At 41.9% G+C, this 113,638-nt stretch overlaps 1 protein-coding gene across 2 annotated transcripts; it reads right to left on the reverse strand.

Annotated features, from left to right (window-relative positions):
* Positions 1–15,934: 15,934 nt before the first annotated feature.
* col5a1 (procollagen, type V, alpha 1) lies at positions 15,935–87,409 on the reverse strand. Of its 2 annotated transcripts, none has more exons than XM_071465325.1 (66): positions 87,011–87,409; positions 70,952–71,119; positions 64,728–64,941; positions 64,117–64,279; positions 52,771–52,902; positions 51,920–52,027; positions 51,331–51,819; positions 50,169–50,654; positions 49,988–50,044; positions 48,423–48,464; positions 47,769–47,831; positions 47,585–47,659; positions 45,490–45,582; positions 45,250–45,306; positions 45,030–45,083; positions 44,690–44,743; positions 44,444–44,497; positions 44,250–44,303; positions 44,060–44,113; positions 43,580–43,624; positions 42,788–42,841; positions 42,408–42,452; positions 41,516–41,569; positions 41,384–41,428; positions 39,858–39,911; positions 38,783–38,827; positions 38,499–38,552; positions 37,603–37,647; positions 37,117–37,170; positions 35,112–35,219; positions 33,888–33,941; positions 33,390–33,443; positions 32,562–32,606; positions 32,315–32,368; positions 32,184–32,228; positions 32,017–32,070; positions 31,850–31,903; positions 31,702–31,755; positions 31,039–31,146; positions 30,826–30,915; positions 30,268–30,321; positions 29,878–29,985; positions 29,671–29,778; positions 28,486–28,539; positions 28,302–28,355; positions 28,103–28,210; positions 27,956–28,009; positions 27,750–27,857; positions 25,277–25,330; positions 24,926–25,033; positions 24,727–24,780; positions 24,580–24,633; positions 24,413–24,466; positions 24,229–24,282; positions 24,008–24,115; positions 23,779–23,832; positions 23,630–23,683; positions 23,265–23,372; positions 22,896–22,949; positions 22,764–22,799; positions 22,621–22,674; positions 22,231–22,498; positions 21,011–21,123; positions 19,202–19,270; positions 16,391–16,624; positions 15,935–16,207 (listed from the first exon to the last, which is right to left on the reverse strand). In XM_071465325.1, exons 1-66 carry the CDS (start codon positions 87,108–87,110, stop codon positions 16,061–16,063), a joined length of 6,057 nt encoding a protein of 2,018 aa, XP_071321426.1. In that variant the 5' UTR covers positions 87,111–87,409; the 3' UTR covers positions 15,935–16,060. The 2 variants fall into 2 exon arrangements, with proteins under 2 accessions (XP_071321426.1, XP_071321425.1); XM_071465324.1 differs by lacking the exon at positions 19,202–19,270 and adding an exon at positions 19,331–19,399.
* Between the last annotated feature and the right edge of the window lie 26,229 nt (positions 87,410–113,638).

Consider the following 113,638-nt stretch of genomic DNA (forward strand, 5'->3'; position numbering starts at 1 on the left):
CTTCCCTCTAAACTCAGAAGACTGATATTCAAATCATCTAGAATGACACCTAAAGAGAAAATTATGTCAAGTAAAGTATGTCACAGGTGTATTTTTCACCATAATACCTGTGAAACTTCCAAACCCATGATTTATTCACCACAATGAAACACCGCTGTTTGTTGCAGGTGTGCCTTACCTGCTGGAAAACAGATCTGCTTCCAAAAATACATTAAACAGCTTGTCACAACATACTGTTTGCTTGATTAATGTAATAAATCATGTTGAGCAGCATGTGTGCTTCTGCTTTTGCCATATTGTTCTTAAGATGAGGAAAAAAAAAAAAAACAAAAACCCACACACACACACACACACACACACACACAGCTGTTTACCATCTTGGTCCATGTTGTTTGACGCTAGATTTGTCTCGTTCTCATTGATTAACATAATATCATGACATCATGACACATCCTGAGTAGCGTGTCCAGACTAACCTGCTATAGGTGGCTCTGGGTTCAAATGAGATGCTAGTGGGCACCTATGCAGTGTGTTAAATATTTTTATGCTGGGGTTAGAATTAGGTATATTAAATTTAGACATACGCAACATGTAAGCACCAAAATGAAATGAACTAGATTTTGACACTGGGGCCGTCTTCAAAAAAAGGGGGGGGGCATCAACGCTCATGATTTTTCTGTATCCTCAGCAGTGATTGTTGGGCTCTGTCACTTACTCTGATTTACATGGACAGAATGTCAAAGTGCAGGGGGGTAGGAGAATGTCTGATATGGGCGTCTGGGGATTATACCTCTGCATTTTGTGGATGATGTGGTCGTTCTGGTTTCAGCAACTTCTGACTTTGAGAATTAGAGCCTTCAAGTCTGAAGGTTGAAGATACTCTGCTGGAAAACTGAACTGCTCCCTCTGGTTGGGGAGTTAGTTGCTGCTTCCATTGAAGAAGTTCAAATATTTCACTTTTTTTTTTCTCTCTCCTACAAGAGACATCAGCAGCAATGTAAGTGTTGTACCAGACTGCTGTGGTGAAGAGGGAGCTTAGTCTGAAGGTGAGACTTATCGGTTGATTTACTTTTCAACCCTCAGCTGTGAGAATGAGCTTTAAATAGTGACATGAAGGATGGGATCACAGATACAAACGGCCAAATAAGTTTCCCCTCAAAGAATGGCTGGGTTCACCCTCAGACGGGTTGAAGAGCTCAGATTCTGGAACTGGAACTATTGCTCCTCGAAATTAGTCAGGAAAAAAGGTGGTTGAGGCACCTGATGGTGATGCCTCCTGGAAGCTCTCATGCAGAGGTCTACACCAGGGGCATCTGGCTTGAACATTTTGGTGTACCCCTGGAGAAGCTAAAGACCATACAGACAAGTGACAAAATTAATGGAAAAACCAACATAAAGTGTCTTAGTAAGGTGTTGGAATAGCTTCAATGCACCGTGGCATTGATTCCCCAAGTCTCTTGAACTCTACGGGATGGTGGACACAATTCTTACGAAAGAATATTCCTTAATTTGGTGTTTTGATGATGGTGAACACGTTGGTCCGAAATCTCCCAATCAACTGGGTTGAGATGAGGTAATTGCAAATTCCCAAAGTATATTATCCACATACTTAAACCAGTGACCCCTTGTGCCTATGGATTGGGTATCGTCAGCCTGGAATAGACCACTCCCATCCAGATAGAACATAGGATAGAAGGTGATCACTCAGAACTTTGTATTGATTTGCAGTGACCCTTCCCTCAAAGCATTTTTATACATGTCAGAGCATGATTGGATGGTAATTGCTTCATTGAACTATGCAGTGCACCATTCATTATGTTTCTCCACTCATTTATTCAGGTCCTTCTCTTAACCTACCCTGTGTATCAACCCATGTAAGCAGTTGAAAATGGATGGATGCATCAACAATTGTACAAGGAGATATTTCTTCACTTTCAACAGCTACAACAGACCAGAATGCAATAGGTGCCTGTGAAAGATACATTTTGAATAAAGGGTATGACAGCAATGATAGACACTCAATGTGCATGTTCCAATTAGTGAGCTTGCTATATTTATATGCTCTTATTCCCCCTTTTGAATGAAAGCTTCTCCTATTCTAGGAATTGTTGAAAGCCTTCCAGGGGAACAGGAAATCACAAAATGAAACAGAAATTGAAGATGGTTGAGGTGAAGTGGATGCACCACAGAAGCGCCGTACAAACACTCATCACAGTGAGTGTCACAGATTGATGGTAAGTAACGGTGTAAGAATACCTGAGGGTGGATTATTCCCTAAAAAGTTAATGCTTCCTGATTCCTGTCTGAGCACCATTAAAGATGTATCACCCAAGTTCATTTGATCCAGCTGGGTTTTGATGATGAAACATCTTTGTTGTACTTCCAATGCTGTGTGCTTGGCATTTCCTAATCCAGCTGTCATTTTAGGTAACGGTTAATGACACCTTGTGCAGACAAAAGTGACGTGAAGTCAGCTCTTAACCGAATTAGTTTTCACTGAATCAAAAGGTGGTGAGAGTCAACAGGTAGAGATTTATTCACCATCTTAGGGATTAGTCTTGTTTCCTGTGTGGTATAAAACATCTTGTGTCTAATAAATTTACTCTTTTGCAGACACTGTAAGACAGGTACTAGGTCAGAGTGAACAGAAAGAGGGAAACCAGGGTAGAAGACAAATTGGTACAGTTTTTTTTCCTGGACATTATTTTGGGGGGAGGGGGGGGCAAAAAACTTAAAATTTTCTTATTTGTAAGGATGTTGCAGTGTGGTTTTGAGTACTGCAAACAAGACATCCAGCAGTTTGGCTCCTGCTGGTACCAGGGGAGTCGAGTGATGACAGTAGTGAGCAGTGTCAACTTAATACCATTAGATGAATTATTCCCCCCATCAGTCAGTCTGTATCTGGACAGCGAAGAGTACAAGTAGTAGTCCAGTCTCACGAATGCTCTCAGTGGCTCACTGGTGTTATTCCAATTCACAGAGCACAAGAACAGACTGCATGTTGTATTTCACTTCAGAATTCTTACTTTTTTTGAGCATAAGAAGCACAGACCTAACTAGTAACATCAGTGATGGCTCTGCTCATTTATGTGACCCAGTAACAGCTGAGTCACCAGTATTTCATTTTGGTGGTGGTCCAAAATGGAGAAATCTGCTGCTTATTAGCTGTGTCGCAACATCTACTTTTATAAAACCTTCTTCTGTAAGTTTATAACCTGCTTCATTGTTATTGGGTGGTGCAGTGGGTAGACGTGGTAGCTGACTTGTTGTAGGGCTAATTGGTACAGCCACAGCAAGGTCAAGGTGACCGGGAGGCAGGGTAAGGATGACGAGTTCATTTTGAGAGATGCACTTTTTAAATCCAAAGACCCTGCATGCCATCTACACTGGAACCATACACCCATTACTGATCTACATCAGGACTGAACTTTAACCTTACAGTTAACAAGCTCACTTAAACTCTTATTTGAATACAATCCCAAGTACAAAATGCTAGGGAGTGAACAGCACATTACAGAAAATAAATAAATAAATCTCAAAAAGCTATTGTGACTGAATAGCACTATGTTCTTAGCTGGTTAGCATTTTAGCAGTGAGTGCAGCAGCTACAGTAATTTACCAACCAGTCCTGTGAATAGTACCTATGGCACCAAACCAACCCTCACCAAATATTTTGCAGAGACATGCACATAAATTTAGCTGTGCTACTTTCTGGTGTGACCACCCTCTGATGGCAGTAAGCTAGGATACACAAAATCAGGGTTCTGGATCAGATAAACCTGAATGCTCTACAGTAATACAGTTACTTAGATTTGTCCTTACCCCGACATGACATGTAAAAATGTCTGCTATACATTTGAAAAATGAAAATTGTCCATGGAAGTTTGTCTTTGCTATACAGTAGAATTAAAAAAAAAAAAAAAAAAAAAAAAAGCCTTTATTTTGTTCTTAGTCTGGGTTTACTTCCATCCACAGGAACACGATATGATACATTCTTTGTGCTTATTATTCCAGTGGTGTAAGCCAATAGATGGATGCTAATTGGCATCTAATACTGAAAATCTATTGTAATTGTGCTTAAAAATATGATTTTTGTTAAATTGTTAAATTCACAATACACAGAACTCAATTTGAATGTTATGGAAATCTAATGCAATCCAATATAACAGCCCTGTTTGCTGTATTACATTTGCAAAACTTATAAAACGATCCATTTTTGCCGAGAGAACTGCCAATTCAACTGAGTTGTTTGTGGCATTACTGTATTGGACTGCATCATATTATAAGAATATCAGGTAAAGAAAAAAAAAAGTCATTCATGAGGTTGCAAGCCATTTGTTTTGTAGCAAAAAACATGCAGAAAAACACTGGTAAAATACTGAGGGCAATATAAGCTTATAATTAAAACCCTCTCTGACTGGTTGGAGAGCAGACTGCAAAAGAGTCTCCTGCAGGCCAAAGATGCTTCACTGGTTTGATTCTCCTTGGCACCACTGTCTCTTCTTGATGTTTAATCAGAGCAAGCTTCTTGACCTGCTGGAAAGGTGTTGATGTTGAAATGACAGTGATGAATTACCTCCATGTGCTGTGACCTCAGGTGGTACATTCACACCTTCATAATTTAAATCTTCCCTCTTTTCTTTTTAACTTATCACTCTGGACAGGATGCAGTGGAGGTGGATGATTCCAGGTGACTAATCAATATGAAATCAAGTCTGGGCAGGTTGGTTCATAGTTCCCCCCCTCCCTTTTTTTTTTTTTTTTTTTTTTTTTTTTTAATAAAGTGAAAGTTACACTTAATTCTCAGGAACAAGAACCAAGAATTGGAGCAAAAATAACACCTTTGGGTGACAAATACAGAAAGAGTCAGACTTCCTCTGCCAAATACACAACCATACACTCATGCATGGACAAACCCTGTATTGCAGAGTCAGGAATACAATTTTTTTAAATGGCCATTTGTGTGATACAGACTGTAACAGCTGCAACATGAAGTGGGACATGAAACCAGATTAGAGGCAAATGGGCACGATATTCATTTATAAAAATACAAGAGGGTAAAATAAGAGAACTAAGGAACAGCTGGGTGTTCTGTTGCATGTGAGCAAAAGAACATAGGCAGAGTAAGAAGGTACTTATGTCAACTCAGCCCACAGATTCACACAGGTGCCCTCAATCAGTCGTCAGTGAACTGCACCTAGAACACAGAGACATAGAACAGACACACAGGAAGCACACTGAATGTGGTCAGTGCCTTGAGCTTCTTTTTGTATTGTGATATATAGAATATAAAAAATAATAATGATATAAATATATAAAGCCATTATTGTAATCAGTGTATGCATGCTGGGCTATTCACGTGCAGGTCTCTCTATGCTAATTCATGCAGAATGTTTTAGTGGCAGAATTTGCATCTGCAAATGACCGAGGCTGGATTCTATTTTGTCATTTCAGGAACGCTTTAACATCAAATAAAAGCACAGGAGAGGGATGTGAGATGGTGCCGTGGATAGCTTTTGCCAGCATCATGAAATATTCAGTTGACTGCACGGACACTGAAATGATTTTATCACCTGATTCATTTGAATCTGTTAGACATATGCTGATGGAGAGCTGAGAGATGTGGTCTCCCACCCGAGAAAATGAGGAAGAACTGATGACTGAATCAAACTGACATATTCTTAATATTATCTTTCCTCACATTGTTGAAAACACCTAATATATGGCATGTGAGAGATGATATTTTGACATTTATCAATGCACGCCATTTCTTAACAGACCTATCACTCACATATAGATCACATCTTGTAATAATGGCTTCTTAGTGAGACACTCACATCTTAGAAACTAATAAAATCTTTCCTTTTAAACCTAGGTTTTAAAAATATAACATACTGCACATTATTCTAGACAATACTAGCACAGGAAATGGAACCATAATGACTCCAAAAAGGTTTGTTGCTACCATGTCTACAACCTTTGGCTGAATCCTTGAGTTACTAATGCAACCACAGAGCTTGGTGCGCACTTGAATGTTAAACAACTGCACAGTGTTGACACTGTCCAGGTCTGCTTTCCACTGCTCCCAGATCCATTAGCAACCACTCGTTTCTTTCCAACGTGCGCTTAACCAACTTATTCATCAGGCAAGATGTACACCATCTGTGAGGAGAGGAGAGGACAGGAGACGGGAGGGGACAGGAGGAGAGAGAGCACAACAGTCCAAGAAATCTTATGAGAAATAGTTTGCAGACAGCTAACACAGACACATAAGAAGCTCCCGATTTAAGCCATATTTTACAACAGAAGCAATGTTTTGTTTTTGTTTTTTGAACGAATGAATGAATGAAGCGCAACATTTAGCAGCAGCAGAGTCCCCGGGAGGAGGCTGGGGTGGATGGCAGGCATACAAAGTGAACGACTGTCAGACAAGAGGCCGTGGTTTGCATCCAGAGTCTTGTCTGAGGTTAGGTTCAGGTTGAATGTTTTCCTGATATTTCCAGCATCAACACATTTGTGATTTATACATAAATTAACAATACATCCTCATTACATTCATAGAAAACATAATCCAGTCCTGCAACATGTTATTAGCTGTTGCAAATAAGCTGTTTAAACATCATTTCTAATTTCAGGGTTGACCTGCTGATGGATGATCACATGAGACGTGTCATTTCCCAGGGAGTCTGAAGGCAGGGTTTTAGTATTGGAAACGATTTTAAGTCAGCTTCAAGATTTAAAATTGTACCAAGAATTGCAGCACACTGCTCCCATAAATGTGCATAAAGCTGCAAAAATATTTGAAAACACAAAGCAATTGCACAGCTGAGAAGTGTGCTTGTTAACTGAATAATTCACCACGTCCTTGTTTGTCTCTCTTGACTGACATCAAGGGAAAAAAAGCTGCGCTCACACTGTGTCTAGGAGTAGTAATTAATGCTCTTAATTCGTGCCCGTCCTTGGCTGCTGTTTGGGTCCTGCACCACACAGGTCTCTTTGACCCTGTCTCTCTACAGGGGACCGCCAAAGCGAGGAGGAGTGCCCTGCAGCTTCAAACCTGAAACGCTGGGATCCTGAAAATAGAACAGAGCTACTGTATGTGAGTGAAGGGGGGGAAAAAAGTGCAGGACCATATGCTCTTCCTTCTGGCCACGAAACAAGATGATCTAATTAAATCAAGTGCTAAGTTCTACATGAGTGGGACAAAGCTTCTCCTGCTGAGAGAAGGTTCAAAGTCATATTGTTAACTGTTCCTTTTGGCGCAGAGCAGATCAATTCTACGAGTTTTTCCTTAAAGCAGTCTCACACTTTCAGTTCTAATCCACCTACACTGACACAAAGTATAGAACATGTTCCATTTATGTTAATCATGCAAAGTTTAATCTTTCAATTTCATACTTTCAACTTTTTATTTATAAAATTCTGGAGACATCTGAGCTTTTTCACCCAGGAATCAAATTTAACAATATCCCAGATGTTTGTATCCCTCATGACAATAGCTGAGAGGAGATGCAAAGGACTGCGGGACTAATTCATTCTCCGCATGCTAATATCTGCTGACACTTATTTGAATATTATTCTAAATATGAACCAAACTCATGTGTTATTTACCTGCATTTCTGCAGGGAAAACATCACCGGCTGTGTGTGGTGCATTTACACATCAAACATCTCCCTCGCTTCCCCGTCACTGCTTTCCTTTTTTTTTGTCTTCCAGTGTTGCTGCAATCCTCTCCCGTCTGCTCTTATCTCTGCTTTTACCCCCCCACCCCTCTAATCCTTTTACACCACATGTCTATTTATGCCTCTTTTCTTAACTTTTACCTCTGTTTGCCAAAAGACAAAAGGACAATCTTGTGATTGTTATCTTATCGTGATCTTAAAATCAAATCACAGCATAAAACTCATTACATTTGCTACACATGCTCCCAGTCTCAAAACTGCATGAATCTGTGCAGGTCACATACTTAAAAATGTCAGAGGTAAAACTTTAATACTTTAAGCAGGTACTAACAAACATCAATAAAATTCTAGAGACTGTGGCATCTTGTTTTAAGCCTCTGCACACCCACACAGGTGTTACCACTTAGCAGGTTAGACCTCTCAGCGCTGCGTGGGCATGTACAGACTGAGCTTGACTGACATCTCTCCCGGCAGTTTTGTTCCACCTTTTGAGATCCTTTTTTTATTTTTTTTTTTTATTTTATTAACATAGAAAATGTAGTTGTTTTTGATTGCTTTAGGATTTATGTCCTGAGAGTACACCAAGCATGGGTTGACCTAATGTTAACCTGAAACGAGGTCTCATCAGGCAGAACAACTGAAAGCACCTGTGTCCATAATAATCAGGGCCTCCTCTACTCTGGCATAGTAGTTGCAGTATCTTTGTGCTGTGTTTGTCTACTACTCAGTTAAACTAGAGTTGTGGTTCTGGCATAACTTAACCTGCTTGCAAGGTGGATGGAGAGTCTTTAAACCATCAAAACTCTGTGGAAAAACCACAAGACTAATTCATTTGCTCTAAAACCACAGGACCAAATGCTTAACTCCAGGCCCAGAGTTGCGATTGACAACAGTGAGGTCATGTCCTTGGCATATTTTGAGCTTTCAGCAAAAGTAGTAAAGCCAGTTAATTTTCTACAATCAAGAAATTCCACTCATTCAGTACTTTTTTTTTAGCCACGCTAGCAGCATGGCTTGATGTCAGCCTGGAATAGGTCAACAAATGTTGGATGGATTGGCATGAAATTTGGTACAGATGTCCATGGTTCCCTCAGAATGAATCCCAGTGACTATGGAGATTCCCCTGACTTGACATACAGTATTACCCACTCAAAGAGGCGAGTGAATAAACGAAGTATAAGAAATATAGATCATGAAAACAGACTTTTATTTTGGTCATTATTATTTAGATTCATAACCTCATTATTTTTACAATCATTGCCGTGGCCCTGCTAAACTCATTCATAGCCACATAGAGGCCTAACCCACTGGGCTTAAATCATATTTTACATGTGACTGTGATCTTTTTTTTTTTATTCCTTGTGAAGTGTTGTCTGACATTTCAGTCTAAACAAAGAGGGTGCTTATAAATTGATGGTTTGCTTAACTGGATGAACTACACAGCAAACTGTCTCTTGTTGGTCTGACGTTGGAGTAGATTTTTGCTGAAATTTACACATTGAGTTTCATCTAATTGATCAGCTAATGAGCTAGGGGCCTGCAGCTGTGAGATGGTGGGTGGAGTCCATCATGAAAATGCAGGCTGCTGCTGAGATGTTACAGCTGACTGAAGATGGCTTGAGGCTGAAATGTTTTTACTATTTTCATTCTGTCTTTGTTAATAAAAAAATGTCAAAAGAATGAGCACACTCTTGGACACACAGGGTGAAGGGCAGGCACATCCAAAGAACTTATACAGATTTGCTGGATCGAAAAAACACACTGGAGGCAGAAGTCAGACACGTCCACACACTGCACTGGTAGTTCCCAGCAAATTTCCTTCGACAGCAATGTTTCAGGCTGAGAGAGATCTTTATCAGACGTTGGCAAATCGATATCACATAAAGGAACAAACATTATACAGACAATAAGTTGACCCCTCAGGTGCTTATGATCTGCATGATGTACTAAAAATCAGAACAGAGCTGGACAACACTCTCTGATACTCTGATATTATATATAAAGTGCCACTTTAAAGAAGAGGAAAATATAAAAACGCATTAAATATGTTCTGATAGCAACACAAATTGTTTTTTTTTTCTTTTATAGGTGTTTTGATGTGATGATTTGTGTGATTCCTGCCTTACATTTGATTTAAATATTTGATATATTAGATTAAATATGTTTTTGAGTCATATATTTTTTTATGTATTTTTATCTTTCCTACAGAGGCATGCTTTGTCCCTTACATGGTCATACCTGACCATGTTGTCAAGCTCTGTTCTGATTGGTCCATTTGCAGAGCAGCTTGACTCTCTCAATCATGCAGATCACAACCACCTGGGTGATGAATGTGTTTGCCTACATCGTGCTTCTTCCTGTGTGTGGTGGCTGTTTGACAGTGCCTGGTGAAGCTCTCAGTTAGACTGAAACATTGCTCTGTTATATTGAATTTGCTGGGAGGTATCAGTGCAGTGCAGCTTTGTCTGACTTTTGTCTTGAGTTCAGATGGTTTTGTGCACCTGACTGGTAGCCGACACGAGGAGACTGTTGAGCTTCTTTTATCCATCATGTGTATTAAATCACAATCTGTTTTGGAGGATGAATCATCATCATCATTCCTAGATCCAAATTAAGCTGGAAGCCAGAGATGATAGCTGCCAACCTTCTACTTTCATTTTTGTTTGGGTCAAGAAATGGAGAATGGATGAAAAGCACAATGTTTATTAAATAACTTCTTTTATTTAATCTTCAGTGAAAAACTGACCATGAGACCCAAACTAGGTTTAATACAACAGCAGTCAAACACAGCATTGATATTTGAGAGATGAGCGGCCAAGTGTAATGCTTGGGTGGCCAGTCTAATCGCATTAGAAAACCAACATCTTGAACTATAGCCACTCCTCACTCTCAAAGTCTATTAGAGCAGAAAAGCCTGTTATTAATATCCCAATATGGCAGCCAGTGTGTTGTGACACTATCTCATTCTCTCGCCACTATCTGATTCGTATGTAAGTAGGTCAGTGGTGGCAGGGCCAGGCTATGAATGGGCTCTGTTAGACGAAGATCCACAGGCTCAAAGCAATTACACATTAGCATGGGGGCTCTGTCCTAAATTTCCCTTTTGACGTCTGGCGCTTGACCCTTCAGCTCTTCCCTATCCAGCCCAGACCACACAGTAACAGCACATTGAATAATTAAACTTCAGTGTGAAGGTGTGAATGGATGTATAACAGTTGTTTTGGGTTTTTTTTATCTTTAAATGTCTTATTGATGAGATCAATCATAACTCTAAAGGAATAATGGAATAAAACCCCACAGCTACACTCATCTTCATTAAACCTGTGCTGCTCACATGCTGTAAATTAGTTTCTAAATTTACATTCACAGTGAAGAAGGCAAGTTTGCTGCCATAACAATGACACCCGCAAAGACATTTGCAGTGCATTTGGAGTCTGACTGGTGTCCTGTACTTGTGTTCTTCTGGGCTGCCTCAGTAATGGCCTGCAGTAATCCCAGACAGTGCCTCCCTTAGTCCCTGAATGAACCACTAACATACAGTATGTCAATAAATCCATGGCACCCAGGGTCCAGGTTCTTCCTCAGTTTTAGCTGCTGCTCTAGTTTGTCCAAGCCACTTGTCATATTGGCCATCCATCATGTCTTTAGGAGTCCCACATGTCTACAAAGTTTATTGCTGATGTTTAGCACCACAGGACTTATGTGCTTAAAATGTCTCAATTTGCTGCCCTGTCTGCATTTTCTAGCTGCTGCTAGTAGCACAGCCAACTTTCCTCAAGCCTACAGGTGGTGAGGATTTGATTTTCTACAGTTGAATAACAATGGTTTGGTCAGTCAGGGGATTTTATACTTGCTTATGGTATCTGGAATATATATATATATATATATATATATATATATATATATATATATATATATATATATTCTAGCCCCCACAGGCAATGGTGGACAGTAGACTAAGTAGTGTACTCAGGAACAAGTTTTAGTTGTACATTACCTGTGTACTTCCATTTGATAAAACCTTATACTTGTATTCTGTTACATCTCACAGGCAAAGTTACTGTTTACTCCATTACATATAGCTCACAGCTATAACTAATAGTTACTGCACAAATTAAGATCTAGTCTGAGCCACTTGTCACATTTTCAGCTGTTTATCATTTTGTTATATTTAAAGGAAAAATGTGACATCGAAAACTTTTTTTTCTTGCCAAGAGTTAGATGAGAAGATTGATACCAAGTCTATACTTGTACATTCAGTATGAATGACAGAGGTAACAAAATCTGCCTGCCAAACATGTACTTTTACTTTTGATACTTGAAGTATATTTTGCTGATAATACTGCTTAATTGTCAGAGGTGTTTTTACAATGTAGCATTGTTTAACCTTTTTTAAATGATCTGATCTGATATAATCAGTCCTCCGGCTGTTCAGGCTCACCTGGCACACTCTGGTGATCGCTCCACTGTCAGATTCCTAGAGTACTGCTCTGCTCCAAGCACATTTGCATCTCCCAAAGCGACCTCTTCATACGCCCTAAACCTCACTACATCCTGACTCTGCTCCTCTAAAATGTTTCACAAGCGTATTACGCTCGGGTGCTGTTGTAGTCTTTTGACACATCACCTGTTGCAATAATTGGAGAGAGCTAAATCCTTACCTGCTGTTTTTTCCCCTCTCCCTCATCCTCCTCAACCTACTTTGATGCCCCACTTATCACCACTGCCATTGTAAGTACTGAGGAATTAGCTTCTCGCTCTAGTTTCTGCTTTACTCACCCAGGATGCTGCCTCAGTAGAATCCATGCATTCTGATCATCCTAAATCCATCCTGTAAACACTGCATTAAATATTGATCACGGTATCATGCACAACAACTTTTTTTTTTCTTTGCTGTGCTAGGCTTAATGCGCACTGTGCAAGGTTTTCTCCTAATGAGACACTTGAAGTGCTGCAAGTCATCTTCACCACCACTGATTTTGATCAAAGCTTTAAAAAAAGATTACAGATTATTGAAGTTAGTGGTGCAGGGGAGGGTTTAAAACCTTTTCTTTATTAAAATGATCACCAAGGAAAGCTTGCATGAAATACATACAGTGAATAATACATATATTTTTCCTGGTTTTATCATAATGTGCTCCAGGTAGTGTAGAAAACTGAGCTTAAAGTGATAGAATTCACACACTAACTGTCCATAAAATGCCTACAGCCAGGCCTTTCTTTATGCAGTCTTTGTTGGAGGCATCAGCAGGGAACAATCCGTGTCAGACCACCAGATGCAGACTGGGAACTTCTTTCTTGTGGTGAATCTGTGGAGCTAGAACATTATTAAAACATACTGCAGTGCAATTAATAGTAGCCTTACCCGTCATGCAGCTTAAGCAGACAGCCAATCATTTATTTAGCATTTAAATAGTCTAAATCCAATTCTCAACACTCTCTCTCTCACACTCACACACACTCACACACACACACACACACACACACACACACACACACACACACACACACACACACAGCCCAGATGTTTGTAAACATTAAAAAACATCTATTTGTTTAAATGGATGTGGCCAAATGCCTCAATTTAAAAGAAGTCAGCTCATATGTAGAGTAACATGAATTAATCACCTTTTGACAGTATCTTTTGTTTTCCTGTGTGCATGTAAAGAGCGGGCCTCTTACACTTACACTATGGTATCATTTAACATTTATTCTTTTATTTTAAATAATACAATAAATATACTACAAACGAACATTGGCTTTGGTAGAGTTACAAGTTCATCATTTTCTCCCCACTTCACAATTGTGTACATGATCTTTTCCTTTTTTTTTAAAATTATTCATCTGTAGCATTGGAAAAAAAAAATGGATGTATCCTGATGAATAAAACGTGGACTGGAGATCATGTCACTCTACAGAATTATAACAAGAGAAAAAAACTTTACAATTTCATGCATACAGATAGGTTTTAATGCTTCAAAAGACATACAAGAGTGGATGGCCACAGTAAACTTGAATTTATTGACATAAAAACCAATATATCTTCTATCCTCTTATCCTTACACAGGTTTGACAAGACTGTGAAAACAAACAAAACAGACAGACAAACAGAAAATCTACAAAATAAAACAAAACAAAACAAAAACAATGGCAGCATTACTGCTGGTTCTGGAAATTTACAAAAAATGTTTGTCCTTTTTTTTTTTTTTTTTTTTTTTTTCTTTTACTGTGAGCAAAGTGTTAAATTTGGGTGAACTGCATCACAATGAAGAATGAAGCCAAAGATCTACAAGCATACTGAGTTACCTTAACAGAAATGGTTCAAGTCACATATTTAAAGATTTTTAAAAAACCAAAAAAACAAAAAAAAAAGGAAATAAAACAAACCTATGTATGAAGGGCTGTAAAAATTCTGTGGTAGATACTAGTGGTCATAAGCATAGAGAGTGCATAGTTTGAACAAAGAGCATAATTACAATAAGGGCAAAAAATAGTAGACCAGCAAGCACCTTCTGACGCTGCATGAGGAAACTCTTTCATCTGGCTAATTTTTGATGACCTGTTTCTACTGTGGTTGAATCCAGAAGAAGCACTTTTCAAGTTGTTTCCCATAAGAGAAAATTCTTTTTAAAAATTTCAAGCCACTTAAAGCTAAATATATGTATATATATATTTGATAACCTTTGGAAGGGTTTAGCTTTTCATACATCGAACAAACCGTTTCCCTTAGGACGCTTTGGCCCAATCACAACTTTGTCAACTCCATCAGTTTGATGTGGCACAGATGATCCAACAGCAAGAGGGAAAAAAAAATCACAGCGTCTTAGAGCAATGATATGCAAAGCCAACAGCACCATCTTAGTTTCCTTTTCGTTTATTCCAACATTTGGTACAAGTGTCAGACACTTTTCCTTTCTGTGCGGTCCGCCGGAAGCAGGAGATAAGATTCGCTGCCATGCTGCACTGAAATGTGAGTGCATATGTGGGGAAACGGCATGCAAATGCCAATGCTGGACAATTTATTAAAAAAACCAAACAAAAAAAAACCAAACAAAAAACAGAAAAAATGGATACAGCAAAGATCCACCTGCGCCACATGTGGTGGTTAAGAGGGTTAAGGGGCTGCTGGTGATGGAATATTATCACCACAAATTTCCTTTCATTCAAACAACACAAACTAGAAAAATACATAGCACCACAGAAGACAGAAAATAGCACCTAGGTTTTGATTTTTGTGTTTTTCATTAAAATGTGATATCATCTCCCATTGCATAGTCAGATAGATGAGTGTTTCAGGAAAAAAAAGAAGCTGTTTATTAAGTTAATGATATTTCCACCAAGGTAGGTGTTCAGTTCAGAGGGCACAAAAGGAGGAATGTATTATTATTATTATTTTGTCTGTTATGCAAATCAACTGTCACATAATATCACAGAGCTTGTTTTCGTCTTTTATTTCCATTCTGTTCTTAAATTACAACAAGATGTGCTCCACAACTGCAACAAGACAGGACTTCCAAATTTAGTTTTTTTTTTTCTTTTTTTTTTTTTTTCGTTTTTCAATTTACAAGTCGAATTTCCTCACTTTCGATATTTCTACAATTTTTCGATGTTATCCCTGCATCCATCATCTACTACCTCACAATTCATAAAGTCACATGCATGTTTTGAAGCCAGAAGCAATAAATCATTACCAGGAGAAAAAATATACAGAATGTACTTACAAACATAAAAATTATTTATATATATTTATATTATATAAGATCCATTCCAAGAGAATGGGGAGACAATTATGCACAAACAAAGCTCCTGTAGTGAATGAGCAAACAAACCAACAAAAGACAAGTGGAAGAAGCCAGGGAGATGAGGGAAAACATGAGATCAGAGCTAAAGAAGAGAAAGGAGCCAAATCAGATGGAGTCCATGGCAAATACTGCGACCGTCTGGAACGGCTGCAGCTCTCAGGGTCGCCTTCGTTGTCTGGGACCAAACTAAAATCAAGTGTGATCACATGGGGCTAGGTGTGTGGGTGTGTGTGTGTGTGTGGGTGTGGGTGTGTGTGTGTGTGTGCTTGTTTGTACGTGTGTGAGTGTGTTGTGTAGGAGGCAGGATCTGACATCCAGTTTCAAAACTTGCATGTGATGGAGAAGGCACACTGAGGTTTCAAGGTTATCTCGTTTTTTCCTCTATTCCTAAAAGAATTTCACTGTATTCTCAACTTGATTTCATTTTACTCATACTTGTTGCTTTATGGAAAAAAAAAGTTGCTTTTTTTTTTTTTTTTTTTTTACAAATACAATTGTCCTATTCTTGTTCAAATGTTGTTTTTTTCTGAGAAAACAAAAATATGCTTTTTTTCTCCATTTGCTCAGTAAACAGTCTTAGCCGATGAAACAGACAGGGCCCACTTCGAATCCAAACTTCTGCGTGGAACCGCCAAAATCGTTGAACATGATGTCCACAAACGGCACCTGCTCCACCTTTGGTGTGTTGATCTCAAGTACTGTCTTTTCATAGCCCTTTTTCAACTGAGAAAAGACACAGCAGGAGGGAGAGTTAGTTAGAAATAGAAGCATTACACTCTTTGCACGGCTCTTATTGACTGAGCCACTACAAAGACAACAGAAACAATTTTCTGACAGTGCTGATCAAAGGCACCCTGCCAACTTTCCACACACACACACACAAACACACGCCTCTCTTTGACTTACTGCACAGCCATCAGCCACGGCGCGGATGTAGGGATTGTTATCGTACGACATCTCCTCATCGTTGGAGCCCAAGAAGCGGATGGCCTTGTCGTAGTTGTCCTGCTCCTGGTCGTGCCAGGCCACCGACTGGTAGCAGTTGTATGTCATGTTCTGTCTGGCTGCCGCACTCAGCAACCGCAGGAAAGTCATCTGGACCACGCCGATGGGGTTGCCCTCCGCATCCACGTAGGACAGCTGCAAAGGGAAAAAAAAAAGAAGAAATGCAGATGGGAGCTGAGCATCACAAACTCAACACCAGGAGACGGGACCAGGGGAAAGGATGAGTAAACCGAGGGGAAGGATATCCTGAAGATACTAAAAAGATTCACTGAACACGCTCGTGTCTATACTGTGCAGTGTTTGTCTCTTGGGAATCATTTTGAATTAATTTGACTAGTAATTTGTTTTCCTGTTTTTACTGCTGAGTTGGGATTTCTAGGACGTGCTTCTTATTCATAATAGTGTCAGAAGGAAGAGGATACCAAATTTATATGAGCTACCACGCTCTGTGGCGGCGCAGACTAAACTAAGAGGTTTATGGCGTATGTGAGATTGATTTTTAGGTAAGACACCACCACATATTGACCTGATCATTCAAGGGTAACATTGGCGTTATTCTAGATTTTTCTTACTGTCCACATATTTCATGAAAAGGCCAAAAGCAGCGCCGCTAGAGTTGATCTCTCATTACTTTCTGACTATTTGTTGCACTCAGTTCCTGATTCATTCACTCCTATTGACGATGCACCATCAATCTTTAAACAAGGTCACAAATACTTCTTTAGTTTTTAAGCTCAGTGGTTTCCTAAAACATCTGGGCTCTGTAGTTTGTAACAAACTTTACTCAAAAACCGCATTTGTTGAGGTCTATTTTCAGTGGTGGATTAATAGAATTGAACATTTCCAACAGTAGAATGGTGCATGTGAGCTTGTTTAAAGTCAACAAAGCCCCATGTTCCTTGTACTGAAGGAACATGTCATGAATCATTGTTGGTTTTTGTCTTTTGATTTCTTTTATTTTGTCAACAATAAAAAATGTTGAATACTACCAGCCTCATGCTTCAGTAACATGTGCAAATATGTGCTAATGCCTCAAGCTAAGCTAACCCTTGAGAACCACAGTCCACATTGCTAAGAAAATGGATCAGGTGGTGACGGGTGCAGAACATTTCCAAGGCCTAATGCCTGTAAGCTGGGCTGATGTGCACGGCTTAATGTGGAAAAATCTGCCTTCAAAGTACAAAATCTAAGCATAACTAAATGCCTAATTTAAATCTTGATTACGTAATTATCTAAAATATAGAGCCAAATGATGGTATCCGATATGTTGCAGTAATGATATGTTAATTGCCAGGTAATTAACCTATAATTAACCTAGAATCTTGCTGTTTGAGCTCATGTTACAGAAAACTGAGCTACATCCCATTAAGCTGATTATGGCGCTTTGTAATCCTGACTGATAAGACACCAGGCCTGGAACCAGTCACAGCTCGGTTTAATGTCCGTACGTGACGACCGGCATACCAACCATCAGGAATCCATTAGATCCACACGGTTGCTTCGTCTTTCAGACAAACGGGACTTACTGAGAGTAGAGCGCATGCAGCGTCCATGCCATGCAGCCAGAGCAGCAAACCGCCTGAGTCTGCGTGTGTTCTTACTCGACTTCTTCCATTCATTCAGACACACACACACACACACACACACACACACGCGCACACACACACACACCTTATCACACATGCATGTACAAAGCCAGAGTACCGACACTCAGACTTGATGATAACAGTGACACCTAATCATCTTCTCCATCTATTTGTGCTACAATTTTAGTGCCACTAATTGCTTTCATTATCTAATTAATCACAAGATATAAACACTTAAGATCTGTTCTGTAGTTCAACGTCTGAGTGTCGTCACTGTGGCTCAGATTTTAAAAACCCGCTCTGAGGTTTTCATCCTCAGAGAGGCTGAGTACCCCCATGCTTTTCCCCCCACTGGTACCCCATTTGCCCTCCCTCCCTGCCCCGCACAGCGTGTGGATCAAGCCTGACATCACCAGAGAAACATTACCTCTTTATCATCACAGCCGCAAGTCAACAGTGACTGAGTACCCAGAAGCCCCTGGGTGGTGACTGTGTGCCTGACCTGTTTGACTCAGAGCTACTCTGCCAGATCTAAGTAGTGATTACAGTTAGACGGTGGGAATGTGAGTGCAGCTGAATGGCTGCAGCAGAGTGGGGATGACACTTGTGTCCCCTACGGAGGAGGATAGATGACCTGCTGAGGCAGGAAGTTGTTGAGATCAACAGCTAAAAAAAAAAAATCCAATGTGTAAGAAAGAAGTGTAAATTGATGTATTCACTTTTCAGTGTTTTGACTCAAGAGCTTCTTGAGTCATGGGGTTGTTGAGGCACACAGTCACTGATGGAAGATGCTCTCTTAATGCAGCAGAGGTGTGGCAGAGTGGGTAAGACAGTCAGGGATTTGTGCAGCACACTTCAGATGACAGGTATGTCGCCTCCGCACAATCAAATCCTGCCTGTATGGTCCACACACACCTCTCTTTCATTTCCTTGTAAGAGCATCACCTGTGTTGCTGGACTGAAGGTGAGTGCAGCTTGTGCTGAATCATGCACAACAATAATAGAACAAGCAAGGTGCCAGTGCAGATACATACTTTGTAGGGCAGAACCAGAACCATGCAGAGCCTCAGGCACACAGAGTCCAGGCCTGAGCCAAGACTCCGGGACCGCAGACAGGGCCACTTACCAGGGAACCTCTCTTGTAGTGACTATACCATGTGCCTGGCGAGTCTTTGGGCCATTTTGCCATTTTGCTCTGTAAAATATAAGAGGCGTTCAGGGAAGGGAAAGGGACTTAGGAAAGTCGGAAGCTTACCAGTTTACCACGTTTGAATTCACTGAACCAGGAGCCGGGATTCTCCTTTACCCAGGATGTGAGCCTAGCCTGGGGGCATGGATCAACAGAGAGGCAGAGCAGGAGGAGGAAAAAACAGCAGTGTGTTAAAGAGAGGACACAGATCTGACAGAAACACATCCCCACTCAGTTTTTTTTTTCTCCCCTTTCTTCTCCTCTTTGTCCTCTGAGGAGTCCTCCAGACCTGAAACAGTATTCAGTGAGATCAACCACACCAGCCGGACCAGGGCAGAAGATTTTTAGTGAGTCGTTATGCCATTTTGTACAGTGCAAACTGTAGCTGGCAGCTAATTGCTGCTGAAAGATTCATGAGTACACAGTGATTAATTAAGAAATGATCGCCTGCGAGGAGCTTCCTATACCACGGCCTCGCTCCTTCCCTGCTGTTCAGTGTTGGTGCTGTGCAGCCGCGGTGCACTAACTTTGTTATGCCATTAAAAGCTGTGAATTGGCCAACAGGGCACAGCTCTAATGATCTCAGGCATGACAATGATAAATTTCCCTATAATTAGAAAGCAGCATTTGATATGGAACTGTCATCAATAGCTTAATGGGTTAATGAATGATGGGCTGGAGATCACTTATCGTCGGAGGTTGGCATACATTAGACCCCTGCTGCTTTGAAGGTGACCTTCAGCTGTTTTCACCAGAGCGGACTGAGCGGAGGAGGAAATACACCCTTGCAGTGACTTTCTCTTTTCCTAGAATCTGTGATAGCAATGTCTGACTTTCTGTGCAGTGCATGGACAGTATCACTATGTGCTCTTATAATAACCGTGCCAATCTGAACACACGTGGGAGTGTTTTGAGTCTCAGTGCAAGGACTGACAGCGCAGGCTTTTCTTTTCACCCACAACCCAAATGAGAGCCGCCCATCAGAAGCACGCTATAAAAAGTCTGTTTCATTATTCTGAGCTTAAACAAACTCCTGCTCCTCTGAGGTTTGGTGAGTGGGATCATTAAAATGGCTGTAGCACTGTGCTATTACACAACCCCTGACTTGTCAAAGGCAGTGTTCCCAGTGTTTCACCACTCCTGCATAATGAACCTAAAATCTTCTCATTGTGCCTGTCACCTGCCAAAGGCTTTCACAGGTGAAGTTCTTAATGGCGTTATCTAAAAATGGCGTGGTGTGTGTGTGTGTGTGTGTGTGTGTGTGTGTGTGTGTGTGTGTGAACTTATCTCTGTGCAGTTAGTAACTGTCAGAACTAAACTGAGATTTTAGCATGTTTGTAAAATAACTCAGGGTCTCATGGGAATTGCAGTCCTTCTCCTGAGTCATCTCTCATCTTTCTTCATAACAACACACCAGGTAATCTCATGCAGGCTGATTATACAGGTACATGAGTAGGTGCAACAGAAAACCTCTTGCAAACTGCACTGTCTTGAGATGTACGGGTTATTTATACAGTTCGCACTCCAGTTAGTCCCAGATGAGAGTGAAAAAAGACAATTATTCACCTGTCTGGAGTATTAAGCTTACACTACTTCACTGTCAATCAAAACACAAACAGCTCAAAATAGTTTTTCTCTAGCACCAGTCTCACACTTTTTCTGCTTAATGTATCACCAGCCCAACTGCCTCGAGTTCGTGTGTGTGTGCGCATGTGTGTGTGCAAGTGCACATGCGGCCAGACTTACGCCTTCAGACTTCTTATCGGGGAAGATGCAGCTCTCTCCTCCTGCTGTGAAGTTGCAGTAAACCTTGAAGGCGTCCCGAGAGCAGCCCTGGTTTGGATCAACCCAGTACTCACCTGAAGAGATGGAGAGAGGGAGAAGGAGGGGGAAATTATAGAGTGGCACATGTGAAGCCAGTGTTGCTCTCCTCCAGGTCAAGGCAGTGTCTGACATTACACAGCCTGCACTCCAGTATCATTCATGTCTCTGTCTACACTATCATTTTATCTTGTGTCGATATTACATTCAGTTAAGTTATACAGGGAAAACGTGACCGAACTCCCTTTAAAAATCACAGTTTAATACTGCCTTGCTTAAGGTAAACATCACAAAGCTTTTGAAACCCAATATACAACACATTCTTAATTGTTGGGGTTTTCTAGTAAATTCAACATACATCCATCTTTGAAAAGTGAGTCCTGCTGCTGAGGTGAACCATTAAATAACTTGGAAATAACTTGGATGAACTAATCCATATGTAAAAAAAAAATAAAAAATAAAAATAAAAACTGCAAGTGTCATGCAGCTGCGACGGATTAGCTGCTGAAATACCCCAAATCCAGCATGAATTACAGGGGGTTCAACTAATTATCATTTTCTTTATAGATAAATCTAATGATTATTTTCTCAATTGTTTGGTCTATAAAAAGTCAGAAAAGCTTATCTAAAGCCAAAGGGGATGTCATCTTTTTTTTTTCTGTCCCACAATTAAAATCTGAATGTATTATCTCATAAGAAAAATTAAAGCAGCAAATCCTTACAAACAACAGGCTGGAACTGTGTAAAAGTTTGACATTTTGGGTTGAAAACTAACTTTTATAATATTGAAACAGTTGCTGATTATTTTTTCTGCCAGTTGCCTGATCTATTAATCGTTAACCGTTGCACCTTTAGTTGATTCTGAAGCCATATTCGTTTATGAGAATTTAAATTTATCAATTCATAAATTTGGGGGTGTATTCTGTTTGCAGTGTATGTGTCACATGGGTGTAGCAATGCTACAAAGCTCAATGTACAATCCAGCAGCACTGTCTTTTCCTCAACATCTCCAGCAAGCCGCTGTGTGAATGTGACCAACACCATCTCAGCGCAGAAATTAAAAACCGTGGCGAGAGAGAGAGAGAGAGAGAGAGAGGATTAGACAATAGGCCTCAAGCCTCATTTAGATGGAGTGTGATACAAACCATCAGGGAAATCAGGGTGGCAGAGCTGCAGGTCCTTGCAGGTACGGGCGGGGTTGTTCTGTGTGCCCAGTGGGTGCTTCATCTGCTCGATCTCCAGTTTCAGGGAGTTGAGCGAGCCAAAGATTTCCTCCATGCCGTCGTCGTAGTCCTTGTAGTTTGCATCCATGGGTGCATCATCCACCATCTGGCTGGCATCGATGTTCCTACGCGTTCTGCCCTTCATGGAGGCCTGGATGGGGAGTGGGTGGATGACATCGCCAGGAGGGCCCTGTTAAGGAGAGATGAAAGGAAGAGACAGAGGTAAGGATGGAGATTATGCAAACATCCATAAAACTGAGAGATAATGACGCACAAAGTGATGCCATTCAAAAGACTAGTGCATTAACTTACAGGAGGGCCAGGAGGTCCAGGTGTACCAGTCTCTCCCTTTGGTCCAGTTGGACCCTGAAGAGGACAAATGAAAGGAATGCTTAGTCTTAAACGTCACAATTTTTATGGGTGTCATGAGAAATGCTTGTCACCAAAACACTTACCGCTGAACCTTTAGCTCCTTTGGGACCAGGGGGACCCTAAAGATGACCAAGAAATCAGTATTAGCTCAGACATTACATCCTGTTGAGTTAGACACATTCTGTAGTGCACTATGTGGATATGATGAGTCTTACAGGTAATCCAGGAGGACCCAGGGGACCAAGAGGACCTGAGGGACCAGCGATACCCTGAAGAAGAAGAGAGTGTGAAATCAAACTGGTGTGTAACAACAGAAGACGCAGTGTTTATCCCTGATGCAACAGCACTGACTAACATGAAGTATATTAACACTGGTGACCACATTTTGCCTTTGCTGAATAAAAAAAAAAAAAAAAGACACAAATATAAAGACTATCAATAACTTTCAGTGGGAAGGCTGTTGGCACAAATGGTACTACTCTTCTGCAATGCTCAGCCTGTTTAGTGTACACAGAATTAAAAATACAACGTGTGGGCGTGTGTAGGACTTTTTCTGTGGCTCAAGTGTGGTTTTCTTTGCTTACATTGTCTCCTTTGGGACCAGATGATCCTGAAGGACCAGGAAGACCTCTATCGCCCTTCTCTCCCTGTTCACCAGGGGGTCCGATGAGACCAATAAGACCTGGATGACCCTAAGCGCAGAGAACAACACACACATATTATCAATATGACAGTCAATAACACACCATCAGAAACATTAGCCCTGTAATATATCTATCTGGCACACCCTCTAATCATTAGGGTAATGATCTGATGGCTGGAGGCAAACAACAGATCCAATCAGTATGTAAGCAAATTACATCCATTAGTCTTTGTTACAGTATTTACTGTAACTTATGCTCCACATCAAAACATTCAGATCAGTCGAGCGGGTGCTGGAGTGGCTCACCTTTTCTCCTTTGACACCTGAGTCTCCTTTCAAACCTGGTAAACCAGGAGGGCCCTATGAGAGGGATAACAGGTGAATATGGCTTCAGATCAGCCTCAGAGATTATATGAAATACCTCAGAGCAAAGGCCAGGAGTCACTTCTACTCACCATAGGTCCGGGAGGTCCATCTGGACCTGGAGGACCGGGTAAACCTTGCTCTCCCTGCACAGAAATACCAATCAAACAGCGTCTTTAGCCTGAGCTCACAAGAAACACTCACATCCCCAATGTTCTGCCTCTTTATAACAAACTGTTCATGCACTTTATCTTTTCATTGAAGCACAACTTCAATATGACTGTGATGAATTGGTGCGAGGGTAAGAAACACTTTACTTACAACTGGGCCAGGGATACCCCTGAGGCCTTCAGAACCAGGCTTGCCAGGTGATCCTTGAGGACCAACAGGGCCTGTCTTTCCTTGGGGACCTTCCAAGCCAGACTCTCCCTTTCACACAGAAACAGGATACACATAAACCATTTGATTCTTCCTCATTTGTTTTGTTTTTTTTTTTTTGTTTTTTTTTACGTTGTTGGAGTAAAGTCTGTTGGATGCGTTACCTTGGCTCCCTTCTCTCCTTGTCTTCCCTCAGGTCCTGCAGCTCCAGGGGGGCCCTATTTTGAAAAAAAAAAAACAGATAACAGAGATTAATATTGTTCAATACAAAGACAGAACATTTTAGCATTTTTGATATTAATAAAATTTTGCAAGTAAAAGGAGGAGAGCACACAGGACAGTACTTACTCTCTTTCCTGGTGGTCCAGATGGACCAGACTCTCCAGTGGGTCCAGGTGAACCCTAGTTCAAAATTTCAGCGGATGAAAATGAAAAGAAAATGAAATCATTTGCAATTTAAGTGAGAATCTTAATTTTACTGTAATAACACCCAGGGTTGTGTCATCAACACTCACAGGCTGACCAGGCTCTCCATCATCTCCCTTGTCACCGGCTGGACCATCTAACCCCTGCATGAGAATTGAACAGAACCTCAGTCTTGCGTCATTACATCAAAAACTAGCAGCAAAGTAGAGAGTTTGCACTTTTAATGCCATACGTACAGCAGGACCAGGCTCGCCAGGGGGGCCAGGGTCACCAGGGAAACCACTTGGACCCTGAAAATCAATAAAAGCTGCATTACTTTCTTTTCTATACATCCATTTTCAGGTCAGTATGATTCTCTGAATGAGGTGAAATAGAGAGAAAGACATTTGTCATATAAAATGTGTTTTCTTAAACTAAAGGTAGAATAGAACTTACAGGACTGCCTTTAGGACCATCATCTCCAGGGGGACCCTTAGGGCCAGGAGGTCCAGCAGCACCAGCTGGACCAGCCTCTCCCTTTTCTCCTCGTTCTCCTCTTGGACCCTGGAATAATACAGTTATGAGAAATTCTCATTCAGAGAAACTGTTTGGAGGAAAAAAAAAGAAAAAAAGTGGAGAATGGAAAATGAAACGGCCTCATTATACATTATGGTCACTGCAGATAAAGGCATCTGTGTTCTAGCTATTGCCCAACAATGGTCCATTTTTCTCCAGTGGTGAAATTATCTTCGGTTCTTTCATTTCTTATCATGTAAAAATGGAGGAAACAGAAAACCGATAACTCACTGGTGGACCAACTTCTCCCTGAAGACCTGGCTCTCCTGTTTCACCAGCATCTCCCTGATAAGAGAGAGGGAGAGAGAGAGAGAGAGAGGGAGAGAGGGAAGAGAAATTAGAGGGTAAGAGAGAGACATACATTATCAGACAGGTGATTTGTTGATCTAACGCGGTTCTAAAAATCCCATCATTTACAGCAGTTCTCACTGTCCCGGTGCCCTTGTCGCCCTAATGGGGATAGAAAGAGATGAGATGAGAGATTTCAATCCATCAAGGGCAGGTGGATTGGGTGGCTGGCGCAAAAGAGGGCGTTGACCTCACTGTTCTCCCTGGACCCTGCTCATATATCTTGTCCTCTTCCTCCTGCCTTACTGGATAGTTGCCATGTTGACTCACCTATACGCTGGACACTATCGTTATTCACTGTCACATGAGCCCTACCGTCCTGCCCTCTCGGGTTCTCTGCAGATGCTCTCTGCCACACCTGTTTCAGGGGAAAATATTAGCTCATGTCATGTCTGGGCGAGAGAGCACCGATCGATAGCGCAGCTCTGCAGAGCCAATAACAAGCGGCGCGGTGATGTGTTGTGATAAGCATATCTCTAGCATGAACAACAGCTCTGTATTGTGAACATCTTTTAAAACAGTGTCTGGCTGTCTTCCATAACGTCTCTTGCTGCTGCTGTCAAGAAATCCACTCTAAGCAGTTGGTGCGCCTGTTTTCAAAAGCATGACTGATCCTCCTGTATTAGGAGCGTACACTGGTCTTGATGCAATGTTGCATCTGAGAAGCCTTGCACAGGCCATGACTGTATCCTTACAACAGCCTGCTCATGTCCACCACAGGGGATGCTGGGAGAATCTGCTGAGAACAGGGAAGCGAGAGTATGAAAGACAGCTGCTCATCACTGTTATATGAGGGATGCGTTTATAAAAAAAAAGCTTGAGCTCAGTTGCTTGCCAGCTCCTTGGGCTGGCTAATAAAATGCCAGATCAGCTGAAGCACGATTAGCCAAAAGAGCTCCATGTTTGTTTGCACGGGAGGAGAAGGACAGGGTATCCTCGGGGAGATTATGAGGGGGCAAAAGGTGATTCTATTGACTGAACCAGATAAAATAAATCACACCATCACTATGGACAGACAATGAGCTGAAAGTGCACAGCACTGCAGTCCAGCAGCTGCAGAAGCTGCCAAAGCAGGTCTTTTCATAATGAAAGAGCAGCAACAAATAAGAGTGGGAGATGATGTTATGAGAGCCGCCTTTAATAATGCATTTATCATCTTAGGATTGCAAGTACGGTGCCGTTGAGTATTTATTCATACTCTCCACTCAGCAACAGTGCTGTTGGGGATGGCAGCCTGTCCGTTAGATTTTCTGTGCATCTGTCACTTTGCAGCAGGAAAAAAAAATGATCATGTCCCATTTAAAAGGGTATCATATAAATAGGCAAGTGAAACATTAATGGCTGCAAAAACCTTGTAAAGGGGGATCATTCACAGTCTTCACCGCAGAGCACTCAAACAAACTGCCAGCACACTGAATCTGCCTCCCCCAAAGTGTTAGAATAACCAGGCAGCTGGATCAAAAATGCATCACATCTGTCTCATAGGCAGGTTACAGTGAATAATGAGACAGGTGCCGCTGCGGTCGGTGATTCGTGACATCACTCGAGGACCTTTTGTTGTGTTGTCTGCCTCTCTAGAAAAGTTGCATGGACTAAAGATTAAAGATTCACATCCAGAGTCTGTACACAATATTCATGTTCCAGAGGTGCCACTTGGAGGAAAAAAAAAAGCTGCAGCAGGATGAATACATTTTCATTTGGATGAATGCTTGAATGCACGCGGTGGAGCAGGCTTCCATAATGGCCACACAAAAGCTCCTCTCATCCATGCTAAAAGCAACAGACAGTTTCAGACCAGACTGGCTTCTATGAGAAAAGACTGTTCTTGTCTGGAAAGTGCAGGGCACCGGAGCACAAATATGATAATACAGCAGTCAAAATAATAGCAGTTGATGTACCTTTTTGAAATAATGTTCCAGGAGTTAATGAAATCACCATTTCTGTGTGTAATTATACGCCCAAATTGTTTTGGTAGACAGCGATATCTATTTTGTTCGAATGCAGACTGTTTTAAATTTTTGCTGTGTCTAAATATCTGTTTACTAAAGCAATTAAAACTGTGCTTTTATTTAATCACCTACAGGACAGATACAATTACTGTCGAATAAAAGGACGCACAAAAACACAACTGGAGGGAGTTTATGTGACTATGTCTGTGTTTACACTTACACCCTCTAAAGAGGTGGCAGGTGTGCACTAAAGAGGTGCAATTTCATGCATAAAAGGACCATCAGAATGCCACTATGCTACATGATGTGCTTACACAAAAACCTCAGCTGCACCAACCTCTGCAAAAAGCGGGCTCATCTGGAGCCGCAAGGGAAAGGATCAAACCAGAAGCAGAACAGAGGTTTACCTTTTCTCCGACGGCGCCGGGGTTTCCGATACCGCCGGGAGGTCCCTGAGGGCCGTCAGCTCCTGGAGGTCCTGAGGGGCCTCTGGGACCAGGGGGGCCAGGTGGACCCTAAGGGGATGATAAGAAATGTAATTTAGAAATACATTTCACCTACATCCTGCATGTCATGTAATGCATTGAGCAATAAATTTTTGTTAAGCTCTCACCATTTGACCAACGTCTCCAGTTTCACCTTTCTCACCAGGTGGTCCAGGCAAGCCCTGAGGAGTGCACAGAGCATTTAATCAGATCGTCTCACTGTTTTTTAATGATAACATTTGAGCACAGTTTGTGTGCTTCATTGTAGTCCGCACCTGCAGCCCCACTGGGCCTGGAGGTCCAGGGAATCCTCTTGATCCTTCATCTCCCTTCTGGCCGAACAGACCCTGCTGACCTCTGGGACCGGGCTCTCCATCTGCACCCTGCACCATGGGACATGTAAAGTGTTCTCAAATACATTATAGATGCAGTTAAAAGAATGATCCAAGCACACGACCTAAGCTGGACACTTACAGCAGGACCAGGCGCTCCAACAGGTCCTTGAGGGCCGGTAGGACCAGGTGGACCCTGCAGAGGAGAAGGAAATGACAGTCAACAGTTTTATCCTTCACTATTAAAAACCTATGTGTTTACTAAACAATTGTTGGAAGGAAAGTCAGGAGGTTTTCTGTGATGCTGTAAATAAACAGCAACTTACATGTTCTCCTTTGTCACCTTTGCTTCCTTTCTGGCCTGGCTCTCCGAGCTCTCCCTGAGGAGTGAAAAGATCACAGCATGAAACAAAGACAGAAAAATCTCTCGCTGCAAAATCCCACATGAGAGAGAGGGGGATAAAATCTGACATTGTATTTTGTTAAATTATTATCAAACGCTCCCCACAACATGAGACGACATGTCGAGGCCCATTAAAAATATGTCAGGATATAAGTGAGTGGAAATTTTAGAGTCTATGTGTATTTTTCAATTACATCAATCCTTTTCTAACAAGTGTCGACAAATTTAGCTCACATATGAAGGGGGCTTATGGTGATGGTTGAGTCACTAGTGCTAGAAGCAGCCAAAACAGAATAGATAATTAGTCCCATCTCAACCTCTTTGCACCAGAATTCCCAGAATGAAAAACCTTGCACTATCATTTCAAAGCCTCCGCATGCTGTGGGTGTTTGCAGAAATAATGCTAATAACTAGCAAAGCCAAAGGCTTTTACTTTTGAGTTTGAGTCAGACAATGCTCTTTGTGAGGCAACATTAGTCTCTTAAATAAAGGCCTTGGAGTTGTCCCCTCCCCAATGGACAGGACTTATAATGAGAAAGTGTCTGAATGTGTGTAAACATTAGCTTGCGAGATCCTTTTTTATCTACATGGCAAATACCCTCTGTATTCATTCTCTGTGTCCGTCTGCACCACAGGGACCATCGTAAGGCCAGTTAAGAACTGAGGCATTCTTCAAAGGATAAGAGATTATCCTCCGAGTATCTCCATGGCTGATCTTCCTGCAAATGTTTTCAGAGGGGATGAGGAGATATTCTTGCTTCTGAATACCAAAGGGTCACTTTCACACATTCTGTCACTGGCACAGAATTCCTCGCTCTTCTCTGTCTGTTTGTATAAAGCGACAACGGCGCAGGTTTGCTGCGATCTGGTAATCGATGCAAACTCCCCTCAGAGCGATGAAGGTCGCAGGGAAACAGACTAGAGGATATCCGGCTTGGATCTCAGCTGTAAAGTTTAGTATCTTTGTCAGGTGTGTGTGTGTGTGTGTGTGTGTGTGTGTGTGTGTGTGTGTGTGTGTGTGTGTGAGTGCTAACACACTGTAAGCTTTCATTTAGCTTTACTGAATTTCTCTTCACCACATGAAAACAAACTATGAAAACTGACTCACCTTGTCTCCATCCTCTCCAGGTGGTCCAGGAGGTCCTCCAGGTCCTGGCAGACCCACAGGTCCCTGAATACCGTCTCTTCCAGCTGGTCCTTGAGGTCCTTTCTCTCCCTATAATGTTGTTTTTTTGTCATAGTACAACACCATGTTGTCAGCCAAGCTGAATTTGCAATGTATATCACAGTAATCTCTCTAATGTGATGTTCTTACCGGTCCACCTTTCTCTCCAGCAGGGCCTGGAGGCCCCTGGGGGCCAGGACGACCAGGAAGACCCGTAGGTCCGGCTGGGCCAGCAGGACCACGTTCACCAGGAGAACCCTACAGTACGGCCATGAAGCAATATTATGAGTTATCAGAATAACTGAGCAAGAATATCACACACATCAAAGTCGGAGTGTCAGGCACATCTACCAAATAGGTCAGACCTCTCTTATGTAAAACTGCATATCATTATGTTGTGTAAGAGCCTGGAACAAATGAGGGTGGGAACTTTACTATGAAGACAATTCCCAGAGATAGAGACATAATATAGAAGGTGAGAGCGAGAGTGAGAGAAGGAGAGTGACAAACTGAGGATGTGATGCAGTCAATTGTACTCACAGCAGGGCCAGGAGGACCGTGAGGACCCTCATTTCCTTTCAGGCCGTGAGCTCCCTGCAGAACAAAATAAAATGATAGCTTCAGAACACAAACACATCTGTTGTGGAACAACACATCCTGTCTTACACTGGACTCCCTGTCTTCAAACGGGCTCAGTGGGAGATGAGAAAACTGCCTATAGTTCTGAAAGTGGAGGCTGAGAGCAGTTATTTACCAAAACTGCTGCAAACATCCGCTGCAGTACAGAGGAACAGGTGTATGGCATCATTTCTGCAATGCTAAAGTTAAATGAAAAGCTGTTTTGCCAACAAATAAGTGTGGATTGCATAACAACCAGGACATGACTTTGTCAAGTGAGGAAAAAAAAAATAAATAAAATAAAAACCCTAGAGCACAGTGTTCATCTACTGAAGCCCACACAGGGATCTGATATCATGTCTGATTCCTGAGGTTCACCACAGCCCTTACAGAGATTTAACAGCCCAGGACTATTATGCAATAACTACACTGTAAAAGATATTAAATTTGTACTGAATCAGAGAAGAAGGCAATACTAACCACAGGGCCAGGAAGACCTCTCTCTCCAGGGAAACCTCTTGGCCCAGGAGGGCCATCCTTTCCTGCTGGGCCAGCAGGGCCGGGGTCACCCTGTAGGTGAGAGCACATAGACATTAATTCTAAATAAAAATGGATGGAAAGCAAATGTTATAAGTGCTATTACAGGTCTGTATTATACTGATAGGGTGCCAAAAACAGAGCTTCAGGAATCACCTTGGCACCTTCTTTGCCTGCAGCTCCAGGTAGACCCTGCTCACCAGGTGGGCCTGGGGGTCCAGGGTGGCCCCGATCTCCCATTGGTCCAGTCTCACCTGTTGGTCCCTAGAATTGGGAAGGGAAAAAAAACCAAAACAAAATAAAAATAAAACCATGGCTACTACAGCATAAAACCCCGTTGCAGAGGAGGTGTGAAGAAGCAGAAGGAGCACTGTGAGCAAAATCAGCAATTTAAATACACAAAAGATGTTACAATTTCTACCAGCGATTATAAAACATGGCGCGGAGAAGCTGAACATTTGCTGTGTGGGAGGTCTACTAGTCATTAAGGCCACATACAGCTCCATTATCATCAATGTTCTCAGCTGGCATTAGCAGAGCGGCTGCGAGGGGAAAGTCTGTTAAACGTTTATGCATAATGGATGAAGAGCCCACTGCTAACATGAAGAATATAAACAACACTTAAGTCATTGTAAGATATGGGTATGAGGGTCGATTTTTTTTTTTCTGTCAGATAAACAAAAGGCTGAGAATGTGTGATGTAGCTTTAACAGTGCACATGTTTGTGGTAGCCGACAGGCTGATTGTTATCTTTTAGTACTTTATGGAGACATCACTGATGATAGTGGAGGAACACGATGGTCAGTGACTGTGACTCACCTGAGGTCCCACCACACCTGGAGGACCAGGAGGGCCGGTCTTGCCTTGGAATCCCTGATTAATACAGAAGAAAAAAACAACAGAATTGTCAACATGTGATTTGCTGGAAGATGGATGAGGAGCTGAGTGATCAGACCAGTTTACTCACAGTCTCTCCTCTCTGTCCAGGATGTCCAGGAAGTCCGTCTTTCCCTGCAGGTCCCTGATAAATACACAATGAGTAGCCATGAATATACAGTACAGTACAAACAGGGCGACCAAAGACATGAAGGCTTTACACAGAGAGCTGTGTGTGGTGGATGAGTTTGGACTTACGGGAGGACCCTTTGGTCCTGGGAAACCTGTTGGTCCCTGAGGGCCTGGCAGACCCTGAAACAAACAACAAATGATTGCTGATCAATGATGAGTTTTCCCTTAAGGAAACTGATGCGTGTTATCAGGCTAAAATAACCTGATGACCTTCAATGTGTGGTAGTACGTACCCTCTCACCGGGAGGTCCTGGTGGGCCGTCATTTCCTGAGTTACCCTGAAGAGACAAAATGAGGAATTGAAAGCTGGACTTAGATAACAACACACGCAGGATAATAACTGGCAGTGGAATATTTTACACACCTTTGGTCCAGCTTTTCCTGTTGGTCCCCTCGGCCCTCTCTCACCTCGAGGCCCCTTAAAAAAAAAGACAACGCGATTAAAATCTTAGAACGGCTCCTAGGAGTTATTTATGACCTGAAAATGTTGAGCTTAATTATTTCTCTCAGCTTGGATCCCCCTCGAGCATGCCCAGGTTGGACCTCCACTTTGGCTCAGGTGCCAAGTTTGCCATCTGTATATAAGCGTGAGTCTGCTGAGTAAGACTAACCGTTGGTCCTCTCTGTCCGCGTGGGCCAGGCTTTCCTGCTGTTCCCTGTGGACACGAGGAACACACACAATGATCAAAGGAGTGGCACTTGCATCATTAAGAGGCTGCGTCCTCTGGAAGGAGGAATCTAATGCCAGCAGACAGTCGCATTTGCAAGCAGATTTCAGCAGAATTGGGCCATTTAGTAGTTCGGATATTATCTTTTATCATTAATTAGAAATTACCTGCTACAAAATTACCATCAGTATTTATCATCACTTACAATACACCTAGCCTGGAAAAGCACAGTTTAATAAACAATAATGCACAATATAATGACTTTGCAGAAATATTGCAATTACAGCAGCTGCATGCATCTTTAATGAGAGAAACAATTATATCTTTAGTGTGGCTTTTAAGTTTCAAATGAGTGCTGTGAAACTATGTTAATGGCACTATTATCCCTTTCTGTCTGGCGGCGCGGTCTCATAAACTTCACAAATGCTTTGTGAAGACGAAAATCTTTGTGTGCCTTGCTCCACTCATGGTGACAAACCATTAGTCTTGCAGGCAAGCTAATGGCCCATCCCTTAAACAAAGAAAATGAAACATTGCTCAACTATCACAAAGTGATAAACAATGCCTTTGGTGGTTGGAAATGAGTTGGGTAGAATAGAATTGTCTTTCTGTTCTTGATAAAAAAAAATTAAAAAAAATCTGTAGATTAGAGCCACGCAACCTCCTGTAGGTTGATGTATCTGGAGCTTGGACGGGAGCCTGTCTGCAGCACCTGTATTGATCCAGTTCTCGTAGGAATGAGGAGATTAATAAGAAGTCTATCTGACATACCCGAGTTCCTTTCTCTCCATTGGCACCAGGGAAACCTTGGAAACCTTGAGATCCCTGTGTACAAGAAAGACAGTAATTAATCATTTGAAAAAGGGAAACCTTAAATATTAAATCCCTTGTTTATTCCCTGACATATCCCCAGCTTAATAAATGCAACAGGACACCGGGTGCACTGTAAATAACAGCAGAGTTTTATTGTTGCCAAAAGGCATATTCAAATCCCCAGCTCTTTGATCAGGGAGCTTCAAGCATGTCCACTTGTCAGACTGTTGCTGTGCCTCAAAGAGGCTATAGGATGAACTATCAAAGGTTCAGCAAAGCTGCCTTCACATGCACGTGTGCACATTTTTCATTTTCTTTCAAATGTACGCAGAAACATTCATGGGTGTAGCGACATGTTGGCCAAATTGGGTCCCTTATTAGATCCCTTTTCAACTTACTTTACACTGAAATCAGGGAACTGATGACAACACTGTTCAGAAATATGTGCACAGTTACCTTTGGGCCTTGTCTTCCTGGGTATCCTGGCAGTCCGGGAACTCCAAGTTTACCCTGCAAATGAGAAAAGCCACATGTGTTTTTAGATTTTTACTCTGGCAAAAGATGATTGCACTTTCAAAAAGTTGGAAATAGATTCATCAGAGGCAGATATCCTGGATTTCTTTTTTTCTTTTTTTTGCAATTGCAAAACTCCAGTGTGTAACACTGATCCACACAACTTCACTGGCTAAGTAGTACTCTGGTGAGTAAACTGAGCTTCATGTGTAAAAAAACCTGGTTTTTCAGGTTGTTGCCCACATTATGTAATTCACTACTGTGTGATACTTTTGATGAATATGTTAAATATATGAGACACTTAGTATTAATGTGACCTTGTGCATGAAATATCTGGTATTTTCATGGAATTTTAGTGATGAAATAATTAAATTATCAGAAGCAATTGAATAAAAAGTTGATCTCATAATGAGACAACTTTATACTGAATTAGTAAGCCTGTGAATGTAAAACATTAGTGGTTGTCTTATTCCAGTGATAAAAACCACATTAAAATATGCACAAGCACCTGCTAAACACAGCAGCATTTATCAGAACCAGCTCAGTGTTTGAACATAGACATGTTGGCTGGTGTGCAGACTCTGATTATGAATTGAAAATGACTCAGCTGTTACCTCATGTGTGATCCAGATACAGAGTCTACATCTATAATGCTGCCATAATGCACAACTCAGATTCAGATCAAGCACTTCACTGGAAGGAGAAACCTTTAAGGACTTGCCAAATCAGATGTGCACAGTCTCCGTGGTACACAATATCTGTACTAGCCAACAACTTTTAACCTTCAGTGAAAGATCATTGGGATGCTGGATTACCTTGAATAAATGTTTTTCAAGTATTGTCAGCAACAGCATTCAGCAACAGTGTTCAATTTCACGATAATAGAATGTTAAGAGCCAAATCCATTTTATGCTCCCAGTTGGTTCAAGAGCAGCAGCAGTGAAAAATCAGTTGCTGTTCAGAGCAGACTGATCGGAGAAACAATTTTTCCTTGTTAAGCCCTGCTGAGCCATCATCCGAGATCAAACATGACTGATGATACAAAATAACAACTTTGTTTTTTTTCTTAGCTTGTTTTATCAGTCGTTGTAAAATTTAGGCAAAGAGTATCTGTGGGATATCAGCATGCCTTAGTTGTCTGAGCCTAATGGGCAAAACGGAGCTTACCTTCTCACCAGATGGGCCAAGAGGACCAGCATCTCCTGGGAGACCTGAGCGACCCTTTGGCCCCTCTGGACCATCCTCTCCTCTGGGTCCTGCTGGTCCCAGCTCACCCTGGAAAACATATGAAGCACAAGCCGTGAATATCACATGCTTTACACTTAAACATAATGCACTTTTATCATAAGGTCTGCAGCATAGACTGTATACAAAAATGGACGTAGACTCTGGATCTGAAAAGTGAGGTGAATGCGGAAGTGCCTTAAACCTGCATTCTATCTAATGACCATCAGAGGGTGACTCCACTGGTTGCAAAAATAAGTCAGATTGTATTGAAGCCTATGGGGAAATGGCCCAACTTCTCACTTAATTAATTACCTCAGTAAATGTTTTCCTAATGAGTTTATGGTCTCAATCACTAGTTTCAAGTCTTCTCCAATGCAACATGATGTTCATTTTTTAAATTATGGTCCGTTTATAGGAAAATAGATGTTAAAGCTATAAATCGACCATTCACAAACCATTGGGTGATGTCAAGGTGGGTTCTCACTTGTTCTGAACACGTACTTGAATATCCTATATCTTTTATCATTATTGATAAAGTTACAGTTAAAAAACCAATTTCATAAAATCTGTTTTGTACTACACTAAAACCTGAATTGTTTTCACTGATGTTGAGCTTTGCGTTAGCATTGTCCCTTTTCCTTGGCTTTTATTGCATTCCTGTGTTTCTCAGCCTGTTACTGCCACCAACTATGAATCAGTGGAATACGCTGGAGCACCACTTTAGAGATTCGCGTAACTGCTTCAAAACTGTTTGTTTTGAAGTTTACATACAGGGGAATTGTCACGTCCTCATTTGACATTAAAATAACAGATTTTTCCGTCTACTCTGTGTAATTCAGGTCAGCCTTTTCAAACTGTTGTGAGTGTAAAGTTAAACAATCAAGGCTATTTTCCCTTGCTGCCTGTCCCTCAAAGCAGTTAGCGATCCCATTATAGCATCTCTCTGTAAGTGTGTTCTCCTTCAAGCAGGACACACACTAAATGATAGAGTACAAACTCGCCCTGACAACCAGTCACTACCGCAGAGACGCAGCGGTGTGTGAAAGGTATCTTGTTAAAGGCTTGTGCAGAGTTGCACAAGCGAGCGAGTGTGCGCGCGCCCACACTCCAGTACACATAAAACAGCATCAAGCAAACTGTACTTGACTCGCACTTGCAAGCTCATCAAAGAGAACACTTTAAATGGAGCGCTCGCGCACACACGCTTTTCATAGGCATGCTTAAAAATGAGTCATTTAGATTCAAGTCCATGCGTGTCTCCTCCAGAGCAATGGGCCTTCTCAAATCTTTGCTTTCATCTGGATCTGCTGCATCTCCAGAGGAAAACAGGCTGGAGCCCCATGTCCCTCTCTCGGGTTTGAAGGGGTTTAAAGTGCCATTGATTTCTCCTTCCTTTCTGCACTTGGCTACACAGAGCCGGGTCAGGGACTGGGGGTTGGATGTTTGAAGTAAGAACTGGTGCAAGTTATGTTTCTCACTGTAAAAAGGTGTTTTTTCCTTTGACTTGACAGTGTAAATCCCTAACGCAGTTTGGAAAAGGAGGCTGTAGCTGGGTAAACTTGTCAAACTTGTGCTTGTCTCCTAAAGTTGCTGATGTTTGGACTGACTGGAGAGCGGCAGAGCGGGTAGAAAAAGGAATTGGAAACTGCTCACGTAAACACATTCGAAAGCGCGCACACTAACAGCTGGCAATTGGAACAACACCTTATGTTTGCTCATTACCCACAATCCCACAGTAGTCACGGAGTCATGGGCCATAAGGGGCTAACGTGACAGACGTGGTTGGTGCTTTGACTTAGTTCGAGTAAAGGTCACCCCCAACAGAACCTAGCCCCAAAAACAATTCAGAAGTTACAGCTGAGTTTAATTCATCTAATGATGCTTCCAGCATTCAAGACATGATTGACACATACGGTTGCGTAAAGTATAAACAAAGAAGCCTTACCCTGTCGCCCTTGATACCCATATCTCCCTTGAAGCCGGGGAAGCCGTCTTCTCCCTAGCAACAGAAAAAAGAGAGGTGAGGATGTAATGAGGGAGAAACAATTGGATAATACAGATTTGTGTTGTACCCATACACAGACACACACTCAAAAACAAGCATGTGTATACACACACACACACACACACACACACACACACACACACACACACACACACACACACACACACACACACAGATATGGAGTCTTGGCAAGATCCCCTGTTGCCATAGAAACTCTTGTGTTTTTTTTTTTCTTCTTCTTCTTTTCTTCAGATGAGTTCACCAGAGTTTTCATTGAGAATATCATGAGACATTTCACGCAAGACCACCACCACTCTCATCATCGTCGCCATTAATGCTCAGTATAATTCATAAAATTAATCCAATTTCTCTGAAGTTCAAAGTGTCTTCTTTTCACACAGCCAGTGTCTGCCTGAGCTCTCTTACCTTTTCACCCTTGTTTCCTTTAAGACCGCGCACACCGTCGGCTCCCTGTGATGCAAGAACAGACAGAAGTTACAGGCCGATAGGGTGCAAAGGTACAAAAGAGCAGAAGGGGGGAGGGCTGAATTTTAGAGGATTAAGTCCCACTGTGGCGGCTGAAGTTTTTCTAAAATAAGTCACAAAAGTTATTTGATGAAACTGATTGTCAGTACTTTTTTTCCCCACTGTATCAAACCAGTGTGCTACAGAGGATGCATTCAAATGTGCTTTATCTGCATTTTAGCAAATGAAATCCTCACAACTTCTCTTCCTGACCAGTCTGATCATCTTCCCACAGACACCTTAGACTCCAGCTTTGTAACTGGGGGTCTGTCAGCTAGAAGTCAAGCCACTGGTGTGATCCCCTCTCTCAGTGGAAGCTTTAATGATTGGATCAGTATCACCTTCTTATTTTATGGGATTTCTTTTAAGCACGTTTTATCAGCTACTAATGATACCAAACAAAAGAAGGATTGTGCGCCTTGAGCTGTTTTCAGCCCCTGTGACTGACCTCAGTACTGTATGGGAGCTAAGTGATGTAAGATCTAAAAAAGTGGACTTTCCAGTCTCAATCTTTGCACCACTATGAGTTTTTCTGTCTTTGTAACAATAGAAGAGGTCATTGAACCAATCAGCACAGTGATGTAATTCAGCAGGAAACGTGGGCTTTTAATTTGGTAATGTTTTACAAACTCATACGTGGTTGGTTGGATAAACCTTGGAAATAATAATACAGCTTTTTTTTCAGAGGAACTTTAATAACATAGTTGGGGAACTATTAGCCTATAACAGCTGTTAATTGCAAAGCACCAAGAGATAATAATACACATGAATTTTTTAAAGGCTGGTGATCAACTCACCTTCACGCCTCGGGGCCCAGGATATCCAATGGGTCCTTGAGGGCCAGCAGGGCCCTGGGGCGAGAAATGTTTGGTAAGAGCTCTTAACACACACACAATTACAGTACACACATGCACCCACAGTTTGAGTGTTACCTAAAGTACATTAATGCAAAAATGTTTTATGCATATTTGTCTGAACTAGGGCAGAGGGAGGAAAAAGAAACTTAAAAAAGCATTAAAAGATTAAGAAAAGAATATTTGCAAGCACCAAAACTGAAATTGAGGAAAGAAATAAAACTCACCATGTGTCCTTTCTCTCCTGAGGGCCCCTCCTTTCCAGGGTGACCCTGTGAATTATTAAGAGAAATATTATTGCATTTCATTTCAGGGTAATTACCACATAAATACCACAATAATCCCAATAACTGAGGGATGAGGTTGTAAAACTACTGGAAGATTTCAAACTGGAAAATTTGAACTCAATGAAAAAGGTTATGATTCTATCTGATTTGGGATTTTTATCTTTAATGCACAGTATTATAGAGGCACTACCAGCTATTACTGGGCTCTAAAAGTCACGACTGCAGTTTTGAGACTACGCAATACACTGTACACATTTTTTGTACATGCAAGTGCGCGCACACACACACACACACACACACGCACACACACGCACACATCCGGTTGAGAAAAAAAAAAAAGATTGGAAGGAAATTGATTGCATTCTCATGAGACAAAGGAGCTCTGCAAGGCCCCTGATGGGTTTTTAGTGACGTGAAAAAGGAAGGAGAAGGAATCAGACACTAGAGAGGACAGAAATGAGGGGCAGGAACGGAGCATCGAGATTGAGAAAGAGAATACTGCAGTTGATGGAGGATGCATCCTCTATAGCTCTCTATCCTGTCTTTCACCAAATGCCTAATTTTTTACACCTTCTCCCAGTTTCTTTTTCTTTCAGTACAGTTATTCATATTTCACAGCCTCCCTGGTCTCTCCCTCTCTCTCTCTCTGTCTCTCAGGTGCCACCTGCGCATCTGACACATCTGCCATTAGCACAGGTGTCTTCTGTGCTGTCTGTGCAGAGATGGGGAAGAGGGTATTTGCATGTATATGCCTTTGTGTGGGCGGGTTGTTCCACTGTTACACAGCTGTGGTAATGTGTCCTATCATACATATGTTTCAGCCAAATAATTATCTCAGTGTGCTTTGAATGTGTTAAGTGCTTTTGAAACATCAAAATTTGATGTGCTGCTTTGAAAACCTTTCTCACAGTTATGACAATTATGAATTGTTTTTAAAAGACAGAGAGGAGGAAAAAAGAGAGAGAGAGGCTGTTTCACTTTCATACATTTCTTGAGATGCGTGGGGTTAACTCACCGGTGGACCATCTGCTCCTGGCATTCCTGGCAAGCCTGGCTTTCCGGTAGGACCCTAGACAGGAGACAAGACACGTGTTTAGGGTAAATAAGACACTACACGGTAAGACAACAGTAAGGCAATCAAAGGTTGTAAGGACCATGAATGTCTGCAAGGACACAGAGTCTGTAAAAACAAGAGTCTACAGCCATGCTAGCAGCTCTGTGAGGCTACACTAAGGCACAGCAGTGCTTGAAGCTAAATGCTAACATGCTCACAGTTACGATGCTAACATGTTGACGTTTAATAGGTATAATGTTTACCATGTACATCAGCTCAGTTTCGTGTGCTAGCATGCTAACATTTGCTAATTAGCAATAAATTCAATTCAATTCAATTAATTAAAATTGTGACCTAATGACAGTGCTAAATCAAAAGTGAAGGGATCACTGGCGTTATTCTGGATTATTGTGTGTAGTTTTGAACTGTCTTGTTGATTTAATATTTGTCATGTGCAACTTTTTGTGTAGCTATGTATGTTGTCTTTACTCTGCGAAGAGTACTGTGTATTATATGTTTTCATTTTCTGGTATGACCTGCCAAGGCACTGCAGATGTAATTATCTTGAAGCTTTATTTATCATTATTTATGTTTAAAGCTACACATTGTCCCTTTTTAAATAAAATATGTAAATTAAAAAAAATCATATATTCAAATTCATGCTGAGGAGGACATGAGTGTGTGTACAAAACTTCATGGCCATCCATCTGATAGTTGTCAAGACATGTAGCAACAAAGTCAGCTGGGTTCATCCAATGGGAACCATGAATATAACCATAACACTAGCGTGGTGAATAAAAAGATGAATCAATATAGCTCCAGAGTGTCAAATTCTAGTTCTCATTACTGTACCTCTTTCTTTTTAATACTTTAGCCCCAGTTTGACTAAAACAAAGCACTGTCAAAGATTTAGTGATGTACTGACTTCAAGATTGTCAAACTTTTTATCTTTTATATTTATCAAATCATCTAGTATGTCTGTGTTTTAATCAGCATGGGCTACTAATTACTTCTTTGAACCAACATTTTCAAATAAAGGATCTTGTATCTCTTCTCTTTCATTCTATTATACTTCATCAAATACCATGGCCTTCTAATATTTCTTTTAGAAACAGGAGACACATAATACCTACATTATTCCTTCTCAAATTCCAGCTGTTCAATAATAAACTGAATATCCGCCACCTCAGATGGCAAATGTGATTTAGCTGAGATTGGATTAAAATGTATCAGGATTAAAATCTGTCTGAACTATCTGGTCCTGTGTTGAGGTTGGGGGCGCGTTTGCATATCAGTGTGATAAAGCATTTGGAACTGAATAAGACAGCAGCTTGGCTTTCAGTTCATGCAAATGACTGAGACAATTTCCTGCTGTTTCATAGATTTGAGGTCTGTGTTTATTAACATTTTATGAAGCGGGCAGTATTTTTATTTTTTCACTGGCATGTTTCACATTAATGTTGTTCAGCGATCATGTGATATCTTACCTTCTCTCCTGGAGGGCCGATGGCTCCTTGGGGCCCTGGAAGTCCCTGTGGAGAGGATATGAAATGCTCAGAACATTTTCTTTGATGGATGAAAAGAAAAATCTAATGTCAGACAACCTCTTTATCACTGACCTGAGCACCTGGGTTGCCTTGCTGTCCAGGGGGTCCTGGCTCTCCTTGAGGTCCCTGGGGAAGAAAACAAAGCTAATTTTAGAAATCTCATTATACATGCAAAGATTGATGACTTTATTTACTTGAGTAAAAAGTCTCATGTGTAGGCAAGAGTGATCTGTTGCACCACGTGGTACATTAAAAGTGAAATGTTGCTGTGAACAGATATAAATTAAAAGCCTCTAACGGTGCATCACTGCATTATTACCTTCTTATACCTAAATAGGCCATAATTTTTGGACAAATAGCACAATATCTTGCTCTGACTCAAGGTAGAAGGCACACACACATACACAGTACACGTTCTCATGTCTACTCTCCTAATGAAAGAAACTGCTGAACCACAAACACCCTCTCAGAAAACTGGCAATCAATTATGTTGCTCCGGTCCAAGAGTCTGGGAAAGCTGTTGTTCTTCCGTCTCTACCTAGTTGGAACGTTCCCAACAGAACAGACAAGCTGCTCCAGCCAGGTATTTTCTCATTAAGGCACAGCGCTACCAGAAATTGACCTGGAATGATACAACTGGCAATGGTGGACTGCTCAAATGGATCTAAATACAGCCGGTCTATTCTTCATTATCGTCTAAGTATCTTCCGATTGTACTGGTGTGTGTGTGTGTGTGTGTGTGTGTGTGTGTGTGTGTGTGTGTGAGAGAGAGAGAGAGGGAGAGAGAGCCCATGAGGGAGTATCATGGGCTGAAGGGTGAAATAAACGGAAAAAGACCAAGTAGTTGCAATTTTAGATTGTGTGATCGACATGTGTGCTGTTCTGTTCATGTGTGTTTTTTTTTTCAATTTTATTGTTTTTAATTTTGCACATTACCAGCTTCATCAACTCTAGCTTCACTTACAATGTTTCCTTTGGGTCCAGGGTGGCCATCCATTCCAGTCACGCCCTACAACAGATGAGATGAGCAAAACGTTCAGCACATACACATCACACGCAGTGTGCGAGGGGAATTCTGGGATCTCTATATCCTGCTATAGCACTTCAAACTAAGCCATTTGATTGATGCACACTATCCATGTTAAATTAAATCTGTTGAAACAATATAACATATGCTGCTCGTTGCGTATGCTGTCTGAGATATATTGAGTTTTGTATTTCCCTGTGGGTGTTGTTTGAAGAGTCTTTTGTTCTTGTTGCCTATGAGATGGTGAAAAATTGATTCTGCTCTGAAAACAGTCAATCTAAGGTATGAGAAGGTGAGAGGAGGGCACAGGGACTCACAGGGGGTCCAGGAGGTCCCTGAGGTCCCTTTGGTCCAAGCAAACCACGTGGCCCCTGAGGAAGAAAGAAGGGAAATTAAACTGAGAGTGATATCACACCTGTGAAAGGATTGATGAATTATTAAACATGTTCAGCTAAATCAAGTTTCAAACTTATACTTCTGGAAGCAACGTGACTTCCTAAATGTCCTTGAGGATATTCTTCAGAGTCACATTTTGCGGGAGAGCTAAAAGCCCTCACTTTTTTTTTTTTTTGCTTTACTACACATTCCCCACAGCTACGCCTATCAAACGATGCTTTGAATTCCTGTGCTTTGCCTCACAGCTACAGTTACCTAACAAGACGTATTGTCCTGGCAGTGTGAATTCAAACCAATGTAGCACACCCTGGTGGACAAAATAAATCATAGCAGGAGATATCAAGGTCTTTCTGATGGTTTCTCCTTCTCTTGCCTTTCCCCTCCCTCCTCCGTGGGGAATATCCTGCCTGAGAGAGTGGGAGGCTATTATAACAAGCTTGATGTGAGCTGCCTGCGATTCTCACCTCCCATGATTCTTTCATATAGATGAGATGCTAGCGAGGCCTGATCAACATGTACTTTCCAGCAATATAATGCAAAAAAAATCTCCATTTATATGAACAGCATCTCCACTCTGCAAATGATATGTTATCATCATACAATATGACTGTTCACTAACACACACCGACATTATGAGAGCAGGCCCTGAGCACTCAGCCCTATCATACAATCTCTGAGTCTAAGACTGGATGATAATACATGTGATCACTCACTGGTTCACCAGGAAGTCCCCTGGGTCCGATCTCTCCATCATCTCCCTGGGAAAGAGAGACAACGGGTCAGAATGTGGAACAGACAGTGAATGATAATGGAGGATAAAGTGAGTGTGTGTGTGTGTGTGTTACAGGGAGCAAGAGATAATGAGAAGGCATAAAGAAAAAGCAGGGGAAGAGGGGATCAGGTTGCATCAGCTGCTGGTAATGAGGATGGGGAGGGAGATTAGAAGGAGATAAAGGTGCACTGAGATCAAAAAAATATTAAGGAGAAAAATGAGTGAGAAAGAGGAGACGAGGAAAGGTAGAAATTCAGATGCAGACAAAAAATGAGTTTGGTCAAAGGAAGAAGTCTGTGTGTCTCTGTCTGTGTGCAGCAGCAATAACAGCCAGGTTATGAGCTACACCACACACATGCATACACTTCTTTTAGTTCAACCATCCCTCTTAGTTTAATACAGCCAAATGGAAATAAATTACCCTCTCTCCATCCTCTCCAGGGGCACCAGGAGGTCCTTGGGGGCCAGGTTCACCCTATAACAACAAACAAACAACAAGTTAGATTTAACAGTGGCACACATCAAAGCAAACACACACACACACACACACACACACACACACACACACACACACAAAACCAGACTTTTTAAAGAACAACAAAACCACTTACTCTGTGTCCTTTTTCTCCAGGAAGTCCAGCCAGACCATCAAACCCTCTGTCTCCCTGAAGAGCGAGGGGAAAAAAAGCAGTTTGAGGACTTCCTGTCCAGGCTCCGAAAAACCACATTTAAACTGGTTTCAAGAAATATTGCGCATTGGAACTGAAGAAAAGTGGTTAAGAAGAGACTAAGGTGGACAAGGTACCTTAGGTCCAGACTGTCCTGGCATGCCCCTAGCACCATCAGCTCCAGAGCGACCCTGTTTAAAAAAAAAAACAAAAAAACAGATTGTAGCCTAAGTAGAATGACTGCAAATATACTATGACAGCTAGAAGACGTCTGGGTTTTTATACAGCACTCAAAAGTATAAATAAAATATTATCTACAGCATGAGTGTCCAAGTATATATTCCATGCTTTGCTGCTGACAACTCTGTTTGTGTCACTCTTACCCTTCTGCCAGGCTTTCCAGCGGGTCCAGGGGATCCCAAAGGTCCACGTGGTCCCTGGAAAAAAAAAAAAACACAGAGGTGTTTCTTTATTTTTCTGCATTTAAATATCTGAAACCATCTTAGAAATATCAAACTAAAACAAAGGGAAGTTGCATATTTCTCTGCTTCTAAGGTTCATAAAAATCATCTTTTAGGACTGATGCAATACTCCAATAGTTTAACAATATATACATTAGTTGAGGTTAACAGGTTCTCAGAAGGGGTTTGCTTAGCTGTAGATGTTTCTGTTTTTCAGAAATAGGTTTAAAAAAAAACAAACAAACTTTTGAATATCTCGTACCTGAGGTCCTGCCTCTCCAGACTCTCCCTTCAGTCCTGGTACACCAGGAGGACCCTGAGTAGAAAAAAAAAGAGGAGATCTGATACAAGATACAAGTTTTCAGCTCAGCTACAAACCTTTTGCATATCCTCTGTACCGTGAACCACAATAAACTCTGATCACATTTTTGAGAAAAAATCTCTATTGATTTTGAGTCTGTGAGGTGATTTGAGATACGCACCAGAGGGCCGGGTCTGCCAGTCAGACCCATTGGACCTGTAGGGCCACGCATAGCCAGCTGAGGACAGGACAGAACCGATCAGTTAAAAAATCGAATACAAACACACACAAACAATTACAGCAAAAATTGAATAAAATATTATAATATCATATATCATTTAACAAGATAAGCAAGTTTGTAGAATAGAGTGGGAAAAAAAATATATGCAGTGTGATGATGTGTTTAGGTGTGAGCTGTTACCCTGGCCTGCTGCATGATTGCTTGCATCTGGGCCTCCTGTGCTGACACAGCAGGTCCCTTCTGTCCAGAGTCACCTCCAGCACTGAATCTGAACTATGGAGGGAATCACAACCACAGTATTACAGCACATTAGTGGCACTGGCAAAACACAAAAATAAAAGCCAGAGAGACATTTGGAATGACTAAAACACTGACGTGTTTTGCAGCAAATTAAATATCTAAGTTTTAATATTCTCATGTATTCCAAACACTATTGTCAGTTTTTCTTTTAATGCAGCGTTCCCATCTCAAACTGTGCAACAGATGTTGAACTAAGCGTCAGTCTCCAGATGCCAAACCAGCACCATCAAAGGCTGCCTCTGCAGGCCGCGAACTTCTAATTCTACTGGCATCTGGTGGTGATTCCCAGTCATTGCACCATAGGTGAATCTCCAGGCTTGTGGGGGGAATCCAGGTTTGTTTAGGCCAGGCAATGCAGGTTACATAGCACACTCTTCAGGAGGTCGACTGCCGGGGGTGGTTTACAGATGCGCAGCAACACACCAGTGAAATACTGTGCAGAATTTCAACATCACTGAAACGTCGATACCAAGAAGCAAAATACAAACAGATGATTCAGAACATCGGGGCTGAGCCAGATCTACTGCAGCTCACCCACCACGAAGCACATTTCTCCACAACACAAACTTTTCACAGCAAATCTTCTCCTGTCTTCATTTCTGCTGAGTTTGATTTGATGGAAGTATTGGCCCATCCCTTAGAAATCAAATATATGCAGCTATTTCTTTTTTCCTGTCTGCCAATCCCTTCGGCCTTTGGGTCTGTCTTTGATTCTGTCTGCCTTCATCTATTTCACGCTTTACGTCATTAATTTTACAGTTTTCATTTCTTTACTGATGTTCCTCAGCATCATCAAACCTTGAACAAAATGTTCTTCCACATCAAATTGCTGAATACAAGGCAAGGAGTCTGAAAAAAAACTCTGAGCTACATTTTTTTTTCTCACAGCACCAACTTAAAATAGAGCAGATAAAGCAAATCAAGAGAAGATGCGTCACTAGTGGGGCGTTTTAAAAAACACAATGTTAAGATCTGCCATTTAACCCTGTCACGCTGACTCCACAATTTCAACACTGTGAGCCAAAAAGTGCTCTGGTGAAACAACAATGCATGTTTCTCATTAGGATTGGAGCTCAAGGGTCGGATTTCAAGTTGTGCTTTCTGCCAGTGGATACACCAGAACGGCTTGAGTTCCTGTCCAGACAGAGCTTGCCACATGGCTCACCCAGACAGCTTTTGTGCACCCCTGAAACCGCAGCTTTACATCTGTACAACTAATCAGTTCCAATAGCAACAGTGTCGCACATCTTCCAAGAACAGGGAAGAGAGAGTAATAAAAAAAAAAAAAGGTAGACAGCATAGGAAGTCGTTAGGAATGCTGCAGTCCAATCACTGTATGCAGCTGAAGTTACAGACAGAACCTTCCTGTCTAAAGCTAGATGACTTCCTGGAAGACAACCTGACACTTTAGCTTAAGAATGCAGACATGTGTGTGGCTTAAGAAAGTCCTGTAATATGCAGATATCGACCACCTATTTAACAACTCAGCCAAAGACAGTGCATCATGACGGACTCAAATCTTTACTAATACACAAATAAGCTACTGGACAATTTGAATTTCCCTAGGATCAAGGTATTTTTTATCTTATCTTTTATCTTATCTTATTTTTTATCTTATCTTATCTTAGTAATGGAGTCTGAGCGCTGCAGTTGACAGAGCAGAGCTGATCTCACTCATTAAACACACCACAAGGGGCTGCTAAAGCCCAAATTTACACAGCAAAATATTCGTAAGCACCATCAAACACACTTTCAAAGGAAACCCCCCTTTATTCCAGTGGACTGTGTAAACCACATGTCAGAGTTATTGATAAAACAGAGGAAGATGCATCACACTTGGCTTTAAACAAGGCTAAACAAGGATCTAAAGTCACATGGAAAATGTTTTAGCGCGTTAAGCGCGGCAAACATAAAAACTGTGTGTTTCCTATTTTGCTGTTTTTAACCCTTTGTTTGACAATTCTAATTTACTTACAGGCAGCATCAGGACAGTGCCAGCGGGTCCTGGCAGGCCATCAGCACCAGGGAGACCAGGACGACCCGGAGGACCCTTTGATGGAAAATGACACACATAAGTACATGCATACAGAAAGAAGGTTTTTTTTTCTGTATTTTCAGAACTCTGAAAAATAGTGTGACATATAAGAATCTATACTCACCCTCTCTCCAGGATCTCCAGGACTGCCTGGTGAGCCAGAAGCACCTGGGGGTCCGGGGAGACCCTATTTTGAGCAAAAGATCTCATTGAACTCCCATACATACATAAGAGAACAGTCATAGTTGCTCCACTAAAAGTTCTCGCCTTTTATCTGGCAAAGTGGGCACACATGGGAGAAAGGAATGCATGAGGCAATATGGGACAGCTTGTTGAGCTGTAAATCCTTTTGTGAGGCGCTCTTTATTTGTCTATAGCTCAGTGCTTGAATGGCTGGCCTCTAAGGGGCTAAATCTGCATGGTGTCAAGAGCAAATGTGTCTGAAAAAAATCTTCCGAGGCTAATAATTAGGTTCTCCTACATCTGGGCAGGTCCATATCTCTTCAGGGGAACTGCTCTGGCCACTCCCTTTGCATTAGAAATCACGCAGACAGAGTTTTTCAGGGCAAAGCATTAAAGTTGAATTTTCCTATCCAAATGACACAGTGTGAAAAGACTTGAGGAACATAAATTGTTATCATCTTATATTTATCAACAGAGATTGCAAAGAAAAATGCCAGTGTTTAAAAGGCACAGAGGGAAAAGAGGACATGGGAAAAAAACAGAGGACGTTGAGAGGGAGAGGCTCAGAGTGACAGAATCAGACAGATTGACTTACTGTGGGGCCTTCAGGCCCAGGCGGACCCTCCACCAACATGCCCTGAAACACAGAAAGATACCATCAGATAGCACAAGAGTCACAGCTTCATCCACAAGTACATGTTTGTCTACAACCATATCACAGCCCTTTTGTCCATTAATGCACAGCTTCAGTTAAAGGAGTCAGTGTATGTGAACACGTTGCAACACAGCTGTTTTATCAACCTTCCATCTAAGAGTCTTTGCTGCCTTAATGTACATTCCTGCCCGTCACTTAAGTTACGCTTGCAATTAATCCACAGAGAACAGGAGGGTGAGTGGCGGGGGGGAGACGCCCTCAGGTGCTCTCCTACCTGGGCTAGCTGAGGGAAGTACAAATCGGACTTAGGTGCTGCATTATTATGCACATGTATGTGCTTTGAGATACTTTCAACTGACATATTGAAGTGTCTTTCTTCCATACACACTGTCCCTATAGTGAAAAACAGCAAGTTCATCACAAGCCTCTGACTGAGTCGCAGACACATTGTAGTAGCTCTGCGGCCACAGATATATTGCTTTGTTTGTTTGCTCTTGTGGTAACACTTTGGCTTCCTGCTTTGTCAAGATGGGGATGGAAACCCAGATGTTATCCAAACTTTTATGAATTATGTGATCTCAGCATTTTTTTTTTTACATTAAACCTCCAGGCTTGTTCCCTCAGAGCGTTTTTAACATAAAGAGGTTATGCCTATAGTTTTCCCTGCAGTGTGTGTGCTGAGAAGTGGGCTAGACCAGGAAAAAGTGTCTTCATTTTTTTTTTTTTTTTTTTTTTCACGTGTTTAGAAGAGACAAGATACAAAGGGTGGAGATGTGCACTCAAACTGGTTGGTAATGTGTCCTCAAATATGCTTAAGCACACATGTAAGCAAACGGTCATCAAGGAAGCGCCTGCACACTCCCTCCTGCTCTCACACGTATAAACACGGAGACACTCACTCACAGAGGCATGTACACTCAGTGGAGCTCAGTGACAGTTGTTTGAAGTGAAACAGCTGGAGCTCTATCAGAGATGTAAATTCTGTCCGTGTCTGACGCACCTTTGCAAACGCACGGACGGGAGTCGTCCTCATTCTCACAACGTTACCTGTGTATCTGTATCCTGGCTGGATTTATTCCACCTGCTTGTATTTGGACAAAGCTTTAGGTTTTTGGCAGAGATGCAGGAAAAGTCTTTCTCACTAGCTTTTGTTCTCCTTGTATTCCTGCCCTCCCTCCGTCTCCCCCGTGTTTACACACTGCCCACACTGTGTTTAGAGATTATTGACAATCCCTGCATCGCCATACTCCAAATGTTTATGCTGTAGTCCTGATCGCCAGCCAGCAGCAAGGCCTTGCCCAGGGATACTATGAGAATGGTCTGGTGGGCCCTAATGAGTGTGCTTGGCCTTGGGATTCTCATTCAGAAGTGAGGGGTGGGTTGTGTTTAGATGTGGATCACACATACTCCATGTACTTGCGGATATAAACACACGCCCATGTGCACACAGGCACACACAGCCTACATCTGTTGCCGAAGCATGTTGTTTAAATAGTGATACTCACAGGCTCAATAACAGCAGGCTCTCCCTTCTGTCCCTTCTCGCCACGGGCTCCGTCAACCTACACACCAAACACACAGACACAAACATAATCAGCCCCCCCCTCCTCTTCATCACCACCATCATCATTCTATCCAAAGATCATGTCGTTTGGCAGTGTGTCCTTCCATTATTGTATTTTTCACCTGTCCATAATACTCATCGGTCGCAGCAGGCAGCTGTTGCCCCGTATTCGTACTGTATTCCAGGTCATCGTAGGGGTCATAGTTGTCTAAATTGTCATAGTCTGTGATGTGCTCCTCCTTAAACCCATCCAGATCGGTGTAGTCGCCCTCGCCCCCCACGCCCAGGCCTGCTCCAGTGGCTCCGGTGGCTCCGGTGCCAACACTGGCTGATCCACCTCCAGTAGTGGAAGATCCTGCCACGGAGACAGAACCTCCTCCGGTGGATCCGCCTCCGATGGTGATGGTAGAACTGCTGCTGGCACCGCCGCCGCCGCCGCCGCCGCCACCGCCGCCACCTCCACCGCTGATGTGCACAGTTCCGCTGCCTCCTCCACCACCAATGTGAACTGTGCTGCTGCTGCTGCTGCCGCCACCTTCACCAGTGGTGTAATGGCCCTCCACGCCATAATCATATCCCTCGCCATAGTCATCATAGGTAGTTCCCACCTATAAACACAATGATATAGTTATAGCCCAAGGTGTTGTCTTCAAACGTCTTGTTTTGCCTGAAAGAAGAGTTTAAAACTTGAAGATTTCAAGACAATTTAGATTATGAATTCAAACAATTAATCCATTACAAAAATAGTTGCAGATAAGATTCTGTCAATTTAATTATTTATTGATGGACTAATTATTTCAGCTCTATAGGGAACCACTTTCTTCCCAAAGCTGCGGCTAGTGAAATTTCTATAAGAGCATTTATTGCTCTCATTGCTTCCCACATGTGGACTAGTGGATTATAACAAGAAGAAGAGCCTCGACTTAAGTATCCCACACACTTCCCACATAGCAAAATGAGACTTCTGGCCCGGCATATGCATGGGTCCTCAGCCTGAGTCTGGTCCACATCCGGGCAGATCCCGGCTTTTATCCTCTGGTATTGTCTGACAGCTGTAAGATTTTCTGCGTATGTGCCGGAATTGGTCCAGATGTGGAAGTAGTGCGTGACTATCACGCTGTGTATGGGCCAGATTTGGGCCATGGAACCTGGCATATACTGGGCCAGAAGAAAAGAAGAATCTGGCCCAAGAATGGACCAGATTTATTTTTCTAGCTAACAAAGTTACAAGTCACAACAACAACGATTACAGGCAGGAAGTCACCGTAATTAATGTCAACCTACTGATGTGTCATTGATGATTATCTTTGAACCTCCAGTTCCCATGGAGATGACGCTCCGTTCGATTTCGGCCCCTGCTCCCAAGTCAATCTTGCCCCCTGCTCCCAGATCCAGTTCACCCCCAGTGCCAACGCTGGTGATGGTGACACGTCGAGAGGAGTCACCATCAGGTGCCACCGTGGCCTCGTCGTAGTAGGTCTCATAGGTGCCATAGCTGTCGTAGCTGTCGTAAGGGCCGGCCTCTTCTCCGTAGGCGTCTCCTCCGCCGGTGGCGGTACCTGAGGAGCTGCTGGACGAGCCAGAGGATGAGGAGCCAGAGGATGAGGAGCCAGAGGAGGAGGAACCAGATGATGAGGATCCAGATGATGAGGATCCAGATGATGAGGATCCAGAGGACGAGCTTGTGGAGATGGAGGCTTTGCCGCCGGTAGCACCAGAACCGCCGTTCAGTACCTCCTCCACTGTGGTCACCACAGTGTCGCCATCTGTCACCTGCAGGGCGTAGAGGATATTTCAACATTTGAAATAGTGAGATTGTATCCACATTATCAGATGAAATCCATCTGCAGGAAAACATATATTAACAGATTACCTTGACTTCTTTTGTGGCTGTCTCAGAATCAGAGGTTGATTCATAAGGCTTGCCATCCACATCCTCATAGTAAGGGTATTCATAATAGTAGCTGTCCTCCTCTGTGTTCTAAAGGAGAGAAACATTACACAGTGTGACTGAGAGAGAAAGAACAGCTATCAATTATTAAAAGCATGGTTTTTAAATATGATCCACTGCTCTGCTGCTGCTGGGAGGCTGATGCATGTGCAACAGACAGGCCATCGATCAGACACACTTCTGCTTGTGGAAACCTCACACTGTGTCTCCCTGTTGCAACATGTTATGGCTGAATGACAATTTTACTTTTCCACAGCTTTCTTAAAACAGGTCAAGTTTTTGTGTACCTTGCAGACAAACTGACAGGCCCCAGGGCGAAAAGGAAAAGGTCAAGAGGAAGAGCTTCCTGTCCATCTCGTAGCACTTCTCTGACACACCTTTAATTAGCATGTTCACAGCGTATTGGTATTCAGCGCAGACCAAACGGCACAGCGCAGGGATACAGGCTTAGGCAGGCACCGCATCATTCCTGAACATTATTAACAAATTGCGTAGCCTGATAACGCCGTTCTTCCCAGTCAGCACTTTCCTCTGGCACAGTGCAGGTCTCTTGCATAAGCCACAGGCCTCTTTTCAGCACAGGATCCAACCAAGATCTGATCTTAGTATTAGACACAATTATGGATTAAGGGAAATTAACTTCCCAGAGTAAGGTCGGCCATATCGTGCATGATGCTATATGCAAACATCCAACAAAATCCCTTCTGGTAATAAGCAGCACTGCGAGTTCTGAGCGTATAAAAACTAACGGTGAGAAAGGTCATGTTACTTACATATTCATCTGTGTTGGGGTCCTGGTTCTGAGGCTGATCGGGCACTGGCACTTCGCAGTCAGGGCTGTAGTGCTCACAGTAGTCATAGGCAGCACGATGGTCTGCTACAATCATTAGCTGCTGGATGTCTCCCTGGAAACCAACAAAAAACAGGAAGTGATGAGCCTCACTGGACACAGATACAAGTCATGCATGTAAATAAACAAGCAAACAGTCATTAGCGACAGACATGGCGGTCTCACACTCTCTGACCTGTGGGGGGGGCACAATGAAAGCAAATAAAGATGAGGGAGAACATCTGCGTGCAGCATTATCAAATGCAGAACAGGCAGCTCTGAAAACTAGGTCAAACCAGGGGGAAGCTAAGGGTGACTAAATGATGAAGAACTTTGTCAGGGGTCCAAGAGTGTCGCTTCGCATCAGAGTTGAACACAGGACTGTGAGACAAAAAAAAAATAAAACTTGCAGCAAACTCTGTGGAGTTACAAGAGAACATGGAACAACTGACTTCATGTAGCTGCTGTGGACTATGATACAAACAAACACACAACCACAGGCTCACACATACACACACACACACACAGAGTGAGTTTTTAACAAGATGAATGGTTTTAAACAGAACACATAAGCCCAGCCTGAGATCTGACCGGGACGTGAGTGATTCTGCCCTTGAGCTGATTGTATAAAGACAAATTTATCAACTTCGCTTATGCGACACGGAGAACATGAGAAGACCTGCAGCTACAGATAGCTGACCCGAGCCATTCAACCTTAAAGGTGTGTGAGCATTTACTGAGGGGGAGAAAGAGAGGGGGTGGGACAGTAGCAGAGGGGAGAGATTTAAAGAAAGAAGACAGAAAAGAGGAGATTGAGAGGGAAAGAGCGAGGGAGAACAAGAGAGAGGAAGAAAAGGCTCAGAAGGATCCCCGGGCTACATAGGGAGCTGGGTGTGGGTGTCTGCCACATGTTTCTGAAGCGCATGCATATGGCACCAAAACGCTGTATTGTATCTAATCCAAACAAGCCCCGATCACACTTCCAACTCCGGTGATGTCATTCCACATCCATCAAATTCAGTGTCAACTTCTGCTGAAGCAAATATATTTTCGGGGAGGTATGAGAATCATGAAGCGACGCAACTCTGGGAACCAACCGCCACAGAGCGTGCAGTGTTTTTGATTATGTCCAATTGCCAAAAGTCTGACATCCCTCAACATGTCTTTCCAGCTGAAACTCTCCATGGACAGCTATCTCTTCTGACAAACAGAAATGGATTGTATTTGTGGTCTCAGCAGTGACAGTTGACTGAGGAGCACCAATCCCAGTGCTACACTCGAACATACCACACAGAATCTCCGTGTCTGGGATCCTTTAATCGCCCTTGCAAAACTCCACAAGATGATGTTTCCTGCTCTGTCCTTGGCTTAAGTTATCAGTGAGGTTTATGGTGGATGCAGGAAAAACAAATCCAAATGCTTCCTCCAAGACAGAAGGACTGGAGGAGCCATTACACAACTCTCCCCCGGCTATGAACCCTGAGCTCCCAGGAAACTTCCAAATGGCTACTCCTGAGCCATTTGCCCAAAGTCACACTCAGTGAGGAGGCTAGACTTTGCATCGGTTTGACAGTCTGTCCCCCTCATCCTGGCCAGACCGTGTGTCACAGCTGCACCGAAAGGGGATGATGGGATTTCACTGTTTGAAATGAGGTCACATTCAATAAGGAATAAGACCTCAGTACAACAAAACAGCCCCGCCGTCTGGAGGAGTGCAATTGCTTTCCTATTCACATGCCATTCTCCTGCTTTCCTTTTTTCTTCTCCCCCTGCACTCTTTTTCTGCAGCGAGGGGGGAATGTCAGGGTGGATCCTGACCACAAGTGGTGTGATCCTAATTTCACTAAGATAAGATAATTAATCATACACCTAAGTGTAAATGAGAACATCCCCGCAGCCCTGAGAGCACCATGGAAGAATGTGTTTAATGATGTGTGACATGTACACAGAGCAAGAAAGGAGGCGTGTGCATGCCTAGAGAGAAAAGTGTTTCTGTTTATATGGGTCTTATTCAGGCTGGAGAAGCTGATGGCTGCATTTGATTCTACTAACACCACAGCCAGAGGCATATGAGAGGCGGGGCTGGGGGGGGGGGGGGGGAGAAGATGAGAAGGATCTGGATAGGGAATGTGAGCCTGAGCTGAGCTGTGCTCAGTTGTGTTGGACCAATCGTCGCAGGCCTGTTCCAGCAGTCTGAAGTTTTATTCTGTGTTAAAAGCTCTGGACTATAAAAGGGGAAGCCAAAGCACTGAGCGCTGCACAAAACCAGCTGCAGATGGACAGGCAAAGAAAATTTAGAAAGAGTCACTTTTCACTTAGAGGAGCATTCGAGCAACTTCAAATTGCACTTCGATTAAGTCTGGAGAACAGCGAGAGAAAAAGAATCACTGAAGCAGACTCCCATATATCCTCTCCTCACTTTTCCACTTAGTTTGGGTTAAGCTCCAAAAACACAGGGTCCTATATTTCACAGTGTGTTGCTCCATAGTGTCTCTTCATTAGACCTTCCCTGCCTGGTAAATACACACTGTCTGTTACAGACCCTGATGGCATCGCAGTGACACTGTTAGGGGTTATTCTCTCCTCCAGAGCTACAGAAGTCAGTACACAGGCTGTGTGGTGTTCACTGTAACTAGTAAAATCCATGGTACATCTTTAATTTTGAGCCACAGTTTTCTACAAATAATTGTGTGTATATAATAATAGCAACTGTATATAATTTGTGTTTGTGTGTAATTTTTATTTCATTTCATTTCCTGTTTCTGATCAGATACAGATAATGATGGTAAATTACACAATCTACAGTGTAATACTTTAGATTCCTTTGTCACACTAGGTCACCAATATGTTATATGTTAGCATCTGTCTACTACATCATATATGTCATTTCCTGTCACACTATTTTACCAATAAATAAATACATTAACTAAAATACAGTAAATACAAAAATTTGATGCCTGTTTTCCCTAATTATTTATTTCCATCCTCCATCTTCACACAAGGATCATTTCTGCATTGACATAAAAGCCCTGCAGTACATTTGTTCCCATGAAAGCTGCACACCTTCACAGTGAAACTATTGTCATAAGTCTTTATCCACCGTGACAACCACTAAAGCTGGTCCTGATTTCCTTTCTCTGAGCCAGAGCTGCTCTTTTCACTGCACGTCACTCGACAGATTCTGGTGCCAAATGTTATATAAGCTGCTGTTTTACAGATGTAAGGGAAGCGGTAAATATTCCTATACTGTACTCCAGCTGTATGCTAATGCCAGATTTCTCATTTAGTATTTAGTATTGTGGTGATGAATGGTCAACGCCGTCCAGCAGCCCATCAAAGCCTGAGATATTTACACCATTACTTGTATATGGGAGCTACTAGATTTTCAACGACAGGAAAGTGCAACCACTGCAAATGCAGAGTCAGGGATTCAGCCCCAACATTTAGACATAAAAACAAGACAAAAAAAGTAAATTCTTCACTGCAAAAGCAGAAGAAAATGTGCCAAATATGAGATGATTAATACACAGCACCACATGCAGTCACATAAGCACTGATCCCACACCCAAACACAGCACACTGAAGGAAAGAAAAAACCTGGAATTATACAATCACACCCAAACTCCTCAGGGAACCATAAAAGACATGCAATCAGCTCTCCATATTTGAAAGGGGACAGTGGCATTTTTCTCTCTGGAGCATCATGTGGCACATCAGAGTGGTGCTTAAGGCAGAGTTTTCAGACAATAACAGGGCTGCCGCTGTCAGCATCTCCCTGCATCCTGCTGAAATATGACCCCGCTCCTGGCCAGCGCTCTCTCCTCATGTTGAGCTCTGGTGGAAAAGCCATCAGCTGTGGCTGTGAGCAGCGGGCGACCTCACCTCGCATAATTCATGTTAAAGAAGCTGCGGAAGATGCTTGCATGCATGCACACACACACACAAAAACACATGCATGTGAATCTGTCAGTGATTACAGGGTTGCAGGTTAGCAAAGCCGGACTGATCACTGAACACTTTACAACGTCCGCATTAAAGTGTCATTTCTGCATTTTAGCAGATAAAATGTCACATCATCTTTTGGGCTTTTATCCCTGAACATCACCCTGTTTTGGCCCCCACGTTGTTCATCCCTACTGGATGTTCTGGTTGAGTCCAGGTGGGGGCAGGAGAGTGCTCCAGTGAGCACAAAGCCAAACATCTGCCTCCATCTGAACCTGACCCACAATCACAACGGGTGGACTGAGTTCATTGGCTCTCGTTATAAAAGATATCATGCATGGGACAGAGAGCAGTTTCAGGATCATCAAACATAATGATTGGCTTTGAGTGAGGTACATTATCGCTATACAAGTGGCTAAACTTTAACATAATCAACCACATGAATACACTCTCTTCTTCTTTTTCTTCTCTCTTTCATACACACACACACTTCAAGCATGAAGAGAGAGGAGCCCAACAAAGGCTTATTTTGATTAGAGTAAGGTCTCGAGGTGATGTCAGGCCTCCCGCTGATCAGTTTAGTGGTGCTGCCCTTGTGAAGTTCGCCCTTTCTTGGAGGATGAAATAAACAAGACAAACCAATGCTCATTATTTCCCATTTCCCCAGGGGCAGATGATTATAGCTCTGTTTACCTTTTTTTTCTCACAATCTCACATAGAAAAGACAGCAGCTCAAAGACGGAAAACTCAAGTCTAGTTTTTTATCATTTTTCTGGTGGGATGTCAGCAAGGGGAAAATGGGTAGGAAGGCCCCATGGAGCAGGATAAGACTCTGGGAGGTCTGAGCTCTGGCTGTATTTTAAAGCGAGCTACTTTCACAGCATATTTACACAGTCACCCTTGAGCTCTGAGCCAGGCCCTGGTCCCACTGCCAGCCCACACCGGCACACTCACAGTCCCAGCGCCTGGGCATTCTCCAACCTGACCGCAAAAACCAAACAGCACACTGCAGAGGTCAGCTCACTGCACAGGGGCCATAAATCAGCACGGACATACATACGCACAAATGCACAGGGACACACAAACAAAATAGATACAAATGGTCAACACAGCTGTTTAAGTTTGCATAAGCAGACATACATACACACACCAACAGAGAAAATACACTCCAACAAATCTACACAATTAAACCATTACAACATCAAGCACATTTTCACCCACAGTGCACTTTCCCCTCCAGACTGTCGTGCAATCCCAAAGCTCGGATCGGCTGCCAAGAGCAACACCCCACTTATCCACTACACGGCACCTTAACCATTCCCTCACCTCTCCTGTTTTTGGATCCCCCCACCTCTCGGGTCTTCTCCCCCTCAGCCTCCCCCCAAATCCATCACACTCCCTTCTGCATAAGAATTTAATCCCACGCCTCTAAGGGCTATGGGCAGCCATATTCCCATTTCCTGTTCTTTTTGGGGTGGTGGAAACCAGAGCGGCTCGTCTCAGCGAACAAACGTAGATTCTGAGTGTTTGGCTTGGCCTTTTGCTGAAATCTATGTAAAAAAAAGTGCTGAGGGCACACTTCAGGGCTTGCTGACACAGTAAAGGAGTAACAGAGGGAATAAGGGGGCGAAAGACAAACATCTGACATGAGTTAGGGAAATTCTCTTAATTATCCATGATGGAAACTCCATCTTCCCTGAGGCTACTGAAATCTACGTCCCATTCCACTGCCTCAAACGTATAGAAGTAGTGTGCTTTGACAGTGAAGCATGACATAGACCTGAGACAAGATAGTGGAGAAATACAAGACTACAACAAGTATGTACAAGGACTGATGAACTGTGGGATTTTATATTGTGTGTTATGGAAATAACATGTTTCATGTTTGGTGGTATGTCATAGACTTCTGAGATACAACACTCAAAAGTGACATTATGGTCACATTATTGAATTACAGCACTTTATTGTGGCCACATTCTCATAAATTCTCCACTTGAATCTCTCATAATCTATTATAACTGATGACTCATGCTTCAAATATGTATGAGTGTATCTCTAGATCCAGATGTGACATAATTCAGTTCACACATGGAATCAGATGCCTCTCCAATCACTGTCAAATGCATCGATTCCCCACTGACTAGATTTCTATCTTATTCAATTTATTGTTTTCTGTTAACGGAGAACATTTCACAAAATACAGAGAAATAGCCTTGCAGTTACAAAGTATTAGAGGTCTGCAGCAAATGAATAGCAAGGCCAAGAACCCCTCACTTCTAAACAGCTTCATTCTTCTTTTTTCTTTTTTCTTTTTTTTTTTGATACACCACCTATTTTATAATCCAAAAAAGGGAAGTGTATAAACCAAGGTGTGCATGAACATTTTGGGAGACAGTATATATTGAGTATATAGAGGTGGATGTTTGGTATCTTGCTTCATATGTGCTTCACAACCTTGGCCGAGTTGTTTGCTGTTTGTATTTCAACCATGTCTGGGTGGTCATAAATGGTGTTTCAGTGCAGACAGGGACTAATTAGTGGTCACACATCTAAATGTGGCTCTGATGGTCTCTTCTCACTGCATCCTCCATGTATTCATTCATGTATCCATGTGTTTGCATGTTTATTTAGAGCTGCCCGCTTCAGATCAGAGCAACCATGATATATTTTATTGTGGAAACACATTTAAACACCCCTTTGTATTTGTGCACCAGACCAGTCATCATGGCCTGAGCGGGGCGTCAAGCTTCCAAGTCTCCATGAGAGAAGCTTGTTCCATTCAGCAGACTGTTACTGCTTCCTGACACCCAGACACAGGAATCAAAAGAGGCAGGTACATTTGTGGAAACTGCTGAACTGCGAAGCAACTGATTTCAAAAGCTTTACTAGAGCTAATAAGAAATACTAGAACAGAGGCCCAGTCAAGGCCTGGCAACATCAGGTGAACTGTTTTTACTACTACCTCAGAATCGAAGCCAAAACGAGCTTAAATCTGATTCTGAATTTGGAAAATCTACTACAAATACAGACTCCGGTTTCAGTAGCTCCTCTGCAGTGCATAGTCTCTGTGAACTGTGGAGTATAAAGTGGAGGCTGAGTGAATGGTAAAGATGAGGAAACAGGATGTGTAAAACTCATCATGCCATCACAATATTATAAAGGCTCTTAACGAGCATCAAGCTCATGTGTTGCGTGTTTTTACTACTTTTTCCTGGCGCTGGTTGCACCATGGGAGCTTCATCCCAGCCCTATAAAGGCCTCCCAGCCCTTTACACTGCTCCCCTTACTCTTATCACACTGCCTTCACTCCCCCGCTCATTCCATCAGTGATCCTTTATTTCAGTACATCTGACCTCAGTCGTCTTCCTCTCAAGCCCATCACGCTCTCTTTACCTATCCTCCGCAACTTATCACCCACACACACACACACACACACACACATATCCACCACCCACCACCCACCCCCACCCCCCTGCTCCAGCCTGGGACAACCTATCACCGGCTACCAAGGAAACCTCTGGATGATGTCATGTGGTGTGGCTGCTGTTCCAACACTGACATCAGTGGGAAGAGAGCTCCTCATTCTTTCCAGAGAGTGACCCAAAAGTTTTGGCTCCTATACCTGAACCTCCTGCTCCAGCCTCCCCGCTCCTCCTCCCTCTCTCACCCCCTCTCATCCTGAACATCTTGTTTTCTCGACACCAAAACCTCCTTCTGATCCACTCTCCTCTAACTCTGCGATATTCCAAATGTATTTCTTATATCTGTGACAGAAACCACGCGATACGATCGTCCGCATTCACGCGCTCTGCTTCGGCTGACACAATGAGGTGCTCAGACAAGAACTGCTGTGTCTGCACCGCTCCACCTCAGCCGTTTCGATTCACTCCAGGTCCCCTGCGGATTACCTCTGAATGAGACCGAGCGGGTCAACTGTCTCGTCTGTGTTCGCTCAGACCAGCCGCAGCCATTTATTTCACTGAACTCTACTTTGAACCAAGGGGATGGGCATTAAATTATCTGTGGTTTTTCTTGGCACACTTACTGGGAAACAACAGCGAACAGGGAAATCAGGGGACAAATTCTGCAGATGGACTTTGTCAAAATCTGTACTACTTTCTGAAAAACACAGATTAAAATACACATGTGCTCTAAACACCCAGAAGCCTACAGTCATGAAGCAAGACGACATTGCTAAAGGCCATTAGCTGAACTTTCCAAAAGATAATGACTGACTTTTACAAGTACGTTACAGTCATTATAAAGAAAGTAATTACTGTTTCATTTGCAGCCGATGAGCAGTGATTACCAGTTAAAATACCTGTCTGCTTACATAATCACCACTCTAACTACATACATAATCTTTGCCGGCTCAAGCTACAGCTCCTTATGCAAGCCACTAAGAAAAAAGAATCACATTATGGTTCTTATAGAGGGTAGATGCTCACCCTGTGGCCACAAAACCCATGTCAGAAACCAAACCACAAACCACCTCAGCCTACAGTAAGTGCTACTTTTCTCCTGCCTGCTGTATGTAAAGAAAAGGCAGAGAAGAACACACACTTCCCTGTAACTCCACGACTCTAAGTCAGATTATTTCGCCTCTATGTAACACTAACTATCTCCTTTTTATGCAATTTGTGCGGAGAAGTTCACAGATGTTAAATCAGTGCTGTCAAAAGCAGCTCTCTCCAATTGATACTTCAAAACTGCTTTTGCTCTGTGTTATTATTTCCCCCTGTTTTACAAGCTGCTTTTCTAAAGAGATTGACTGGAAATCGCACGCTCTCAAGTCAGCTGAATTAATTGGCCTGCTGGTGAAATCAAATACGTTTTTCTGTGTGTGTGTGTGTGTGTGTGTGTGTGTGTGTGTGCGCGTGTGTGCGTGTGTGTGTGTCTTTTCATGCTCACCACCTCATGGTGGTAACTGACTCTGGCAAAAGTCAACACAGGATCAGACTAAACTACAGAGGGGAGAAGGGAGTGAGGGGAGGGGAGTGGAGGGGAGGAGAGAGAGGAGTGCAGGCTGAGCATAATTTGGAAACTATGTGGCATATTTTCCATTTTCTGCACGCACTGGAGCCTGTCCTGTCTCCCAAATGGCAGACACACAGCAGGAGGGCTTTAAACATCTCTCGCAAAATATCCTGTCTGTTCCCACGGTAACCATTGGACTGTTGCTGTGGCTCTGATAACTAGGTAAGATTTAAATCGTCCCTGTATCACCTCGGTGTCATGATGAGTACGCTATGGGCAACAAGGAAATTAGAGCAGTGTGGCAACTGGAGGAATTTACCAACATCCATTAGATGTAGGGGAGAGAACAGCTTTAACACACAAACACAAACCCACACTGAAAACACAAGTATTTATGCCTCATTAAAGCCGACAATTACGCTAGAGATGTGAACAGAATCTGTGTAATATAAAACAGTGTTGTTCTCCCCTGCTTCACTCACGAACCACATATCACACTCTCAGGCAAAAATATGGACACGTGGACAGCACCATATGTACATATGCGTCTGTTTTGCAAAGTGGGAATCTGTGATTAATGGTGTTGAATGATATACATCCATCTCCCCTATCGCTCGGCAAACCAACTTCAGAGATTGTAGGAGGGGGAAGTGATGTCATATTTCTTTCTTTTTCTCTGTTCTCACTGAGCAGCAGTAAGGTCAAAGGTCAGCTGGCTCAGCATCAGTCACATCAGTCAGCCTCTGTTACTAATTATTATTGAGGGCCTCAGCCTCACAGACTAATCCCCCTTTAAACAAGCACAACTCTGACGGGACAAAGACAACACTATTCCTTGTTCCTTGTGCCTCTCTTTCTCTCTCTCTATTGGTGTGTGTGTGTGTGTCCCTCACAGGGGTCATGTTTAAGACCCACAAGTACCCACATAATGGCTTGTTATAGGCACCATCCCAACTAATTCTGATTCTTTATACTGGGTAAAAACAGAAAGTATTTTAGGTTAAGATGCACATCAGGTACCTCAGGGTATTATAAATCCCAACAGGCTTCCTGCCACCAGTCAGATTACCATTAATCTTTCATCTCCTGCTGCAAAGCTCTTTAAAAAAAGGAGAAAGGAAAAGGTAAAGCCCTCATTCTAATGATGAAAAGCTGTCAGCGTTTGTTAAAAACCTCTGTAAACAAAAATACTGCAGCTGATTCAGACATGGAATCCAGACACTGACACCACAAACACAAATACAACGCTTAGACTTATAGGTTTTAACTGTTTAGTAGCCACAATGAGGCAAAACCTTTAAAACAGCAAAAACAGATGCAGAGTTGAACAGAAAACAAATGCAGCACAGACTGGAAACAGAAATGAATTCCAGGATGTGAAGTTCCTTTGTGGAAGATGTGGAATATCTGGCACCTTTGAATTAAATTTGATTTGCAGCGTTGTGCGTCTGTGTACAAGTGGGTGGCAGAGGTTCTGTAATCAGATGTCTGGGGCTCTGATTACCAAACCGAGAGGATGTGGACGCTACCACAATCCATATTCTGTGCGCCATTACATGCAGAATGGGGCTTTGGTGATGACCATCATGTGCACCACAACCACATGTGTCTGGACTGTAGTAAAAATGAAGAATCTCATTTGTTTTTATCTCATTTGCTTTAAAGGTCCCATATTTTACACTTTTCTTGTGTTTTATTTGAAGTGTTGATCTCCATACGAAGATATATTTGTGGTTTTAAGCACCAAAAACCATCTTGTGTAGTTTTACATCTCCTCTCTCAGGCTTCTCTCTGGAGCTCTAGCCACAACAGTGTTTTCTGAGTGAGCCAATAAAAATATAGCAGATTACAGGTAAACACTCAGAAAAACCAAATCCTGCACAGTTGGATGGTGGGTCCAGGTGGGCTGGGCTTAGGCTGTGGGTGAGAGCAGTGACTGTATAGTTGTGACATCACAAAGTTACAGAAAGTCCAGATGGCTCATTTTAAGGTTCCGTTTCTGAATACAGGCCGTGTGCATTTCTCAGAAGACTGAGACTTTAATACTTTCAAAGTATTAATAGAAAATCTAGACCTGCTTTATGATCAAAAAAGACATGGACATCTACCTTTATACAATATGGGACCTTTAAATCAATGTTTAGTGCAGCCTTGGCATATAATGGGAGATGCAAAAACGCATCATTGTCAAACCTATAAATCAGCTCCTTCATCTCACTTTGGCACAATCAACTTCACATCGAGTCAAATGGACACAAGGTAAATGAAAATCCAGTGTGAATCTGGCACAAAGGCACTGAGCCATCACCTAAATTATCCAGAATTATACCGATAACAACACGTAGATCAAGAGCTACAGTACAGTGCCTACCTCAAAGACTTCTTCATCAAGTATTCTAGTTCCAAACACTATAATTCCTTTGGTATCGATGATGGGGTTGGGGCTTCGGAGCAGCTTCTGGGTGGTCTTCTTTTTACAGTCCAGTATGAGGGTGATGGTCTGCTTGTGCACACTGATGGCCACTCGATGCCACCTAGAAAGGAAGGTGAAGTTAATTCACACACTTACTGGGTTACACACTGCCCACTTTTACACTACTAACAGACCCCTTTTTGTGTTTGGCTTCCCGTTCAAATTCAACTACACCCCGTTCTGTTCACTTCAACTCATTTTACTCTTTTGTTGCGGACATAAATAGGATTCAGCACGACGACTAAAAGACACACATTTGAGGGACACTGCAATCAGCATAAAGTGGAAGGGATTAAATGTACAATATCATAAATGGACACTGACAAGATTGCATGTTGTAAACAAATCCATTCAAAGCCACACCTGGTTCAGGTGGTGCAACGCAGATCACTTCATTAAAGCCTAACACATCCACCTGGAGTCTGATTAGAGGGGAAGATGCACAAGCAAAAAACAGAGTCTGATACTCCTTGATGGATGTTTGTCGAGCCAGCAACTTGTGAACCTACTTTCCATCAGCTAGGTTGACTCCTCTGAAGAGGGGGTAGTCCTCGGGGCTGGGTCTGCCTGTGTGGTCCTCGTACAGGAACACGGGAGAGCGTCCCACTTCCAGTCCGAGCTGCTGGATGCCCTGTTCATTGTACACAGACAACAGGAAGGACTGGCTGCCCTTCTTGGGCTTCACTGTGGCCAAGATGGAAAAGTCCTCTGGGAATACATCACCTGGCAGGACAGAGGGTGGGTTGGACAGAGAGAGAGAAAAGTTTTGGACAGTTATAAGTAATCGTAACCATTCATCATCATAAGAGGAATGAAAAACTACTACAATGTTTCTGTTCAGGATGTTGTAATCGTATTATTTTTTTAGGAGACAGACAGCGCTCCTCAGTGTCAAGAGGGAGTATAGAAGGTATTATTGTTACTGTTAATGGAAAGAAATGTTTAAAAAAAAAAAAAAAAAAAAAAACAGACAATGATCATTTAGATTGGAGGAACCATGGTTTCGAGCACCAAAAGGAAACGATCTGCAGTGTGCCCAAAATGTAACAGGATAGGATTAATCTGAAATGGATAAAGGCCGGCGAGAGGAAAAAATAAAAGCGGGAGCATTTCCAGCGCAGCACAGGATGAGAAGCATAATGACAAAAACATGTGATCCAGGGAGACTCTGTCGAACTATCCTTCAAACCACTCCTCTCCACTTCTCTCCTCTCCCACAGCTGATCGCTCTAGCAGATGCTCTGGCAGGAGGAGAAGTTGGAGAAGAGGAAATAAGAGTGTTTTTTTTGTTTTTTGTTTTTTTTTTCTTTTTTCTTTTTACAGGAGAAAGAATTAATCACACATATGTATGGAAATGGAAATGCCAGTAATAATTTGGTATTTAATCACATAAAAGGTGCAAAAACAGACCTATTTTCCTCCATTTGCATGGTTCCACTGTGCAGCCTCAACTATTTCCTCCATTTTGCTTAAGTGTGGGGCACATCTGCCAGACAGACTCCCTTAGTAGGGTGGTCTCAGGACCCCAGAAAGAGGGCGGACTTTCCAGCCATCCGGGGAGATTGTTTGCTAATGTAGAGGTCAGACTACACTTGAGGCAAGCACAGCTTTCAGATCTTTAAGAAAAACAGAGGCAGTCTGACTATACTAAAACCGCTATCATTATGTGAAACCAGCTATCTGGATTATGTTTTGGATTCCAGTAGCAGATCCGTACTGTTCAGTATGTGCCGAGGAGAAATTTCCAGACGCCCGGAAAAGAGAGGCAGGGTTTGTGGCTGCTGCGGTTTTGTAGCACCTCTTGCAGCCATCAAACCCCCTTACTCTGCTATAGGAGATGGGCTGGAAAAAGCGAAACCGGAGTGACTATGGTTTAGGTGGCCAATCAGGGGCTGTGGAGGAAGAAGATGCCTCAGAGGGAATGTGGTGTGGAGGAGATAGTGGAAAAGGAAAGAAAAGTAAAAGGTATTTTATTCTTTCTCCTTTTCCCTCAGTCAGCATCTGGGTGTCTGTTTCCCTTCCTGCCTCGTCTTCCTGCCTTTTCCATCGTTCCTTCATTTAATGCCAGGCACCAAATCACATCATGCGGAGAGCACATGCCTTGGCAGTGTGCTCCCTCAGGAATTCAGCTTGGCATCATATGAGAAACATTGCTTTAATTGACAGATGCGTCAACGGGACGGTGAAAGGCCGAGAGCAGGAGAAACAGAACATGGGAAAGAGCAGGAGGCAGATGAGACGGACAGCCCTTCAGAAACCTTCTTGTATGGAAGAGTTTGATGAGGAAGACAGATACATGATAAACCTGGCAGGCAGAATATGAAAAAAAAAAAAAAAAAAAGGAAGGTGGGAAATACCAGAGAAGGAAGAGACCAGAAGAGGGGGTGTTTGTCACTACATCCGGTTGAACGTGAGCCACGTCTGTTGCAGAGACAATGACTCAGCTCTGGCTCGGGACAGGCTGTTTGTGCGGGGGTCAAGGGTCGGGTGAGGGGCAAAAGGGACTCCGTGGCACAGAGGAAGAGAGAGTCGGGTGGGGGCAATGGAGTCAGAATGGCTAATTTTCAAATTCAAAGTACTGTTTTTGGAGGGCAGAAATAGGAAGCAACATTAAACTGTCTCTGAATTTAAAGTAGCATTTACACAGCAAGGGTTCTCATTTGTGGATTTGTGTTTATGCACTGTGTCTGTGCCTGAGACGCCCTGAGGGAATCTCCATCTCAACGCTGAGAAGAGAAGAATGAAAGGCGGAGGTCGGCAGAAAATGAAAATTGAGGATGAGAGAGGGAAAGAGAATAAATGTGCACCCTGCTTCCTCACTCTCTCCTCAGGACCTCACAAGGAAGTGGGGAGGGGTGTGTGTCTGTGTGTGTGTGGGGGGGGGTCGTTCAGAAAAGCTCGGGTTTCTCTGGAATGTGTCTCTCAAAGTGCTGCTTCAGGCCACCAGATGAGAGATAACTCATTCCTCATTGAGAGTGTGTGTGTGTGTGTGGACATGGTGGGAATGGAGAGGCTGTGGTGCCAGAAGTCCTGGGACTTTACACTGGCAGCAACCAGCATCAGTATCAGACTTAAAAGGTCTGGGAAAGTCAGAGACTCAAAGACATGGCCAGACATCTCAGGCAGCCAATCAGGCACAGTCCATCATTTTCCTCCTGGTTGAAGAGCCAATTAAAGCTGCTGTATTTCGAAAGGGAGGCGTGATACAGCTAGCTTCTGTTTTCTTCTGAACAAGTCTGTGGCAGAACCATCAGAGCTGATAGTGAGAGGGCTTATTTACATGTATTCTTAAGTGAAATAAACAGCATAGTTACACAGTAAGTTTAAGGAGGAAGAGAGAGGGTGGTGGTGGTTTGCCACCCACACTGCTGCCATTAACATCTGCACTTATTCTACCAAACTTACAGAGCACCTCAAAAGTCATGGAGGGACAGGCAGCATCTGTCAGTGTGCATACAGGCAGCTAAATGGGGTAGAAAGTCTTGCATCCTGTAATTGGTCATTCAGTCATCACTGTGTCCAAATCCCTCCTTCTGTATTAGACAAGCAGCATTCCAGTGGGATTGCACATTGCTGCAGAGGAGTGTACCTGTCTGTTGGAAGTGAAAGGATAGCGAGGAAGATGGATGTGTATTGCGTGTAGGTGAGAAACCCTGAGTGTAAATGGCTCTAATGGAGAGCTTGCACCCAGGTTGGCCTGAATAACAAAAGTCTGTAGTTTAATAAGACATAAATAATTTTTTTTTTTGTATGTCACTTAGATTATGTGCAAAAAACCACATAAAATTTTAGAAAACATCAATAAAAGAAGCCACTTATCTATAATCCACCTCTGATTTGTTATGACTTCTGCTTCCACTGATGTCATCAAACTTGGCTTCACCTCTCACTGCCAGATGCCAACAGGATATGATTCAGGGGTTATGACTTGCATATCCCACACAGATAAGAGGTTGAACGACAAAGACATGAGAAGTAAACTATGACCATAATAATAACCATATGTCTGGTTTTTGCAGAACCATATAATATGACCCTACAACTCTCATATTGAATCTTATCATTTTAATCACTGATTAATGCTCTTTTAATGTTTTGTAAAAAAAAAAAAAAAAAGGAATTCTAATAAAACTTAACTAATTTTACTGTGTTCTTTGATTCTGTGCATCTATAAAGTCCCTCAAGTATTAAACCACAATTGCAGGCTAGTTATTGTTCAAATAAATGATACTATGCATTTGGCATGGGGTTGTTTTTCCAAGATTATAAATACCGTCAATTTTGCACAAAGCTTTATGAAGTTAATAGACTGTGTCACTCCAGGAGCAAACAGCAGAACCTCCACTGCCTTTGCAGCTCAGCCTGGCCATTTGAATGTCTGTGCATGCTGCAGCGGAAGCCTCTGATCGAATGGCCAGTGCCACCTAGCCACAGCAGTCCAGACTTACAAGCACACGTGCCAAGTCTCAGCTGAGCCCATTCAGAGAGAAGGTATGAGCAGCTGCATCCTTCTTTCGCTGGCTGATGTCCATTATGGCAAATACCACAGAGAGAGGGCGAAGAAAACTCTTCTGCATTAACGTCAGACTGTCGGAGCAACAGCAACAGATCTGCGGCCACTTGAATTTGCATATATGTTCTCATACATGCTGGTTCTCAGATTGATAGGCAGTTAGTGGAGGAGGACATGGGAAGTGTGTGGTAGACAAGTTAAAGATGGCCGACAGCCTCACTGCCCTATTTCCTCGCCTCTCATTCACATAATAAAGGTAAGAAAGGACTCTTCTGTTTTCAGAGCCTCTGTAGTTTCAAATGAATCATCCCTTCCACATGTTTGCTTAATGATCGCATGTCTGCACTTGCTCTTTTCCAACACATCATCACAGACCGTCTGTGGTGGCAGGGTCACGGGCCGGTGTGTGTTCTCAATCAGAGCTACTGTGGTTTTTATTACCAAAGATATAGTCATAACAGAATGGGCTTGTCTACATGCCTTTGTTTTCGATGTGTGATTATTATTTATTTTTTTTCTTCCTTTTAGGAGGCAGGCTGCTGTACCTCCAGGCTCTGGGCCAAAGTCATAACTCAGTAGCAAACTTAGTTAAAGGGGGAGGGGTGGAGAGAGAGAAAGAGAGATGGATAAAATGATCTCACAAGTTCAGCTGCCTCCTGGAACATATTAGCTGTACATTCTCCTAATGTTGAGGTGAGAGAGGGACCACATCACACACACTTCTACAAGCTTTTTAAGGCCCTCAAGCCGCAGGCAGCTAGTTATTCTGTTTGCACCTTAAGAGTACGTGGTGCCTGATATGAACTCGTCCGAGTTGGTTTGTTTTATGTAGACTGTTATTTTGGATGATCCACAGTAGTGTGTGTGTAATTATAGAACGTGCATCCAAACACAGACTCTCATGGGCTCTGCTGTCACAGAGCTTCAAAGCGAACAGTATTTGTTTGATCGGAGAGCATGATAGGGCACGCAGAGCCACAGGAGCCCCGTGGCTCTGCTTTAAGCCGCAAAGAAGAGCCATGACATGGATCAAAGGTCCACTAAGGCCAGTGCAACGTCTGAGAGGACCATGAATGGGGCTGCCATCCAATCTAAGCTTTGAGGAAGCTTAGCTCACAGGAAGGGTTATTATTTCTCCCTCTTTTCTGCATCTAAACCACATCACTGTTTTTTTTTATCTTTAAGCTACAGAGAAACTGTAGAAACCAGTTGTCTGAGTTATGGTTTTTAAAGCTCTGTACTGTAAAGAGAGAAAAAAAAAGTATACAGAGAAGGGAGCTTAGTGTGTGTGACCAGACAGGGTTGATATGAAATGAAAAGAAAAGGAACACTGTGAGGCAGCAGCAGTCCAGAAGAAATGATAGAGGGGAAAATGATGGCGCTTGAGGGAAAATAAAGAGAGAGAAGGAGGGAGAGGAGATGAGAGAGAGGAAAGTAGGACTGCAGCGCACCACAGAGCAGTAACCCAAAGCCACGTCAGCACAATAGAACAAGGGAAAAGTGGAACCCCAGACCTCCCTCCCCTCCACCACCCCTATTTTCACTGCTTTTCCACTCCTCAGCTCCTCCTACTACATCACTTATTACAGGGCTGCATCTGCTGTGTGTTTTCAGCAGGGGAATTAGCACGGATTATCTTTAATTTCTTCAGAATTTTAATGTGTGTGACTGAGCAACAACAGCTAACTGGCTTTCAACGAGTGCCCAGATGTGTTCAACATCTCTGACTTCATTACAGGAACAGGGCTTACAGTAACAGTGCAGACATACTGCGTGTGTTTCAGTGAGGGGTAAACGGGGGAGTGGGCCAGAATACCCTGCCGTCAACTAAAGGTAAAGTTGACATAACTAATCAAGTTGTAGGAGCAAATAAAACTTCTACCTGGAGGGGGAAAGAGAAGGAACAGACTAGGTGGGGAAAAATGCAAATTACTTTCCATCCATGTTTAAATGTTTCACCCCTTGTTTACTGTGATGTGGAGTCGAAGGTCATAAAGCTGACCAGATGGCACGACTCAGAAGATAAGTTAAAGATGTTGGAAAAGCTACAACATCTGTTGCAGTATGGAAAAATGAAATTAAAATTGGCTTTAAATGGCTTCGAGGCTTTGAGCTGCTGGGTTTGATGTTCAAAGAGAAATGTTTAAAAAAGGGACGACGATGAAGATGGTGTTAGAACTCAGAGGTAGAGAGATGCAGCATGTTGAGTCAGATACTCACCTGGATACAGCTGTTTGGTGGGGGCGCTGAGCTGGGCGTCTTTGGATACTCTGTAAGCCACATCGGGTCCTTGTGTTGATCTCCGATGTGAGCAGAAACCTGTTGTTTTTGTAACACCCTCGGGTAAACTGTGAAAATCTAAAATCTTCAAGAGGTCTGCTGGTTCCGCTATGGAGAGGGAAAAAAAAGAGACACACAAAGAAGAAAGGGATGTTAGATTTTCTTTTTAAATGAATGGAAATAGCACAGAAATTGTCCATATCTAAATATTGTTTGTACAAAGCATATATAGATACAGCCGAGCGCAGGATATCTGCATATTAAATAAGCCTTAATTATGGCCAATTCTTTTGCCAGTCCCTCTATTTTCTGTCGACTGCTGACTCAGAAGCACTAGTTACTCAGCAGGAGACTTTACTGTTGTGGTTCAGAGAAGATCCCTGTTATCCATTTAGACACTAAACAGAGATGTGCCCATTTATAGATCACCATGATCATGGGTTACAGCTGCAGCAAAAACCCGTCCTTCCATCCATCTCCCCGCGATGCTAAATCTACCGCTGCCTCCGTTCAGCCACAACCGTGCAATTAGCACACTTTCGGGCCGGTCGCCCCGGCTGTAATCAGGCCACCACACAAGCACACTAGGTCAGAACAATGTGACATGGGGTTTGACCCTGGACCGCACCCTCGCATGCCAAAACCACCCAGGACAAACAGCTGTTCCTGCAGCCAGATGCACACATAACAAGCTGCACAATAGCATCCAGAAAAGGACACCGGGTCGTGTCTATAGGGACAGTCACATAAGGACAGGGGGTGTCAGGGTGTTTTAGAGGAGGGCAAACACTGGAGTTGAGAAGCAAACTAAACAGGGGACAACAGGAGGTTTTTTATGGCACAGGAGTTTAAGAAATAGAGAAAAGAGAAAAGAGAAAAGCAGGCACACTGCAGTATTCTCCTGGATGCATTTCTGTGTTGTTATGTGAACGTGGAGCGTCAAAGGCAAACCCTGGGCCAAGTATAAAAGCCCGCACACACACCCACACACAGGTACAGCAGTCCTAGTGTCAGGCTACAAAGACCACACACAATGTTCAGGAAAAAAAAACAGAAAAAACGTTCAATAGCCCCATCCATCTGACGGTGAAAGGGCTGCTGGGAAAGGCGGAAAGGCGACTGGGTAGAGCAAAAAAAAAAAAAGTGTTTGTACATTCTGCCTTGCCCTGCAACAACCTCCAGCTGGATGTGATTACATATGACTCACATGCAGCACAGATCAATTAAAAAAAAAAATCAAGGTTCTTAAACAGAGGTTTTCTTTTAAGAACGCTTTGGCTACACGTGTTCCTCCACAGCTGTACAGTGATGGCGGAAAAAAAAACACTTCCTCCTCATCAGCTGAAGCCTGATTGCATGTTGCACACATTCTCTTCCAATCAAGAAGACAGACACTCGGCCAATGAAAGCTCACTGAGAGTATTAAAAATCAACAATTAATCAAAAGTAACAAACCATCTGCTTAACAACAACGACAAAACACGGTCACTAAAACAACCGTTCGCTGCACAGACGTCAGGCATAGAGTAAATTCATGCCATTACCCACCAAACGAAGACATAAACAGCCTTTATAAATGATAAATGTGGTAATTTCCAAGTTAGGATGTTCTCATCTCATCTCACTCTTTCTATCTCTCTCCTCCTGATCCAGCTCCCTCTTCCTGTCCATGGAGAAAGTCTATTATCTAATCCTTAACTCATGCATACATATGTGAATGTGCAGAATGTGACAGGGCTTTAGGGGGCATATTAGGCAGGGGTAGAGGGATTTATAACAGCAGTTCATTTGAGAGAATGCACTAATCCAAGCACCACACCCAACTGTTTCTAAAGCCGCTACACAGATAACTATATTCATATTCCCAGAGGTGCATACCACAGGATGACAGAGCCTCTGAGCAGGCGAAGGGCCCGAACAAAAAGACAGCTCTGTCTGTCATCAACTCATAATGAAGAGACAGACAGAAACTCAGCCACCAGCCAGAAAATGTCCATCAGTCACCATGATGGCTGAGGTTCATTTAATGAGCTCTTCACTGAGAGCGCGGCGACAGTGTAGTCATATGTCAGACTGTCAAAGTGATGGGGAATGTAGTTCTGTTAAAAAACGCCCTCGATGATCTGCCATTAATCAAAATGGCAGATTAATCATTATCACTTATTGGTCTACAAGTGGGAGATTGTAAGATTTGAGGACGAACAGTGGTTGAAAACTGTGCTGTAAAGCCCATTCTCATTTACATGATTTTCTGTTTTATGTTGTCATGACAACGGAACCAGTTTGAGACAGTGACTGAGCTTCCAAGCTGCTGCTGACAAATCAGCAAACACGTAAATTAAAGACAAAGACTTGTGCTGTGTTTATTTTCTATATTCACCTGTGAAATAATGCCGGCAACTCTCTTCGACAGAAAGTTGCTGAGGTTTCCAAAAAAGTTACTCGATTTGTCGCCGGGTGGTTTGTCGCACTGCTTACACTGATCGCTTAGCAACTGAGGCACTCAGGGGCCTGGATGCTTACAATAAGCTTCTGAAAAGTTTGATAAATGTTTACCGTTCACACTCAGCAGCAGGGTGCATGAAGTTACGGCACTGACGCACAGGGACTCAGAGGGAAGTCACACAAGATGAAGTTACATTACAACATCTAAATTTTAGCACTGAAAATCAAACCTGCAACAAAAGGCAAACTGCTCACACTGCCTATGGTAAGCTTTTCTGAGGTATATTGTATCTGAACACCGTCACTGTTTCTGTCAAACTGGGTAGAAATATTAGGAAATGATCTGCAGCTATTCTAATATAACAGGGTCTAACACCTTGCATTTCATATATATATTTCATATATATAACAGAAAATTATATGGGGTATTGTTCAGAAATCTTTCTATTCCCTGCACTCCAATTCACTGCATGTAGTTTCCAGGTTTCATTGATTTACTGCATAACTTTAGCATCTGTATCAGCATCTGTATTTCTGTCAGACATTTCAAAATAAGCAAAACAGTCCAGCTGGATCTTCCCTAAAATCTTAATCAGTTTCTGTGGGACAGACACAGGGAGCTACTGTCTCTCAGCCGCTAATATAACTCCAGTTAATGACACATAAAGTGGCACAGAAAGCGTTTTCATTTAATACTGTTTTTAACAGGGACCATGGTTGACCGAGGGCAAAACTCACTGTTTTCGCCCTGTTCACAGACAACCACAAATGTTCCCTGTAAAATCCACATCGTTCTGCTTTGACACTACAGTAATTCCCTCTGACCTGCCAACATCCTGAAGCACATTATCCCCAGGGCTATAGATCAATTGATCACTGACAGCCGCACAAAGAAGGAGCCCATACAAGGACTGGAATGGGCATAACTGTCCTACAGTTAATACGGAGACCACTGTATAAATGATGGAGCTTACATGAGGTTGGATTAAACCCAAGTTACTGTATTAAGGTCGTCTGTTATGTTCATGGGGAGTTAGTCTGTGATTCTCACACTGTTTTAACCATCCAGCCATGGCATCCCATTTTCTGTCTCCTCTTAATTCATCTTTGTGTAGCCTCTTCCTACCACACTCACTCACTCCAGAACCTTATATGGACACAACCTTGCATGTGCCCTGCTGCTAGACACTGCTGGTGACAGGTACAAACACTCACTTCAAACCTTAGGTCATAGAACCAAGCTAAAAATGTAATTACATCCTTCACTACTCCCCTACTCATATCGGTGTTAGATCATCCTATGAACATGGCATTGCACAGTGACTGCTGACAAACTCCCTCCATTATCACCTGTTTCCATTTTATTCGTTTAGAGACGACAACAACACACAAACAATGATAAATGATTCAAAGAAGTTGCTTTGGGCTACAGCAGCCTACGCTCACCATGCATCATAACGATATGGATGTCATAACAACAACAGCAACTTCATAATAAAAGCCATCTCAGACCCACAAGGGAGGAAAAAAAAAGGGGGTGGGGGTCATCCAGTCGATGCTAACCGTGTCACGACCCCTGCAGGGGAGTGTTGCTTTTGCTAATCCACAATGACACAAACTAATCCCATGAAGATCAGCAGCTTTTTTTTTTTAGGAAGGAAACTATTGTCATCAGGATGCCCCTCGTCCCCTGTCCTGTTTCCCTCCATCAATCAGTCTGTTCCCCTTTTCTCATTTCCATTTTCTTTGTTATTCATTTTTTCATTCAAGTTTTTCAAACAAGGATCTAAAAGCGACCGCAGGGTCTCTTGGCTGGTCGGCTTACCTGGAGGTGAGCCAGGTGGAGAGGGCCAATTAGCAGCTCACAGGAAAAGAGGAGAAAGGTGAAGGGATAGCATAACACACCTCTGCCCAGGCAACAACTTCAAAACAATAGATTGATCGAAAACCCATCTGAGACATGTCTTTGCCAATAAAGCTATGAGTCAGCTGCTGCAAAGAGCAAAAAAAAAACAACTGAGTCATAAAGGCACTCAGACAAGCAGTTCAGAGAGTTACAAACACAAACACTATCAACTCGATTTCCCTCTTTGACTTATTCTCACACACCTTCATTCATGGATTTCTGTCACCGGCAGTCGACCCTCCAGCGGAAGCTGTCCTGACCACATCCTAAGCCACAGGTATGGGTCTACGTCCCACCTTGTTAAGCTGAGATGTTTACCTACTTAACATGGTAGTTCCCTCGAGAGACCAACACCTCTGGCACAAGATGCTAAAAATACTTTTCCCTCCGACCACAGCCCCTCACATCCTTGAGGCAGGTTCCCCGCATATACACAGAAACTGTTTACATGACACGGTCTTGTGTACATTCGCACACCGCCGGCACTGCCGTCCCTCTTCTGCTGCTTTCACAGCTTTCATGCAGTGAAACAAGACACACAAAAAGCAACAGTGTAAATACAGGGCATCCTTTAACCTTTTAGAAGCTTTTTATGTGTAAATAAAACATTCTCTTATTTTATCCATATATTACCTTCATTAAAGGGCCCATATCTTACACTTTTCTGGTATTTTATTTAAAGTGTTGATAATCCATAAGAACATGGATTTCTGGATTTTTTGTACCAAAAACCATCTCAATGTAGTTTTACATCCTCTCTCTCAGGCTTCTCTCTGGAGCTCTAGTAACAAGAGGTCCGTCAGCTCTGAGCCTCTCTTCTGATTGGCTGTTTTCCAAGTCATCAAATAAAAATATAGCAGATTTCGGGTAAATACTCAGAGAAACCAAATCCTGCAAGGTTGGATGGTGGGCCCAGTTGGGCGGGGCTTGGGGCATGGCTGAGAGGTGTGACTGCTTTGTTGTGACATCACAAAGTTACAGAAATCCTGACAGTTCATTTTAAGGCTCAGTTTCTGAATACAGGATGTGTGCATTTCTCTATGGATTGAGGCTTTGATACTTTCACAGTATTAATAAAAAACCTAGACCTGCTTTATAATCAATAAAAATATGGAAATCTTAATTTTTACAAAATGGGAGCTTTAACCGACTGGGGCACTGTTGCACATGTAAGCAATGACCTCCATCATCCACAGGGCCTCTGCTACCAACAGGTTATTATATTTACAACTTAATTACAGGACAATACAATCAAGGACATAACTTGATGGACAATTACAAATAGGGGATTTGGCCTTAGTTGATGAAAACTGCCTACTTGACTTCCTCAAGGAACTCAAACTTTAAACCTTGATGTTCAACATTTACAAACTCTTTTTTTTAATGAAAGATAAGCCCTTAAATGTAATGGTTATAAAGTATCTTCTACTCCCTCTGTTAGGGTTTTTCCAGGCCATATACACAGTGGAAACTTGTCAGTGTAGTGTACAAATTAGTGCAAAGAGCTGTATCTTTGATGTGATGTGCTAAAAGAGGAGTGGTTCACTTTGTTTTAAGCCTTTTATGGGTTTGTTTGTCAGACATGTGTTGGATGAGGTTACAGCACAGTAAAGGATAATGAATGCATAAAAAGTATATAATAAAAGTGTGAATTACTTTTGAAAAAGTGTGATGAAACTTACTATATTACAGCCGACTGTTACAGACAGTGGTTTTACAAGTATCCTCCCCTCCCTGTCTTCTTTCTACCTTTTTTCTCTCTTTCTCTGAACAGTAGCTCTGAGTGCCAGATTCATAATCCTGCTTTCGGCTCAGTGCCAAGACTGTGGTGGATCCCGTTCCCCTAACCTATCCATCTAGCCTTGATTTCCACAAATGCACACACACATACATCTATACACACACGCCCGCTCTGTAACAACTCTTACTGAATCCAGACGACACCATTTCACTTGACAGGAGGAGGGGTGCCGAACCAGTGAATTAGGACTTTTTCGTGGTGGGGGAGTGAGTGGGTGGGTGGGGGGGATTAACATTCTTCCCTCTTTCGCTACCCCCTATCCTCCTCCTCTAGCCCTTCCTGAAGTGAGGCCTGACTCTCCAGGCACATGCTTGACCTGGCGCTGAGGACAACGAGTAATTAGCAGCCATAAAGAGGACCCTGCCTCTCTTGGAAACCAGCACAGCCAAAAACAAGAATGTCCAATGAGAGACTTCCCCCTCCTAGAGCAATTCACAGACCAGTAGGGTGTAAGATTTTTTTTTTTTCCACCTGATTCTTATAAAACTTTAACTGAAGGCAACTGTTGTGAAGCTGGAGGCTCACTGTGCATACAGCAGGTTACAATTAAAACCCTGACTTTAATTACTTAAAGTGAGACTAAGTAACTTTTAAAGGACCGAGACATTACTGTTCTTCTTCTTCAGGAAGGAATTCATAAGCAATAAAAAGCACTCTTGCTCATTTCAGTACACTCAGTGGTTTTGCAGCTACAGCCAGCATGACCGGTACCTCATGCTGGGTAATGTTAGCTAATGTTAGCAAACCCTAGGTGTTATTGGTAACTGACTCTTCTTCTGTTACACTTCAGTTAAAGCATTTATCATTATCCCATATCCCAGCAAATGCTTCCTTCACCTAGAAAATTATTCAGCTGAGCCACCTGGATCCCAACACAAGGCATAAAAATGACTAATGCTCATTAAATGCATCGCGGTTGCAAAGTTAATTAGTTCCTTTGTACCTTAAAGGTAAATGTTTTATCTCATAAAAGTGTTTCAACCTCTATTAGGTTTGTCAAAGTAGTCTTTATTTCAGGTGTGGCGGCCCACCTCTGTGATCAAAAAGCAGGAAAGCTTGAATAAAACACATCTTTAAAATACTGAAGCATGAAATCCTAAAGCATCAAAGTATCTGGGTCAAGAAAACAAAAAAAAAAAAACCTAAGACACACAACACTGACCTCAACTTGCTGTGTCTGGGTTTCATGTGACCAGACCTGGGGATCATACTGCAGGTATTAGGCTTGCTAGATTGAACACATTGCACACACACACACACACACACACTGTGTGGAGATCCTGTGAGAGAACACACATACACTGCTGCAGACATGCAACACATGAGTAAACTAATGCAAGCACAAGCCTAAACGAGAAGTGAGTTTGCGAGGTGGCAAGCAATCACACACACCTCCACACCTCAGCTTAATTAAACCCACTGACTGCTTAACCGCTGTCAGAGAGATTCCTTGGCAATCACACCTCCTCCACACACTTCGCAGTGAGGCTCAAACTGAGGTTCAAGTTGCACCAACATGAGCAACATATTGTAGCTCACGCAAACACAAGGACTACAAATGTCAATGCAACATGTTTAAGTGGCTTTAAATTTGATATATTTTAGTAAACAGCTGTAAAATCTCAGCAAAGGCTGGGCAATATGACCAAAAATCAATCATAAGTACAAAACGTTTTTGTCAACAATGATAAAGGGAAAAAAAAGGTTGAAATACTAATATATATATGCCATCACAGCTCCCTGTGAAAATGATTCAATGTGAGGAGATGGTGTAAAGTGACATTTGGAAGAATTAACACATTCTGCCTGAATTTATAAGCAATGAAACACACTCTTGCTCAGTTCAATACACACAGAGGTTTTGCTGCTAAAGTCTTACTTGGTCTGGTATGACGATTAGCTTATGGCGGCTAATGTTAGCTAATGTTTGCAATATTTAGATAGATATTGCTTAATAAGCCAGTTCATTGATTCTACAACTCGTCTATCACCACTTGTGGCCACAGTTCAGCAAAAGTTGCATAGCCTAGCTCTAAACATGCTATGCTAACAGCATTAGCATTAGCAATCATGATGTTGTCAACATGTCAGCAGGTAAATATATGACTGGATTAATTTTTTTTGGTGACAACTCTGAGCAAACAGAACTCTGCAAATAAGCTCACATGCCAGCATCAGTCAAGTTTCATTTTATCAGCAAACTTTCATCCAGACTTCTCAGGACACTGACCCAGTGACCTCGGCTCAGAGCTGCACGTGAAAGCAGCAGCGGGGCAGGAAGGAAAAGGGAGAGGGAGAAATGAGAACAGCGAAATCTTTTTGTTTATACCCTTAATGTCTTCATTTCCCTGGTGATGATCAGCTCATTCTGATGTTAATCATGAGCTGCTCAAGCCCAGACTCTAATTGCAAAATGACAGGAAACACCAAGAAATGACAAACAGTTGGAGAGAAACTCATGCAGCCAGACTCACAAAAATCCAACCCAGAGTCTGCAGATATAGTCCTGCATATCCACACCTCTCACTCGCACAAGAACACAAGCACACAGACCTGAAAGATGATCCAGAGAACACTGAGTTTTTCAGACCACAGCTTCTCTTGTGTGCTTTAGCCGGACTCTTATGGCTTTAACAGGGGGAATACCAGATGGTTTACTTCACTGTCTCTGTGCTGTAGCTCACAGCGGTGAAGATAAATCACTGTCTGCCGTCCGCCACAGACGAAGATGGAAAAACTGAGTCAAGCCTCCATGGTGCACCTCTGAACGCTCATTTTACACTAAGAGGCAACAGGAATGGTACTTTTCAGGCACAAGTGATGGCCATTATCTTTGTCTTTTCATCTCTTCTTCCACCCTTTATGGCTTTGTCCTTTTCTGCACCAGCTTCATTTTCTAACCTCCATTAGCAACTTTATTTCCCTCTGCCCATTTTTATCTTTTCCTGCGCTGAAGCCTTTTCCTCATTCTGTCGAGAAATCCATGATAAAAGAGGGCCCCGCAGCACCGACATTACAAAGCCATTTCCTCTCACCCAGCCTCACAGATAACCATTATTCCAGCTCCAACACACTGACACAAAACAATGAAACTGGATCTAATAAATAAAAAAATCCTGCACAGTCATGAATCTTTTCCCTTTGTTAAGTACGATCCAGCACTGACAGCTAATGATGGGCATTGATCCAAATATGCTTTTTTATCTTTTCTCACAAAGGAAGACATTTTCTCACCCAGCCCACATAAACACATGGATATGAATGTGCAGCAACAAGTGCAGATGAACACAACATTCAAAGAATAATGCTTTTAGACTAGTAACGCTTAAATTAGAGGAGGGTATCAATGGATACTGACAGCTGGAGGCAAAAAGCTGTAGATCTAAGTCACACATCAAAAGCAGCATCATCTCAAGCTGCACATGGACACTAATGTTCACAGTGTCTAAAGGGAGAGGAAATTACAGACAAAGGATGGACAGAGTTTAAAAAAAAAAGTCATGGCACAGCTTCAATGAGGTGTGGAGAGAGTGATGTCAGACGGAAATGGAGAGGGGGAAAAAAAACAAGGTTATGTTCTTTTGATAGTGTTAATACACACACTTCTACTGTAGCCTGGGGTAGTGGAAAGCTTGCGATCTCATGTAGTGCAAAATAATGTGCCTGAGCTGCAGCGACAGCCAAGTCAACCATCAATTCGTCTCCTCCTGACACTTTAACCAGTGTCACTCAGCAACATCAACCCTGTGGGTGAACAGACGTTAGTGTGAGAGTGAACTGCCTGACCCACAGCGGGCTGCTTTACCTGAGTCCGCATCAAAAAAAATGTCCCAGGTTAAATGAAATATTTTTGTAAAATTAAAAAAATATATATTAACCTTCTTTTGCCAATCATGTTTCATGAGGAATTCTAATAACTGCCTGGATTTTGTCTCCTGGCAACAATTTTTTGGTTCTCCTGACCACTTACCTAAACTTTACCAACATAATCATAGAAAAAACAAAAACAATGTTGTTCCCTGCCAGTATTTTGCAACTTGGCCGACACAATGAATTTACTGTTGCAAATGAGTGTTACATTAACATCATTTCTGGGAGACACGGTTCCTCAAACACTTATTTGGGCTGGCAGAGAGTGCTTTCTTCATTTGTCTGACATGTTTCCTTTTGCTTGCTTCAGCACAAACCAGTGTTTGTAGTCAACTCTGGCTTGTTGCACCAAAACTAAATGGATTCAGTTGGCTTAGTTACAGAATATTGTTTTAATGCTGTCTTTCCATTCCAGCTCTTACTAATTTCATCACCTAATAAAGTAAAAATAGAATACGTCTGACTGCAGTGGGAGTGACCAGAAACCATTGTATCTCCCCTAGCAGGAAAAAATGCTTACACTCAGTGTTTCTGCTGCCCAGGCTGTGGCTAAGCTCCGGCTGGGGAAGGGGGAATGGGGTTGGAAAGGATGAGTCATACATTGCTTTCCATGCTGAATGATTATAATGCCCTATTACAGAGAAAAGCACTGTTTCCCAGCTCAAGTGAATACTCTGCCTCTTAGCCCGGACCAGACTTAACTTTTCACTCTTCCATACAAAGCACACTGTCAGAAATCAACAGCAGGAGTGAGCACCATGATGCATCCTGAGGTAGCACGTCCAACTTTTACATGTGTCTGTGTTGAAACACAGCTGCTGATTTTTTTTTTTTTTTTTTTCAGGGAGTAAAGAACATGTCGTCCTTTTCTGTAAAAGCTGCTGAAATGATCCATGTTTGTTTGAGTGTCTCTAGCAGCTATTAAATTTGGGGAAGAAACACCTTTCCAGAAAACCATGTGCAACTGGCTTCAAATCAAGCACACTGTGTCATGAGCACAGAGAACCATTGAGCGACGCAAAACAATTATTTGACCCTTAATTAGTCTGGAAGGGGAGAGAGCATATACTGTCCAGGATATGGCAAAAAAAATGCACTATTAGTGCTGCACAAAGGATCTCCTTAGCTCTGACATGGGGTCAAAAAAATGTCCCGCATATTTTGTTTTATCTCCTGTGTTGTTATCAGGCATTAGGGCTGATTTACAGAGTCCTTTCCACAAAGCCCGCATTTACAGGCTGAAGTGGCACATGCAGTTGCAGGGTCACTGCTTCTCTCCACAGTCCAGCTAACTCAGATTCCTTCCTCAGCGCCATGGCAATAGGCACACACAAGAAGCCACTCTTTCTCACCACCACTCATCAGACTGAGCTGGACGTGACCTCAGGACTGCCATTTAAAGGTGATTAAAAACATGAAAAATGACAGTTGCATGTCTGGCTGAAAGATGATTACCAATGGGGGTGAGTGACGGCAGTGTCTCTTGACTCTAGAAGCCTCATGGCTGCAATGTGTGGTACCACGAAGGCACATCTGTGTCTGCCTCTCACTGTGAACAGGCTGCTTTAGTTTGATCGGGTATCATTTTTGACAGATCTTAATAAAAACCAAGTGTTTGAAATGAATAATAATAATCATACTAAGCACTGTCCTTTCATTCAGTCATTTAAATGGGAATGAAATTCCTACAGCATGCCTCAGGGAAACCAGCTGTTATCATCCTGTAAAATCTGCAAGTAAAACACACAGGAAGTTTTATAACAATTCAATCACTTCTATAAGCTTTTAGAATTGGCCTCATGAAGAAATTAAAACGCAGTGACAAAAAGGTAAAATTGACTCAGCCATATAAATTCCTTTAGATAAAGACTTGTCCAGATATAAAGAGACTATAAATGAAAAACAGCTGTGGACCAGCTGTATTCGACCTTTAACCTTGTCATAAAGTTGGCTCACTCAAACAAAAAGGACCTTTTAATGACCCTGGATGTGTATGTGCAAACCTGGCTGAAACGCAAGGCACACTGCTATTATTTTTACAAACTCTGCTATAAGTCTGCAGATGTTATTCGATTAGGAATTTTCTCTAAAACCAGCACCAGAATGGTGTATTTTCTTTAGAAAAATGCAACAGTGCTTTTTTTTTTCCTTTTTTTTTCATGGTCCCCTGTTCCACCAAGAATGGGAAGAAAACATCTGGAAGACATTTTTTCTGGCTTTTTAGAGGGCTTAGCAGACAGCACAATGGAACTTATCGAATCCAGATGTGAGGGCGCTGAGCGAAACAGCGAGGCCTTCTCCTGTTTATCTCTTTAAAACGACAATAAAACAAATATCAGCTCCTAATACAAAGCATAATTCTTGAATCATGAGCATATTTCCTGATTCCATAGCATACCCCGCTAGTCCTTTCAATACCATTACCATCAGTGACTTTGGCTAAAATCTATCCTTGTTTTCATTCGCACAAGGTATTCAAAGAATGTTATTTCAGTATTTTTGATGACTTAAGTCCTCTGCTCAAGTAGGCTCTGGTCCTGTGTGAATGTTTGTTACAGGCGAAGACCATACAAAAAAACTTTTGGTTAATTAATGATAACAAACCACAGTGAAACAAGTCAAAACAGATTTTGTGAGATGCATGAAAAGAGTCCATTGAAGGAACTAAGGAGAAAATCAACATAGCAGAAACATGAAGGAAACCTTTTGGTGTAGGAGCCAGGTTTGGTCTACGGCAGATATGCTGATTATAAAGCTACAAAACAACTAAGGTCACACATTAGGAGGCCAGGGTGCCCAATTACATTTAAATGGATGTTATTTAGTCAGACGCCTGAAAATATCTATAAGCTGGAAAATCAGCATGAATTCAAATTCAGCAGGAGTACAGAATGGTATTATCTTTTTCTTTGACCTCCAAGAGTCAGAGTAGCATTTAATGACACAAGGAGCAGTGGGGCTTCAATTGCAAGAATTCCTTTCTTCAGGCAGTGAAACTGTAAACCTGACAGCAGAAGCCATCTGAAAGTCCTGACCTTCACCTCTGAACCCTGACCCCTCCTCTCATTCTTAACCTCCGTGTCTTATGAGCCTTCTGTTCTTAACACTTTTCATGTTATGTTTAAAATGAGGTTTCCTCATTATTGCCAAGGGAAGATGACCTCCCCGAAGAACTGTGGACTGTGGCTTCATTCATTCTCTCTACTAAGGCTAGACTTTATCAGGACATCTCTGACCTCAGGTTGATGTCAAACAGTTTAGTAGTGTGCAAAAAATACACTTTGAGAAAATGCTGCAATCTTAGACTCATATCTCAATCCTTTCTCCTTTTACTATTTGGTTTATCAGTGGCTAAAATACTATTTTACAATATCAAATGCTATTCCATGACAGCATTGTAGGCTAACAGGCTAATAAGCCACATTTCACTCATTCATTTTCATCTTTCCGCAACTGCTTTTGTTTTACAGTGCACGACTTTGCTTTTGTTCACTGTCACTGTTCTCATCAACACTGCTTCAAACAGTAGAGGGCAGCTGTTTTCAGTGAGGAAGGTCAGAGAGACCAACTGTTCGCTACCTGCCCCAAAGTTAGAAGCTAGCTCGTTAGCACAGTGAAACATTTAGCCAGCTAAAGACCTGGATGTTTCCCTCTGGGCTTAGAGGAGACCCAAACCTTAGCTAAATCACTACTTGACACTAATTATATAAATGATTTGACATAAGATTGTTTAGCAAGTCTGGTTATTTTACAGGTTTGCTATTGTATCCATTATGGAACTACTGGACCTCAATAATACACAAAAGTATAATTAAATGATGACATTAGTTTTAAATTTTTAACTTTATTAACTGACTGTGTCAGTTGTGTGTTATTGTAGTTGCCAAATCACTGTTTTAATTTCAGTGGATTGTAAAACCACACAATTTTAGGAAGTCTAATAATTCAAAGTCAAATAAATACACTAATATATGCAATATTAAAATGTTCATGAATATGAAATAAATACACAATTGATCTTATAGTTAACCCCTTATATATAGGCTATTTCTGTTATACCTGCATTTTTAGGCAAGTATACTATAGAGCTGACAACTTCCAGATAGCCACTGATGGTGTGTCTGGGCAGGCTGTTGCAAGCCCTCAGACAAATGTATATCCAGGTCCTTCCTGAGACTAAGAGGTCATCTGGTTTGGGTCACAATGAATCTTTTACTGGTCACATACTGGCTAATTGTAATTGTGCACAATGATGGGGAAGATACATGTAATAAAAATGGAATACATTTTACAATAATCCAACATCACTGTGAATATTAATGTAAAAACTGAATTTAATCCAGTACTATGATACTCAAGGTTTATTCAAATGCAAACGAGCAAAGAAGAAGTCAAACTCTTAAACATGAAGAACAAGATAATTAGTTTACATAGAGCGTGTCATGTAGTCGGCATGTTGCTAACACTCAGTCATCAAGCATTTCCCATTCAGCATGTGTCAAGTGTCAAGTTTCAGGAAGAGTACCAGTCCTCTTGGGGATCACTTACAAGACTTTGGTTGCTCTGTGTCAGTTTTAAGAGCTGATTAAATCCAGCATGCAGCATCAAAACCATTTCAGGCTCATGCTCCGTAACGTCCCACCAGAATTCCAGTCTGTCATCAAAAATGACCCAGATCTGGATCCAACCGTTACACTGTGACCTATGCTGTGTTCCGTTAAACAATCACTGTTTATAGGCAACATGAGAATAAGCAGGCTGCAGTGATTCAATTATACATTGAACAGAACGACCTACATGTGCCTGTAAAACCATTTCAACTGCATCTATTTTTCATAATGTTTTCTAATTGTCTGCAGTTGATTGAGTTTTAAATTGAGCATCCGGCTGCAGGCAACCACGTTACATTCACACCGTCAGCACAATCTTGGGACACTTTCAGATGGTCCCCAGCAGACAGAAGAAGCCACCTGTTCACCTCCAAGCCCCGAGTCAGAGCCTCACTGCAGACAGCAGACCACCAACCATGCCAGGCAGTCGTAAGGTGCTAATAATACATGCAGCCCCACTGCCACAGCACTGCATGACCCCTGAGCACCTATGGGACACAACAGTCCCACACAGGAGTGTTTAATGATTATATGGACTAGGTTTCAACTGATGTGTAAGTTACAAAAGCCAAACATTTTACATTCAGATTTTAAGACTCTGGGTTATGCATGAGAAGAATTTACAGAAACCAATTCGTGAAAGATGTGGCTGTTTGAGCCGATGCATTGGGCCCACTGCTTCAGAAACTGTGTTCCCTGATCCTGATGTCTGAGTCCTTCAGGCAGCTCCACCCTACCACTTCAGACAAGCTGCAGCCCCTCCCTCTTATGAAAATTATGCTCATCCCTCTCATCTCCCAGTTAAAAAAAAAAGAAAAGAAAGAAAGAAAGAAAAAAACGACTGAAAAACTCTCTTGAACTGCACCACAGCAAAGTTCCTATTACAATAGAGGAATAAGTCTGCAAAATACAACACAAAATTAGACATCATCTTAAAGTGACATCTGAAAAATTCATTTTATTTGCCATTCAGGGACATACTGTATATTCTTTCACTATCTTATGCCTAAGCCTTTAAGTTGATTAGCCTATTAAAGCCTAGATCTGTATTTATCAGCTACTGGATGCTTTTGCAGTGGCAAACTTCACTGCAGAACTAGTTCCTCCATATCCAGACTGAAGAAGTGGCCAGATCCATATCAGCCTTTCTCTAAACAAAACGCTTTCTCTTAGACCCCTGCAGCATTCTGACACTAACACAAGTCTCATAGTTTTGTGCAGAGCGAGCTGAATACATTAAAGCACCAAAAACTGCACAAAGATGAGTTGAGGAGGAGGAGGAGGGGCGGACATCCCAGTGATCCCCTTTCACCAAAGAGGAAAAAAAACTCCAGACTGGGTCCACAGATCTCACAGCCGCATCTTACCTGAACTTGCATGCGATGTGACAAAAAGCAGAATCACCGCTAAAGTGATTTGGGCGTCCCTTATCCTCCGTTTAACTTTCCATCTTATATGGGTATCCATGACCGCCAGAGACGTCCACGGCAAGTGGATTCACTTTTCAACTTGGAGCAACTAATTAGACTTGCAACAACTTCTTGGTCAGGACAATACTAAAAGCCAAAAGTCCCAGAGAAAGAGAGAAAAAGGGGGAGGGGGGGTGTATCGTTATTTCTCAAGCAGCCATAAGGGTTTGTTAGTGTGGGATCCTCCAGCTATGGTTGACGGATGGGCACCGTCTCTCCCGCACTGCTCCTCTCCTCTCTGCGCTTCTGAACTGTCCTGCGCCGCTGCTCCTCCGATCACAAGTGTTGCCCCCTCCTTCAGTCGTCACATACAGCCCCTTCAAGTCCAACGGGGCAACACACACACACACACACACACACACACACACACACAAGTCCCCCCCCACCACCACCCAGGCTGTCACTCACACCGCGGACAGGAGAGTCAGGCAAATCAGAGCAGGCCATACTTTAGAGGCAGCCCTGTTATTGGCCGGGGGAGGGAGGAAAAGTTGAGAGAAAGTTTCACGCCTCCACTTCTTGCGCTCTGAATGATTTTACATGGACTCCGCTGTTTCCAGAGCGGGAAAAGCAAACTGTGCCTGAGACGAACCGTGAATAAATGTCTGGATGTTCTTTATTTGTTGTTCCAACAACTATGTTACACTGTTTCACTCTTGCACACGGGGCTGGAATACTAACTTTATTTATTTATTTATTTATTAACTAACTGACTTTATCTAAGCTGGGAACTGACACTGCCCCCACAGATCCACACAGACCCCCCCAAAACTCTAGGTTCATTTCATGTCAGTTGGTTTTCAGTACTTCATTAACTGTCAGTTTCTAAAATATCATTAATCCATTAACAGTGTCTTGCATGTTATCTAATCTGGTGGTATTTAAGGATAGAGGGTGTTATATTCATACACATCCTAAAACCCTTGTGATTTTGTGCTGTATTAATAAAAATTGACTGGACTTAACCAGCAAATTCTTTGGTCTCTCCTAATAATTGTTATCCATCTAATTCCACCTTGAAAAGTTGATGATTTCAAATATTTATTTTTAAAAAATTATAAATAATAGGCTAATAACCTATTATTGTTTTTTTGCTTCTTCGTTTCACCATTGAAATTGAATACAGTCATGGAATTCATTACTTGTGTTGTTATGGAACCATTGGCCACAGAGTCTCTATAAATGGATCCTACGTCATAATCTACTTTAGTTCTAATTCATATTCAGCTCAATATAGGAGCATGGTGCATATTCCTAAATAAAATTATGTTACCGCAAATCAGCTGACACTCAAAAAACCTAGGACTGGAAAGTTTACTGTAATTCCAGCATATGACTATGGTTTCTGTGTCTGGGCAAAACATTATTAAGCGAGGCATAAAATTTCATTTGTGGCCTTTGAAAAAAAAAAAAGTTTTGCCCAAACTTCATGGAATGATCAAGTTTGCTGTGCACGGATGGGAGCTTGGAGGTGAGAGGGTACAGATGTTTTGGGGTTTTTTTTGCCAGAGACTAAATGATAGAATAAATGATATAACCAAAAATGTAGCTTCTGTATTTACTTCCCTAGCTGCGCAATAGGCTGGATGAAGAGATATTTTGAAAATCAACGAAAAACTGGAGTGTTTCAGCAATTAAAGAAAAGATGTATGATTGACCTTGTGCAAGGTGGTCAAGCTTTTGTCATGGACAGGCCCAATTTAAGAAAAGAATAACACCAAACTCTAAAGCAAAAGAACAGTTATTATTGAGTAATCAACTGTTACAATATGCATTAGTTGTTTTCAGTCAACCAGGAGATCAGTGTGCAAAAGCATAAATGTGCATTTCTTGTCCAGCTGGACTCAAAAACTGTGATTTCTGCCTCCCAAGGACTTGCTCTACAGTGAAATTTCTATCTCGCTTTACAAAGATCCAATTTGCTATTGAAACATTATTCTTTCCCTCTTGTAATATACAGTAATACAAAATTTAAAGGGAGTTTTTAATAATTTATCAACCAACCAACTAACTTTTAAAGCAAACATTTCTCAGAGGCAGTGATTAAGTACAATATTATATCACTATTATATTTGAATGTAGTGAGAATTGTCACAACTGTGAAAAAGCAGCTCCTGTGTGACCTAATCACAGAAACCTACATTGAAGAACAGTATTTAAACTTTTTTCAAGTCAAAGCGAGCCTCTGACACCAGCTCTTCCTGCCGGTGTTTCAAGAACAGCCAACAATGGCAGCTGTCTTTTACAATCTGTCATAAGGTTGCTCCAGTGGGGGGCAGACTTCCATTAACTGCCCAGTAAAAACGGCTTTTAAACACAGTAAGCAAACATCCAACACTGTGTGTGAAAGATGAGTTTGAACATGGATGCTCAGTGGTTACCCTGAAGTTAGACCATCTTAAATATGTACAACTTTTATTACAATCGTCACAAGGTGCTGCTTTAATATCCTGGTGTTTAGTTGGTAAAAAAAAAAATGTTTAAAAGCTTTGTTGGTTCAACATGCAGAAGGAGACCAGCTGTAACATGACTGGTCTATACCCGCACATACCAAACTTCTCTTCAAAGAGGGGGAAGATATTTACATCAAGAATAAACTATTCACTCGAAACTGACCACTTAGCCATATAATGGTTACGTGGTCAGATGTATGGGTCAAATTATGGCCTGAGCCCTGTATTTAAGGTGGCTTTATACCTACACCACACACTAATCTCAAACCTCTCAAACTACTCCTGTACAAGGCCTTCACTTGCTCCCTTAAACTGTCTTCTAACCAAAAACACAGTGATTTATCTGAAGCTGGCAGTTGTGCTTTATTTGAGGATTTTCAGACAGAATAATCTTTCACTAAAGAAGTCCCAGTGAGACAAAAAGTAGGATCAGACTGAAACAGAGAAGTATTTCTGTTCAGTCATTTCTTCAGCCAACACCTCTTTGTCCTATTTTCCACATCCACTTTAACCGGGTGTCAGGCTGGATATGAATGCCAGCGAGAACCTAAGTCAGTCAGTGGTGGAAGGAGCACTCAGATGCTTGCTCTCAGTTCATTCTCCACAGGAGTCATTACTCAGTCAAATCTGGACACAAAGACATGAAACTGTTGTCACATTTTGAAGTTTTAATACTTCACTGATAATTGTCTGTACATCCATTGGTACACTGCAAAAAGCTAACAGCTAATAGCTAATTCAGCATAATTACAGTGGTGTCAATTTGCCAAAATGTAAACAAATATATGCTCAAATCAGGGGGGCTCAACTTGTAGCCCACAGCTACTTCCTGTTTACACCCCTAAAGCACTGAAATTATGGGTGCTGTAGTTCTACAGCTCATGACTGGAACCCAAACAGAAGTAAGACAAAGAATAATAGACTGTCCCATTTAGATTACTCAAGTACAGATATTGTGTTGACAACTTGTGGACACATTCTTTAAATACTTTGTCACAACTATTTTCAGTTACTTAACTTTTTCTAAATAATTTCTTTGTCTTTTTTCAACTACACAAGCTTTAAATCTGACGGCACCATTTAAAGGTTAATTGAGGACATCTTCGCAGGCAAGACTGTAAAGACAAGAATACACAGACAGGAGCTTGTATCTTCACGTCTTCTTCCTCTTGAGGTTCCCAGTAAACAAGTGCATTCATTCGTCAGGAACTTGTAAACTTTGTACAAGCTGAATTACACATATTTAAACCTGCATTTTAGATCTTTGCAATCATTTTCCAAACACCCAATAATTTTTCACACACCCTACGTCAAAACATCTCCCTCCAGTGTTGAGATGGAGAGGAATTAGAGAAAGGAGTTGATTCTGCGGTTTCACTTTAATGATAGTGTCTTAGAGAGCCAGAAGGGGGAAATTCAAATACAGCGCACCAAAAGACCAGATAAACAGTGGATCCTGGCACTGAGCAGCTCCTGGCAGCTCCAAACACAGATTAGACCTTTACGCAATGTAGGATGTTGTACTGCAGATCAAGAATCTGGGAGCAACAAAAGGAGTGTGTATTGCAAATACAGTTTCACTGTGTGTGTGTGTGTGTGTGTGTGTGTGTGCATTTGCATGTCTTGTTCTCTGTTTTGTGCGCTTTCTGGCACATATGCAAGTCCTGGGATTCAAAAGAGGCAAGTGCACAAGTAGCGAGAGGGAAACCCAAGAGCTCTGACTTTATCTTTGAGAAAAAAAATAAACCAAAATAAATATAAAGAGAGAGCGAGCCAGACACCAGTTTTATATTTTCAAATCACAATCAAAGGGTAATAATTTAGACAGGCATCTGACAAATGCACAATGTCTCCAGGTCAAATGGCAGATGTTTTTTTTCAGTTTCTAGCACTGCATTTTTATGAGATTATCAAGTCTCTGCAGCACAAGCTGTTGTAAAAACGTTAACAATGTTTGATTAAGTGCGAGTGTTTGTTATCATGACAAAAGCAGTAGAACCCATGATGGAAAATGAACCCAATGCTTTCTCTGTCAGTTGCACACTGGAGTTGTGATGTATTGCTAAAGCCTATTTGGCATGATGCACTATGGCACAACACCATATTTTCCATTCCACAATGTGTGACGCCATCCGTTCCCAGATTGTATCATGGCAAACCTCCCTCAGCACACTGTGGGGAAATTCTGCAGCATTAAGAGACTTGATTGTTAAGTCTAGAGAGGAAGAAAAAAAGAAATCTCAAGAGTGCATGTAGTATACACTTGGGATGTTGACAAAACGGTGCCTGTCATCAGAGAAGAAAAGCACACTGGTGTTTAATGAGTCAGTCTCATCTGTCTGCTCATACTCCCAGATACAGCTCATCTTCTTCTTTGACAGGTTGTATTGGAAAAGATTTGAAAGCTCACCTGTGCAGAGACGCAGGCCAAGAATATTAATGCCAAACACAAATCAATCAATGGGCATTAACTGAATCAAACATGATAAGACAACGATGCATGTATGGCCTTGTATGACTTGCATAGATTACGACTTGCAGAAGGTCCCAGGGCTTACAGCGTGTTTTTCTTAAAGAGCAACGAGGGGTTAAGGTTCCAACCCATGTGGCAGATCCATGAGCCTCGAGTTCAGTGGGGCTGCAACAGTCTTCCTGTTTTAACATTACCGAGCTTGATCCAACTTGTGCTATTAAAAAATGCAGAACATCTGCTCGCGTTCTTCAAAAGTCTTAGCTTCTGAGGGCCCACTGATGCTATCATCAGCCAGTTATTACATAGTGAGCTTCTTTCAAATTGTGGCTCATTTTAATGTCTCATACTGTCTTTGGCACATTCATAATAAAGAGGGGGGAGTTTAGTTTGAAACACACTCTGTGTTGTTAGTTTTTAGATTGCTGATGATTCAGTAAATGAAATAGGGATGAATATCTAAAGTGAACAAACAAGTACCGAAACAGGAAATGATGTTTTTCTCCACTGTATGACAGGTAAAGATGCTACAGGTTATACATCATAAACTAAGTAAATGAAGAAAATGTCATATAATAATACCTAATAATACAGTTTCCATAATAACCATGTTTTATAATGTTACCCACTCTCCAAATTAGGTATCAAGTGAGGATCATGTGTCATCAGGTGACTGGGCTCCATCAGGTTTTATAAAATGTTTATTTTGCAGTAAAAGTAAAAGTCTGTGATTGATTAACTACATGGAAAAAAGCCTTAAGCTCAGACACATGGAGGAATAAGGGCAACACGTAAACAAATGATGCTTTACACTTACTTTGGAGTTTAAGTTAATTAGTTGAAAGGTTGACTAACATCATGAATGTACTGCTTTGAGGTGCACTAGCTCTTTGAGTGATTAAATTATACTTCTTACAATAATGTGAAAAGGGTAATCTCAAACATAACCCCAAATTACAAACATCAGTATAAACCATCCACTGCATTCGTAAGACAAAGCTTTTGTCTTTTTGCAAGCTGCTGTTTCACATGTTGTCTATTCAGATTTAAATTTATACTCAGTCCTCCAGTAAAGAGAACTAAAGCTCCCTTAAATTAAATCTCTCAACCAAAACAGCAAGAATAAAAGTGCCAAAGTTGTCGCCTACTGTCTAAGGAATTAACTAACCATGTCTCCCTCCCCACCCCTGCGAGCCCAGCTCCGCCCTGTCGGCTGTTTGTAGTGGTGACTATAATTATGGGAGGCCTTTCATACCCATGTGTTTTAACAAGACCCATTGGTTTCATTTCTCTCTCTCTGCTGAAGGCAGCTCTTCGCATATTTGCAAAGCACTAGTCTTTGTCCATGTAATGAGATTTTTCTTGAGGTTTGAACTGGAGTTCACTTTATCACAGAAATAGCTTGATATTTATGTAAATACGAACTACATTCTGTAAACTGGAACAGTGATTTGCTGTTTTAAGCAGGATGGATTATAGACAGGTAAAGACCCCCGAGCCCTCCTATATACAACCCCCAGAATGAAAGAGACATCGTTTTTAATCATTTTGTGTTTCTTTTATATGCATTTTGAGTCACTTTCCAAACATTTTGTGTCTTTGTGGTCATTTTGTGCCTCACTGTGGTCATACTTTGCTTCTTTGTGGTCATTTTGTGTCTGTGTGGTGATTGTTTTTCTCTTTGTAGTCATTTCATACCTCTCAGTAGTTGTTTTGTGTCTTGTAGACATTTTGTGAGTCGTTGTAGTCATTTTGTATCTTTTTGTGACTCTTTTGTGTTCCTTTGTGGTCATATAGCATCTCTCTGTAGTTGTTTTGTGTCTCTTTGTGGTTTTTTTGCTTCTCTTTGGGATGTTTTGTGTCTTTTAACTGAGCTACATGACTTTCAAATGAGAAATATAGGCCCAGGCGCCAGGTAGGCCCATTAGGTAATCTATCCTTGGTTTAAAGAATTAATCCTTTTGTAAGTTGCCAAACTGTTTTCACAACAACATTTAAAGATGATGGGAAAATAACTGAAATCCATATTTACCTGGTAGATTCAATGGTCTTGACTTAACCGGATGACAGACAGACAGACACACAGGAATTGCTTAAGCTGTTTATGAAACTGAAAATGTGAGCCTACATTTAAAGTGGAAATAAGCATATTTCTGTAAAAGCCAAAGACAGCCCAAGAGAATCTAAAAAATGTAGACCAGTTTATATTTCACTCTCAGACCATTTTCCATTCTATTCCACTCAAAAAGGCAGAGGCTTGGCAGCTCACCTACGGCATTTTTAATGTGTGACCTCCCGTAATCTTGCATCAGAGCTCAAAACTGCACTGAAACCCATCAAATCAAAGTAACAATTGACTTGCTATCAGACTGATGAATGAGCGCCCTGAATCAGACCTCATTACTTTCCTTCAGCTTTGCTTCAGTTTCTGTCCCCTCTCAACCCACATGTTCCTGCTTGATTACATTTGTAGCCCTATTGATGGAAATGTCACTTAGTTGGTGGGTTTACCACTTTTTTCCAGACTGAAATATCTCATCAACGGTTGGATGGATTGCCATGAAGCTTGTTTTTGACAGACATTCATGGTCCCCAGAGGATGAATCCTACTGACTCTGTTTGTTATCCTGACTTTTCCTCTAGAGCTTCCAGCAAAGTTGACATTGTGGTTCAGAATGAAAAGTCCTGACAACATCTACTGGATGGAGCACCATGCAGTTTAATACAAGTGTATCCCTCAGGATGAATTATTTGAACTTTGCTGATACCTTAACTTTTCCACTGTCAAACATAATAATTTATCCAATAGTTTGATGAAATACCCTCAAAACTTATGACATTCTCATTCCACTAGCATGCTAACATCCTAACACCCTGACATCCTAACCTAAACTGGTGACCATAGCAAACATTATCCTTGCTGACCATCAGCACAGGATTGTGTTTGTATTGCCATTGTGTGCATGTTAGTATGCTAATTCAAGCATTTAGTCAAGCACTTTCTGTTTGTCACACTTTAACTAATATGGCCATGGTGCACAACTTCACAAAGAATCTCACTATTTAATTGCGTTAACTTTCTTTCTCCTCCATAATACAAATACACAGACAATGTTCACTTCAAACCCAAAGCTGAAATGGATTTTGTCAGAATTCTTCAAAGTTCACATCTGTCTTTAAAATTGACTTTAATGCAGTGCCAACATATTTCATGTACCTATGCATCATGAGATTACACAGTATCCTGACAGTCAAAGAAAATGAACTTATAGCCTGTGCCACAGCCTCTCTCCACTGCCTCCCTGTAAACGCATGTGTTGATTACAAAGTGCTGCTTGTGACTTGTGAAGCCTTGCATAACATGGCATTCCAATATATCATTAGTTCACTTGCTCCCTACAAACCTTCCACATTCCCTGCTTGCAGGATGTGGATGTTGTTCATGCATTCAAAATAGACAGTTTAGGGTCAGGGTCATCTTTTTTATGAGGCCTGCTGCCTCTCGTACTAGCTGCCAGCCATTGTGTGGGCAACCCACACAGTTTGATGATCTACACCCTTTGGAAGTGTAATTCCACAGTGATTTGAGCTTTTTGTTGAAAGAATGAATGACAACTTGGCAACACCAACTAATATAATGACTAATACCTATTTAAATTTTTGCTAACGTTGTAGGCTTTCAACATTTTAAAACATGAGGTGCCCTGTCACCCCAGCCATCACGTCATGGTAAAATCTACACAGTCTCCATTTGGACCCCGTAAACTCAACCATGAGGTAAGCACTGCTGCGGCTGGAGATTTGGCTGCTTGCTCCAGTTAGTCATGCAAAACCCAACAGCAAAAAAAGCCGTTTTTGAACCACAATGAAACATGAAATAAGTTTTAATTGTCCACAAAATTACACAGCATTTATTGCATATTTCCATCTTCCAGGCAATTATATATTTTGTTTGTGAATGAAAGCAAACATATTACACTGCAATGGACCTTTTAGCATATTATCACATTAGGTTGGCATCACATATTATACCAGTGAACTGAAGTGAGACGGGCTTGTTCATCTTACCAGTAGTTTCCAAAGAAACATTGTGTTGTCAGTGCTTATATTAAAAACCGTCTCCTGTCAATCACAAGCCAGCAAGGCTGCTTTAAAAGTACAATGGGCCACAACTTTTTCAAGCCCCTCAGTGCATCTTTCTCTACTCTGCTAATACAAGCACAATAAAAAACAAGTCATGTTCAACCCACAATGTTATAAATGTGTCAAAAATACCACTTGGTCTAATCCCTGATGCCAGGCAGCCAGGCTCTGAGTGTGGGACAGTTACTGATAGCATTCGTTAGCCTGGCACTAGCTAATGTTAAAGCTCAAGATCATAACAATCTCGAAGTGTGCATGATAATGGTAATTAGTTTGGCCTCTTAATATTTGTTAGCTAAGTAAAAAGAAAACTAATGTTGTTGCGCTAATTTGCTAACTATCAAAGACATAGCCTGCTAACCTGGAGGCAGATGTCCTCATCGGTGTTGTCGGTACACTTTCCAGCTCTGCTACTGCTGCTGGAGGTTTTTTGGCTCAACATTTAGCAACTCAACATTTAGCCTGCCAATCACAGTGGCTTACTTTTTTCAGGAGTATGTATGACATGAAGCATGACAAATTGACCTCCAGAGCCTCATGGGCCCTTAAAGCCTGTGCATTAAATCGATGTTGCAAGTGAGTCAAGTCTACAAACCAGCCAAACCTTGGACAATATTTACTGTATTTCAAAATATTTTGTTTCTAAGACAAATAAAGGGAAGGGGAAAACAGTGTGTCTATCCATGCAGTGCAGGAACTAGGTTAAAATCTGTTTTTTTCCGTTTCCATGCAGACAGACAGTTGTGACGGCTGATTATCCACTGTAGGTGTACAAAGGCACCTACAGACAAAAATAAACTCACACATTACACCCTCTTCTTTTTGTGTTTGTTTTGAGGACAGTGATATGAGTGCACAAGACAGAGAGTTTCCACTGGCCCTTAGTTGGAAATGAGCTCATGTAAATATTATCATGAGTATAATACTTGTGCACATGTGAAAGTCTTCAGCAGCTGCTCGCAAGAGAGTGATACATCAGGCTCGACAATAACAGTGTGGATACGCACAGACTCACGCGTGCAGTCCCACTCTCTTAATGAACACAAACACGTACACATCTCCGCTCCACACGTACACACTTACACAATTGACACGTTGTCATGAACTCACCAGCTGCCAGTTATCAGTTGAGTGTAAATCCCCCATTGGCAGTGGTCCCGCGGCCTGGATGTTTGCACTCTGAAGGAATACCTCTCCCTCGAGTGTGAAGTGTAATCCCCGCGGAGAAAATTCGCAGAGCATAAAACTTAAATTGTGAAGTTTTACAGACTGAAATCAGCAGTTACCTCATCTAACTGATAACCGGTCAGAAATCAGTTACCTCATCACTAAATTCGTAATTGTTTGCAGGTGCTTTTACATGATTTTTGCCCACAAATCATCTATATTTTTTATTTTGTTTGATCATTTTTCAAAACATATTCTCTGACTATTCTCTGATTTGTTGATTTCCAGCGATTTCCTTGCAATGTAGAAATTATTGCAGGAACTTATTAAAATTATTATTTCTCTCAGTGCTCCATCATCATTTTCTGGTAAAGCTGGGAATGTTCTAAAATCTATCCCGTGTGGCTTGCTCCAGGACATTGAGATTTGCTGAAGCAACAATGAATGTTTTCCAAATTATAGTGACTTTGTTTCATTGTTTGTATTAAAACTTTTCTCTCTGGCAGCTAACTCGAAAACCTTGGAAGCACCAACTACGAGGAACTAAAAGCAGACCCAACAAAATGCACTGTCACTCATTTATCTACCTCAAACAACTTTCATGTTTCTGCAACCATATTAAAGTTCAGTGTTTTCTGTTTTAGACATTTTCTGTTTAAAATGTTTTTTCTCTTTTGCTTGATTGTTTTAAAACCCTGTTTAAAATGATTTTCATCACAATTTCATATGGTTTGAAGTTCATAAAATGTTGTGTTGTGAGGATGAGATGAGGAAGAGGAAAATATGAAGAATACACAAATGAGCTTCTCATTATGTACTGTATGTTAACTAAGCTTAAAAGACAAAAAAAAAAAAAAAACATAATTGGTTAAACAACAACATTTGCTCCACAGATGTGAAATTTTAATCAGATTCTTACCCATAAACATTAGTAGATCAATAAACAGTTTCTATGACTGAGCCGTCTCAGGGAAGGCTAGAATTTCCTTTCTCTTAAAAATGGATTAACAACAATGTTGAACCTTGTGTGATGCAAAATTTAATCAAAAGTCAAAAACTTCTATGTGCACAAATATTTATATGAGACTACGGAGGAGATCTGTTTTATCTTCATGTTATGGCCCTTAAGACCTCCCTTTTTTTGTGAGGTGTCCTTTATATCTGCTGACTCATATTTTAGAGAGGGAGTCTTTGTGTCTGAACACATTTATGGAGTGTGGGAGAGAAGAGAAAGTTCTTTGTTTTCAGGGTTATGTTTTATGTAAGTAGTTATATCCTTGGCTGAAAAGTCTTGTTGCACACTGCTGTGGTACATTTGGTGTTTTATAAGCCCATGTGGGATGGATGCTTGTATTGTAGCCTATATGCATGACACAAAAATGAACAATGATCAATATAAAAAGAAAAAAAGAAATGTTCCCATTGCTTGAAAGACCAAACCAACAGAAATGATGTAATGTGTTTTGTGACCACCTGTAGCCAGTTCCTCGGAGGTGAGTATTGTTTTCACATCCCGTGTATATAAATGACCCCAGTGACTCTGTCTGCAGCTGAGAAACAGCTTGCTCTCCTCCTTGCCCCAGAGCTGACTGTACACTCACTCAAATCTGCAGGCAACCGACCACTCGAGTGCAGCACCTTGGACACACATGTGGCATGCAGCCCCTGTTCTTGGCTCACGCTGGTCCTGCTGTTCTCTGTCCCACAATCCCCCAGAACTGATGTCATAAACTAAACATCACATACAGGCTGTAATAATTAACATCCAGCAGGACATGCTAATCAGAGACTCCCCGATAGAAGTGGAGTTTTAACCATGGAGATAGCCCAAAGACCAGCTGGTGTCTGGGTGGGTGTGGCTCGCATTGCCCACATTACGTGCCTGAAGTGGTGGGACTGAAGTGCTAGTGATGTAACTGGGGGCAAGACGGGCAACGTTGTGAAATCTGGGTTGAATCTTTTATCGTTTCTCATTTTCTGTTGGTTTTTTTTTTTTTTTTTTTGTAGCTTTGAGGATTTTTGGAGTGATCCTCTTATCCAATGAGCTGCCAGATGATAAAGGAAATGTATTTAAAATCCCTCATCAAAGCAAAATTAGAAGACAGTAAAATCAGCCTATTGAAAACTTTCGAAATATATTGGTTGCATTACAGTGAAATCTTGCACAGACATTCAAGCAGTGGTTACACAATGAGGGCTTGTCGGATGAGCTTTAAAATGGACCCTTATCTTGATCAAGGTTTGCATTATTTTCATTTTGATCAGACAGGAGCATGTGACTCATCTGTGACACATGGGAAATTTTAACCCACAACAAGTGCATGATGGGAGATAAGCTACTAAATCACTGAATCAGAGCTCAGGATTTTGAGTCAAAAGTCAGTCACTTTGTTGAAGCAAGAAACTGGCTTGATTTATTACTTAAAATGTTTACAATCTATATTATGTTCAAATCTATGCCTTGTAATCCTTACTTATGCCAAAAAATATAAATTGATACTATTATAGTGTATGGTCACCAGAGGATGAATCCTAATGGCTGGTGATCCCCTATGTTTTCCTCTGGTGAAATATCTCAGCATCTGACAGATGGATTGGCACACATTTTGGCACAGATATTCACGGTTCCATGAGGATGTATCCTGTTGTCGTTGCTGGTCCCCTGACTTTTCTTATAGTGTCTCCAGCAAGTGAAAGCAAAGCTAATTCCCATTAACCTCAGCTGTACTTTGTATTTAGTGCTAATTAGCAAATGTTAGCATGTGACATGATAAATAAAGATAGAAAACATATCAAACATTATACCTGCTAAACATCAAACTGTTAGCATTGTAATTGTGACTCTCTCTCTCTCTCTCTCTCTCCCCCACACACCCCACCCTTTCTTTCTCCACTCAACCCAACAAGTCGTGGCCAAACCAAGTCCGGTTCTGTTGGAAGTTTCTTCCTGTTCCTGTAAAAAGCGTTTTCCTCCACACTGTCGCCAAGCGGCTTGCTTGTTGTGGAAACTGTTGGGTTTCTCTCTATGATATATTAAGGTCTTGACCTTACCTTGTAAAGTGCCTTGGGATAATGGTTGCTATGATTTGGTGCTATACAAATAAAATCAAATTGAAGTGAATTGCATGTTAGCTTCCTGGTGTAAGGCACAGTGATGCTTTGAGCTAAATGCTAAGTACAGCCTCACAGAGCCTCAAGCATGGCTGCAGACTCTTAGTCTTGTTTTTCATTCCAAACCTCTCTTTGGGTTTAACCTTTTACTCAGAGCTTCATGAGACCAGCCATGTATTAAGCATTGAGAGATATTCAGGAAATGCTGGAAACAGCGAGCTGTGCTGACTCAAGCAGCCTGTGGTCATCTTTTTTCCCTAAACTGGTCATGATGCCATTGGCTCAGTTACTTCTCTAACTAAGAGGGCCAATCTGAGGGTTTGGCTCCAGACTCTAAAGATTCAATACAATTGCCACTTAGAAAAGAGACACTGAGAGTTTAGTCTCTTTCTTGCCTTTCATGCCAGAAGACATGCTTGTCTGTGAAACTGACCCCAGTGCGTGGGACTTCTTCCTTCTATCACAAGGTCACAGATATCAGTGACTGATGGACCATTGCCTCCCTCTCATCTTAATCCCATCCCAGATCTGCTCAGCAGATGTTCATATTCACACCACACAAAAACGTCCCACCCTATGTAATGCGGTTGTGTCCTGCTGCAGTTAAATGGCCTTTCTGAATTCCTGCAGCACCCGTCTCAGACATTCAAACTATTTCCCTGTGGTGTTTTAAGCCTAGGGGTTGACTCATTCTCACCTCAGCCCTCCTGTCTGCTGGCTAAGAAAATCCCATGTTTATTATATTCATGGATGAGCATATTAAAGTGAGGCATTAACAGCCAGGTGGAGCTGCATGCAGGTACGAGGACCTGAACCATACATACTTAATTTAAATCCACCAATCATCCTCTCCCCCTGCTTTACTTCAAGTCTTTACATCAAAGGAATAATGCATTTCTTGGGATAACGCATGTTTATACAAGCATCCCTGCTCCTCTGGGCACGCACACATATACAATGAATACGTGCACACGACTCTTCCATCACTCATCATTTTACTGCTAATCTCCCTGCTCAGTCCTGTTTAATGCACTTTCCATCGAACGTGATTCATCACAAACATCTCATTGAGGTTTGGCAGCACTCCTGTGGAAAATCTTAACAGTGCAGCCCATGCCAGAGTGCTCACTGGTCTTGATAAACACAATGTCTGAGAAGGGGACTTGCAGCATTGTGGAGACTTTTTGTTGTGAATTTATTGCTGCAGTATATTTGAAATCAACATTTTTTATCAAAGCTTAGATGAAAGGAACATGAGGGCACAACTTGCCTATTCATCACACGCTTGTTACAGTAATGCCACTCTTTGGATGTCTGTCATTTTATGGCTTCGACTTGCCACTTCTCTCCATAAGATCATAAAAGCTGGAGCTGTTACCATGTAATGGTCTCCAGTTGAAATCCAGATGTCTGCTGGTGAATGCACAGTTGGGAAAAGAAAATGGGAGGAGGGTCTTTCTCAGAGGAAAGAAGAGGGAGGGAACAAAGGAGAGGGGAGGTAGACTACAGCAATGGAGGGGGCTGCAAGGGGATACATTCGATGAAGATGGACGGTTCAGTGGGAAAACACATATGGTTTAAAACAGTTTTGGTGTCTTTGCTCAAACACAGATGGGCACAAACGATGTTGAAAAATATGCAGACGGCCACAGGTCATGACGGTCTGAAGAAAGAGTGGTACCAGGGGGCAAAGTATACGTCAGAAATCCCAGAGTGATGGGTGTTTCATGTGGCTGATGACACACTCACACGCCCACACCACAAAACTCTGAATGAACAAAAAATGTCTGTGAAAATTTTCCTCTAATACAACTGCAGACGACAAAAGACTGGCCCAGAATTAAGTAATTTACTCCATAAACAAGACATAGACTGTACATATTGAAATACTAATGGACACATAATGGAGACAGAACTATCCTGAAGGATTTCTGTGGTGTTTTTGTTGTCTGTCTGCTGACAGACAACTGAGAGTCTATCCTTGAGTCATTCCAGTGCTCCCTCACAGACCAGCTCCCTAAGAACCAGAACCACTGGTGTGGGAGGGAGAGAGGAAGAGGAGATCTCTTGAGGGAAGGATGAAGGTGGTTGGGGGGGGGCTTTCCCCCTACTCACTGGGGGCTACTCATCCACTCTGTGTACATTAGATTCTCTTTTCTTTCATTCTGTTCTTTCAATTTTGTAACGACATTCATGGTCCCCATATGATAAATCCTAATGACTTTGGTGATCCCCTTTTCACACTTTTTCTCTAGCACTACCAGCAGGTCAAAGTTTTTACTTAGGAAATATCTTAAGATCTATAGTATTTTGTGAATTAACCCTAAATCTGGTACAGGCATTCATGTTCTCCAGAGGATGAATCCATGACTGCATGTTGACACTGTGAGGTTGACATTTGAGAGCTTTACATTAAATATCTCAAAAACTGGATGAACTACATGTAAAATTTGGTACTGATATTCATGGTTCCCTCTGGATGGGACCAGTTTTCTAATTCATGTCCAATTGGTTAAATAGATAGATTGTAGTTTCTTTTCGAGAGAGTGCAGAAATGTCAATAAGGTCAGTGACTGATGTCAAAAAGCAGTGACACAGTCACACAAAGCTGGAAAATGAATAAACCTAAGAGAGGTGGAGAGAGGCAGAAAGGAGAAAGGAACAGAGGGACTGGATAGTGTGATGGGAAGAGCGTGTCTAGACTGTTCCTTGCCTGCCTGAGCTCTGCTCTTTGAAGTGTGTGTTAGTGATGCGTGCTGCACTCTCAGGGCATGTGTGCTGGGCTCTGATGAGGCTTACTCCAGATCTTCCGTTTTTAGACCATCATCTCCGGGTTTATAGTCTCCGTGCCCATCGCACTGTGTCCCCTCTTCTTTTCCCCCTCCATTCATATTCCTTCCACTGGTTTCTTTCCCCTCCGTGCCCCCCCCCCCCCCTTCTCGCTCCCTTGCTTTCCCTCACGCCATTTTCCGTCCTCATTGCAGCACTGGCCCCCACTATATTCCAAGCAGATGTGTGAGTGCACTGTATGTGTGTGTGTGTGTGAAAGAGAGACAAGAGATTGTACTTTTCAGACGCACAGGCAGGACTCATACCTGTATGCTCTAATTGATTTTCTGTCTGATCTCTCTTGAGGCCACTAACTCTGAAGTCAGACACTTCCTTTCAAAATAAAACATGACAATGGTAATGATTCTACCAAAAGTATAGAGAAAGAAATTCAGTATTGTGCTGTCATTGAACAAATGAACAGGGACTTAAACAATCCAGGTTTTTCGGAGCGGTGGAAACATTTCAGCAAGTCACACAAAAAGTATTGCCCTGTTTAATGGGGGTTTATAGAAAGGGTGAGGTAGCACTTTCCAGAATCTTCAGAAAATTACAAGAAGGGTGGAAGGCCACAGGGAAGGAGGAGGAGGAGGGAGGGAAAGGAGCATGGAGGTTTGTCTTCTGCACTGGGAGCTGCTGCTGGAAGTTTCTGGGTGTACATTAAAACAGTGCGCCTGTGATGTGCACTTTCAGAAAGAAAAGGGGTAGAAATAATGAGCAAAGTGAATTAAACAAGATGACTTAACATCTTCTGCGGTCAATTTTGCTGTAGTTTGGTGTCTGTACCTTTAAGCGTTTAGCCCCACAACTGAGGGAATTTGATGTGATGTCAGAAGACAGTGGAGAGATATGGGTTTTGGAGAATGGATAAAGGAATTAACAACATGTAACATGTATAATACTGTCAAAATGAATGATGGATGACTCGAACATAAAACGTGTGGTATCTGATAATAAAAGAGGAATGCAACTGATTTAATTAAAGAGACAACAACCAGCAGTTCCCTATCAGAAATACAGGGGAATCGTTTTCAATATTACCATGTTTGCAGGGAGACAGACAGACAAATCATCCTCTCTGGCACATCAGTGCCTCAAGCGCTCCTTGGCACACCTCAATGGAATTAGCTGGTAACTGAATGAGCTTCATTACATTGACAGCATGGCATGAAGCGGGGAGGTCACTGAGTCTACCATGGCACGTAGTTTTGCTGACATCCTTTTCCCCACCACTACCTCCTGTGGGTCCAGGCTCTAAAGAACATCTCTCACCAACATTTTCATCAACTGATCAAATGCCCACATTAGAGCAGCATGGAAAAAAAAGGTTTTGCAGTAGATTGAGCACATTGAAAGATAAGTCTCTTCAAGACTCATTTAATGTATGAATCATCTGTATAAATTTACAGCCTGTGGTTAATTACATCCACTGCAAACATTTCAGTACGACTGCGGGAGGTTTTGTTCCCTGTTATGTGTTGTAAAGAGGTGGAGAGTACAGTAAACATGTGGAGGTTTAGGTGCTGGATGCCATGTTGTCAGACTTTGATCCAGGAAAGTGGAGTCCACAACCAATTACACACCTGCAATTACTGTTAGCCATAAAAACGCAACCTTTCGCTAAAAATTTCAAGTTTTGTATTTGCCTAACCCTAGCCCTAGGCTTAAAGTAGCTATAATCAATATTCATATATAATATCTATCACATGATGTGACTTGGGAAAACAATGTGACAATGTGAAAGGGGTTGCTTATAGTGATAGCGCTGTCTAGAGCTGTCTGGGCCTCAGCTTTACTATTCTGGCTCAGTCTCACTGCTCTCATAAAGTCATTTTTGGCCCCAGGCAGCTGTTTTCAGCAAAAAGTCTCTGATAATTCACTGTACACCTGTACCTGCTCAGCACCAGGACAACTGGTGACACCATAGTGGAGCATTTAACAGCTAAGGTTCCAGATATGTCCCTCAGGAGTTGGTAGAGACCAAAGACAGAGATGAAAGAGAGTGAGTATTGGACTTAAAGTCATTAGATGGCCAGAAACATGACTCCAAATGAATGAGAATCCTGTTCCGTAACTGATGGATGTGAAAATCTGCAACTGCTCAAAATATCAACTTAAAAGGTGATGATATGTCAGTGTTGTGTTCAATACTTATTTTGTTGGCCCCAAGTGGCAAAAAACAGAATTAAATATAGTTAATTAATGTTTACCATTGTCATGCTCAGATAATGTAGGACATGTGAATTAGAAAAAAAACATTGGTGTTGGAGGTTAAAAAAAGAGTTGAAAAATGAACAGATTGCTAACAGTACCCTTGGAGAGGCGTCTGCCATGCAGATGGTTTCTGTGGTTTTTGATCCGAATTTGAGATATTCTTCTCTGAAACTTCTGCTGCCACCATATTGCAAAGGAAGTGAAAGGAAGTTTGTTCTCTGAAAGTAGTAAAATGAAAACTGCCCACATCAGGACTGACCACATCAATGTTTTCTGTAAAGTTTGAGTGAATGTTTTTTGTGATTTGGTTTTGACATTTCACCTAATTTATTCCCCAGTTTAAGACCTGTGTGGTTGTGGGATTGGACCACATCTGCCACCTGGATGATAAATCTGTTCTACATTAACTTTGTTCCGTCAGACATTAACAACCAATTTGCTATGTCCGTACACAATACAGTAAAGCTCTGCACCTGACCCCCCAGGAGTCAAAATCTCTGTTAGTAATTATCCAGCAATATAAAGTCTAACAGGATAAAGAACAGGAAATGTGTGATGCTCGCCATCTTCACAACTTTGCAGGCATCCACCTGCATCACATGTCGGCTTATGGGTCCTGTCAGTGGGTAAGTTAGACTGTGAAAGTGCTGACACACAAATAAAGGGCATTTTTCTGTGGAATCAAGCTGGACGACAGTGACACAACATTTAACTCAGCTTGAACCCAATCAACTGTGGCTCTCCGCCATATTGCCTCAACACAGGCAGGTAGCCATCAAAAGAACCACAAAATGAGAAGTGTGCTAATAAGACTGTGAGCCACCGTGACTGCCAGAAACCTGCAGCACACACTGGCATTGATTCTACGACCATCTGGACCTCTGGTTGAGGAATGCAACCCAGTCCTTCCACAGAATATGGCATCATCTGGCATTTTCTTGATGGGAACACAAAGTGCTGTGTCAATTGCCACTCCAAAAGAGCTGATTTGAAGAGGTGAACAAACACCCTGAAATAGCCATCAACAGTGTTTCTACTTATGTGAAAGCAATGTCTGAGCAAAGCCAAATCTCTTGCTAACGCAGATGGGAACAGCAGGAGATAGAACGACCCTAGCTGAAAATCAATAAAGGCATCAAGAAAGTGTCATTAAGAGCAGCGAGGAATTACAAAGCAATGGCCATCTGGCTTATTCTTTTACTCATGGTCCAACCATTTTATCTAGAAAACCATATGTCTGGCATCACCACCTCTGAACTACTCACTTTTCAGACTTTATTTTTATCTGAATGGCTTTCAGTGAAAGGTTTTCTCAACATAAATCTGACCCTTGTATCAATAAATCAATGTAAAATCAAAATACTGGTGCTTTGGTGCTTTCTTTTGAAATATTGTAGAATTGGGCACCACATGTGACTGGTAAACATCATCACAAGTCAACGGCAAAATGCATAATGTAGGACAGCAGTGGCTACAATAATGTCAAAGACGATAACAATTACTCTCTCACCTGTGAGCTAAATATTGTATCAAGTTACAGGTGTCAGCCCGTTAGCTTAGCTTAGCACAAAGACTAGAAGCAGGGGGAAACAGCTAGCCTGGCTCTCCCTAAAGGTAAAAACAATCTCCTGCCAGCACCTCTACAGCTCACTGACTAACACCTTAATATACACAGCTATCAACAAACATTTTGCTGCAGCTGGTTTCCTTTTTAGGTATCTGGTGAAACCGTGAGTAAGTGATGCTCCTCAGTTTGCCCTCCAACTTCTCACATCTAATGTTGTCACTGGAGCACTTCTTGCTATTGACTCCAAAGAAAAGCAACAGGAGAAAACAGTCTAGACCTTTTTTTCTCAAGCTTTCTGCCGCAATGAATGCATGACATGTATAACACAGATTTTTAATTTAACCATTTTATTAGGTATAATCCCCACAGTATGCTAATGGATTTTCCAAAATTACCTATCTCATAGACAGCAGTGCGTGAAAACAAGTAATTGGTTAGCTTTCTTACTGATAATGAAAGGGGTCCCTCAGGGTTTGATTTTAGGACTGGTCCTCTTCTCAATTTACATCAATGATATATTTTGATCATTAAATAACTGTAATGTTCATTTATATGCAGATGACTTGACTATTTTATATTGTCAAGTAGATTCCATACAATTGATTGTTGACATTTTACAACTCTCTTTTGATGTTTTTCAGGAGGCACTCACTGAGCTTAAACTTGTACTAAATTATTTTAAAACTGTTGTTTTCAAAAACTAAGAAATTAGATTTTAGCAAAATTAAGATTAGCACTTTCTAGGTACAGAAATTGAAAGCATTGTAAATATTTAGGCATTTGGATCAATGAAAAATTAACTAAAGTTAAAGTTCATTTCAACAATCTTGTAAAAAAAACTGCAGATGAAACTTGGTTTCTTGTGTAGAAATAGAACCTACTTTCCCATGTACAGTAGAAAAAGAATTGTTAAAGCTTTATTTCTTTCTGTCCGGGTTTACAGTGATATAATATATAGACATGCCACTGTCTCCACCCTTAAGCCATCACTATGCTCTAGATTTATTTCTGTTGATACCTACAATAGCCATCATTGCACTCTGGATGAAAAGGTTGGTTGGTCCTCTCTCTCTCTGTGAGACGAGATCAACACTGGTATATATTTATTTACTAAGCACTCTTAAATAAATTACCAAATTACCTCATGTCACTAACAGATCTCAATGTAGATATTCATCAAACCCACTCACAGGTCTGGATCCCACTGCATGTTCCTAACCTACAACTGATAATATTGGGACAGCTCAGGAATTTTCTTTAAAAAATTTTTAAATCTGTGTTCATATGAATCATGTATGATGAGTAAGAAAACAATGGATTCTTGTGAAGGCCTGTGTAGGCAAAAAGGTCAGTGAAACGATTTTATTCAACTCACGTGCATTGCGAAAAGAAGCTCAGCCTCACTTACATCGATGCAGCTGTCTTCCGGGCTGACTCACAAAGTCAGTCTGCCTCACCACCACTTAAATCACAATTATGTCTACTACTTCAGACTGAGGACTTGAAGTACTTACAGGACTGGTCAGCCATGTGAAACTAGTGTGAACAGTTTTGTCTCAGTGCTGGGATCATGAATCAAAATGGAGTTACATTTTTTAATTTGGATGACAGCTTCTGGCGCCTCCACTTTGCCAAAGTACAGCCTCACAAAGCTGCTAGTGTGGCTGTAGACTCTTGTGATTAACATGGCTTAGGACTCAACTGATTGATGACTGCTGCCTATAGCTTACATGCTACACAAAACAGGATTAGGATTTTTTTTTTTTAATGATGCTCTAGAGACATTGTGGTAGTGGTAATGTGCTCATTATGTTAAAATAGCAGTTGCTCAGACCTTTTTTTCAGCTCAGACAAACCCTCCAACCTCTCCCCCTCCCCCACCCGTTGGTGACACGCATGTTAAAAAGACCATATTTAACAGATAAAGCAACAAGCGTCACCGCTCAGCAATAACATCCCTGGTAACAATCACCAAATGAGACAAGCCCTGTTTACTGTATGAGTTGTATGATGAGACAAAGTGTCACCTGTGCATGCTGATTCTCTGCTGAAAGACAGAGATGGATAAAGGGAGAAAGAGAGGTCAGCTCAGATTTATTTAGGATGGTCTGTCTATATATACAAAGCACTAGCTAAATTTGAAGTCTGTTGACATGGGACACACATAACCCCAGTGTGCTTTTACCATCTGTCGGTCACTTTGCCCACCCCTTTTCAAACACACACGCATACACACAAACATAGAAATGCTTGGTATGTTTACAGCCTGTGAATTTTAGGGGTGCAGACACAAATATAAATGCTCTTTGTGCTTGTACATTCACATAAATATGTATGCTTGCACAACAATGCAAATAGTGCAGCAATATAATTTCACTAGCATCAGACTTTCTCCATTTCTCTCCCTCTCGCTTTCCGTCTCTTTTGTTTCTCTCTTTCATATACATTCAGTCCCACACACAGTCTGTTTGACAGGCTCATCAACCATGAGTGGATGTAAGTATTTCCTCTCCATTGCCTCTGGATTATTCAGCCCTTAACGGATGTAAAAGATTTACATTACCAGTTCAAAGATCAGCTGATGCTTAGTATTTAATATATATAGACAATAAACAGATAAGATAATATAAGATCAGATAAAATAAGATAAGATAAGACACGATTTTACTTGAAGCTGCTCTTATCAGTTTTTTGTGTCAACAGATCAAAAGTCTTCATGTAATGTGAAAGGAGTCACTAATAGTGAAGAACCTACAGAGAATTATCACCCAGTAATTCTCAGTTAGTAATACAGTTCCTGCAGCTGCAGTTCATTTCATCTCTATGGAATATTTCAGCATCTTTTAGCTCATTGTTTTGGTTTTACAGCCTGATTTTCTGCCACAAGAGGCGGACGATGGCTGGTGAACAGAGTGGAGCATTTAGTGGCTCAAGAGTCAGATATTTCCCCTTTAATAGACCAAAATCAGAGCTAAAATTAGAATTATATTGGGTGTTTATTCATCAGGTGGCCAGAAACATGACTCATGAATAAATGCTAATGTGCCATGGCTGCTCCATTATATACCATTGTACTATTATGTGTTAGTTGGATTACCAGCCAGGCAAAGTGGGCAGTTAGGAACAGGCACCTCTAAAGGACAACATTTTACTATTGCATGTTCTCTTTGCCCTTTTTTGTAGCGGGTCATCAAATTACCACAAGCTACCTGACAGAGAGAAAACATGGGACCAGGTATTCCAGTGTAGGACGACTGGTTGGTGTCTGGGTGCAAAAAGTAATGAAGTTACTATCTATGGTGTGCTGTACTTAATGGGAACTTGGAGCCGGCCATGGAAACTAGTTCTCTCAGGAGGGTCGCCATTGCTGCTCAGATTTTTCGACATCTCCCTCAAAGAGCTTAAGTCAGTCAAACTGTAGAACCATTTAGGGAGGGAAAAAGTGCTGGGGCTCAAACAGGAGCTTTGTGATTACAGCATGTTTTATGTATTTGTTTTAACCACTGTGGCACCAGGATGCCCCCACAACACGACTGTTTAACCATCCCATAAGGTCATAGATGATGTCATAGGATGACATCACAGCAGCACTTCGGTGGGCCCGTTTCCTTTCTGCTACCACAACATGCTTTGCCAAACCCGGCTGTAACAGGGCTCTGAAAAAATCATCAGGATCATGGGATTGACATGTATGACATAGCTGCAACATACCAGAGAGTCTTTCATGTCATGACATCGCCCCAGGACCACACTGTTAATGCATTATGATGTGTAAATGCGGATTCTCATATTGATTTGACAAGACCGCAGCATTATTTGAAATTACAATTGTTGTCAAAACAGAGAAATGTTCCTTTAACTGTATTTTTTTTTATTGTTTTTGGGGTGTAGACAGGTGGAGGACAGCTGTGATGATCAAAAACAGAAGAGGAGGTACTGCTGCTGATGTGTCTGGCTCACTCCGAGGTTATATTGTCATTGTTCAGTAAGAGAAAAAGCAGCAGGGAGAGAGGAGGTGGGACAGGGTGGGGCGGGGCTCTTGAGCCATGGCTGGAAAACTTCAGGCGTTCAGATACACTAGACGAAGGTGGAGCTCATTGTTGGAAAGGCAGCTTTGTCGATATTTCTCCACCCCCTTCTCTCCCTGCACCCTCCCAATGCACACACAGATACGGTTTTCCTATATTTTCTCCACAGCCTATCATGTAATAGTAGAAACATATGCGCACTGGTGTGCTGACATGTGCGCAAGCCCTGGGTCCACAGGGAGGGTGAGGGATACATGGTGCACTGACAAAATAGTATTAATTCTTCTCCCCCTTTCCTTTTTTCTTCCTGTTTTCCTTTAGGTTCCTCTCTGTTATGTTGTTTTTTGCACTTCTGACTTTGTGCACACTAATCCCGACTCTCCCCTCCCCACTTCTAGCTTGTTCCATATGAAACCAAACTTGCTGATCTCCATTTTGAGTCTCTGTTTCTCATCTCTGCTGCTCTGTCTTATTCTATTTCAGTTTTTTTTGTTTTTTTTCTTCCTTTTCACAGTCCTCCTTGCTTTCTTTTGCTCCCCCCTTTCACTTTTTTTCTTTTCTTCCATGACTTACATTTTCAGCCGTTGCCTCGTGTGTTGAAACAAGTCGCACAAAGGCTGAAAGATGTTTTTAAGGAGAACAAAAGTCCTTGACAGCTGCGCATTTGCCTTGGCTCCCACTTTTGAGCAAATTCCGTCCCACCCTTTTGCATCACTCACTGCTCCGCCTGCCTCACGTTCTCACAGCTCCCACGTTTTCTCTTTCCGTCACTTTTTTCTTTCTCCTTCCTCCACTCCCTCCCTCTGTTCTCCTTCTCCTCTCAAAAGCTTCTCAACTCTCCCCTGCTTGCCTTTCCCCTACTGTATGACCCCCTCCTCCCCACTTCTCTCACCTTTCTTTTTTAACGTCACTGCTCTTTTTTTTCCCCCTGTTCTTGTTAGTCTGTAACCCATCCTGAAGGTTGGTTTTGCTTCCATTTCTGTCTTGGAAGACAGAATTGTCATTTACTGTGACCATGACCCAATATCCTGCTGTCAGCATGAGTTAAACCAATCAGGATGAAGCATGGTGTGACCGTAAATCCAAGGCAAAAACAGAGAGGAGCCAGATATCAACAATAAGGATAGACTGACTGACCAAAAGATGTATATAAGAGATCTTCAGTCAGTTTGAGCAGTGCCTGTCACAGCTGCGTGTGGCACTAGCTCGATGGCAGCTCATTTCTTTGAGGTTTGTTTCATGAGTGTACACTTTGGCTGGGTGGGTGTTTACTAAAAGAGGGAGGATGACTCTGTCGCTGGGATAAGAAACAGACTTCCACTCATTCCAGGGGGGAATGTAAACAGCAGCGTTTCACACAAATATGTCATTATTTCACTCCAGGCCTCTCAGTTAAGTTAAATGTGGTAATAATAGAAATTCCCACACAACAGATGCATTACAAAAAACAATGAATCATAAGAATGGCAGACTGTATCTGCTGAATGTCCTCGGGGAGGCTTTGAGCCTTTTATTCGCGGGTGGATTGGAGCTCAGATCAGAGACTGGTGATCAATCAGTTGGTCACTGATTGTTAAAATCGGTTGAAATCACATCTGATACTGATACTTTTCACAGTCAAAAATAATGTTTGAGTTTTTTAAAATTCATTGTCAATAGTTTTTTATTATTCAAAGGGAGAAAATTATATCATAAATATTCTTTTTCCTTTCAGCTATACACAAAGTACTGTGTACCGTATTGTTTTCTGACGTATCTGACACACCTACGGTGTTAGTAATATCAGCATCATTTTTCTTTTTTGACCTGGTAACTCACTGAATATATGTCATAGATAGTTGGGAAGGGCAGGGCTGCACTTCCAGGACACACTGACACATGAATACTCGATGAGAACTACGCCACCATTGAAGCAGCACAGGTATGTTTACATGGTGTTTCACATGCTAACATGACCTAACTAGCCTGCTGTATCGGTATTCCCACAGCAAAGGTGCAGGGTGCCATCATGAAACAAAAAAATATGAAATTGAAATTTTGCCTTTTAGTTTTTTTTTTTCCTCAAAGGAGAACACAGGAATTGTGATTTACAAAGCAGTGTCTGATGTTTCTCCTTTATTAATTTCATTTGGGAGCAACAAACTCATGAATTCACCCACAACTTCAAGCCAGAGTTTGACCAGCTTTGGTTGTTTCACTTGAGAGATTCTGTGTTTGTGTTTTTATCTGTGCTCCTCACTCAGATAAAAAATTTATATCACACACTGCCGTGCACCAATCAGCATTTAGCAACATTTGAATAAAAATGTAATGACAGCTGTTTGGCTGTTTGCTTATGTCACTCAAATTAGATGACATCATATCCATACAGTCCTGATCAAGCAAATTACACAAGTTTTAAATTTTAAACCCTTAATGAATAATAACTGACCATGTTTTTTCCAAAACCTTAGCTTTAATTGTTTTTCATTTAACCATAACTTTGGATTTGAAACCAACTTTAAAGGCGCTTTCATTTTTTTTATCTCGATCTTTGATCAGATG

Source organism: Trachinotus anak, unplaced genomic scaffold (genome assembly GCF_046630095.1).
Source record: "Trachinotus anak isolate AG129_WGS33_773 ecotype Australia unplaced genomic scaffold, CSIRO_AGI_Tana_v1 ptg000028l, whole genome shotgun sequence".
NCBI classification, from domain to species: Eukaryota; Metazoa; Chordata; class Actinopteri; order Carangiformes; family Carangidae; genus Trachinotus; species Trachinotus anak.

Bases quoted from the DNA above. Each gene is read 5' to 3' on its own strand.
- col5a1 (XM_071465325.1), bottom strand. From the start codon at position 87,110: ATGGATACCCATATAAGATGGAAAGTTAAACGGAGGATAAGGGACGCC. The intron at 30,322-30,825 runs GTTAGTATTGCC...TTTGTTCTGCAG, and splicing joins GAGGTCTTCCTGGCCCTGTG to GGAGCTCACGGCCTGAAAGG. The intron at 29,986-30,267 runs GTGAGTACAATT...GCCGTACTGTAG, and splicing joins ACGGTCCTCCTGGCCCTGCT to GGTTCTCCTGGTGAACGTGG.